At 50.9% G+C, this 131520-nt stretch overlaps 3 protein-coding genes and 1 non-coding gene across 4 annotated transcripts; 2 read left to right on the top strand and 2 right to left on the bottom strand.

Moving 5' to 3' along the window:
* Positions 1 to 7003: 7003 nt before the first annotated feature.
* MIR1348 (microRNA mir-1348) lies at positions 7004 to 7124 on the top strand. Its single transcript, NR_034701.1, has one exon. It is a non-coding gene; the product is annotated as a microRNA mir-1348 (primary transcript).
* A 4278-nt stretch (positions 7125 to 11402) lies between these two features.
* FSD2 (fibronectin type III and SPRY domain containing 2) lies at positions 11403 to 33750 on the bottom strand. Its single transcript, XM_039912285.1, has 14 exons — positions 33729 to 33750; positions 31998 to 32054; positions 26614 to 27350; positions 26436 to 26531; positions 25763 to 25993; positions 24329 to 24351; positions 22751 to 22872; positions 20624 to 20779; positions 19680 to 19814; positions 17449 to 17614; positions 17135 to 17268; positions 16059 to 16191; positions 14356 to 14532; positions 11403 to 11835 (listed from the first exon to the last, which is right to left on the bottom strand). The coding sequence occupies exons 3-14, from the start codon at positions 27304 to 27306 to the stop codon at positions 11583 to 11585; spliced, it is 2319 nt and encodes a 772-aa protein (XP_039768219.1). The 5' UTR covers positions 27307 to 27350; positions 31998 to 32054; positions 33729 to 33750; the 3' UTR covers positions 11403 to 11582.
* Positions 33751 to 33942: 192 nt separating this feature from the next.
* On the top strand, positions 33943 to 54953 carry WHAMM (WASP homolog associated with actin, golgi membranes and microtubules). The gene is made up of 11 exons (XM_039912194.1): positions 33943 to 34131; positions 34201 to 34524; positions 36531 to 36704; positions 38416 to 38566; positions 38783 to 38952; positions 44888 to 45053; positions 45241 to 45428; positions 50056 to 50142; positions 50745 to 50840; positions 52595 to 53021; positions 54522 to 54953. The coding sequence occupies exons 1-11, from the start codon at positions 33967 to 33969 to the stop codon at positions 54815 to 54817; spliced, it is 2244 nt and encodes a 747-aa protein (XP_039768128.1). The 5' UTR covers positions 33943 to 33966; the 3' UTR covers positions 54818 to 54953.
* A 7944-nt stretch (positions 54954 to 62897) lies between these two features.
* Positions 62898 to 108151, bottom strand: HOMER2 (homer scaffold protein 2). Its single transcript, XM_029065842.1, has 9 exons — positions 108101 to 108151; positions 75272 to 75428; positions 69853 to 69984; positions 67906 to 67998; positions 67577 to 67716; positions 67130 to 67286; positions 64934 to 65044; positions 64154 to 64234; positions 62898 to 63098 (listed from the first exon to the last, which is right to left on the bottom strand). Exons 1-9 carry the CDS (start codon positions 108103 to 108105, stop codon positions 62910 to 62912), a joined length of 1065 nt encoding a protein of 354 aa, XP_028921675.1. The 5' UTR covers positions 108106 to 108151; the 3' UTR covers positions 62898 to 62909.
* Between the last annotated feature and the right edge of the window lie 23369 nt (positions 108152 to 131520).

Genomic DNA, 131520 nt, shown 5'->3' with positions numbered 1-131520 from the left:
TGCCCTAGGTCTCACAGCAAGCAGAGCCGGAATTTAGAACCCAGGTCCTCTGACTCCGAGGACCATGCTCTTCCCACTAGGCCACACTGCTTCTCCAGCAGCATTTCTTCATCAGCATTTAGAGAAAAATGACTTTCCTACTCTCTCCTCTCCCCTGCCAAAGGAGGAGTTGAAGACGTAACTCGTGCTCATCCTTTCTTAACATAGAAATCCGAGCTTATTTTTATTTTCAGTGAAGGTGAACTTGACCGAGGTTGAGGTTGTTTCACTGTCAACATCCACTCCTCCCATCTGTGTGTATTATTACTGTCTCCAGCACTCAGGGTCACGTGGATATTTCTAATTACAAATTCATCTATCTAGCTACCCATTCATCCTGACATGCTTATAATAATAATAATGATAAACATAATAATTGTGGCCTTTATTGAGCGCTTCCTGAGTGCCAGGCACTGCTTTTAAGGCTTCCTGTTCCATCTTTGCCGTTCCCCCTGCTTTCACGACTTAGAAGTAATTTTTGTGTGTCTTGGCCATTACGGTTGCAAGTTCCTCCAGGACAGGGAAGGTGTGAATCTCGCTGCTGCTGTAACTTTTCCAGGGCTTAGTACAGGGCCTGGCACTCAACAGGTGCCCAATAAATATCACCGATGAATTGATCAAGCGTTACCTTGTGGAGAAAAAGGCCGCAGAGAAGGAGGCAGCTGCAGGAAACTTCGGTTCAATTGGTGACAGCAACTGGAAAGCCCCAACTGGTTGCAGCTATGAAATAGAAAGGGGACAGAAAACAATATCAAAGGCTGAACAATGTCTTGGTGGTTATTATTATTAATAATAATAATAACAGTGATATTTGTTAAGCATGTGCCAGACACCGCCCTAAGTTCTGGGTTAGATACAAGCTAATCGGGTTGGACGCAGTCCCCGTCCCATGTGGGGCTCACACTCTCAATCCCCATTTTACAGATGAGGTCACTGAGGCCCAGAGAACTAAAGTGACTTGGCCAAGGTCACGGAGCCGGGATGAGAACCCAGGTCCTAACTCCCGGGCCCATGCTCTAGCCACCAGGCCACCCTGTAAACCAAAGCATGCCACATCTTAAGGGAAATACAACAGAAAAAGAGAAGGTGCAGAGCAAAGCATCCGAGAAGATCAGGAGGATGAAGCAGCTTCCGTCTGAAGACACATTAAAATGGTTAGGGACCCGTCCTCTCGAGAGATGCCGGCTGACGGGAGATTAGATCGGAGAAGCAGCTTGGCCTAGCAGCTAGAACCCGGGGCCTGGGAGTCAGAAGGCCCTGGGTTCTAATCCCGGCTCTGCCACTTGTCTGCTGTGTGACCATGGGCAAGTAACATCATTCCTCTGTGCTTCAGTTATCTCATCTGTAAAATGGGGATGATAATAATAATGATGATAATAATGACGGCATTTGTTAAGCGCTTACTATATGCCGAGCACTGTTCTAAGTGCTGGGGAAGATATGAGGTAATCAGGTTGTGGGGCTCACAGTCTTGATCTCCATTTTACAGATAAGGTCACTGAGGCACAGGGAAGTCAAGTGACTTGCCCAAACTCACACAGCTGACAAGTGGTAGAGCTGGGATTAGAACCCCGGTTCTAGAGAAGCAGCATGGTTCTAGAGAACCCGGGCCTGGGAGTCAGAAGGTCATGGGTTCTACTCCTGGCTCTTCCACTTCTCTGCTGTCTGATCTTGGGCAAGTCACTTGTCTGTGCCTCAGTTCCCTCATCTGTAAAATGGAGATTGAGACTGTGAGCCTCATGGGGGACAGGAACTGTTTCCAAATCTCTTTGCTTGTATCCATCCCAGTGCTTAATACATTGCCTGGATTAACCAATATCATAATTATTATCATTAAATGGTTCTGTGACTACCTCCCAGGCCCGTGCTCTATCGTGCATTCATTCCATCGTATTTATTGATCGCTTACTGTGTGGAAAGACTGTACTGAGCACTTGAGAGAGGACAACAGAACAACAGACATTTCCTCCTCACACTGAGCTACCTACTAGGCCACGTTGCTTCTCTAATCACATCTCTTGTCGGCCGGTAGCTCTTGAGACTGGAGGGTCCTTGCCGGGGAACAGAATTTTTAAAAGCCCATCAAGGTTGGAAAACTTTCAACTTTTAAAAGAGGTCGGTATCCACAGAGACCCGACCCCAGGAGCTCCTGGAGGGAGTGTGGGGGGTGAGGGAGAAGTAAAATACATCTGCCAGGAAATCCTCCTTCAGGGGTCTGGTTAAGACCATGCGTTCTGTCTTGGATGTCTTGTTCAGAACCTGTCTTAGATCCTGTGGGAAGAAGCCTTACAGGGCTGATTTTAAAGCCTTATTGTGGCAGACAATATTGTGGTTATTGCTTCTCTGCCTTTCATCCCTCAGGCTGTCTGATGGAGCTTAGTGGAGGAACAAAGGGGGGCAAAGCAGGGGGGCAAGGACAGGAGAGAACACGAGGAGAAGAGAGAACACGAGAGGGGGAGAGAGAACACGAGAAGGGGAGAGAGAACACGAGAGGGGGAGAGAGAACACGAGAGGGGGAGAGAGAACACGAGAGGGGGAGACAGAACACGAGAGGGGGAGGCAGAGCACGAGAGGGGGAGAGAGAACACGAGAGGGGGAGAAAGAGCATGGGAGGAGAACACGAGGGGTGGGGGAGAGAACACGAGATGGGGAGAGCACGAGAGGGGGAGAGAGAACACGAGAGGGGGGAGAGAATGGGGGGAGAGAATGGGGGAGGAATCAAAGGGGGAGGAAGTAAGAGAGGGAAGAATGGGGGGAGCAAGGGGGGAAACAAGGGAGGAGGAGAACAGGGAGAGAAAGAGCATGGGAGAGAGAAAGAAAGATAAAAAGAATGAGAAAGAATGAGAGTGAGAGAAAGGGAAAGAGAGCAAGAGAAAGGGAAAGAGAGAAAAGGAAAGAGAAATAATGAGAGAGAGAAAGGGAGAGAAAGGGAAAGAGTGAAAGGGAAAGAGAGGAAGGGAAGGAGAGAAAGGGAAAGAGCAAGAGAAAGGGAAAGAGAAAGAGAGAGGGAGAGAGAGGGAAAGAGAGAGAGGGAAAGAGAGAAAGGGAAAGAGAGAGAAAGGGAAAGAGAGAGAAAGGGCAAGTGTGTGTGTAATAAATTCGCCAAGTGCTTACTAAGTGCAAGACACCATACTGAGTACTGGGGTCTTGTCTTATGCTGTAGAGTTATCTCTGACCCATAGTGACGCCATGGACACATCTCTCCCAGAACGCTCCACCTCCATCTGCCATCATTCCGGTAGTGGATACATAGATTTTCTTGGGAAAAATCCCTAAGTGGTTTACCATTGCCCGCCTCCTTCCACACAGTAACCTCGAACCTCCGCCCTGGACTCTCTCCGGTGCCTCTGCTGCCCAGCAAGGGGGAGTTTTGACTTGTAGCAGATGGCCTGCTGCTCGCTAGTCACTGCTCAAGCTAGGAATGGAATGGGTAGGCCTCTGCTTGACTCTCCCTCCTGTAGCCAAGACTGGTAGAGGACTGGAAACTCTCCAGGTGCCATCCTGAGAGGGGAGCACTGGGGTGGATATGAGCTAATCGTGTTGGACACGGTTCCTGTCCCCCATGGGGCTCACAGTCTTAATCCCCTTTTTACAGATGAGGGAACTGAGGCACAGAGAAATGAAGAGACGTGTGAGAGTATATGTGTGTGTGAGACAGAAAAAGCTGTCATGTGATAAAGAATCTTTTATTTTTAAAATTTCATCTCTGGAAAGCTGGATCCCTTAAAACTTCCCTGCTGCATTTTTCCCCACGGGGCCTATCCCATGTATGATGAATTCCTGCCCCTTCCAATTCAAATTCCTCTTAGTCAATGATATTTATTGAACTCTTACTATGTGCAGAGCACTGTACTAAGCACTTAGGAGATACAATACACCTTAATCATGCTAACGGCTCCCCTTGTTGCGGCCAGGGAACGTGTCAACCAACTCAGTTCTCCCAAGTGCTCTGCACACAGTAAGCACTCAATAAAAACTATCACTGCTTCTAGACGGTAAACTCATTATGGACAAGGAAAGTGCCTACCAACTCTGTTACACTGTTTTCTTGTACTGTCTCAAGTGCTTAGTACAGTGCTTTGTATCATAACCCGACTGGACGACTGCATCAGCCTCCTTTCTGATCTCCCAACCTCCTGTCTCTCCCCGCTTCAGTCTCTACTTCACTCTGCTGCCCGGATTATCTTTCTTCAGAAACGCTCTGGGCACATCACCCCCCTCCTCAAAAGTCTCCAGTGGTTGCCTATCAACCTTCGTATGAAGCAAAAACTTCTCATTATTGGCTTTAAAGCTTCTCATCCCCTTGCCCCCTCCTACCTCACCTCCCTTCTCTCCTTCTGCAGCCCAGCACGTACACTCCGCTCCTCTGCCGCCGCTCACCTCCTCACTGTGCCTCGTTCCCACCTGTCCCGCCGTCAACCCCTGGCCCACGTCCTCCCTCTGGCCTGGAATGCCCTCCCTCCTCACTTCTTTCAAACTAACTCTCTTCCCACCCTTCAAAGTCCTCCTGAAATCTCACCTCCTCCAGGAAGCCTTCCCAGACTGACCCTTTTCCACTGCTCCTCTTCTCTTCTCCATCTCCCTCCCTCTGCTCTAATCCCCTCCCCACCCCACAGCATTTGTGTATATTTCTACATGTTTATCATTCTATTTATTAATGATGTGTATATATCTATAATTCTATGTATCTATTTTGATGCTATTGATGCCTGTCTACTTGTTTTGTTGTCTGTCTCTCCCCTTCTAGACCGTGAGCCCGTTGTTGGGTAGGGATTGTCTCTATCTGATGCCAAACTGTACTTTCCAAGTGCTCAGTACAGTGCTCTGCACACAGTAAGTGCTCAGTAAATACGACTGAATGAACTGCTCAGTACATTGAGAAGCAGCATGGCTCAGTGGAAAGAGCACGGGCTTTGGAGTCAGAGGTCATGGGTTCAAATCCCAGCTCTGCCACTTGTCAGCTGTGTGACTGTAGGCGAGTCACTTTGCTTCTCCGTGCCTCAGTTCCCTCATCTGTAAAATGGGAATTAAGACTGTGAGCCCCACGTGGGACAACCTGATTCCCCTGTGTCAACCCCAGCGTTTAGAACAGTGCTCTGCACATAGTAAGCGTTTAACAAATACCAACATTATTATTATTATTACATAGGATTGATATGGATAGAGCACGGGGCTGGGAGTCAGAAGGTCATGGGTTCTAATCCCAACTCTGCCGCTTGTCTGCTGTGTGACCCTGGGCAAATCACTTCCCTTCTCTGGGCCTTTGTTTCCTCATCTATAAAATGGGGCTGAAGACTGTGAGCCCCAGGTGGGGCAGGGACTATGTCCAACCCAATTTGCTTGTATCCAGTGCCTAGTACAGGGCCTGGCACGTAGTAAGCACCTAACAAATGCCATAATTATCAGGATTATGTTTTAGGTACCCTAAAGAAGTAAATGAGCACTTAACAAAACGACTAAAAAAATCTGCTTGCTTACATGGGAGCGCTCACAAACTCACCTGCATACACGGACAGTCCTACACAGCTCATTGTGGGCAGGGACTGTGAATTTACTGTGGTCCCCTCCCAAGCGCTTACTACAGTGCTCCCCGCCCCCCACAAGCGCTCACTAAATCGGCCTGACGGATTGACGCCCAGCAAGCACGTGGTCACCCCAGGACATCACGTGCCCCCCGCCACGCGCTCGGCGCCCTCCCCCCCCCGCGCGCAGGCGCACGGAGGCCTCCTCCGACGCATGCGCGCGCACACGCACAGTCACGACCCCCCTCCCCCCTCTGCGGAGGCCCGCCTCCCCCCCCGCCGGGGAGTGTGAGGGTTGTGGGCATGCGCGCTCCGCGGGGGCCGGAAGTGGCTCTGCGTCACGCGCCGGGCACTTCCGGCTCCCGCGGCCGTCGGGCGGAAGGCGCCATTTTGGGGCCTGGCGGCCGCGGCCAAACTAACAAGTAAGGCGGCAAAGAATAATAATAATGGTAAGTAATGTTGCTTTTTGTTAAGCGCTTACTGTGCGCCAGGCGCTGTTCTGAGCGCTGGGGGAGATACAAGGTCATCAGGTTGGACCCAGTCCCTGTCCCCCGTGGGCTTCACCATCTTCACCCCCATTTTCCAGATGAGGTGACTGAGGCTCAGAGAAGCCAAGTGACTTGCCCAGGGTCACACAGCAGACAAGTGGAGGAGTCGGGATAGTAATAATAATAATGTTGGTATTGGTAAAGCGCTTCCTATGTGCGGAGCACTGTTCTAAGCGCTGGGGGAGATACAGGGGAATGAGGTCGTCCCACGTGAGGCTCACAGTCTTCATCCCTATTTTACAGATGAGATAACTGAGGCACAGAGAAGTGAAGTGACTTGCCCACAGTCCCACAGCTGACAAATGGCAGAGCCGCGATTCGAACCCATGACCTCTGACTCCCAAGCCCGGGCTCTTTCCACCGAGCCACGATTCGAACCCAGGCCCTCCTGGCTCCCCGGCCCGTACTCTGTCCACGCCCCCTGTACTGTGTGCAGAACAATCGATCGTATTTATTGAGCGCTCATTATATGCAGGGCACTGTACTGAGCGTTTGGGAGGGGACAGTCCAACAGTGTTAGGGACACATTCCTGCCCTCAACGAATTTATATTCTAAAGAGGAGGATGGTGGGGATGTCAACTGTGCTAGGAAAGTTAGGTTTGGAGGAGGTTTTTGGGTGGGAGGATGAGGTAGACATATTCATTGGTATTTACTGAACGCTTACTGTGCGCAGAGTACTGTACTAAGCGCTTGGGAAAGCACTACATAACAATAAGCAGTGACATTCCCTGCCCACGTTGAACCCAAGGTGTCCATCGAGAACAGCCGCATCTGCGTACGCTGCTCGGTGTCTCCCACTCATTTCCTCCCCGTTTTCCAGATGAGGTAACTGAGGCACGGAGAGGTTGAGTGACTTTCTCACGCAGAGCAGACAAGTGGCAGAGCCAGAATTAGAACCCAGGTCTTTGTGATGTCTCCTTGGAGGATTAAGAAAGTCGAGTCATTGCAGTCCAGCAGGTTCGACTGATACGCTCCTCCTACATGAAAAAGGTAGAGGAACAGGCCCTGGGTGCCAGGTCGACTCTGGGCCTACTTACTCTACCTACAGTGATCAATCCGTGGTTTAAAGAAATGTATGGAAGTGCTGGGCCATTTGTTAAGTGCTTTTTGCCAAGCACTGGACGGAGCGCCGGGGTAGATACAAGCTAGTCAGAATGGACACAGTCCGTTCCTGTCCCGCATGGGGCTCACAGTCTAAGTAGGAGGGAGTAAGATCTAATCCCCATTTTACACATGAGGTAACTGAGGCCCAGAGCAGACAAGTGGCGGAACCAGGATTAGAACCCAGGTCCTCTGACTCTCAGGCCCGTGCTCTGTCCATGAGGCCACGCTGCCTCCCTTCATTGGATTGAGAGTTTATTTGGTGAAAAATAAGGTGATGTGTGAGCCACTTGGGGTAGAGTCCTTAAGCTCATGGGCAGAGAATGTGTCTATTTATTGTTATAGTGTATTCTCACACAGTAAGCACTCAATACATTCGAATGAAGTGAAAGACATTCCCCATTCTAGACGATCTTAAAATTTGCCCCAGTAGTGAAAAAGTGAACCCGGTGTATAAATGCTGCTTCTGGTGGTGGTCTGTCTTTTTCCCACCGGAGGTAGCTGTCCAAATAGGCAATTCAGCCCAGTCCGCCCTAACGGGGATATGGGGTTCTCGAAAAACCCCGGGTCACAAAAACTCATGCCGTGTGTATGCCTAAAACCGTTTCTCCCAACACCACGCCACCGCGTCCCCGTGCGTTGCAGGGAGAGAGGTCCCCGATGAAAGTTTAATAGACCCGAGGAGGGTCTCTCTGCGACCTTGGATGAATAATAGATCGTGGGTATGTGGATCCAAGTTGTCTTTTGGCTGAATAGGAGGAGGAGGAAGATAACATTTGAACGTGAAATATTGACATTTGTCCACTTATAACTGAATTCATAATCATTCTGTTACAAATTTACATTGCTATTTCATACCAGAAGTTTTAAGCTGTTTATATTTGTCTTTTTTTTTTTAGATCAGACGTTTAATACAATGCCCCAAAAGTGCTATTGATTAACTCACTCAAAAAGATTTATTTTGGGAAATTGTACTTTGCTTCTTGGAACCAATTTATACCTTATTTTCAGGCAAATCAAGTTCCTTCTTTTTATCAAGGCTCTGTGGACATTTTATGGGATGATACCGGATTGTTTCCTCTTCAAAATAGGAGAAAATTAAAGCTCAGGGCTGATAGCGTTTCCACCTATGGTCACACCCCCCCCTTCCCCCCCCCCCCCCCCCGAGCTGGGGGAAGAAAGTGGGATTATATCTGGAGACTTGGGGCATCAGAGGTACTCTCTGGAGCAACGAGCTGTGTCCAGTCTCCTTGGTGTTCTATACATAGCTTGTGATTCCAGTACCTTTGTTTATTTTCATAATTCGCCTTTTCCACAGATTTGGAGGAGGTTCCCTGGCCAGCCAAGCCCATGGCAGAAGAATCCCTGGAGCAGATTTTCCTCAGCATATGGCGAGCAGGGGTGATCAAGCAAAAACTCCTCACTGTTGGCTTCAAAGCTGTCCATCCCCTTGCCCCCTCCTACCTCACCTCCCTTCTCTCCTTCTCCAGCCCAGCCCGTACACTCCCCTCCTTTGCCTCCACTCCACTCCTCATGGGGCCTTGTTCTCTCCTGTCCCGCCGTCGACCCCTGGCCCACGTCCTCCCGCTTTCTTGGAATGCCCTCCCTCCTCACGTCTGCCCAACTAACTCCACCCTTTAAAGGCCTACTGAAAGCTCACCTCCTCCAGGAGGCCTTCCCAGACTGAGCCCCCCCTTTTCCTCTGGTCCTTCTCCCCTCCCCATCGCCCCGACTCCCTCCCTCCGCTCCTTCTCCCCTCCCCATCACCCCGACTCCCTCCACTCAACCCCCCTCCCCGCCCCACAGCACTTGTGTATATATGTACATATTTATTATTCTATTTATTAATCTGTATATATCTATAATTCTATTGATTTATATTGATGCTATCGATGTCTGCCTACATGTTTTGTCTCTCTCCCCTTCTAGACTGTGAGCCCATTGTTGGGTAGGGATTGTCTCTATCTGTTGCCAAATTGCACTTTCCAAGCACTTAGTACAGCGCTCAATAAATACAAATGAATGAATGAATGATTTTTTTTCACTGCCCTCTGGAGAGCAAAAACATCAAAATAAAAGGTTTGGTTTGAATCAGTGGGCTCGTTTCACTTAATGGGGAGAGAAATGGAAAGAGGCATTTGTCTTGAAGGCCCTTGCGTTTCAGCGGAGGGCTGGCGGGAAGATCAGACATCTTGCAGAAATTAAATAGATTGAAAGTTTTAAAGCAGTGAGCCACCTTCTACCTTGAGCAGGATTAGAGAGGGAAGGAAGGGGGCACAGCTAAGTTATGTTCCTTTACTGCAGGCTTAGGTGTTACCTTCAATTTAAACCGGGGAATTAGAGGCGCGGGTGGGGTGAGGGAGTATATGTGTGTTTTTCTCTTCCTAGATAAGTAAATGAATAAAACATTTGCGTGTGACCAGATTTTTAAACTGCCTCATTTGTATTTCCTTTTTGTGGGCACGATTTCTGAGCGTTTTCCTCCCCTGGGAGATCGCAAGCCCCAATCGGCTCCAAGGTCGAAAGTACTACGGAACTCGCTGCCGACTTGGAATCGATCGAGGGTGCAAAGCGATTCCTTATTCAGGATGAGCTTCCACGTTTCGGGCATTGCTGCTGGCTGTGGGCCCGTCTCGGCGTTGAAGCAGTAGGGTAAGAGGGAGGCCGGGGATTGGAGGAGGGGTGTAGGGAGTAGAGCATGGGCCCGCGCCTCAGAAGGACCTGGGTTCTAATTCCAGCTCCACTTGCCAGCTGTATGACCTTGGGCAAGTAACTTCTCAGCCTCAGTTCCCTCATCTGGAAAATGGGGATCTAGACCATGAGCCCCACGTGGAACGGGCTGTGTCCGATCCGATTTGCTTGTATCCACTCCAGTGCTTAGTACAGTGCCTGGCACGTAGTTTGTGCTTAAAAATAGCACAATTATTATCACAAGAAGCAGTGGGTGCGCCCTGGGACACTGCTGGTTCTCGTCAGTGTCCTCATGCCCTGCCGCTGGGCTGTGGCCTGTATTGCTTTTTGGGGTTGAAATATGGCCTGCCTTTCGGGACGGGGTGGGAATGTCAGCTCGGCCTCCCAGAGCCCCCTAGAAGGATGGGCTGTGACTGAGATGTACTGGATTCATAAATTCAATCATTCGATCATATTTATTGAGCGCTTAATGCACGCAGAGCACTGTATTAAGCACTAGGGAGACTATGGCAAGAAACAGGGTCCTTGCCCACCATGAACTTACAGTCTATGGGGGGAATACAAGATAATCACGTTCATGTCCCACATGGGGCTCGTCGAAATCCCCGTTTTACGGGTGAGGTAACTGAGGCCCGGGGAGGTGAAGTAACTTGCCCAGGGTCACCCAGCAGACAAATGGCAGAGCCGGGATTAGAACCCAGGTCCTTCTGACTCCCAGGCCTGTGCTCTATCCATTAGGCCGTACCGCTTGTCTAAACCTAAAGCAGCGGGTATTCCCAAGCGGTCTTCTGTCCAAATACTAAGCAGGCTTAGTATTACTTGCTTAGCTTCCGAGATGAGACGAGATCGGGCGCGTTCAGGGTGCTACGGCCCTCGACAAATGGGGATCCGAGGAACGGATCCTGTGCTCATTAATCACAAACCCCCAGATTCTGCCCCTTAGCGGAATCGCCCCGGCAGAAGTCCTTTTCGCACTTGGGCACAGAGTCCTCAGTGATGAGGAATTTTTCTTCTGGCAGGCTTCTCTCTGGAGAAGCTGAAACCCAGGGTGGAGGCAGAAATGGGAAGCGGTGTGGCCTGATGGCTAGAGCACGGGCCTGGGAGTCAAAGGGACGTGGGTTTCTAGTCCCAGCTCCGCCACCTGTCTTCTGAGTGACCTTGGGCAAGCTGCTTCACGTCTCTGGGCCTCAATGACCTCATCTGTAAAAGGGGGATGAAGACTGCGAGATGCGTGTGGGACTGGGTCCAACCTGATTACCTTGTATCTACCCCAACACTCAGTGCCTGGCACAGAGTAAGCGCTTCAGACGGAGAAGCAGCGTGGCTCAGTGGAAAGAGCACGGGCTTTGGAGTCAGGGCTCATGAGTTCGAATCCCAGCTCTGCCACTTGTCAGCTGTGTGACTGTGGGCAAGTCACTTAACTTCTCTGTGCCTCAGTTCCCTCGTCTGTAAAATGGGGATTAAGACTGTGAGCCCCACGCGGGACAACCTGATTCCCCTGTCGCTTAGAACAGTGCTCGGCACATAGTAAGCGCTTAACAAATACCAACATTATTAAAGTACCATAAAAAGAGGACTACCATTTGCAAATGGCCTTCCCAGGAACGGGCGGTCCGGCCTCGGTCTCCCGCTGCACTCAGAAAAGCCAAACGCCGGCCCCACCCCCCGCTGCCGGCCACCCTAGTCGGGAGAGGCGTACTTCGGCGGCGAGACACCGTTGCATATTTTCAGAGACCCGGGTTTCTCCAAGGAAAAGCAGGGGTGCACGAGGTCCCGGAGCCGACAGCTGAACGTGTAGAGGTGCTGGCTAATGGCGACGTTGAAAAAGGACAATTTACAGGTCTCGTAGTCGAGGAGGAGCCCAATCTTCCTTGGGGGGATTGTTATCTGTATCTCTGGAGTCAGCCCACCGTGGAGAAATTCATATTTGTGCCTGGAAAGTTTGAAGTTGGACAGGTGAGTTGAGCTGTTGGGTGGAGAAAAATGTGGGGGAGGAGGGGATAGGGATGTTATTTTCCTAGTTTCTCTTCTTTTTCTGATTGGGGCTTGAGGCCTTTTCCTTTATTAAACAACCTGCCAAGTCAAGGATAGCCAAGGGGATGGTTTCCGTGCTGAATTCCCCGTCCAGTTGACGTAGAGGTTCACACTGATCTCACCATCGTTGAGGTTAAAAGGCCATGGCTAAACAAACTCTTGTTTTTTTTTTTTAAAAAAAAAGGTATTTATTAAGCATTTACTAAGTGCCAGGGCGGATGCAAGCTAATCAGGTTGGACACAGTCCCCATCCCAAATGGGGCTCACAGTCTTAATCCCCATTGTACAGATGAGGTGCCTGAAGCCCAGAGAAGCGAAGTGACTTGCCCAAGGTCACGCAGCAGACAAGCAGTGGAGCCGGGATCAGAACCCAGGTCCTTCTGACGCCCAGGCCCGTGCTCTAGGCGCTGGGCCACGCTGCTTCTCGCCTGTCGATTGGGATCGTTTTAAGACAAGATTTCTGTAGGAAGGGTGTAAAGGACGAGTTGGAGAAGTCTGTATTACCGTGTTCGGAAACATATCACTGATTCATCGATTAGCCTCTCCTCATGTCTCTCATTAGTCAACATATACAGCCACCAAACCCGTCAGTCCTACCTTCTCAACATTTCTTGAATCCACCCCTTCCTCTCCACCCAAACTACTACCATGCCGATCCAGGCACTTCTTCTACCCTGCCTTTGACTCCTGCACCCGCCTCCTCCCTGACCTCCCTGCCTCCTGTCTCTCCCCTCTTCCGTCCGTACTCCGCTCTGCTGACAAGATCGTTTTTCTCAAATAATGCTCAGTCCATGTCTCCCCTCTCCTCAAAAACCTCCATCCCCACATCAACAGCAACTCCTTACCGCGAGCTTTAAAGCACCCGACCTTTAGGGAAGTAGCTTGGCCTCGCGGATTGAGCCCAGGTCTGGGAGTCAGAAGGACTTGGGTTCTAATTCCAGCTCCACCACGTGCTTGCTTTGTGACCTTGGGCCAGTCACTTCACTTCTATCCTCTCCTGGTTCTCATATCTTTCTGGCCACGGTGAAGGCTCAATACATACAACCGAATGAATGAATGAATCCTTCCCAGTTCTTTCATAGGCTCCTTCTCTGCCTCCCGCCCCCGCCCCCTTAACTGGGAGTCCCTCGAGGTTCAGTTCTGGTCCACTTCTATTCTCCGTCAGCATCCACTCCTTTGGGGAACTCATTCGCTCCCATGGCTTCAAATTCAGGTGATACCCAAATCTCCATCTCCAGCCCTGATATCCCTCTCTCTGCAGCCTCACATTTCCTCCTGCCTTCAAGACACCTCTACTTGGGTGTCCTCCCGTCACCTCAAACTTAACATGTCTAAACCAGAACTCCTTATCCTCCCACCCAAACCCCATCCTCCCCCTGACTTTCCCATCACTGTAGATGGCACCACCATCTTTCCTTTCTCACAAGCCCATAACATTGGCATAATCTCCCTCACTCAACCCACATATTCAATCCATCACTAAATCCTGGCGGTTTGACCTGCACAGCATCACCTAAAATTCACCCTTTCCTCTCCATCCAAACTTCTACCGAGTCATGGAAGCATTTATCCTATCCCGCCTGGATTACTCTATCAGCCTCCTTGCTGACTTCCCTCCCTGCTGCCTCTCTCCCCGCTCCAGTCCACATTTCGCTCTGCTGCCCAGATCGTTTTTCTACAAAATGTTCAGGCCACGTTTCCTCACTCCTCAAGAACCTCCAGCGGTGGCCCATCCACCTCCGCATCAAACGGAAACTCTTCACCGTCGGCTTTAAAGCTGTCGATCCCCTTTCCCCCTCCTAACTCACCTCACTGCTCTCCTACTACAACTCGGCCCGCACACTTCACTCTGCTAACGCCAACCTATTCACTGTACCTCCATCTCATCTGTCTCGATGCCAACCTCTCACTCACATCCCGCCTCTGGCCTGAAACACCCTCCCTCCTCCTGATAGACAGTGACTCTCCCCCTTTTCGAAGTCTTATTGAAGGCCCATCTCCTCCAAAAGGTCTTCCCTAAGTTCTCCTTTCCTCTTCTCCCACTCCCTTCTGCGTCGCCCTGACGTTCCCCCTTTGTTCTTCCCCGCTCCCAGCCCCCAAACGCTTACATCCACATCTGTCATTTAATGCTTTCTGTTAATGTCTGTCTCCCGCTCGAGACTGTAAGCTCACTGGGGGCAGGGAATATGTCTATTAATTGTTCCGTTGTCCTCTCCCAAGTGCTCAGTCCAGTCACTAAATAGGAAGACTGCCTGACTCAGTTCCCTCATCTGTAAAATGGGGGATTGGGACGGGGACTTGTCCAACCTGATTAGCTTGCACCCACCTCAGCGCCTGGCACAGTGCCTGCCACAGAGTAAGCGCTTAACGGACACCATTCAAATAAAAAAAGCGGAGGGGGAGGGCAGCTTCCCGTTACCTGGATGACGTGCACGAGTGCCTCATGCACCAGGAGGAACTATTGGCCCCGAGGGAATCGTGCCGGGGGACGTCTTCGAAAGCCACGCCGACGGTGTAGTCCGAGGCTCCGTCCACTTCCACCTCCCAGTAGTGCCTGCCTCTCACAGGAATCAGGCGGGCCAGGACAGCGGCACATCTGTCCACCCGAGGCGGGGGGGAAAGAAACGAGCTTTTCAGGCCAGCTGAGACGCCTCAGGAACCACTGGGGACAACAGCCCGCCTCCCTCTCCTTCGTTCCCCATCGGATTGATTGAGCGCTTACTGTGCGCAGAACGCAGACAACAGAACAACAGACACCTTCCCCGCCCACAGTGAGCTTCCAGTCTAGAGACGAGCTTATCTTCCTCCTCTTTCAATCCCCATCGGCGTAGCGGATAGAGCCTGGGCCTAATTCCAGCTCCACCCCTTGTCTGCGTGTGACCTCAGGCAGGTCCCTTCGCTTCTCTGGACCTCAGTTCCCTCATCTGGAAAATGTGGATGAAGACTGCAGGCCCCATGGGGGGACAGGGACTGTGTCCAACCTGATTTGTTTGTACCCGCCCCAACGCTTAGTACAGCGCCTGGCATAAAGTAAGTGCTCAATGCCGTTGAACCAAAAAAAGCCAAAGCATGTGGTCCACCTGCAAGGAGCTTATGATCTAACAGGGGAGACTGGCAGGCACAGAGTGAATCCCTCCTATGCTACTTGTCTGCTGCATGTCCTTGGGCCGGTGACTTAGCTTCTCTGGGCCTCAGCTGTAAAATGGGTATTAACGACTGTGAGCCCCCTGTGGGACCTGACCAGCTTGTATCTACCCCAGTGCTTGGTGCAGTGCATGGCACATAGTGACAGATGCCATTAAAAAAGAAAAACGTGGCAGAGTCAGAAAGAGAACTCAAATCCACTGACTCCCAGGTCCGTGCTCTCTCCACTAGGCCACGCCACTTCCTCTTCACAAATTGAGGATTTAAGAGCTGGAAGCGCCCTCCTTTAATAATAATGTTGGTATTTGTTAAGCGCTTACTATGTGCAGAGCACTGTTCTAAGCGCTGGGGTAGACACAGGGGAATCAGGTTGTCCCACGTGGGGCTCACAGTCTTAATCCCCATTTTACAGATGAGGGAACTGAGGCACAGAGAAGTTAAGTGACTTGCCCACAGTCACACAGCTGACAAGTGGCAGAGCTGGGATTCGAACTCATGAGCCCTGACTCCAAAGCCTGTGCTCTTTCCTTTCCCTTCGCCTCTTTCCCTCGCTGGCTCTGGAAGAGAATAAAGTTTAAGAGAAGGACTCCTTTTATGGTACTCCTCCTAGTAATAATAATAGTGGTTTTGGTTAAGCGCTTACTGTGTGCCAGGCACTGTACTAAGCGCTGGGGTAGATGCAAGATAATCAGGTTGGACCCAGTCCCTGTCCCACATAGGGCTCCCAGTTTGAATCCCCATTTTACAGATGAGGAAACTGAGAAATGATGTGACTTCCCCAAGGCCACACAGCAGACGCCCGGCCTAGCGGGATTAGAACCCAGGTCCTCTGACTCCTGGGCCGGGCGCTTCCCATTAGGCCCCTCTGCTTCCACAGGAACTCCGCACGGTGGGAGAAGAAGGGAGTGGAGGCGGAGGTGAGCGAGGCGGGCAGGAGTCTGGCTCCATGCCCAGTGGGCACCCGAAGGGATTTGTTACCCCGTAAACCGGATGTCGCTGGGAAGAGCGTCCCCGGCTAAGAGGGCTCCTTCCTTGCGCAGGATCGTAAATCCGTCGTCCGAGATGGACAGGCAGGGATGGGCGGTGTCCTTGTTCAGGTAGAAATAGCAACCTGCGAGACAAAAGAGCGTCAGAGAGAAACCCTCACCGTCGCGGTCCCCTCGCCCCCTCCTACCTCACCTCGCTCCTCTAGCGTCGACCCTCTCACTGTACCTCCATCTCCTCTAAAAAGTCACCCTGCCAGGCGAGAAGGACTGCCTGGAGTCGGGTAACATCGGTGGGGTCAAAGGACACCGTTCCATCAGCCCAAATCGATCGAGCAATGGGATATATGGAGCGCTTCCTGGGTGCAGAGGACTGTACTAAGCACTGGGAGAATACGCTAAAGCAGGGTTAATAGTCACGTTTCCTGCCCACAGTGAGCTTACAGTCTAGATGTGGTCAGGGTTAGAGCGAGAGGTTGCAGTGTGGCCGAGTAGCTGGAGTCCTGGCCTGGGAGTCGGAGGGACCTGGGTTCTAATCCCGACTCCGCCGCTTGTCTGCTGTGTGACCTCAGGCAAGCCACCTCACCTCTCTGGGCCTCAGTGACCTCAACCGTAAAATGGGGATTGAGACTGTGAGACAGGGACTGTGTCCAACCCGCTTTCTCTCTTGTACTTTCCCAAGCGCTTAGTACAGTGCTCCGCACACGGTGAGCGCTCAAGAAATACGACTGAATGAACCGAACGAAGGAATGAATTCACTTGTATCCGTCCCGGCACTTAGTACAGTGCCTGGCCCGTAGTAAGCGCTCGACAGCTACCGCAGTTATTATTATTATTATCGTCCACCCCAGCGCTTAGCACAGTGCACGGCACAGAGCGAACACTGAACAAATACCAGGATTATTAGTAGAAATAAATACGACGGCAGACACGGACGTAAGTGCTGAGGGTGACGCGGAAGGGAGCGGGAGAGGAGGAAGGACAGGGGCGCCCTCGAACCCCGGGAGCGGGATCCCCCGGAGCGAGGAGCGGACTTCTCGGCCTCCGGCTCCGGGGGTCATTCCCTGGGACCTGTGGTGCGGACTGGAACCGGCCGGCTCCTCTCGCTGGGCCCGCCCACGTTGATCGCTCGCACGTGGATTTGGTAGCTCTGGTTCGGCTGCAGCTGAACCAAGGCCTCCCGGGCGGGGATGCCGACGATCGACCTGCGGGCAAGAAGGGCGAAGGGCGTCACATCCCGGAGCCGGGGGCCGGCAATCCCTGGCTCAATCCCTGGCTCGCTTTGGGCAGGGAAGGTGTTTACGCTTCCATTGTCCTCTCCCAAGCGCTTAGTACGGTGCTCCGCACATAAATACGACCGAATGAGCGGGCCATTCCGGACTCACTCGGTCACGGGGCATCCGGCCTCTTGGTTGTCCCCGCCGGCGGTGTCGGCGGCGAATTCTATGGTGTAGGAATCTACGGGGTTCAGGTTTCCAGATTCCCAGCGGAGCAGGGCAGCGTGTTCGCAGCTGCAGATCTCTTGGCTCTTGACGATGGGAGGCGAGGGAGCTGAAACGCACAGAGAGGAGACCCCCAGCCCAGTGGTTGGGGTGACGGGTTTGGGGGGGAGAAACGATTCAGCACCTCCCCCCTCATCTTGCCCCTCTTCAGAAGCTTTGCGGCAACCAAAAGACCCCAGGTCGGGGCGGGAGGGGTCACTGGAGGGAGAATGAGGGGTTTGAGACGGGCCTACGCCCTCCTTTCCTCCTCTCCCACTCCCTTCTGCGTCCCCCGACGCGCTCCCTTAACTCATCCCCCCTCCCAGCCCCGCGTCATTTATGTCCATATCCATAATCTCTTTTATTTTTATTCATGTCCGTCTCCCCCTCTAATAATAATAATGTTGGTATTTGTTAAGCGCTTACTATGAGCAGAGCACTGTTCTAAGTGCTGGGGTAGATACAGGGTAATCAGGTTGTCCCACGTGAGGCTTGCAGTCTTCATCCCCATTTTACAGATGAGGTAACTGAGGCCCAGAGAAGTCAAGTGACTTGCCCAATCAATTGTATTTATTGAGCACTTACTAAGCACTGTACTAAGCACTTGGGAGAGGACAATAGAACAACAAACAGACACATTCCTGCCCACGGTGAGCTCGCAGCCTAGAGGGGGTACACAGGCATGAATATAGATCAATAAATAAATTACATATATATATAGATGTATTCTCTCAAGTGCTTAGTACAGTGCTCTGCACACAGTAAGTGCTCAATAAATACAATTGATTGATTGATTCCACAGTACTTATGTACCGATCCATAATTTACTTATGTTTATTAATGCCTGTCTCCCCTTTTAGACTGAAAGCTTGTTGTGGGCAGGGAATGTGTTTATTGTTATAGCGTACTCTCCCAAGCGCTTAATACAGTGCTCTGCACACAATAAGCTCTCAAATAAATATGATGAACTGGCTAACAACCAGGAAGATTTGTTATAGACGGGGAACGTGTCTGCTAATTCTGCTGCATCGTACTCTCCCAAGCGCTTAGTATAATGCTCCGCGCATAGTAAGCGCTCAGTGAATACAACTGATTGACTAATGAGGGCAGATGTCCAGGGGGGGCAGCCAGCGTATTTGTTTCTAATGGTATTTGTGAAGCACTTACTATGTGCCAGGTAAGCAGCGTGGCTTAGTGGCAAGAGCCCGGGCTTGGGAGTCAGAAGACGTGGGTTCTAATCCCACCTCTGCCACTTGTCAGCTGTGTGACCTTGGGCAAGCCGCTTAACTTCTCTGTGCCTCAGTCACCTCATCTGTAAAATGGGGATTAAGACTGTGAGCCCCACGTGGGACAACCTGATAGCCTTGTATCTACCCCAGTGCTTACAACAGGGCTTGGCACATAGTAAGCGCTTAACAAATACCGTAATTATTTATTTACTCCTCTAAGTGCTGCGATAGATACAAGCGAATAGGGTTAGAAAGAGTCCCTGTCCCATGTGGGGCTGACGGCCTTATTCCCCGTTTTCCAGATGAGGGAACTGAGGTGTAGAGCAGTGAGGTGGCTTGCCCCAGGTCACCCAGCAGGCAAGTGGCGGAGCCAGGATTAGAACCCAGGTCCTTCTGACTCCCAGGCCAGGGCTCGATCCACTAGGCCTCGCTCTGTCTCTCTGTCTCTCATCTCTCTGTAGGTCTCTCTCCCATGATCTGTAGTGGCCTCCCGTCTCTGCCTCTGAGTTATCTCCGTCTCTCTCATCTCCCTGCAGGTCCGTCCACCACGACCTGCAGTGGGCTCCTGTCTGTCTCTCTCTGTCTCTGCCTCTCACCTCCTTGCGGGTCTCTCCGCCACGACCTGCAGTGGCCTCCTGTCTCTGTCTCTGTCTCTCTCTGTCTCTCTTCTCTCATCTTCCCGTGGGTCTCTCCGCCACGACCTGCAGTGGCCTCCTGTCTCTGTCTCTCTCTGTCTCTCTTCTCTCATCTCCCCATGGGTCTCTCCCCCACGACCTGCAGTAGCCTCCTGTGGGCTCACATTGAACCGCCACGGGTGGTGATGATCCTGAAATCAAATCTGGGATGAGCACCGAAGGCTTAACGACCCCGGGATGCAAGAGGGGAGCCCCCGCCCCTTCCCTTTACCTGTCACGTAGACGGCGCTCTCACTAAGTGGGCTGGCGCCGGTGCTGTTCACAGCCGTGACCCAAAATTCGTACTGGGTGTTGGGCAGCAGGTCGGTGACGGTGCAGTATGTTTCTTTGACTTTCATGGTAAATTCTGAAAAGAGACAGAAATTCTGCCCGCAGGGCCTCGGACTTGAAATGCAATCGGTTTTCAGTCTACTCTCATTCAATCATATTTAATTGAGCGTTTACTGTGTGCCGAGCGCTGTCCTAAGCGCTTGGGAGAGTGCAGTGAAGCGATAGAAGAGACACATTCCCTGCCCACAGTGAGCTTACCGTCTAAAGGGGGAGAAAGACATGAATAGAAATAAATAAATTACAGTTATGGGCATAAGGGTTGTACTTCAGTGTGCGCTTTTCCAATTGCTTAGTACAGTGCTTTGCACACAAAAAGCGCCCTAATAAATATGATTGAATGAAGGAACCGAAGCGCTGCATCTTTTTTTTTTTTTTGATTTGTTAAGTCCAGGCACTAAGCCCTGGGGCAGAAACACGCTAATCAGGTAGACCACATCCCACACAAATCCCCATTTTAGTCAGTCAGTCGTATTTATGGAGCACTTCCAGTGTGCAGAGCACTGTATTAAGCACTTGGGAGAGGACAACACAACAATAAATGGACACATTCCCTGCCCACAACGAGCTTGCAGACTAGAGGGGGAGGCTGACATTTTCCAGATGAGGGAACTGAGGCCCAGAAAAATGAAGTGACTTGCCTAGGATCATGGAAAGGGCTTAACAGATATCATTAGTATTATTATTGTGGTTAATAATAATAATGAGATCAATGAATACGATTGAATGAATGATTGAATGCCTCCAGAAGCCTTCTCCCCTCACACACCCAAGCCCGCAGTTCGTTCCCAAAGGAAATGGCTCCATACATGCCCCCCGTCACCTTACCTGTCTTCCCCTCGCTCCCTGTGCCGTCTGTCACGGGCTTGTAACGGAGCTCATAGCCTTCCACCGTGTCATCGGAGAACAGGCTCCAACACACCTTCACCGTAGAACCCGTGGCCGAATTGGGGGTTTGGGGATTTATCACCGGAGCAGACGGAGCTGGGTGAAAGGGGAGAGGTAGCGTGGAGCAGTGAGCACAATTCCTCCAGACACTGCAGTAACAATAATAATCATGATGGTACTCGTTAAGCACTTACTATGTGCCAGGCCCTGGGGTAGATACAAGATAATCAGGGTGGACACAGTCTCTGTCCCACATGGGGTTCACCGTCTTAGTCCTCATTTTACAGATGAGAGAACTGAGGCACAGAGAAGTGAAGCGAATTGCCCAGGGTCACACAGCAGACAAGTGGCGGAGGCGGGATCAGATTGCCTATCAACCTCTGCTCCAAACAAAAACTCCTCACTCTAGGCTTCGAGGCTCTACATCACCTCGCCCCTTCCTACCTCTCCTCCCTTCTCCCTTTCTACCGCCCACCCCGCACGCTCCGCTCCTCTGCCGCCCACCTCCTCGCCATCCCTCGGTCTCGCCTATCCCGCCGTCGACCTCTGGGCCACGTCTCCCGCGGTCCCGGAACGCCCTCCCTCCTCACCTCCGCCAAACTGATTCTCTTCCCCTCTTCAAAACCCTACTTAAAACTCACCTCCTCCAAGAGGCCTTCCCAGACTGAGCTCCTCTTCTCCCTCTACTCCCTCTACCATCCCCCCTTCCCCTCTCCGCAGCTTAACCCTCTTTTCCCTCTTTCCCTCTGCTCCTCCTCCTCTCCCTTCCCATCCCCTCAGCACTGTACTCGTCTGCTCAACTGTATATATTTATTACCCTATTTATTTTGTTAATGAAATGTACATCGCCTCGATTCTATTTAGTTGCCATCGGTTTTTACGAGACGTTCTTCCCCTCGACTCTATTTATTGCCATCGTTCTCATCTGTCCGTCTCCCCCGATTAGACCGTAAGCCCGTCAAACGGCAGGGACTGTCTCTATCTGTTGCCGACTTGTTCATTCCAAGCGCTTAGTACAGTGCTCTGCACATAGTAAGCGCTCAATAAATACTATTGAATGAATGAATGAATGAACCCATGACCTTCTGACTCCCAGGCCTGTGCTCTATTCACTAGGCCACGCTGCTAACAAACTGCATTTGCCGCTTCCAACCCCACTGCGGATGGTGTCCTTTGGGGGAGCTTCCTCGGTCGGCTAAAAGTCAATGCCCCCAAAATGAAATGTTGCCATTTCCAACCATCTAAGGTGACCCGACCCCAACGTCGATCGTCAGTCAGTCGGTCAGTCGATCATATTTATTGAGCACTTGCTGTGTACGGAGCACTGTTCTAAGCAGTTGGGAGAAGACAACAGGACAATATAACCAACACATTCCCTTACTCACAATGAGCTTACAGTCTAGAGGGTGAGACGGACATTAATAGAAATACATAAAATTACGGATATGGACGTAAGGGACGTAAGCTGTGGGGCTGGGAGTGGGGATGAATAAAGGGAGCAAGTCAGGGTGACGCAAAAGGGAACGGGAGAAGAGGAAAGGAGGGCTTAGTCAGGGAAGGCCTCTTGGCGGAGATGGGCCTTCAAAGATAAGGCTTTGAAGCGTTTGTTGCCCAAGTCCTCTCTCTGGCCCGGAACTCCCTCCCCACTGCAATCCGACAGACCACCACTCTCTCCACCTTCAAAGCTGTCCTAAAAATCCCATCTCCTCCAAGAGGCCTTCCCCGACTAAGCCCTCCTTTCCCCGACTCAGGCTCCTCTCTAGAACCTCACCTCTGCATTTGGATCTGTGTCCCTTAGGTACGTGATCTTCACCCCACCTTCGGCCCCACAGCGCTTATGTAAATATCCTCGTACCCTGCCATTTCCCCTACTTCTAATTTCTTTTCGTGTCTGTCTCCCCCCGCAGACTGTAAGCTGCTTCTGGGCAGGGATCACGTCTCCCAACTCTGCTATTATTATTAATATTTCTATAATAATAGAGATTCCCACAACGGCCCCAAGGGTAAGCATCGTCCGCCGTTTCCATTCCCAAGGGACTCGACCGAGCGGGGATGAACAAAGTCTACCTATGACAGTGTGAAAGGTGTCCATCAGCTGCTCAACCTCAGAGAAATCAATCGTTTGGTCTCTGAAATCGGGGCGTGCCGAAAGCTCCACCTCGGTTTTTGTCTTCAGGAATTCTCCCAGTCTGCGGGTTTGAGGGGAAAATCACCGTTCAGCTGCCCAGAGCGACCTCACCTCCAAGACCCCGGCTGACGCGAGCGGACCCGGGCTGGCGGCGAGGGGAGAGCGCCCAGGCTTTGGAGAAGTGACCCTACAGTGTAACCCAACAGATGGGGCAGACAGAGCTCTCGTTGTTATTCTTCTCTGTTTGTTTTTAATGATATTTGTTAAGGGCTTACTATGTGTCAGGCACTCTATTAAGCGCTGGGGTAGGTACCGGCTAGTCCCTGTCCCGCATGGGGCACATAGTCTCATTTTACAGATGAGGTAACTGAGGCGCAGATAATAATTATAATGGTGTCTGTTAAACTCTTACTACGCGCCGGGCACTGTACTAAGCGCTGAGGTGAGGACAAGCAAATCGGGTTGGGCACAGTCCTACATGGGGCTCGAGGGTCTCAATTCCCATTTTACAGATGAGGTAGCTGAGGCACAGAAAAGTGAAGTGACTTCCCCGGGGTTACGCAGCAGACAGGTGGCGGAGCCGGGATTAGAACCCATGACCTTCTGACTCCCAGGCCCGGGCTCTATCCACTATGCCATGCCATCTCATTTCCTCTCAGATGCCTCGTAGAGTTAAGACAGCTGGCCAATCTGAGGGTCAATCCAAAACTTAACACTTCTCCAACCTTGGTTCTGAGAGAATCATAACAAAATAATAATTATGGCATTTGTTAAACACTAACTATATGCCTAGCACTCTTCTAAGTGCTGGGGTAGACACAAGCTAATCAGGTTGGACCCAGTCCCGGTCCCACATGGGGCTCAACGTCTTAATCCCATTTTACAGATGAGGGAACTGAGGCAAAGAAAAGTGAGGTGATCTGCCCACAGCCACACAGCAGACAAGAGGCAAGTCACTTAACTTCTCTGTGCCTCAGTTCCCTCATCTGTAAAATGGGGATTAAGACTGCGAGCCCCACGTGGGACAACCTGATTCCCCTGTGTCTACCCCAGCGCTTAGAACAGTGCTCTGCACATAGTAAGCGCTTAACAAATACCAACATTATTATTATTAAGAGGCGGTGTCGAAATTAGAACTCAAGACCTCTGACTTCCAGGTCCAAGCTCTATCCGCTAGACCACCCTGCTTCTCTGCTGTGCAGTCCTAGGGCTTTGTTGCCAGATCGGGATGGATTTCTAGATTAAGTTCAGTCCACGTGCATTGAGAACACATGAGGAAAAACTTAATTTCATTTTTTGGTGGAGGGGTTTCACCTTTCTTGAAAGGAAACCCAAACTTGTGGCGCTAGGAATGGGGTAAAGTCAGCTATAACCCTACGAGTCTTTTCCTCGAGAGAACCCTGGTTGCCTGGGTTGGAGTTTAAGATACTCACTTGAAAGAAGAAATCCCTGGAAGTCAACTGTTTTAGAACAGGGCACAGAGAATCAAAAGATGCAAGGCAGAGCCTCATTCTTACCTGTCAGCCATAACAACTGCATCCTGGAAAGAGGAAAAAGAGATTTTTAGTGCAAAAGGGGCTCATTTGGAAGAGTTCAGGTTGTTTACCCAAACCAACAGCGTTAGATTTCCTTTCATTCCGGCTCTAAGCTTGCTGGGGACAGGGAAAATGTCTACCAACTCCCAAGCACTGAGTACAGTGCTCTGCACAGAGGAAGTGCTCAATAAATACAATTTTTTGATTTGTTCCAGCCGATAGGGGCTTGAACTCAAAGCCACAGGCCCGTGCTGGTCCAAGACGGAGTCATCCTTTCCCAGGCATTGAACTAACTGCAGGTTCCGCTCCTGGCTGAACTCAGTTTCCCCAGGGAAACACCATCTGTTCCTTAGTTCGGGTCGTAACCCACCCAGACTTTTCCCGCTACAATTCCGATCTGGAACAGGAGCCTCCGGTGGGTTTGGGGGAGATGGGGAGGCTGTTTGAGATAGGATGGAAAACTTGCTTGAGTTTTTATTCAGGGGTGAAAATTGATGGACTGACTAGGGCTTAGTATATTATCCTTATTGCTTTTTTTAAAAAAATGGTGTTTCTTAAGTACTTACTATGTGCCAGGCATCGTTCTAAGCAGTGGGGTAGATACAAGATTTCAGGTTGGATACAGTCCATGTCCCTTGTGGGACTCACGGTCTTAATCCCCATTTTACAGATGAGGGAACTGAGGCCCAGAGAAGGTAAGCGACTTGCCAAAGGTCACTCAGCAGGCACGTGATAGAGCCTTGACTAGAACCCGGGTCCTTCTGACTCCCAGGACCGAGCTCTATCCACCAGGCCACGCCGACGCAGGAGACAAGCGGCAGAACCGGAATTAGAAGACAGGTCCTTCTGACCCAGGCCCGTGCGCTATCCGCTAGGCCATGCTTATTATCATTATAATTTGTATTACTATTATTATCATTATTATTATATTTGTTAAGCATTTTCTATGTGCCAAACACTGTTCTAAGCGCTGGGGTTAATCAGGTGGAACACAGTCCCTGTCACACATGGGGCCCACAGACTAAGTGTACAACTGACAAGGGCCAGCGTGCCCCTTGGAGTGACTATGCTGGGGGAGGAAAGAGGGGGCTCCACTCAGGGGTAAAAGGAGACAAGCTTAAGTGCTTTGCGCACAGTAAGCGCTCAATAAATGCGACTGAATGAACCGGCTTTTGTACCTCCTCCTTCCCTCAGGTCAGTTTAATAAAGGTCAGTTTAATAAGGTCAGTTTAATAAAGCTTCCCGAGTTGGGAAATAAAGTTTCCCCAGTTGGGGAAGGAAGTGGGGGGTGGTCTGAGGGTTTCCCTCGACCGACGGCTGACTCCGCTTTGGACGCCCAGAGTTTCTCTGCCACGGAGACCACCCCCTACTTGCCTGCCCCCTCCCGACACCCCCGCACCCCAGAGTCGTGTTTACCTTGATGAAATCCACCTTCTCTTGGTGGCAGATTTCCTCAGTCGTCTCCATTAGTTCCTTGCAGATGTCCAGGTTTTCTCCACAGCTGACCAGCTGCCCGTACAGCGCTTCTAGCTTCTCTCTCTTCTCTTCGCCCAGAGCCTGTATCTTCTCTTCGTATTTCTGGGCGAGCGCCTCTAAGACCTCGTTGTAATGCACCTCAAAGTTCTGCTCCTGCCTCCCAAAATTCTCCTGCAGAACAGGGGCTTGGGTTTGGAACTCGCTTGGCATTCCCGGGCCCCGTCGCTTCTCGAAACCTCAGGCAAACGCGACGGACGGCGCCGGGGGTGTTGGGTCCGCTCGGAGTCTCGGATCAGCCCTCCCGCACGCGTCTGGCACGGGCGAGAGCCTAGAAGCCCCCACCATGGGCTCTGGGGAGCTTCGCCAACCCACCAGGCCTCTCAGCTGCCAGGGACGGTGGGGGTGATGATAATAATTTTGGTACTTGTTAAGCGCTTACCGTGGGCCAGGCACCGTACCGAGCGCTGGGGGGGATATAAGCAAATCGGGTCGGACACGGTCCCAGTCCCACGTGGGGCTCACGGTCTCAGCCTCCATTTCACAGGTGAGATGACCGAGGCCCAGAGAAGCGAAGCGATTTACCCAGTGCACACCCCCGAAAACATCCTCTCACCTCCACTGTGATGAAAACTTCCTCCAGGTGGCTTGCAAAATTTTCCATCTGCGCAATCTGTTCTTCGAGCCTGTCCATGTTCCTGTAGACTTCGTCCTGTCGGGCAGAAGCCCCCGATGAGCCCCCCGAAAGACAGTCTGAGGGGGCGGGGAGGCGGGAGGAGAAAAAGCCAACTTACCTTGGCGGTCTCGATGGCGCTGGCCAGCTGACTGATCTGGTGCTCCTTGTGCTCGCCCGACGCTACCTCGACGGCCCGGATCGGGGTTCTGCAGGTCACGCAGAAGACGTCTTCGGCCTCTTCTTCGTCGTCTTCCTCCGGGATGACGTAGCACTCGAAGTCCTCGCTGGACCGGCCCCGGAGACACCGATACACGTCGCGCGACTCCCGAAGTCTGCCCGGAGACCCTCGGCCGCCGTGGCCCCCCATTCCCTCGCCTTCCTCTTCCCCTTCCGAGGGGTCCGCCCAGTAGTCCTGTTCTTCGGGGGGCGGCCAGTGGGCCAGTCGGGGGTCCCGGCCGGCCTGAGAGCCGGCGATCGCGGCCCCGAGCGGGAGGCCCGCCTCGTCTCCGTCCAGGCCGCACGGCCAAGACGGATCCTCCGCTTCCCGCCGGCGGTCGCTCGCGGGGGGCTCCGGGCCCCCCTCTCCGTCCTCCCGGTCTCCCGTCATCTCTCGAGACGTCCCCCTTTGGGGTCCAGCCGGCTTTTCCGGGAAGAATTTCCGTCCGTCTTGGGAGTCGTAGAGATCCATGTGGTAGAAGGTCAGGCCTCCGGGCCGGACGTCACCCGCTGGGTCCAGAGACGCCTCCCCGCCCAACCAGAGGGTTGAGCCGGCCGCCTCCTCCTCCTCCTCCTCCGCCCCCTCCTCCATCATGGATCCCGGAGTCCTGGGAGATGAGCCGCTTCTCGGAGCGGGTCCTGGGGCGGGAGGACAAAGGACCGAATAGTCTCCCCAAGTGTTGCCGGCCTTTCTCAGCGAGGGATCGTCCTGTTTCCCCTTCCCCCCGGCCACCCTCCCAAGGGGAGACTGTGGAGGCTGCAGGAGCTGAAGGGGCAACCAGGGCCCCCAGATCACCATCATCATCTCTCATAATATCCCGACTGGATTATTGCGTCAGTCTCCTCTCAGATCTCCCTTCCCCCCGTCTCTCCCCGCTCCAGTCTATTCTTCATTCCACTGACCGGATCATCTTTCTACAGAAACGCTCTGGGCGTGTCACTCCCCTCCTCAAAAACCTCCAGTGGTTGCCTATCAACCTTTGCATGAAACAAAAACTCCTCACTTTTGGCTTCAAAGCTCTTCATCACCTTGCCCCCTTCTACCTCTCCTCCCTTCTCTCTTTCTCCAGCCCAGCCCGCACGCTCCGCTCCTCTGCCACTCAACTCCTCACCGTGCCCCATTCACGCCTGTCCCGCCGTCGACTCCTGGCCCACGTCCTCCCGCTGTCCTGGAATGCCCTCTGTCCTCACGTCTTCCAAACTAACTCTCCTCCCCTCTTCAAAGCCCTCCTGAGAGCTCACCTCCTCCAGGAGACCTTCCTAGACCGAGCCCCCACTTTTCCCTCTGCTTCCCCTCCCCTCCCTTTCCACCCTCTGCTCTTCCTCCTTCCCGTCCCCTCAGCCCTGTGCTCATTTGTATATATTATTTATTACCCTATTTATTTTGTTAATGAGGTGTACATCTCCTTGATTCTATTTATCTTGATGATGTTGTCTTGTTTTGGTCTGTTTTGCTTTGCCGCCTGTCTCCTCCATTTAGACTGTGAGCCCCTCACTGCGCAGGGACTACCTGTGGCCGAATGGTACATTCCAAGCATTTAGTACAGCGCTCTGCATATAGTAAGCGCTCAATAAATACTATTGAATGAATGAATCATAATCATCAATGCACTATTTGTTAAGCGCTTACTTTCAGCCAGGCGCTGGACCGAACACTAGGGTAGATCCCAGAGAATCAGATCCGACTCGGCCTATTTTCCATGCTGCCCCTCTGCTCCCTGTGGGCCATCGCACCTCCAGGCCTGGGAGACTGAAGGACCTGGGTTCTAATCCCGGCTCCGCCCAACGTCTGTCATGTGACCTCGGGCAAGTCACTTCCCTTCTCTGGGCCTCGGTTACCTCATCTGGAAAACGGGGATTGAGACCGTGAGCCTCACGGGGGACGGGGACTGTGTCCAACCTTTTTCCTTGTATCCACCCCAGTGCTTAGTACAATGTCTGGCACATAGTAAGTGCTTAAAAAATAGCACAGTTATTATTATGATTATTCTCATTATTATTACCTCCCCAGAACCCATCTACCCTCGACCAAATGAAGTCCCCAGCCCTTCCCCAACCGTGGTGCCTTTTCTGACTTCCATGCTGGCTGGAATCTCCCTTTTTTTTAATAATATTCATCAAGCGCTTACTACATGTCAAGCACTGTACGAAGCACTGGGGTTGATACAAGCTAATCAGGTTGGACTCGGTCCCAGTCCCACATGGGGCTGACCCGCTCTCAATCCCCATTTTCCCGGTGAGGTCAATGAGGCAGGGCCAGGGCTTGGAAGAGGAATTTCCTCCCTGCAGGGGCCTTTAACGCTTTTCTCGGACTTTCCTCTCAGTCTCCTTCCTCGTCTGGAATCAACGGGTCTTGAGCTGACGGCATCACATAATCTGACCGCTCACTCGGTGACCGACAAGTCGTGTGTAAATTGATTTCTGCCTCACCTCAGGGTTCCTAGCCCATTTCCCCCTTCGCCCCTTCCCCTGTCCTGGCCGTGTCGGGAGTCTGGCAAAAGCCTCGATCATTTTTTAAAAATAGTATTTGTTCAGCGCTTACTAGGTAATAATAATAATTATGGTATTTATTACGTGCTTAGCATGTGCCAGGCACTGTACTAAGCACTGAGGTAATAATAATAATTATGGTATTTATTAAGTGCTTAACATGTGCCAGGCACTGTACTAAGCACTGAGGTAATAATAATAATAATAATAATGGTATTTATGAAGTGCTTACCATGTGCCAGGCACTGAACTAAGCACTGAGGTAATAATAATAATTATGGTATTTATTTAGCGCTTACCATGTGCCAGGCACTGTACTAAGCACTGAGGTAATAATAATAATAATGGTGTTTATTAAGTGCTTACTATGTGCCAGGCACTGTACTAAGCGCTGAGGTAATAATAATTATGGTATTTATTAAGTGCTTACTATGTGCCAGGCATTGCACAAGCAAATCGAGTGGGACACAATCCCTTGTCCCACATGGGGCTCACAGTCTTGATGCCCACTTCACAGATGAGAGAATGAGTCCCAGAGAAGTGAAGTGACTTGTCCAAGGTCACACAGCAGAGCTAGGATTAGAACCCTCCTCCAACTCACCTCCTCCAAGAGGCCTTCCCAGACTGAGCTCCTCTTCTCCCTCTATTCCCTCTGCCATCCCCCCTTTACCTCTCCGCAGCTAAACCCTCTTTTCCCTCTTTCCCTCTGCTCCTCCACCTCTCCCTTCCCATCCCCACAGCACTGTACTCGTCCGCTCAACTGTATATATTTCCATTACCCTATTTATTTTGTTAATGAATTGTACATTGCCTCGATTCTATTTAGTCGCCACTGGTTTTACGAGATGTTCTTCCCCTCGACTCTATTTATTGCCATCGTTCTCGTCAGTCCGTCTCCCCCGATTAGACTGTAAGCCCGTCAGACGGCAGGGACCGTCTCTATCTGTTGCCGACTTGTTCATTCCAAGCGCTTAGTACAGTGCTCTGCACGTAGTAAGCGCTCAATAAATACTATTGAATGAATTGAATGAATGAACCCATGACCCGTGCTCTATCCACTATGCAACGCTGCTTCTCTTAGATGCAAGAAATCAGGTTGGACACAGCCGATGTCCCGCATGGGGCTCTACAGTGTAATGTGTCTGCTTACTGTTCTACCGTACTCTCCCAAATGCTTAACACAGTGCTCTGCACACAGTAAGCATTCAGTAAATACAACTGAGTGAATGAATGAATGAATAAATTTGATTGACTGACTAGTAATCTCCATTTTACAAATGAGGTCACTGTGGCCCAGCAAAGCAAAATGACTTGCCCAAGGTCACCCAGTAGACAAGTGGCGGAGCCGGGATTAGAACCCGGGTCCTTCTGACTCCCAGGCCCGGACTCTAGCCACTGGGCCGTGCTGCCTCTCGACTGGCAGAGAGGACTAGAAATTTAGAATCTGAGCTGTCAACTTAGATCTGCCCGAAGCTGAACAAGTCACTTAACCTCTCTCTCCTGCCTCTGCTTCTGGATCACAGCTAACCCCATCCTGCGCGACGGACGAGAAGCAGCGGGGCCTAACGGCTAGAGCCTGGGCCTGGGAGTCAGAGGACCTGGGTTCTAATCCCGGCCCCGCCACTTTGTCGGCCGTGTGACCTCCGGCAAGTCACTTCACTTCTCTGGGCCTCGGTTCCCGCATCTGTAAAATGGGGATTCAGACCGGTGAGCCCCACGGGAGTCAGGGACTGTGTCCAACCTGATTTGCTTCTATCCACCCCAGTGCCTGGCCCATAGTAAGCACTTAACAAATACCATTCTAAAAAAAAATAGATACATATGACGGTCAAGTCCTCTGCAAACAGCAAGGGAGGACTAATCGGAGAACGGTATGTGCCTCGGTCATTGACACCCTGCCTTCTGGCGATTCTTTGTGCGGTTTATTGCTTTCATTTGGAATGCCCCAGAGAAGCAGCGTGGCCTAGTCACTAGAGCCCGGGCCTGGGAGTCAGAGGGGCCTGGGTTCTAATTCCAGCTCTGCCACTTGCCTGCAGTGTGACCTCAGGCAAATCGCTGCGCTTCTCTGGGCCTCGGTTTCCTTGCCCGCAAAATGGGGATGAAAACTGTGAGCCCCACGTGGGACGTGGACTGTGTCCAACCTGTCCTGTCCCGCATGGCACACAGTGCCTGGCACATAGTAAGCACTCAACAAATGCCATTAAAAAAAATGCTCCGGGAGTTGTAGGAAACATCCTTAATTTGGCAACGCATATGAAACAACTTGAAACATTTCTAGAACGGAACCCTGGGCTTACCGTTCCCACCCAGGTGAGGTAAATAGAGACTTTATCTCCAGTTTCAGTAGGTGTATAGAGAAAATCCATCAGTTCCCACCTCTAAACCCTGATATTCTGAGATCACGACCCTCCGGTATCATAACCATTATTATTCTGCATTCCATGTTGAGGAGTACACTATATTTCAAATATCCTGAGAATACTTTGCCCAAATTTCCCCTTCCTACCCCCCTCCCCAAGCATGGCTAGCAAAGCAGTCAAATCGTTTCTAGAAGAGAAGCTCCCTAGCAAATGCCCAAAGGAGAGATGAAGCCTCTTACCCAATTTTCCCTAATTTAGCAGTGCCCACTAAGACGTTTACGATTCCCGGTGACCCTTTCCTCCCTCAAATGAAACCTTTTGGCTGACGCGGTTTGCTGCAAGGGACGGAGAGGAAAGTCTGTTCCATGCGTGTCGCTAGGTCTCCGTGATGCAAAACAAGTTAGGAGAGAATATCTACGACTGGCTCGGAACTTGCCTTCTCGTTTAAGAATCTGTCCTCTCTTCTTCCAGTTCAGGGGGCACCAAATTCCAGCTAGAAAACCAAAAAAAAAAAAAAAAAAAAATGAATTTTCAGGCCAGCTTTCTGATTGGGGCTACTGGCTTCAGCCCTGAGGCAAAACCCTAGATGGCCTCGTCCCTCAAATGGCAACATTCCAGTCGTGAGCAAAGGAAGTAAATTTAGACAACTCCCCCTCCCCAGCTGCTCCACATCTGCTCAAGTGTCACTGAGCAGAATGTCACATGCTGCTAAGCTGATCTGAAATCCCTGTGCGTGTGTGAGTGAGAGATTGTATATATATATACATATATCTAGGTGTATATATAAATAGATGTGTATATATAAATGTATGTATATAAATATATGTGTATATATTCATGTGTGTGTGTGTATGTACATATATATGTATATACACACACACACACATATATATACATACACATATATGTGTATATATGTATATGTGTGGCCCGAGGCCACAGTAAACAGACACATTCCCTGCCCACGACGAGCTTAAAGTCTAGAGGGGGAGACAGACATGAACAGAAACAAATAAGTGACAGATATGGACGTAAGCGCCGAGGGGCCGGGAGCGGGGGATGAATCTCTATTCAAGCAAGTCAGGGCGATGCAGAAGGGAGTGTGAAAAGAGGAAAGGAGGGCTTAGTCAGGGAAGGCTTCTTGGAGGAGATGGGCCTCCAATAAGGCTCCGAAGAGGGGGGAGAGCGATTTCAGATATGAGGGAGGGAGGGAGGGCAGGCATGCCACGCCAGAGGCAGGAAGTGGGCGAGAGGTCGGCGGTGGGATAGACGAGATTGAGGTCCAGTGAGAAGGTTGTGAAATGTCATCTCTGAGAGGCCTTGAAAATAAAGAACAACCCCAGCTCCCTCCCTCAGCCTTCTGGCCCTGCACGGTCATTGCAATTGCTGTGGGATTCGTTCTGCATTTACCACGTTTGCCAAGCACAGTGGAGTCGATACGAGACAGGGTGGTCACACACGGTCCTTTTCCCATGTTAATCAAGCGTTCCGTGGTATTTATTTATTGCTTTTAATTCATTAAATTCTTAACAAACAATTCAACGTATTTATTTCTTTCAGCCTTTACATGACCAAACCAGAGTTCCTTATCTTCCCTCCCAAACCCTGTCCGCTCCCAGATTTTCCCATCCCAGCACCACCCTCCTTCCCGTCTCACAAGCCGGTAACCTTGGTGTCATCCTTCACTCCGCTCTCTTTCAAACCACATAGCCAGTCCCTCCCAAACTGCCGCTGGTGTCACCTTCACGACATCACTAAAATCCGTCTTCTCCTCTTCATCCGAACCTCCACTGGGTCGGTGCAACCACTCCATCCTATCTCACCGAGATGACCGCGTCAGCCTCCTTGCTGACCTCCCAACCTCCCGCCTCTCCCCACTCCAGTCCATACTTCACTCCGCTGCCTGGATTATCTTTCTTCAGAAGTGTTCATGGCATGTCACCTCTCCCTCCTCCCACATCTCCAGCGGTTGCCTAGCCACCTCCGAATCAAACTCCTCCCGTTGGCTTCGGAGCTCCTCAGCCCCTCGTCGCGTCGCGTCGCCGCCCCCGCCCCCGCCCCCCGCCCCCCGCCCCCCGCCGCCCCGTTCCTCGCCTCGCTTCTCTCCTACTCCAGCCCAGCCCTCACAACTCTGCTCCTCTGGTGCCGCCGACTCTCTCTCTCTCACCGTGCTTCCATCTCACCGCCGGCCCCCGTCCTACCTCCGTCCTGGAACGCCCTCCCTCCTCACCTCCGCCAAACTAGCTCTCTTGCCCTCTTCACAGCCCTCCCGAGAGCTCACCTCCTGGCCCCGCCCCTTCCAACCGCGGTCCCGCCCCTCCGGCCCCGGCCCCCCGCCCCCGGCGGCCGCCGCGCCTCCTCCGTGGGGGGCGGGAGGGGGGGGTGCGCGCCGGGCCCCCGCCGCTATGGAGGCGGAGGAGCGTGCGGACAGCCTGGAGGGCTGGGTGTCGGTGCGGGAGCGGCCCTTCGACGCCGACCCCCGGCCGCCCCGCCTGCGCTTCCTGGTGTGGTGGAGCCCGCAGGCCGGCCGCTTCGCCGTCACCTGCCCCTCCCGGGGCCCGCCGCCCGCCGCCCGGGGCCCGCCGCCCGCCGCCCGGGGCCCGCCGCCCGCCTCCCGCCTCCCGCCTCCCGGCCGGGCGGGGCTGCTGTCGGTGGCGGCGCTGCGGGGCCTGCACGGCCTGCTGCTGGGCCTGTGGCCGCGGCCGGAGCCGCGCCTCCCCGCGCTGCCCGCGGGGCTGGGGACGGGCCCGGCCGGGCCGGAGGAGCTGCGGCCGCTGTGCCGGGAGCTGGAGGGCTACCTCGCCGCCGCCGCCGCCGCCTGCGGCCCGGACCTGCTGCTCGACGCGCTCTTCCCCGCCGAGGACCCCGCCGACCGGGAGCCGGCCTACTTCGAGCCGCCCGACGAGCTCCGGAGGAGGACCCTGCGGGGCCGGCTGGACGCCGCCCGGGGACGCCTGCGAGCGGTGGGTGGGCCGCCCCCCTCTCCCGCCGCCCCCGACCCCCCGCTCTTCCTCCCGGCCGCCGGGGGGGCGTCCGGCCCAGCTCTCGCCTCGGCCCCTCTGGGCCTTCGTCCTAACTCGCCTGATGGCCTCCCGTGATCATCATCACCTGGGTACCGGTCAAGCGCTTACTCTGTGCCCAGCGCTGTGCCCGGCGCCGGGGGAGGTCCAGGGTCCTCAGGCCGGCCCACGGGGGGCTCACGGTCTTCACCCCCGTTTGACAGGTGGGACCGAGGCCCGGAGAAGTGACTTGCTCACGGTCACACGGCTGACAGGCGGCGGAGCCGGGATTCGAACCCACGACCTCCGACTCCCGAGCCCCGGCTCTTTCCGCCGGGCCACGCGGCTCCCCCTTGCTACGTGCCAGGCGTCGGCGGACGGGCACGTTGGCTTGGACGCGGCCCCTGTCCCACTTGGGGCTCGGCTCCTCTGAGCCCCCCCCCCTTTCTAAAGGTGAGGTGACTGAGGCCCGGGGAAGGCGAGCGACTCGCCCGAGGTCGCCCGGCAGACGCGGCGTGGGCTCGGTCGTGGGTTCTCACCCCCGCCCCGCCGCCGGTCGGCCGGGTGACTTTGGGGCGGGTCGCCCGGCTTCTCTGGGCCTCGGCGACCTCGTCGGTAAAATGGGGCCGCGAGCCCCTCGTGGCACCGCCTGAGGGCCCGGCCTCTCTCCCGGCGCTCAGAGCGGCGCTCGGCCCAAAGTAAGCGCTTAACGGATGCCGTCGTCGCGAGCCGGGAGGACAACCCGTGACCATCCGGAGGCCCGTGCTCCATCCGCTAGACCGTGCCGCTTAGATACGTGTTGAGAGCTTGCTCATTCACCTCCGCAGACTCGCACTCTGAGCCTTACTGGGATTGACCATCGTCAGGGGCAGGAACCCTGTCTGTCATTCGCTGGTAGTCTCCCAAGTGCTTAGGACAGTGCTCTCCCCACATTAAGCACTCAGTAAGTACCCTTGACCCCGCGAGGCTGTGGCAGGGGACTTTCCTGGAAATGGAATCGAAGAGCTGAGAGCTTCTCCTTCATCTTGAGCAATTTTAAACAGCTCCGCTACGTGGGCCCGTTCCACCGGGGAATTATGTGGCCGAGGGCGAGCCGTTAGGAATTTTACCTTGAAGACTGATCCCTCTCCCCGTGATCCCGTTTCCTTTCCACTTCCACCCTCTTCTCTCTCGCTCCCCCCCCCCCCCCACATCGGTTTCAAAGTTCAGCCCTTCAGAGCCGCAGCAGGTGCTTGGGGTTTTGGGTGGGTTGGTTGGTTTTTTGGGGGGGGGGGTTTGTAAAGAAGGGTGCGGCTTCCAAAACCCCGAATTTCTTTTCTGTTTGAAAAAAAACGGACACGTTCCCAGACGGATTAATGACTAGTTGTTGGCTTACTGTGGACGCCGAAAGGCCCGGCCCGTCAGATGTAACTTGCAGTAATTAATGTCTCTGGCCCCTGCTCTTTGATCAGCGCCTTAGGAATAGTAATCGTGGTTACTTGTTAAGCGCTTACAATGCACCGAGCTCTGTTCTGAACGCTGGGGTAGACGCAAGGTAATCAGGTTGGACACAGTCCCAGTCCCACATAATAATAATGATAATAGTGTTGGTATTGGTTAAGCGCTTACTATGTGCCGAGCACTATTCTAAGCGCTGGGGGAGATATGGGGTAATCAGTTTGTCCCACAAGAGGCTCCCGGCCTTCATCCCCCTTTTCCAGATGAGGTAACCGAGGGCCAGAGAAGAGACGTGACTTGCCCCAGGTCCCACAGGAGACGAGTGGCGGTCGGAATTAGAACCCAGGTCCTTCCCCATGCCGGGCCCCGTCTCTAGTAACCGGGCCGCGCCGAACGCTGCCCCTAGCTTTAGCCACCGTCGCGCGTTACGGCGCCGCGTCGGAGGCTACGCCCCGCCCCCGACGTGCCTCGGGCTCCGCCTCCGCTCCCCTCGGGGTGTCCCGTCATCTCTTCGGTGACCTCCCGTCTCCCAGGTCCTGCAGATCCACGGCGCTGCGGAAACGTTGGTGACTCTCCTGAAGGTCTACGAGGAAGAAGATGAAGCTTACCGGGAGCTGGTTTCCCAGGCAGCGGACCTCTACCACTATCTACTACGACCCTTCAGGGACATGAGGGAGCTCGCGACCTTCTACAAGCTGGAGATTTTGGTACCGAAGATAATTAGTAATTGTGGCATATGTTAATCGTGGTGCTTATTGAGGGCCAGGCCCCGTACTAAGGGCCGGGGTGGACAGGAGCGAATCAAGGTTGGACACAGAGGGCTCACAGTCGTAATCCCCATTTCACAGCTGAGGTGGCCGAGGTGCCGTGTTAATCGTAACAACTGCTGACGGAATGTGTTAAGTGCTCACCGTGTGCCGAGCACTGTACTGAGCACCGGGGTAGAATCGAGAAAATCAGGTTGGACTCAGTCCCTGTTCCACACAGGGCTCACAGTCTTCATTCGCCTTTTCCCGGTGAGGGCAATGAGGCCCAGAGAAGTGAAGCGACTTGCCCAGGGTCACACAACAGACAAGCAGCGGAGCCGGGATTAGAACCCGGGTCCTTCTAACTCCCAGGCTCGGGCTCTTTCCACTAGGCCAGGCGGCTACCCGCTCCGGGGTGTTAGCTTCGAAGCGGTCTAGTCAGTCGTATTTTTCGAGCGCTTACTGTGCGCGGAGCACTGGACTGAGCGCTGGGGAGAGGACAGTACGACAATAGACCGACCCGGTCCCTGCCCGTGACAGAGTCGTCCGGCGACCACGTTCAAAGCCCTCGGCGCCCTGGTCTGCTGCCAGTGAACGTTGACCAGTGCCGTTAAAATTACTGTGGAAAATCAGGGAAAACCAACCAGACTTTCCCACTGGGGGTGACCTAATTCATGTCGGCCATTTCCTGCCCCTTTGTGTTTGAGAGTGGATGTAGTGTGATTGTCGCTGCTGCTGCTGACCTCAAGTGCCTTTCCTCACATGTTCTTTTCATTTCCTCCTTGAGCTCGCTTTCGGTTTTGGTTTCCAAAAGGCAACTCCGTCTTGGGGGTAAACACAGAAGACAAAGGTGAGACTTCAGAATGGGGCCCGGGCGCTTAGCTCTCCCGTGTTAGAGGTTTCGGTCTCCTGCGTGGATTTTAATTTAGCCCTCGGGTCTGAAGCCTTTTTAAGAATAACCGCTCTCCGGATGGGACTGACATTCTCCTGACGTTTCCCTGGGTTTTGTTTTTCTATTGTCCTTCCCAATCAAGCGATGGTATTTACTGAGCGCTTACCGTATACAGAGCACTGTACTCACCGCTTGGAAGAGGACAGTCCTACCGAATTAGCAGACACATGACCTGCCCGTAATGAGTCTAGAGGGGCAGACGGATATTAATGTAAATAAATCATTTAGGACGTACAATCTAAAGATCTGTCCATAAGGGCGGTGGGGGAGGGGTGGGGCAAATATCACAGGTCACAAATCCACCTGTTGAATCCTTGCGTTCGTTCAGTCGGATTTAGCGAGCGCTGTCTGTGTGCAGGTCGCGGCACTGAGTGCTTGAGGGAGTACAGTAGGACCGTAAACAGACACATTCCTTGCCCACCACAAGCTCCCAGTCCAGTTGGATTCATCCCGTCTGGCTGGGCACCTGCAAAGTCAAACTCTGAACCTGACTGGAGGAAGGGAATTTAGCAGGCTGGGAAAGCTCTGAAAAGGAAATCGAGGATCTCTATTTAAATAGCTTTCTCTTTACCACCCTCTTCAAAAGAATGCAGCATGGCCCAGTGGCTAGAGCCCGGTCCCGGGAGTCAGGAGAACCTGGCTCCTGCTGCCGGCTCCGCCGCTTGCCTGCTCCGCCGCTTGCCTGCTGTGCGTGATCCTGAATCTGGCTTCGTCCCGCAGAAGTCTTTGAAGACGGAGGAGTTGGGCCCGAGGAGAAGAGCGGAGTTGAAGAAGGAGGCCGAAAACTGGAGACTGCGGGCCGAGGAGGCCGTGACCTCCATTCAAGAGATCACCGTGGATTACTTCAAAGAAACCGTCAAGGCTCTGGCAGGTAAGCACGTAGACTGGAAGTTCGATATGGGCAGGGAATGTGTCTGTTTATCGTGGTACGGTATTCTCCCAAGTGCTCAGTCGGGTGCTCTGCACGCAGTAAGCGCTCACTAAATACAGTCAACTGACAGGTCGTGGGACCCTTCTTGACTCCAGGCTCTCTTGGAGACATGGCTGTTGACCTTGCTGTCATTTTGCCTCCCCCTACCCTGGGCAGCAATGCAGAAACAGATGGAAGAAGATGGAAAGAGATTTGGGTCGGCCTCTTGGGCCTCAGCTACCCCTCGTCTGGAAAAAGTGAAGCTTATGTCTGCTCAAGAGACCCTCCAGCTGATGAGAGCCAAGGAACTGTGTGCCAATCAGAAGAGGGCCGACATTCGGAAAAAAGTAAGACTTGGCCCAAAAGGAGCGTGCGGATCATGACTGGATTAGCACATTTCTCCCCGGCGCTCACATACTTCTTTTTTTTTTAAAAAAAAAAAAATGCTGATCCCGCCTCTGCCACTTGTCAGCTGTGTGCCTTGGGGCAAGTCACTGAACTTCTCTGTGCCTCAGTGACCTCATCTGTAAAATGGAGATGAAGACTGTGAGCCCCACATGGGACAACATGATGAACTAGTAATAATAATAATATAATAATGTTGGTATTTGTTAAGCGCTTACTCTGTGCCGAGCACTGTTCTAAGCACTGGGGTAGATACAGGGTAATCAGGTTGTCCCACATGCAGTCTTCATCCCCATTTTACAGATGAGGTCACTGAGGCACAGTGAAGTGACTTGCCCAAAGTCACACAGCTGACAGGTGGCAAAGCCGGGATTAGAAACCATGCCCTCTGACTCCTAAACCCATGCTCTTTCCGCTGAGCCACGCTTGTATCTGCCTCAGTGCTTAGAACAGTGCTTGGCACGAAGTAAGCACTTAACAAATGCCATTTTTTAAATTATTATTACTTACCATGTGTCCTAAACTAATCACGTTGGACACAGTCCCTATCCCACATGGGGATCAACAGTCTTTATCCCGTTTTCACATATGAGGTAACTGACTCCCGGAGAAGTGAAGTGACTTTTTTATGGTATTTGTTTAACACTTACTATGTGCCAGGCACTGTACTAAGCCCTGGGGTAGAGGCAAGCTAATAAGGTTGGGCACAATCCCTGACCCACGTGGGGCTCAACAGCCTTAATCCCCATTTTACACCTGAGGTAACTGAATTTTTTTAAAATATAGTATTTGTTAAGCACTTGCTATGTTCCATTCATTCATTCAATTCATTCAGTTAACTTTATTGAAAGCTTAACGTGTGCAGAGCACTGTACTAAGAGCTTGGAAAGTCCAATTCGGCAACAAATAGAGACAATCCCTACCCAACGGGCTCATAGTCTAGAAGCGGGGAGACAGACAACAAAACAAGTGAAGAGGCATCAATAGCATCAATATAAATAAATAGAATTATAGATGTATATACATCATTAATAGAATAAATAGAAAGATATGTGCCTATATACCCAAGTGCTGCGGGGCTGGGAGGGGGATAGAGCAGAGGGAGGGAGTAGGGGTGATGGGGAGGGGAGGGGGAGGAGAGGGAAAGGGGGGGGGGCTCAGTCTGGGAAGGCTTTCTGGAGGAGGTGAGCTCTCAGTAGGGCTTTGAAGGGGGGAAGAGGGTTAATTAGTTTGGCGGATGTGAGGAGGGAGGACATTCCAGGCCAGCGGGAGGACGTGGGCCAGGGGTCGATGGCGGGACAGGTGAGAGCGAGCCCCAGTGAGGAGGTTAGCGGCGGCAGAGGAGCGGAGTGTGCGGGCTGGGATGTAGAAGGAGAGGAGGGGGGTGAGGTAGCAGGGGGCAAGGGGTTGGAGAACTTTGAAGCCAATAGTGAGTTTTTGCTTGATACGGAGGTTGATGGGTTGATGGGAGACTTTGGAGGAATGGGGTGACATGCCCAGAGCATTTCTGTAGAAAGATAATGCGGGCAGCAGAGTGAAGTTTAGACTGAAGTGGGAAGAGACAGGAGGATGGGAGATCAGAAAGGAGGCTGATGCAGTCATCCCGTCGGGATGGGATGAGTGACAGTACTTACAAGGTAGCGGTTTGGATGGAGAGGAAAGGGCGGATCTTGGCGATATTGTGAAGGTGGGACCGGTAGGTTTTGGTGGCGGATCGGATGGGTGGGGTGAGTGAGAGAACAGAGTCAAGGATGACACCGAGGTTGCGGGCTCGTGAGACGGGAAGGATGGTGGTGCCGTCCACAGTGACGGGAAAGTCGGGGAGAGGACAGGCACTGTACTAAGGGCTGGGGGAGATATGAGCGATTCAGGTTGGATACGGTCCCTATCCGCCATAGGGCTTACAGTCTTAATCATCATTTTGCACATGAGGTAACTGAGGCCCAGAGAAGCGAAGTGACTTGCCCCAAGTCACCCGGCAGACACGTGGTAGAGCCAGGATTAGAACTCAGGTCCTTTTGACTTCCAGACCTGTGTTCTATCCACTAGACCGTGCTGCTTCTCTTGCTTTATTGAAAAGGATTGGGTTTTGCATCATTCCTTGGCCTCGGGCATCTTTAGAGCTAAGCCCATTTTCGTTTTTTACCCAATAATAATTGTGGTATGTGTTAAGTGCTTACTTTGCCCCAGGCACTGTACTAAGCACTGGAGTAGATAGAAGCTAATCTGTTTGGACGCAGTCCCTGTCCCACATCGGGCTCACAGTTTTCATCATGGGAGGTAACCTAGGCCCGTAGAAATGAAACGACTTGACCAAAATCACCCAGCAGATACGAGGCGGAGCCGGGATTAGAACCTAGGTCTTTCTGACTCCTGGACCCGTGCTCTATCCACTGTTCTCGGCTACTAGAGGTTGACCCCAGGGAAAGGGGCTGCCTCTCTTTTTTAGTGTCTGCCCGATATCGTTGTATCTCACTCTAGTCACATTCTGGTCAATCCTGGGTTCTGTGGGGTGGGAGTAAGGGATTACTCCTCTGAGGGAAGAAAAAAAGAATGAACCTCACCGTTGGCCTTGTTGAACCTTGCACCCTCTTATTTACCGTTTTTTTTTGTTTTTATCATCGTATTAGTTGTGCTTACTATGTACCAGGCACTATACTAAGCACTTAATACAAGCTAACCAGGTTGGACACAGTCCCTATCCCACCTAGGGCTCACAGTCCTCAGCCCCATTTTACACACGAGGCCCGGAGAAGCGAAGTGACTTGATCCAGGTCATCCAGCAGACGCGGGGCGGAGCCGAATTAGAACCCAGGTGCTCCTCACTCCCAGGCCCGGGCTTTAGCCACTGGGCCACGCTGCTTCTCTTGCTTTATTAGAAAGGATTGGGTTTTGCATTGTTCCTTGGCCTTAGGCATCTTCAGAGCTGACAACATTTGTAATTTTTAATGAGGTACAGGATGAAGAGGGCTTTCGCTTTGGACTGGAGTGTAATGGGGAGATTGATTGATTCATTCAAATGTATTTATTGAGCACTTACAGTGTGCAGAGCACTAAACTAAGTGCTTAATTGATTGATTGAGAAGCTCAGAAGCAAGGTGTACGTTCAAAGCAGTGTGCTTAGTGGATAGAGCACGGACCTGGGAGTCAAAAGGACCTGGGTTCTGAAACAGCTCCACTACGTGTTTGTTTTGTGGTCTTGGGCAAATCACTTCACTTCTCTGGACCTCAGGTATCTCATCTGTAAAATGGGGATCAAGACTGTGAGCCCCATGGGAACAGGGACTGTGTCCATCCTCATTTGCTGGTATCCACCCCAGCGCTTAGTACGGTGCCTGGCACAGAGTGAGTGCTTAAGTACTATAATTATAGTAATAATAATAATAATGATGGCATTTGTTAAGCTCATACTATGTGCCAAGCACTGTTCTAAGTACCAGGTAGATACAAGGTAATCGGGGTGTCCCACGTGGGGCTCACGGGCTTCATCCCCATTTTACAGATGAGGGAACTGAAGCACAGAGAAGTGAAGTGACTTGCCCAAGGTCATCCAGCTGACAAGTGGCAGAGGCGGGATTAGAACCCATGGCCTCTGACTCCCAAGCCCGAGCTCTTTCCAATGAACCACGCTGCTTCTCAATTATGATTTCTCTGTGGCTCGGTTCCCTCATCTGTAAAACGGGGATTAAGACTTTGAGCCCCATATGGGACATGGACTGTGTTCGACCTGATTAAAACAGTTCTTGGCATATAGTAAGTGCTTAATAAGTTCCGTAATAATAATAATTATTTAATTATAATTATTATTTATAATAATGTATGATTATATATTATATTATGTTGTAATATAGTATACCATATAATGGCATAATATAATAATGTAATAGCTACCATAACCATAACAATGATATAATAATGTAGAGTATGATAAAATATAATATGCTATATCATGGCATAATATAATAATGTAATACAGCTACCATAATAATAACAATGACATAATATAATATACTCTATAATGGCATAATATACTGTAATAACAATTATTATGTAATATATGGTAATGTGTTATATTTTAATATAGTATTATTATTGGTGATCATAATAATAATGCCAGAGAGAGTAAGCTCAAGTGTGGAGAACATTTAGAGCAGTCTGATCATGCGACCTCTCAAAACGTCTAGCCACTATTTGTGCCACGAGGTGTTTCTTGGTCATGGGTGCCAGAACAGCCGTGGTTTGTTCCTGGCCCTTTTTCCCTTTTAATGAACGGATGTTTTCATTTAAAACACCCCTCGGAGACAACGTCTGACTCCGGCTCGACTCCCAGCTTCTGCAGCCTCTGTAGGCAACGATGGATTGCGTTGAAGAGTTGTTGCTCTTTTTTCAATTTTGAATTTCCTAAAGAGTTGCAACAAGGGGTCTGTTGCGTGAGGCAGGAAGCGTGTTAAGCACCATGATTTTCTGCGTGTCCTCCGTGTCATCATAAGCCCTTTATGTCGGGGGATTGAGATTTGAGCCCCATGTGGGACAGGGACTGTGTCCAGCCTGACTAGCTTATATCTACCCCAGCACTTAGGACAGCGCTTAGGAAGAGAAGCGCAGCTGTATCCAACAAGAGACAGAGTTGGGGAGCGGGAGGCGGAGGGAAGGGGAGACTCATATCCTCCTACAGAGAGAGGGAGCACAAGGAACTCCAAAAGAGGCAAACACAGAGACGCGGCACCGTGGCTTAGTGGCTAGAACCCGGGGCTGGGAGTCGGAAGGACCTGGGTTCTCATCCTGGCTCCACCACTGGTTGGCTGTGTGACCCTGGCCAAGTCACTTCACTTCTCTGGGCTTCGGTTCCCCTATCTATAAAATGGGGATGAGGTCTGGGAGCCCACGTGGGGCAGGGACTGTGTTCTACCTGATTAGCTTGTATCTACCCCAGTGATTTGTAGAGTGTCTGGCACAGAGTTGAGCACTAAACAAATGCGATCCTTATTATTGTTGTTATTCTCGGTATCTCGGATACCACAATGGGGGTTAGGTTTGTGAGCCCCCTGTGGGGCTGTGAGCCATCAGATTGGACCTGGCTTTAACCACATGTCTCGGACCTTGGGCAAAAACGGCTTCCCAGTGTCCCGTGTCCTCAAGACATCCTAGAAATACATGCCCCGGAAGCACGAGAAACTCCCGGGTAGTTACGAATCTCCCCTTCCCCCGAAGCACGGGACAGCCGGAAACAGTCTTGCCTCACCTCTGCCAACCTTTGCTCGTCAGTTGGATTTGACGGATCACTGCCAACTGTCTGTATCCACCGGCCTCATTGAGTTCATCCAGCAAAGCTTCCTTTTTCCATGTTTGGGGTTTTTTTCTTTCTTTAATGATATTTGAAAAATGCTTACTCTGTGCCAGGCACTGTACTGAGCGCCGGGGTAGATACAAGCGAATAGGGTCCCTGTCCCCCATAGGGCTCCCAGTCTTAATTCCCATTTTACAGGTGAGGGAACTGAGGCACGGAGAAGTGAAATGACCTGCCCAAGGTCGCACAGCAGACCAACGGCAGAGCCGGGATGAGGCCCCGGGTCCTTCTGACGCCCGGGCTCTATCCACCAGGCCTCGCTGCTTCCCTTTGGTAAAGAGTACCAAGATATTAGGCGTCAACTCCCCGTTAGTTTTCATTCTCCTCAAACTATCTGGGCCAGGAGCCTCAAGGGAAATCTTCATAAACGTGACCCCCTGAGGCCAAGAACTGTGGGTTTTTTTCTGCTTTTCCCTCTGCTGGGGCTAGGGGTGTGATGAAATAGCGGGTCCATCTTCTTGAACAGCCCTGCAATTCAGTAATTGTTTCCCCTGACTCGCGTTCCGTTGTTCCTCTTCCCCACCGGTAAGATGAAAAGCCTCTCCGAGCAAGAGAGATCCGTGGACGCAGTAGATGAACTGGAAATCCAGTATTATGAAGCTCAGCTGGAGTCATACAAAGTACAGTTTGAGATACTGAAATACGAAGAGCGGCTGCTCGTTCTACAGTTGGAGACTGTAAGGAGACTACTAAAGGGTAAGAGAATGCATTTATTTTCAGCGTTTAAAAAAACGCCTCCAGCCAGAGAGCCAAAAAACCGTGCGAGTCCTAAAATCACCTGCCCCACTCCTAAACGCCTGCCCCGCAGTAAGTTCTACGGTCTTTAAGCGTTTTAACTTGTAGGAAACTTTCTAGTTTTCTAAAATCCCGACTACGTTTCTAGAGAAACAGGACGAAGTTGTATATTATGATACATGTGAGAACCCCGAGGAGCTTAAAGGGCTTGATCAGACAGTGGACCAGCAGAACTCCCAGAATCCGGAATGGAAGAAACTTAATCTGCAGTTGCGGCAGCTGGAATCCAAACGGGGAATTATCTGTTCAAGAAGAGCCTATCTCAGGAACAAAAAAGTAAATGTGACTCTGAGCTCTGTCATCCTCTCCTCCTCCTCTTCCTCCTCCTCCTCCCTTGGGATGTTCCCTCGATCCGGGGACGGTGGGTTTGAAAAGAGCGTTTTTGGCAGGATGGCACGCTGGAAGTTTAGTTAAATAGAATTTTGACTTTCCTCCTCAGGGGGCTGGGGTGAGGGGGCATAAGATATTCAGGCTCCCTAATCATTTACTTACAAGTTCAGTTCTAAAGGAGAGCTGAGAATTGGTCTTTTGGGTTGGAGCCGGGGAAAACATTTTTATCATCTTATTCCCTATGAAGAACCAGGTAAAGGTCTCTTCTGTGATTTCAGAGGATCGGAGAACAGAAAGCTAAGGGAAAATAAAACCCCGACTTTCTTAGGTAGTCCTCGAGTCCCGTGTCTTGGACTTCAGAGAAATTCTTTCTGACGTCCCATGTTCTCACAGGATCTTAGAAATTAATGGCCTGGAAGCATACCAGAATCTCCCCTTCTCCCAACCCGCAGGACGGCGGGAACATTCGTTCGGTGGTTCATTCAGTCGTATTTTTTGAACACCTAACTGTGTGCAAAGCACTGTACTAAATACGTGAGAGAGTACAGTCTGGCAGTACAACCCTTTGCTCTTCCATTGGATTTGATGGCCTACCTTTATCCCGTGTTTCTCTACTTACAACGTTAATAGTAATGATGTTGACTGGAAGCCTGCTGAATCCATGGCACTGTACTGAACACTTGGGAAAGCCTGGGAGTCAGAAGGACTCGGGTTCTAATTCTGGCTCTGTCACTGGTCTACTGGGTGACCTTGGGCAAGCCGCTTCACTTCTCTGAGCCTCAGTGACCTCATCTGGAAAATGGGGATGAAGGCCGCAGGCTCCATGGGGGACAGGGACTGTGTCCAACCTGATTAGCTTGTATCCATCCCAGTGCTTAGTACGGTGCCTGGCAACATAGTAAGCGCTTAACAAATACCATTAAAAAAATGACCATCGCTCCTTCAGGGCTCAGGGCCCAGGTTTGGGGGTCAAAAATGACGCAAGACCCATTCCCTCCCCTCAGGGAGCTTTTACTTTAATGGAGAAGACAGGCGTAAAGATTTACCATCAGTGGAATACGAATCAATAAGTGGAATTCCCTGCTTCCTCACTATGAACCCGTTGTGGGCAGGGAATATCACTGTTTATTGTTGTATTGTACTTTCCCAGTCGCTTAGTACGGTGCTCTGCACATAGTAAGCTCTTAATAAATATGATTGAATGAATGAATGAATGTTCAGTTGATCGTGTATAGTTACACAAGTTCCAAGGACATGCACACATAATGTACATAAGTGTGTAGGGGCTATAAAGCAGAGCAAACAGGATTATTCTGATTTTCATCATTAATGACACTAGCAGTAATTCTGTGGGTTTGAATCCATCATCCATCATTAGGAGAAGCATCCTGGCCTAATGGGTAGAGCACAGGCCTGGCAGGAGAAGCAGTGTGGCTTTAGTGGGTAGAGCACGGGCCTGGGAGTCAGAAGGTCCTGGGTTCTAACCCCAGCTTTGCCACATGTTTGCTCTGTGACCTTGGACAAGTCACTTCACTTCTCTGGATCCAAGTTCCCGCATCTGGAAAATGAGGATTAAGAGTGTGAGCCTATGTGGGATAGGGACTGGGTCCAACCGGACTACCTTGTATCTACCCTAGTGCTTAGAACAGTGCTTGGTCCATAATAAGCGCTTAACAAGTACCATTATTATTATTATTATTGTTAAGGACTTGGGTTCTAATCCTAGCTCCGCCTCTTGTCTGCTGAGTGAACTGGGTGAGTCACTTCACTTCTCTGGGCCTCAGTTCCCTTATCTGTAAAATGGGGATGAAAACTGTCAACCCTAAGGGGGACACAGACTGTGGCCGACCTGATTAGCTTGTATCTACCCCAGCACTGAGTACAGTGCCTGGCACATAGTAAATACTGAACAAATACTGTTTTGTTTTTTTTTAAAGCATCAGATTTATTTTCCTAAGTACTTTTGGCAACTAATACGTCGCTTCATCCTCAGTCCACCCCTGAAAGGCTGAGGTGATTCTCCGCATTTTTCAAAACAGGGCCGTTCCGATCCACTGACCCCACAGCCTTTGAGCTGGATACCTCTGAAATCCCATTTTCTGACCCTAACCCTCCTAGCCCAACTCCTCCCCCACACCCCACTGCCCCCGAAATAGTCCTTTCTCTGTGCTCCCCCTGAAAACAGACCTTTCCCTGCGTAGACGTCTGTGATGGCTGACCACCTCCACTTAGCCCAGTTCATCGGGTCCCACTCAGACACCCTGCCCAACCTGCCCATCTCGAGGCCTAAATCCACCCAGCCAAATCTGCCAAACCCAAAACTCCCTCATGGACCACCGCCCCCATCCCTCTGTCGATCTCATTCCCCCAAACCTGGGCCCTGAGCCCTGAAAGAACGATGGGGGTGAATTTCCTGGCTCCCCTCCGACTTAGTCAATCATATTTTTTGAGCATTTACTGTGTGCAGATCACTGTACTGAGCACTCGAGAGAGGGCAATACAACAGTAAACAGACACAGTCCCTTCCCACAGTGACCTTACAGTCTAGAGGGGGAGACAGACATTAAAAGAAATTTAAAAATCACAGATTTGGACATAAGCACTGATAGGCTGGGAAGGGGGATGAATAAAGGGAGCAAATCAGGGTGACACAGAAGGGAGCGGGAGATGAGGAAAGAGGGGCCTAGGCAGGGAAGGCTTCGTGGAGGAGATGGGCCGTCGATAAGGCTTTGAATCCCGGGAGAGTCACTGTATGTAGGATATGAAGAAGGAGGGCATTGCGGGCCATAGGCAGGACGTGGGCGAGAGGTCAGAGCCGAGATAGGAGAGATGGAGGTACAGTGAGAAGGTTGCCATTAGAGGAGGGAAGTGTGCGGCCTGAGTTGTAGTTGGAGAGTAGCCAGGTGAGGCAGGAGCAAGGTGACTGAGGGTTTAAAACCAACAGTGAGGAGTTTCTATTTGTTGTGGAGGTGAATGGGCAACCACTGGAGGTTCTTGAGGAGTGGAGAAACATGGACAGAACGTCATCCTCACCGGCTTTAACTCCACCCTCTCCACCGTGTACAAACTTTTGCCCCTATTTCCCTTCCCACCCTGACTGTCGTCCTCAGCTGCTCACTCTAATCGCTACTTCCCCTCCACTGTCAAACCCCCCCACAGATTTTTTCCTGTCCCAAGAAAATCCCCTTTGGCCCTGCTTACACCCTCCAGTTCTCTCTCCATCCTCCCATTTCTGTCAGACTCCTTGGATGGGTTCTGGCCACCCATATCTGTAATTATTTCCACATCGGTATTTTGATTAACGACCGTCTCCCTCTCTAGACTCTAAGCTCTGTTTCTTCATAGCTCAGTTGTTTTTTTCTTTCCTTCTTTTAGTACCTGTCTCCCTTACTAGATTATCGCCTTGATGGGGACGATCAGGTCTACCAACCCTGTTATACCATAAGAATAAGAATAATAATGATACTATGATAATTATGGTACTTGTTAAGCTCTTACTATGTGCCAAGCGTTGTTCTGAGATAGATAGAAGTTAATCAGGTTGGACACAGTCTCTGTCCCACTTTGGGCTCATACTCTTAATGCCCATTTTTACAGGTGAAAAATGAAGTGACTTGCCCAAGGTGACACAGACAAGTGGTAGAGCTGGGATTATAGCCCATGACCTGCTGACTCACAGGCCTTTGCTCTATCGACTGTAATAATGTTGGTATTTGTTAAGCGCTTACTATGTGCAGAGCACTGTTCTAAGCGCTGGGGTAAACACAGGGGAATCAGGTTGTCCCACATGGGGCTCACAGTCTTAATCCCCATTTTACAGATGAGAGAACTGAGGCACAGAGAAGTGAAGTGACTTGCCCACAGTCACACAGCTGACAAGTGGCAGAGCTGGGATTCGAACTCATGAGCCCTGACTCCAAAGCCCGTGCTCTTTCCACTGCGCACCATGATTGTGCCATGGTGCTTCTGTAATTATGTCCATATCTGTAATTTATATTAATTCATTTTAATTTATATTAGTCTTCCCCTTTAGCTATAAGGTCTGTTTCCTCATAGCTGTAGTTTTTGGTGGCTGGTTTTTTGGGTTTTTTTTATTTTTTAGTACCTGTGACCCTCACTAGATTGTCATCTCCTTGCAGGGAGGATCAGGTCTACTAAGTCTGTTATACCATAATAATAATAATGATACTTGTTGAGCTCTTTCTCTGTGCCAAGCACTGTTCTAAGCACTGAGGCAGATACAAGTTAATCAGGTTGGACTCGTCCCTGCCCATATTGGGCTCAGACTCTTAATGCCCATTTTTTTGCAGGTGAGGTAACTCAGGTACAGACAAGTGAAGCGACTTGCCCAAGGTCACACAGACGAGTGGTGGGTGGAGCCGGGATAAGAACCCATGACCTTCTGACTCCCAGGCTCATGCTTTATCCACTGCACCCCCATCCCAATGGTTTAGTACAGTGGTTGGCCCACATTAGGGGCTCAAAAAGTGCTGATTAATAGTTATAGTACCTGGCCCTCGGTCATTTCGAGGGGAAATAAAGATTGCTGTGATTTGATTTTTCCGCCCCCCAGGATCAATGTGAAGAAAGCCATCAGCTCAAAGTGAGGCAGGCCCAAGAGAGTCACAAACACTTCCTTCGGCATCATGGCATTCAACTGGTAAGTGAGCACCTACCAAAACCTTAAAACTGGAGAAGCAGCGTGGCCTAGTGGATAGAGCCCCGGGCCCCAGCAGTCAGAAGGACCTGGGTTCTAATCCTGGCTCTGCCACTTGTCTGCTCTGTGGCCTTGGGCAAGTCAGTTCATTTCTCTGTGCCTCAGTTATCTCATCTGTAAATAGACTATGTCCTACCGATTTCCTTGGATCCACCCCAGCGCTTAGTATAATGCCTAGTGCATAGTAAGCGCTTAAATACCAAAATGACAGTGCCTGGCACAGAGTAAGCGCTTAACAAGTCTCATAATTATTATCATTATTCTTTGGGCTTCCGTTACCTCAAATGTAAAATGGGGACTGTGTCCAACCTAGCATTTAGAATAGTTCCTGACACATAGTTAAGTGCTTAATAAATACCATTATTATTATTATTATAATCATTATTATTATTATTGTAAGCACTTAACAAATACAATTTTTAAAAAATCCCTGGCCAGTTCCAGTAGCAATCCTGCTTCCTTCCCACTGGGTCTTCCGTAAGGGAGGGATGAGGTGAGGGAACTATGACTCGGAAGATAGACAGCTTACATCTGTTTGAATACAGAAGCGTGACAAGAAGAAAGAGGAGGAGAGAGAGAAAAGAGAGTGGATTAACCAGGAATACCAGAAAACGCTGCAGCGACTGAAAACCTTCAGAGAGGTCAGAGCACTTTTATGCTTTCTAAAGAACAGTCGGAGATGGCCTGGATTTACAAAAGTTAAGAAGTTCTGAGGTCAAAAAGATGTCCTCCTCCTTGGGGCCAGCATTGTGTTATTTGTTAAATACCTACTCTGTGCCAAGCACAGAGTACTCAGTTTGTATCTTAGAACAACCCTTGACACGTAAGGAGAAGCAGTGTGGTCTAGTGGATAGACCGGGGGCCTGAGAGTCAGAAGGACCTGGGTTCTAATCCCGGAAGTATAAGATGGGGGTGGGGGTCACGTTTATTAAGATTTCTCTAGGTTCCTGGTTTGAAGAGAATGAAAACTAAGGGGGAGTTGATCCCTGATAGCTGAGTAATCTTTACAAAAGGGAAGCAGCGTGGCCTAATGGATAGAGCTAGGGCCTGTAGTCAGAAAGACCTGGGTTCTAGTCCCAGCTCCGCCACTTGCCTGCTGTGTGACCTTGGACGAGTCGCTACATTTTTCTGGGCCTCAGTGAACTCATATGGAAAATGGGGATTAAGACCGTGAGCCCCATGTGGGACGGGGACCGGGTACGTCCTGATTAGCTTAGAACAGCACTTGACACGTAGTAAGCGCGTAAGAAATACCGTCATTGAGAATCCTGTTCATGTCCCACTAGTCAGTCACTTTGATGATTTAGGAATTCTTCAAAATGACCACCAGGAAGCAGTGTGGCCCAGAGGAAGGCCCATAAGAGCCCCAGGATCCGAGTTCTAGTTCCTGAGCTGCCACGGACCCGCCGAGTGTCCTTGGCAAAGTCACCTAACCTCTCTGTGCTTCTGGTTCTTCATTTCATTCATTCATTCAATAGTATTTATTGAGCGCTTACTATGTGCAGAGCACTGTACTAAGCGCTTGGGATGAACAAGTCGGCAACAGATAGAGACAGTCCCTGCCGTTTGACGGGCTTACAGTCTAATCATTTGTAAAATGAGCATCAGACGCCTGCTCTCTCTCTCTCGCTTCCCAGCAGGGAACTCGTTGTGGGCAGGGAATGTGTCCGTTCATTGTTCTGTTGTCGTCTCTCAAACGCTTAGTACAGTGCTCTGCACACAGTAAGTGCTCAATAAATAGGACTGAATGGATCAGGAAGAGTGTGCCAGTAATCTGCTCAAACCCTTAGTACACTGTTAGCACTTAATAAATTCTCTCATTATTGTCATCATCATCATCATCAGTCAGTCATATTTAGTGAACGCTTCCTGTGGGCAGAGCACTGTACTAAGTGCTTGGGACAGAACAGAATAATAATAAACGGACACGTTCTCTGCCCACCACGAGCTTACGGTCTAGATGTCGATCATCATCATCCTACAAGCACGACTATCCTATGTGGAGGGAGACTGTTGTAGTTTCATTGGTGACACTGCAGGAATATTACAAGGAGAAGCAGCGTGGCTTAGTGGCTGGAGCCCGAGCCTGGGAGTCAGAAGGACGCCTCCAGCTCCACCTCTTGCCTGCTGTGGGACCTTGGACAAGTCACTTCACTTCTCTGGTTCTCGGTTCCCTCTCCTGTATAATGGGATTAAGATTGTGAGCCGTGTGTGGGACAGAGACTTGTCCAACCCTCATAGCTTGTATCTACCCCAGCGCTTAATACAGTGCCTAGCACATAACGCTTAACAAATACCACAGTCATTATTATTCGTATTATTGATAAGAATAATGAAGCATAGGAAGGGAAGCTGTGTGAGCACCCAGCTCTTGACCCTGATTATCCCTTTTCAGAAACGCTCGGCACGCTCGGGGCAGAAAGCCTCCGGTTCCGATCCAGTGGGGCCCTCTCCTCACCTCGACGACTCCCCACCGACCGTCTCGGCGGACGCTCAGCCTCTGTCCCTAATCTTCCTGTCTCCTGGGCTAGAGAAGAGCCCTCCCTCAGACAAGGGCCAAAGCGGGAGAGGTCAAGGAGGCTCCGAGGGCCTCCCTGAACAGACGTTGGCTCCGACGGGGGAGCCAGGGGAGGAAGTGAAGACCCCCCAGGCATCCCCGCTTTTAACCCCTCCGGCTTCTCCATCTCCTTCCGCCCCCCCACCACCTCCACCGCCTCCTCTCCCAGTTCATCCACCCCCTCCCTTCTGGGAGCCAACCAAAGTTGGGGAGAAGCCCTTCTCTGCGGACAAATTCCGGGATCCCCCCAGAAGCCGCTGTTCAGGTAAAAGGGAGGGACTTTTTCTTGGGTGGGGAGGCGGGGAGTGGGTTATGGTATATGTTAAGCTCTTGTTATGTGCCAGGCACTGTTTTAGCACTAGGGTAGGTACAAGGTAATCAGGTTGGACACAGTCCCTGTCCCTCATGGGACTCAGGATCTTCATCCCTATTTTACAAGCGAGGAAATTGAGGCCCAGAGAAGTGAAATGACTTGCCCCAAGTCACAGAGCAGGCAAGTGGGAGAGCCGGGCTTAGAACCCAGGTCCTTCAGACTTCCAGGCCCGGCCTGTATCCGTATGCCGTGATGCTTCTCGAGGCACCGTTCCACGGCCCCAAGCCTGGACAGATTCATGTTCTTCTGTGAACCCGTCACCCAGACCTTAGTTGTTTTAATGTCAGACACCTTAAATTAATTTATTGTCCCCTTCTGTTAAGAAAAACGAACAGCGTTCCAGCTTGGCAAACAACTGTGGCTTCGGTAACTTTTTCCTTAATAATAAAACAAGTCACACATGTTCTCCCCAGTGAGAAAAGTTGGGGGTACAGTAATAATAATAATTATAGTATATGTTAAACCCTATGTACCAGGCTCTGTTCTAAGCGCTGAGGTATATACAAGATAATCGGGTTGGATGCAATCTCTGTCCCACGTGGGGCTAACAGTCTTCACCCCCATTTTACAGGTGAGGGAACTGAAGTCCATTAAGTGAAGTGATTGGCCCAAGATCCCACAGCAGACAAGTGGCGAGGCCGGATTTAGAACCCAAGTCCTTCTGACTCCCAGGCCTGTGCCCTATCCACTAAGCCACGCTGTTTCCTTAAATTATTTTCACTTTTATTAAGAAAAATGAAGAGCGTTCCAGCTTGAAAACCGACCATTGGCTTCGATCACTTTTCAAGTTTGGGGTACAGTAGGGGGGACCGAGCATTTTAAGCTAGAAGTCACCCCTCCTCGTGCCAGCATTTGGAAATGTGAGGCTCTGGAGCGGCTTTCTATTTCCGTCACCGGTCATTGCCTAGGTAGAATTAATCGGTGGTATTTGAGCACTTACTGGGAACAGAGCACCATAGTAAACACTTAAGAAGGTACAATACAATAAAGTTGATAGACACGATCCTTGCCCCTTAGAAGCTTACAGTCTTGAAGAAGAATGCCCCGCTGCTTCTCACAATGTTCTGCCTTTTCTCTAGGCCCTGCTACTTTTCACTGGTCCCTACTGCTTTTCCCTAGGCCCCCCCACCTCTCACTAGGCCCTGACGCTTCCAATTAGGCTCCGCTGCTTCTCTCTAGGCCCCAACGCTTCACATTAGGCCCTGATGCTTTTTCCTAGGCCTAGCTCCTTCTTACTAAGCCCCGACACGTCTCTCTAGGCCCCGCCGCTTCTCCTTAGCCCTAGCTGCTTCTCACTGGGCCCTGCCGTCTCTCACTAGGCTCCGCCGCTTCAGTGAGTGCAGTGGATGGACTGACTGATAGGCAGAAATCCCCCTCCCGTATCTGTTTCAGGATTGATGGATGAGGTTCTGGCCTCCTTGAAGCAGGGCAACTCCGGCCTCCGCCACGTGGAGCCGCCCCACCCTCCAGGTCCGGGCACCTCGGGCCAGGATGACCTCCTTGCCGCCATCAGGAGAGGAGTTAAATTGAGGAGAGTCACCCCAGGCCCCGCCCGGGAGGCCAAGGCATCCAACAGCGAGCTCGAGAGGAGCATCAAGGCGGCCATGAGGAGGATCAAGAAGGTGTCCGCAGACTCCGAAGAGGAGGACGACGGGGAGCAGAACAGCGGGGGAGAGTGGGACGGCTAGCCCGGGAGGTTGGGCCGGAGGATTGACTTTCCTAGCGACTTCTGTGTACCTGTTCAGAGAGGAGAGCGGGGCTCTGGTGGGAGAATGGAGTGGAAGTTGCTTTGGTCGTGGTCAAAATAGAGTGTGTATGTGTGTGTGTGTTCCTCGCACTCTCGTCATAGGGAAACCAAAGATCTGGTTCTAGAAGGGCAGTTTTGGGGGTGGTTTTAATGATATTTGTTAGGCACTTTGTGCTAGGCACCATACTAGGCACTGGAATAGATACAAGCTAGTCTGGTTGGACCCAGACTCTGTCCCACAGTCTTAATCCCCATTTTACAGATGAGGGAACTGAGGCGCAGGGAAGGGAAGTGACTTGTCTGATATGGGACCTTGAGCAAGTGGCAGAGCTGAGATTAGAAGCAGCGTGGCGCAGTGGAAAGAGCACGGGCTTTGGAGTCAGGGCTCATGAGTTCGAATCCCGGCTCTGCCACTTGTCAGCTGTGTGACTGTGGGCAAGTCACTTAACTTCTCTGTGCCTCAGTTCCCTCATCTGTAAAATGGGGATTAAGACTGTGAGCCCCGCGTGGGACAACCTGATTCCCCTGTGTTTACCCCAGCGCTTAGAACAGTGCTCTGCACATAGTAAGCACTTAACAAATACCAACAAACAAATACCAACATTAGAACCCAGGTCCTTCCGACTCGCAGGCTTACGCGCTCTCCATTAGGCCCCGCTGCTTCTCTATTTTCAGAGGTGAACCAAAGATCTGGTCCCAGAAAGGCCATTTTTAGAAACAGCCCCCTAAGTAAGAGCCGGAACTGGCTTTGCTTCTGAGTCCTTTTGCCTCAGTACATCCGGAAATGGGAAAGGCAAATTATCATCCCAGATAAATCGGGTGGCCCTTCGCTCCCCCGGCCCCAAGTCCTTGCAATTCTTGGAGGTGGGAAGAGGCGAAAGTCATTGCATTCAATTGTATTTATTGAGCACTTGCTGTGTGGAGACCACTGTACTAAGCGTTTGGGAGGGGACAGTAGAATAATAGACACATTCCCTGCCCACAGTGAGCTCACAGTCTAGAGGAAGATGGGAGGGTTAGATTGCTGGCCTGAGGGAGTCCCACCTCGATCGGGGGACCCCGGGCAATGAAAGCCTCCCTCCCCGCTTCTTCGGTGCCTCATCGGGCTGCTGTGATCAGGATTGGATGACAGACGGGATCCCGGATGAATGGAATCGAACGGCTGACATCCACATCTGTGAGCTCGGTTCTTCGCTGCCGCCGCTGAGAAACGAAACCGTGCTAACTGAAATGCTTATAACTAATTTTGTAAAATTGTAAAACAGATTATTTTTCTAATTATAACAACCAGGATGCATGGGTGACAGGTGCAGTGTGGTCATTTTTCCATGGAAGCAGCCAGAGAATGGTTTTTGTGTCCTGCAGAATATGTGGTGGGGACCTGGGACTGTTTAAAAATCCAGGAATGAGCCACCGCAAGGCTGAGCAGTCAATCAGAATGTATCCTGGGGCCAAAGCTACAATCATATGGATGGAAGGAGGAGCCTCTCTTTTTTTAAATGGTATTTGTTAAGCGCTTACTATGTGCAGGGCACTGTTCTAAGCACTGGGGTAGATACAAGCTGATCAGGTTGATCACAATCCCTGTCCCACATGGGATTTGCAGGTCTTATCCCCATTTTACAGGTGAGAGAACTGAGGCCCAGAGAAGGGAACAGTCTTGCCCTGTCCCACATGGGGCTCACAGTCTTCATCCCCTTTCTTCAGATGCGGGAACTGAGGGGCAGGGAAGGGAAGTGCCATGCCCCAGGTCACACAGCAGACACGTAGTGGAGTTGGGATGAGAACCCAGGTCCTTCTGACTCCCAGGCCCTGAGCGTTAGCCACTAGAGGCCACGCCGCTTCTCAGACCAAGGTGGTTTTATTGTTCTCGGTTACCAGACCTTCCCTGGCCAGGAGAAAATTCTCCAAGTGGGAGTAGGTTGCGGATTTTCAGCGGGGGCTGAGTCCCGATCGTGGCTTACACAACTCATGGTGCGGATGAGAAAAGGGCCTCTAGAGCTACTGTGGGTGGAAGAATTTTCCCCTTGGGCAACAACATCGGGGGCCGAAAATTTAGCCAACTCCCCCTCTCCCGGGGCCCAAGGATGAGTCAAAATGTGGCAGCCCGCCCCAGCCGGACCTGTTAGGGTTATTTTTATCTGTGGAGGTGGATGTTCCGCTGACACAGAGAGTGCTCTGCTCCCAGGGAGGGAGGGATGGAGGGAGAGAGGGAGAAGGAAAGGGAGAGAGAAGGAGGAGGAGAAAGACAAGGAGGAGGAGGAAGGAGGAAGGGAGGGAGAAGAGGAGGGGAGAGAGGAGAGGCAGGGAGAGAAGGAGGAGGAGAAAGAAGGAGGGGGAGAGAGAGTTCCTGCACAAAAGCAGCTCTGGGAGGTCTAGGCTTGATGGACTTCGCCTGCTCGATGCCGCAAGACCGTCCTCCCAGGGGTCGGGAAACACGGGCCCCCCACATCGGGGGGCCCAGAAAGCCCCTCGTTATATCGGAGTATATATATCGGAGTATACGTAGTGGGTAGAAACCTATTTTTTATGCTATTTGTTCAGCACTTACTATGTGCCAGGCGCTGGGGACAAGCTAATCAGATTGGGCACCATCCCTGACCCGCGTGGGGCTGACGGGTCTTAATCCTCATTTTACAAATGAGGGAACTGAGGCACAGTGAAGGGAAGTGACTCACCCAAAGCCACCCAGCAGACAAGAGGCGGAGGCGGGCTTGGAAACCAGATCCTTCCGACTCCCAGCTCCGTGCTCTATCCCCTAGGCCGCGCTGCCACGCGTGGGGCTCACAGCCTTAATCCCCATTTCACAGATGAGGTCACTGAAGCCCAGAGAAGTGAAGCGACTCTCCCAAGGTCAATGGAGCAGACAAGCGGAGGAGTCGGAATTAGAAACCTTGTCCTTCTGACTCCCGGGCCCGGGCTCTTGCCACTAGTCCACACTACCTCTCAGGAGGTTAAAGATGCTTTAATAACCATTCGGTTTGACTCAGTCCCTGCCCCTTCTCCCGAGCCCAAGTCGGCGGGGGTTTTGCCGAGGAAGTACAACGGGAGAGGAAAACCAAGGAGGGTGCGAAGAAGGGAAACTGAGAAGCAGCGTGGTCTAATGGAAAGAGCCCGAGCCTGGGAATCAGAAGACGTGGGTTTGGCCACATGTCCGCTCTGTGACTTCAGGCAAGTCACTTCACTTCTCTGGGCCTCGGTTCCCTCATCCGTAAAATGGGGATTGACGTTGTGAGCCCCACGTGGGATGGGGACTTTGTCCGACCTGATTACCTTCTATCTACCAGAGTGCTTAGGACAGTATTCGGCACCTAGCATTTAACAAATACCACAACAACAGCAGTGATGAGGGAATGTGTCTACCGACTCTGATTTATTGTTCTATTGTCTTCTCCCCAACACTTTGTACAGCGTTCTGCACACAGTAAGTACTCAATAAATGCCCCTGATCGATTGGTCTGAACCCCAATGGATTCTGCAGCCCCCAGAAAAGCTTCTCAGAACGGATGAGGAAGGAACAGTGCTTCAAAGAGAAAACCTGCCGGATCCACGCTCCTCGGCCCAGATCCAAGACTGACTCGGGCAGGGAATATGTCTCATATTGTTCCACTGTCCTCTCCCAAGCGCTTAGTTCAGGGCTCTGCCCATAGTAAAGCGCTCAATAAATATGATTGATTGGATGGGTGATTGGGTGTAAGAGAAGCAGCCCGGCTCAGTGGAAAGACCTCGGGCTTGGGAGTCAGAGGTCGTGGGTTCTAATCCCGGCTCCACCACCCATCAGCTGTGTGACTTTGGGCAAGTCATTTGACTTCTCTGTGCCTCAGTGACCTCATCTGGAAAATGGGGATGAAGACTGTGAGCCCCACGTGGGACAACCTGATTACCAGCACATAGTAAGCGCTCAACAAATACCAAAATTAAATTGGGTGACTGCTGCTTCTGCCCCCAAGGGGTGGAAATGAGCCCCGGCCCCTGTCCAACTCTCTAACTTCAATTCAGTTGTACTTACTGAGCGCTTACCGTGCACGGAGCACTGTACCAAGCACTTAGGGGAGTACGATACAACAATAAGCAGACACAACGAGCTTACCTGGGGGGTGCTGACTGACCACGGTCACTGCAATCAGTTGCAGGGTGCGTGTGCCATCTCGCCGGCCCCAACCAGCCCCAAGACCTGCCCGGTCACGCCTTTCTCTAAACCGTCCCGTGTGGAAGCAAGCAGGAAACGGACACTCTCTCTTACTTAAACTATAGCTTTTTACTGAAAACAACTCTATTTGGTACAATAAAATCGGATAAAAATCACATAGAAGTCCTCAGAGGGAAAAAAAAATGCATTTTTTCTGGTGTTTTTAAATATAAAAATCCCAACATCCTGGAAGAGTCCAGCCATCACCCTTGCTGATAAAGTCCTGCCCTGGGCCAGACATGGAGAAGGTTCCTTGGGGCTGTGGAACCACCGGCCTGTTGGACAGTCCAGCTGGCACCAACACTTACGCTTGCTTCACCACAACGTTCAGCAGTTTGGGCCAGAATAACCCGGTCTGCCGAGACCCCTAAGCGGACGGACCGCTACGTGGCCCAGTCTCGGGACGGAGGGCGGGGGGGACCCCCCTCCCACAGCCCCTGCCTCTCGAGGGGGGCGCCGGACCCCCAAGCCGGGCCCTCATCCAACCCGCTGAAGCTGAAACCGAGCACAGGGCAGACGTCCTTGCTCGTGGGCGAGAGCAGGGAACAAGGGGATGGTGGGAGCTTTGGCCCACCGAGTTTGCCCACCTCTTTCCCCACGCAAAAGCCGCAGAGACCCCCGCCCGGTTCACAGTCCCTTCGGATGCCGGCTCTGGAGCCGGTCTGGGGCTGGCATCCTCATTGCTGATGGTGTCCATAAGGGAAAGCTCATTCATTTATTCATTCATTCATCCATCCATTCGATCATATTTGGGGAAGCAGCACGGCCTAATGGATAGAGCCCCGGCTTGGGAGTCAAGAGGACGTGGGTTCTAATCCTGGCTCTGCCATTCGTCTGCTGTGTGATCTTGGGCAAGTCAACTTCTCTGGGCCTCAGTTCCCTCATCTGGAAAATGGAGATTAAGACCGCGAGCCCCAGGTGGGACGGGGACTGTGTCTAACGGGATTACGAAGTATTTATCCCAACACTCAGAACAGTGCTTGGCACAGAGTAAGCGCTTAACAAGTACCATAATGACCATTATTATTTTTGAGTGCTTACTGCGTGTAGAGCACTGTACTAAGTGCTTGGGAGAGTCCACTACAATAAACAGACACATTCCCTGCCCACAGCGAGTTTACAGTCCCATATGTGTTGACTCCAGAGGAGCCATCTTCAGCTGCGTGGTGTACACGCAACCGCACACCAATCCCCACACCTCAACACGAACACCCCTCCCCAGTTCACTCACAGGCGTGTGTTTCCTTTTGCCCTAGAAAGGGGCCATCTTCAACTAGCCATACTCCTCCCTATCCGAAAGCGAGTTCTTTGGTAAAACATTCCCGGTGCTAGCAGCGAAATACGGCGGCGGAGCTCAGAGGTAAGGAGACGCCCCACTAATTTCCAGCGTTTTGGACGCCTTCTACCCCCCGTTTCATCCCTCCGGCCCTGGGGGAAGATTGGACCCTGAGTCGTGTGCCCTCCAAAGTGCCCACCGCCTTGTGTGTGTTTGAAATGGTATTCGTTAAGCGCTTACTATGTGGCAGGCACTGGACTAAGCGCTGGGCACTGGACTAAGCTTGTGCCACCCACTCTGTGCGAGGCGGGGACGGGGGAGAGAATGGTCCCGGTGCCCTCCGTGGTCGGACGCAGCAGGGGTCCGCGCCGCCCTCTGGGGTCTCCCGCTGCCCTCCCCCACCCTGTTGGATGGGGTCCCTTAGTCAGGTGCTGCCCGGGGGTCCCCCGGGCCCCTACCCCAATATTCTGGCCAGGAGCTCAATGTGGGCAAGGAATGTGCCTGTTTATTGTTCTATTGTCCTCTCCCAAGCGCTTAATACAGTGCTTGGCGCACAGTAAGCGCTCGATAAGTACGATTGGATGAATGAATGAAGGGGCCTCCTGCCAGTCTCCGGCAGTGTGACCCACGTCTGGGGAGAGCGACTTTCACGCTGTGCCGAGCCCCTGCCCCAGGGCCTATGCTGACCCTAGAGAAGCACCTTGGCTTAGTGGTTAGAGCCCAGGCCTGGGAGTCAGAAGGACCTGGGTTCTAATCTCCTCTCCACCCCTGGCCTGCTGTGTGACCCGGGGCAAGTCGCTTCACTTCTCTGGGCCTCAGTTTCCTCCTCTATAAAACGGGGCTGAAGAGTGTGAGCCCCATGTGAGGCAGGGACCGTATCCACCCTGATTACCTTGTATCTACCCCGGTGCTTAGAACAGTGCTTGGCACATAGTAAGCACTTAACAACTACTATAATATTATTATTATTAGAGAGTCCCCTAATGTCACCGAGCTGGCATCTCCCAGCGGGGCAGGTTATCCAACGGCCCCCCCCTCTGCTCAGGCCGGTCGGAGTGGGCAATCGGGGCCTCCCCGATCTCCGCGCGTCCACCCGCGGCCCGGGTGCTACCCTGACTCTGGCCTGCCCTGACCCAGCAGCCAGAAGGGCCAGCTAGAAGCAGAGTGGGCTAGCGGAGAGAGCCTGGGCCTGGGAGTCAGAAAGACCTGGGTTCTAATCCCGACTCTGCCACTTGCCTTCTGGGTGACCTTGGGCAAGTCTGTGGACCTCAGTTATCTCATCTGTGAAATGAAGATTAAGTCTGTGAGCCCCAGGTCGGATAAGGACTGGGTCCAACCTGATTTGTTTGTATCCACCCCAGTGCTTAGTACAGTGCCTGGCACATAGTAAGTGCTTAATAAATACCACTTATTCTTATTATTATTACAGAGAAGAGAGGCTGGAAGGGGTTGTTATCTAACTCCCGCCGCCCCCACACCCTCCTACGCCCTCGCAGTTGGCCACAAATAGGCTGACGACGACATCTCCCTGAGGTACCAGGCGGGGAGTGCCCCCTCCCCCCTCCCTGATGAGGGGGTAAATGGGGCCGGCCCCGGGTGGTTCCTTTCCTAGAGAAGCGGTGTTTCCCAGTGGTTAGAGCACGGACCTGGGTTCTCATCCCGGCTTCTCCACTTGTCCGCCACGTGACCTTGGACGTGTCACTCGGCTTCCCTGGGCCTCAGGTCCCTCCTCTGGAAAACGGGGATGAAGGCCGTGAGCCCCGTGTAGGAGAGGGACTGTGTCCAACCTGATCTGCTTGGCTCTACCCCGGCGCTTAGAACAGTGCCTGGCACATCGTAAGCGCTTAACAAATACCATTAAAAAAAAAAAAGGACAAACTACGTCTCCTCTGCTTCGGGTCTAGAGGATCTCCGTGTTCAAGGGGAGTGAAGGGGAGAGTTCTCTCCTCCGCGGTGCTCCCCCCACCCCACTTTGGGGTGTCTTCGCAACTCAGACTGATCCCCCTCCTGCTGAAGGCCCTTCCCCTCCCTCCTGAAGTCTAATCCAGAGCCCTCATCTCCCAGTGCCACAGCTGGGAAGTCTCCCACTAGACTCTAAGCTCATCGTGGGCAGGGAATGTGTCTGTTCTATTGTCTCTTGTCCTCTCCCCAGCGCCTAGTACAGTGCTCTGCCCATGGTGAGCGCTCAGTAAATACGGCTGACCGACTGACTGACTCTCTTTCTATTTCTACAGTTGCAGCAGCCCCAGCCCAAGTTCCAACCGGGCGCGTTTTGGCTCTCCGTGGGACCCCCCGACGTCAGACCCCTCTCCTCACACCCGAGGCGGGACCACCCCGACCCACCCACCCACGCCCCACAACCCGGCCCCCGTTTCTACCCTGCCCGGAGCAGCGCGACTGGTTTGAAAACACAGCAAACGTTGGACCGCTATATACAGAAAAGCGGAGATGAGGGCCCTTCCCTATCACGCTGGTCTGTTCCCCCGCCTGTCTGGGGGTCCCAAACACCGTCCCCTCCCGCCCCCCCAGGCCCAGCGCGCCACCCCTTCCCCGCCACCCCGGTCCCCCTTAGTCTTCCGATCCCAGCGTAGACAACCCCCGCCGGAAATCCTGCAGCTCGTCGATCTTCCCGTCCAGCGACTCCAGAAAGTTCTTGAGTTCCGCCTTGAGGTGGCTCTGCTTGTGCTTGCTGTCTTCGATGTCCGCCTTCAGCGACTGCACTTTTTCCTCCAGGGTCCGGTTTTCCTTCTCGGCCGCCTGAAAACCAGATGGGGAACCGGAAGGGAGAGTCAGGGAGCCTCACGCCTAGCCAACAGCTGACCGGCGCCAGCAAGGCCGTAACTCAACTAGGAAACAGCGGGGCCTGGCAGGAAGGGCCCGGGCCTGGGAGCCAGAGGATCTGGGTTCCAATCCCAGCTCGGCCCGCTGCCCGCAGTGTGACCTTGGGCAAGATCATGGTCTTAATCCCCATTTGACACATTGAGGCAACTGAGGTCCAGAGAAGAAATTATGGCATTCGTTAAGCGCTTACTAGGTGCCAAGCACTGTACTGAGCACTGAATAAAGCTGGTACTTATTAAGCACTTAGTATGTGCCAAGGGCTGCTCTAAGCACTGGGGCAGATACAAGTTAGTTAAGTTGGACATAGTCCCTGTCCTACCTAGGGCTCACAGTCTTAATCCCCATTTTACAGTTGAGGTAACTGAGGCCCAGAGAATAATAATTATGGTATTTGTTAAGCACTTACTATGTGCCAAGCACTGTTCTAAGCACTGGGGTAGATACAAGGCAATCAGGTTGCCCCACGTGGGGCTCACAGTCTTAATCCTCATTTTACAGATAAGGCAACTGAGGCACAGATAAATTGAGTGGCTTGCCCAAAATCACACAGCTGATAAGTGGCAGAGTTGGGATTAGAACCCACATCCTCTGACTCCTCAGCCCATGCTCTTTCCACTAAGCCACGCTGCTTTAATCAGGTCAGGTGTGGTCCCTGACGAGGCTCACAGTCTAAGGGGAAAGAGAACAGGTACTGAGTTCCCATTTTTGCCAACGAGGGAATGGAGGCCCAGAGAAGTGACTTGCCCAAGGTCGTCCAGCGTAGAAGTGGCAGAGCCGGGATTAGAATCCAGGTCCTGAATCCCAGGCCCGGGCTCTAGCCTGCGGGCCAGGCTGCTTCTCTTCCTGTGGGGAGATTGAGGCTCCTCCCTCTGGACTGGGAGGAGGGCTGGGAGAGATGTGGGGGAGAAGAGGGGACCCGGGGTGGGGGAGACAGCCCCCGAGAGGGTCTGCGGGGGCTGACCGCTCCGTACCTCTAACTTCTCGGACACAGACTCACACTCCGACATGAGCTGCGGGATGATTTCACTTTGTTTCCGGAGATCTTCCAGTTCCTACAGAGAGACGAGAACCCAGCCGGGGCTCGGGACGGCCGGGGGTGCGGGTGGTCCCCGGGCCCGACCCCTGGGGGTGACGGTAGACGTCCGGGTCCTCAATATCCAACTCCCAAGCCGGGTGGGCTCAGGGCAGTCCTCCCGAGCGCTCAAATGAGTACTGATAATTATGGTATTTGTCAAGCGCTTACTATGTGCCAGGCACTGTACTAAGCGCAGGGATGGTTCCGAGCAAATCAGGTTGGACCCAATCCTCATTCATGTGGGGCTCACGGTCTCAATCCCCATTTTTCAGAGGAGATAACTGAGACCCTAAGAAGTGAAGTGACTTCCCCAAGGTCGCACATGGCAGACGTGGCGGAGCCGGAATTAGAACCCATGACCTTCTGACTCCCAGGCCCGGGCTTTAGCCACTCCGCCGTCCCGAGGTCCCAGATGGGGCCCGGCACTGTCAGGCGGCCCCTCGCCCATCCTTCCCTCCCTGCTATCTTGGTCCCCCACGGAGGAAGAGATCCTCAAGGGCCCATGGAAGCCTGCCAGTTGGGGGGACTCCAGGACCCACCGGGGCTCAATCTTGGGCCCCCCAAGCTGAGGCGGCGGGCGAGGCGGCACCCACCACCCTGCCGTGTCCCAGGTGGGCACCAGCCCCCCGAGCCGGGCTCGCCCGGGCCCCTCGCCCCACCCCTCCCCTCCCCGTACCGTCTCCTTGTCCTGGAGTTCGGCTTCCAGCTCCTCGAGCCGCCGGCTCAGCTGCGAGTTCCTCTCTTTCTCCTTGTTCAGCTCGGCGCACTGCTCCTCCAGCTCGTCGATCTAGGTAATAACGGCGGCGTTCGGTAAGCGCTTACGATGTGCCGGGTACCGGACTGAGCACTGGGGTGGAGGCGAGCAAATAGGGTTGGACCCAGTCCCTGTCCCACGTGGGGCTTACGGTGATCCCGTTTTCCAGATGAGGTGACTGAGGCCCAGAAAGGTGAAGTGACTTGGCCAAGGTCACACGGCAGACAAGCGGGGGAGCCGGTATTAGAACCCGGGCCCTTCTGATTCCCAGGCCGGTGCTCTACCCACTACGCCATGCGGCTTCTCAGGAGGGCCCATCTCGGTGGGCACCGGGCAGCTGCCCACCTGCCCCGGGGAAATGCTCTCCTGGGTCATCCCCAGTGGCCCCCCGGTCCCCAGGAGCGGCCCGCCACATCGCCGGTGCCCTCGAGGAGCCGGGCCCGAGTGCTGGGCCCGAAGGGGCATCGGTCACCCAGCTCCCGTGGACGTCCACTCCCTTGCCCATCCCTGGTGGGCTGGGGCTGGCGTCGGGCCCCCCAGCCGGAGCCACTGGTGACTGCGAGGGGAAACTGAGGCCGCCCCATTCCATGAGGAAGGCTGACCCCTGCCACCTCACCCCGGGCCTCTTCCTGTCCTGCTCTCTCTATCTCTCCCCATGTCCGGCGTGGCTCAGTGGAAAGAGCCCGGGCTTGGGAGTCTGAGGTCATGGGTTCGAATCCTGGATCTGCCACTTGTCAGCTGTGTGACGGTGGGCAAGTCACTTCACTTCTCTGTGCCTTCTCTGTAAAATGGGGACTATGACTGTGAGCTTCACACGGGACAACCTGATGACCCTGTATCTACCCCAGCGCTCCGAACAGTGCTCTGCACGTAGTAAGTGCTTAACAAATACCAACATTATTATTACTATTATGTCCCTCCCTGTCCTCTCTCTGTCTCTCCTCATAGAGAAGCAGGGTAGCTTAGTGGAAAGAGCACGGGCTTGGGAGACAGAGGTGATGGGTTCTAATCCCGACTCTGCCACGTCAGCTGTGTGACTTTGGGCCTCTTTGGGCCACTTAACTTGTCTGGGCCTCAGTTACCTCACCTGTAAAATGGGGATTAAGACCGTGAGCCCCACGTGGGACAACCTGGTTACTTTGCATCTACCCCGGTGCTTAGAACAGTGCTTGGCACTTACCAAATACCATCATTCTTATTATTATTATGTCCCTCCCTGTCCTCCTCTCTCTGTCTCTGTCTGCCTCTCCCTGTCTGTCTGCCTCACTCCTCACTTCAGAGCTTCAGAGCCATCCATCCCCTTGCCCCCTCCTCCCTCACCTCCCTCCTCTCCTTCTCCAGCCCGGCCCGCACACTCTGCTCCACTGCAGCCGCTCACCTCCTCACTGGGCCTCGTTCTCGCCTGTCCCGCTGTCGACGGCCCACGTCCTACCACTGACCTGGAATGCCCTCCCTCCTCACATCCGCCAAACTAACTCTCTTCCCCTCTTCAAAGCCCTCCTGAGAGCTCACCTCCTCCAGGAGGCCTTCCTAGACTGAGCCCTCCCTTTCCCTCTGCCCCTCCTCCCCTCTCCATTCCCCCTACTCCCTCCCTCTGCTCTACCCCCCTTCCCCTCCCCACAGCACTTGTGTCTATTTATATATATTATTTCTGTATTTTATTAATGATGTGTCTACATCTACGATTCTATTGATCTATTTTGATGGTATTGATGCCTGTCTACTTGTTTTATTTTGTTGTCTGTCTCCCCCTTTTAGACTGTGAGCCCGTTGTTGGCCTGGGATAGTCTCTATCTGTTGCCGAATTGTACATCCCAAGGGCTTAGTACAGTGCTCTGCACACAGTAAGCGCTCAATAACTACGACTGAATGAATGAATCCTGTCTCCAGGTCCCTACCTCTCCCCGGCCCCCCAGCTTTTATTGGGCGACTCCAGCCGATGCAGGCGGGGACGTTCTCCCCTTAGCCTCTCAGAGCCCCTTCGGGAGGACCAAGAGATGGGGGTACCGGGACCCCAGCATATTCCGGTCACCCCCGCCTCTGGCCGCCCTATTAGAGCGTGCCGGGGAGGCAGTGTGGGCTGGCAGTCAGAGCCCGGGGTCCGGGACGTGAGCTCGCCTTGTTCCTGAGTTGATCGTTCTCATCCCTGCAGATGGAGAACTGCTTCTTCCACTGCTCCACGCCAGCGGCGGACTCCTGCAGGGCCGTGGTCAGCCGAGCGTTGCTCTCCCTGAGGGTCTGCAGCTCCGTCTCCCATTTCTTCACGTTGCAGGAGCTGCCCGGGCACCGACAGGGCAATCAGATATCTGGGCGGGAGGGCTGTACTGATTCTATCTGCCTCCCCTCCCCACTCCCATCTTGAGCCCAGAGTCCCCCATATCTGAGGTGACCCCCTGAGGAAGTGAGGAAACGTTTCCATTCATTCTGGGTCCCAGAGGGGCAGGCGGAACTGAGGTAAGCGGCAGAGTCAGGATAAGAATCCACGACCTCCTGCCTCACAGGCTTCTGCTTTATCCACTGTGCCCCATGGGAACCCCAGGGGAGAGGGAGGGCTGAGACTCTGACCTCTGGGCGAGGGCGAGCTTGAGCTTGTCGTTCTCAGCTTTGAGCTGGGCATCGGGAGTTCCTCCGTGGGAGGCCTTCTCATCGTCGGTGCCATTCACGCTGGACGCCCGGGCGGACGGGGGACTGTCCCGGCCCGAACCCTGCCCGATGGACGGACACACGCACGGATGGACGGATGGCTGATGCCCGACTCCTCCGGACACGGGAGGCCCGGCGCTGGCAGGGCAGGGGACGGGGGAGCCCCGACCCTGAGGACCTGGGAGGGAGGTTTTCCGGCATTCCCGCCGGTGGTGGACCGGACCGAAGTCTCTCTCGGATAAACCACTCACCTGGCAGTGAACGTTGGAGCTGTCGATCTTCTCTTGGGATTTGTCTCTGGCTAGTTTGGCGGCCTCTTTGACTTCCTGGAATTTCTCCGCGAACTGCCGGACAGGGGGACAGAGATCGATGAAATGTTCTCTCGTCAGCGGGAGCCCCTTCCAACTGCCGGTGCTGCGTTTGAGCAGATGCGTGGTTCCGGAAGAGCCCCTTTTGGGCAGGGAAGGTAGCTACCCACTCTGGCATCGTCCTCTCCCAGGCACTTAGTACAGAGCTCAATAGTAAGTGCTCAATAAATGCCATTGATTAAGTTCCACCCCCCGCCCCAGCATGGGGGTCTCTCCCCACAGACGAGAGCGTGTGAGGAGGAAGGGACTTGCTCCACACGGCTTCAGACGGTGAAGAGGCAACAGTATTCTAACCGGGCAGGAGAGAAGGTTGGTGGCCATGATGGTGAAGAGGAAAAGGCAGAAGCAGCGGGGCCTAGTGAATAGAGCCTGGACCCGGGAGTCACAAGGACCTGGGTTCTAATCCCGGCACCGCCAATTGCCTGCCGTGTGACTTGGGGCAAGTCACTTCACTTCTCTGAGCCTCAGTTCCCTCCTCTGTAAAATGGGACTGAGGACTGTAAGCCCCAAGTGGGCCTGGGACTGTGTCCAACCTGATTAGCTTGTATAATAACGTTGGTATTTGTTAAGCGCTTACTATGTGCAGAGCACTGTTCTAAGCGCTGGGGTAGATACAGGGTAATCAGGTTGTCCCACATGAGGCTCACAGTTAATCCCCATTTTACAGATGAGGTAACTGAGGCACCGAGAAGTTAAGTGACTTGCCCACAGTCACACAGCTGACAAGTGGCAGAGCCGGGATTCGAGCCCATGACCTCTGACTCCCAAGCCCGGGCTCTTTCCACTGAGCCAAGTGCTTAGTATAGTGCCTGGCACAAAGTAAGCACTTAACAAATACCACAATTATTATTATCAGAGCACAGGCCTGGGAGTCACAAGAACCTGGGTTCTAATCCCACCCCCGTCACTTGTCTGCTGTGGGTCTTTGGGCAAGTCATTTCACTTCTCTGGGCCTCAGTTTCCTTTTCTGTAAAATGAGGATGAAGAATGTGAGCCCCATGGGGGACAGGGACTGAGTCCAACCCAATTTGCTTGCAGTCCTCTCCAGCGCTTAGCATGGTGCCTGGTACATAGTAAGCTCTTAAATACCACAATTATTATTATTTATTACTCACTGAGGAGACCCCTATTTATTGGTCCCCGCCCTACCCACTGGGCAGACCACTACTCTTTGGGCATATCCTGACGTGCCGGGCACACTCCTACCCTCTGGATCCACCCAAAGCCCCAGCCCTGTTTGTCACTTGGAGGCTGTGAAAACAATAATAATAATGTTCATTATGTTACTCGTTAAGCGCTTACTATGTGCCAGGCACTATACTACGCACTGAGATAGGTACAAGTAAATCAGGTTGGACACAGTCCCTGTCACATTGAACTCACACTCTTAATCCCCATTTTTTTTTACAGAAGAGGTAACTGAGGACCAGAGAAGTGAAGTGACCTGTCAAAGGTTACACAGCAGACAAGTGATGGAGCCTGGATTAGAACCCATGACCTTCTGACTCCCAGGTCCGGGTTCTAGCCAACTGCGCCTCCTGCTCCACCTGAGACCCTCTGCCAACCTGCAGACATCAGAGACCCTTTCCTGGTGGGAGCAGCGGTCAGGAGCCATGGCCAGGCTTGGGGAGATTAATCAATCCAAGGTATTTATTGAGCACTTACTGCGTGTAGGGCACTGTACTAAGCGCTTGGGAGAGGACGATATAATACAACAGACATATTCCCCGCCCACAAAAGCCCAGACCTCCGCGGATTCAAGCCCCAGGTGTGTCGTAGCCGCACCCTCAGAGAAGCCCGGCCCCCGCCCCCAGCCCACCGCCGGGTTACCTTGGTGAGCTGTGGCTCGGACGAGAAGCCCAAGCCAAAGACGGTGTTGGCTCTGCTGTCCGCCCACTGGCCAAATTTCTGCGAGGTTTTTGTGAAAGTCATGTTGGGCGTGATGGTGCTGTTGATGATGGCCTGTCGGACACAAACGGCCTCAGCCACCCCGGGGCCGCCCCCAGCCCCCCTCGCGGACCCCTCCGCTCCCCGAGGGGTGGTAATAATAATAATCGGAGTATTGGTTAAGCACTTATCACGGGCCAGGCACTGTTTTGAGAGCTGGGGTGGGTAAACACAAATCAGGCTGGACACAGTCCCTGTCCCCTGTGGGGCTCCTAATTTACAGGTGAGGGAACTGAGGCACAGAAAAGTTAACCAACTTGCCCAAGGTTGCACAGCAGACAGGTGGAAGAGTCAGGATTAGAACCCAGGACCTTCTGACTCCCAGGCCCGTGCTCTAGCCATTAGGCCACATCCCGGGTTGTGCCCACCTTCCCCACCCAGGCCTTGGGGATGCCTTCAGATCCCAAGCAGTGCCTTGGGGTTTCCCCCACATGATAATAATTATAATAGCAAAAATAATAAATGTGCTATTTGTTAAGAGCTATACTAAGTGCTGGGGTAGATACAAGCTAATAGGTGTTTTTTTTTAATGGTACTTTTTAAGCATTTACTATGTGCCAGGCACTGTACTAAGCACTGGGGTAGATACCAGGTAATCAGGTTTTTTAAAATTTTATGGTAATTTTAAGTGCTTATTACGTGCCAAGCCCTCTACTAAGTTTTGGGATAGATTCAAGCTAATCAAGTTTACTTGTTAAGTGGTTTCTATGAGCCAGGCACTGTACTAATCGCTGGGGTAGATACAAGCTAATCAGGTTCTTTTTTATGGTACTTGTTAAGTGCTTACTAAAGTGCTGGGGTAGATTCAAGCTAATCAAGTTTTTTTTTTTTTTTTTTGGTACTTGATAAGTGCTTACTGTATGCCAGGCTCTGTACAAAACGCTGGGGTAGATACAAGCTAATTGGGTTGGACACAGTCCCTTGTCCCACATGGGGCTCACAGTCTTCATCTCCATTTTACAGATGAGGGAACTGAGGCCCAGTGAAGTGAAGGGCACACAGCAGACGAAGGGTGGAGCCGGGATTAGAACCCAGGTCCTCTGAAGCCACTAGCCACGCTGCAGCTGTCCAGTCTGTCCCGCCTCAGGGACCGTGGGACCCCGGGCATCCACCGCCCCCTCAGAGGGAGGCCTGCCTCATCCTTCACCGCTCACTTTCGCCCCAGCCCCCCTGGTGTGTGGGCTGCACATGCTGACCAGAGGCCACTGCGGCCATTCCCAGTCCCTGTACAGTCTGTGACTTCTGCCACCAGTGACAGGGAAGCCACCCTTCAGTCTACCTCTTGATCCCTCTGGGTTCTCACTAAATCCCACGCCGGCTTGCGGGGGGTCCACGGACTGGAGTCCCGGTCAAGGCCTCAGTCAGTCAGTCAACCGATCGTATTTATTGAGCGCTTACTGTGTGCAGAGCACTGCACTAGGCGCTTGGGAGAGTCCAATAGCACAATATAACAGCCCCATTCCCGTCTAGACGGTGAGCTCTTTGAGGGCAGGAACGTTGTTGGGTGTTGTTCTATTGTCCTCTCCCAAGCGCTTAGCCCAGTGCTCTGCCCACATTAAGTGTTCAATAAATATGACGGAATGAAGTAAGTGCTTTTAATCACCACACGGCCCACTGTGCTCCGCGTGGCAGAGGAATGTTGCCAGGCAAACCTGGACCTCACGCAGGGAGAGGTTATAAATAACCGGTTCAAACAAGACTTCTCCCCCACCCCCGCCCCCTCCTCCCTGCCTGTTTTAGCAGCCGGGAGGGGGGTGCCCAAACCGCAGCTGCCTCTGCTCGTGCCACGGTGAGGGGGGAGAGGAAGAAACGGAAGGGCTTCGACGTCCCTTTCCCAGGGGGAGTCCTCCCCGGTGCCCAGAGCTGAAGGTTCCGGTGCCCGGAGGAAGCCAGCCTCCAAGACGGAGGAGCCTGCCGAGGGGGCATCATGGCTTAGGGCGCGGGGTGGGGAAGCCGGTGGTGCCCACCCAGCCAAAGGGTCCCCGGAGGTCCGAGTGGGGTCATAATAATAATAACGATGGTACTCGTTAAGCACTTACTAGGTACCCAGCGCTATTCTAAAGGCTGGGGTAGATACACGGTAATCAGTTTGGACACAGATTCCGTCTCCCATAAGGCTCACACTCTTAATCCCCGTTTTACAAACGAGGTCACAATGAGTCCCAGAGACATGAAGTGACTTGCCCAAGGTCGCACAGCAGACAAGGCCAAGATCTGAAGAGGTCCTGGAGCCTAATGGGTAGAGCCCGGGTCTGGGAGTCAGAAGGACCCGGGTTCTAATCCCAGTTCCGCCACTCGTCCTCTGGCGACCTCAGGCACGTCACTTATGTTTGTATCTGTAATTTATTGATTTCAGTGAACCTCCGCCTACCCCTCTAGACTGTAAGCTTGCTGTGGGCAGGGAATGTTACTACGTTGTCCTCCCCCAAGAGCTTAGTACAGTGCTCTGCACACAGTAAGCGCTCAGGAAATGACTGAATGAATAAATGAAGTCATTTCACTTCTTTGGGCCTCAGTTCCCTCATCTGTTAAATGGGAATTAAGACTGTGAGCCCCATGTGGGACAGGGACTTGGTCCACCCCGGTTAGCCTGTATCTACCCCAGTGCTTAGAGCAGTGGTTGACACAGAATGGTCTAGTGGACAGAACACGGGGCCGGGAGTCAGAAGGACCCAGATTCTAATCCAGTTGTCTGCTGTGTGACCTTGGGAAAGTCACTGAAGTTCTCTGTGCCTCGGTTCCCTCATCTGTAAAATGGGAATTAAGACTGTGAGCCCCAGGTGGGTAGGGACTGTGTCCAACGTGATTTTGCTTGTTCCCACCCCAGAGCTTAGTACAGTGTTTGGCACATAATAAGCGCTGAACAAGTACCACAGTTACTCTCTAGACTGTAAACTCACTGTGGGCAGGGAATGTGTCTGTTTATTGTTATATTGTACTCTTCCAAGTGCTTAGTGCAGTGCTCTGCACACAGTAAGCACTCAATAAATAAGACTGACTGACTGAATGACACCTAATAAGCGCTTAACAAATGCCATCGTTATCATCATTATCATCATGAAAAGCCTCAGGAGCTGTTTGGCGAGCTGAAGAGACCCCTTCAAGCTGATCCTTCTCCCAAATAGCATCATCATGCTATTTTTTGGGCGCTAACTGCACGCTGAGCACTGCTTCCGGGGCTAGGTAGACACGGTACAATCAGCCTGGACACAGGCCCTGTCCCACATGGGGCTCACAGTCTAAGAGGGAGGGAGAACAGGTCTTGAACCCTTATTTGACAGATGAGGAAACTGAGGTCCAGAGAAGCTAAGTGCTTTGACCAGGGGACAGTGGGAGTCTGTCGTAAATATGCATCAGGCCAGAGGGAAACTGTGGGCATGGGATTAGTGGCAGGATAGATGAGATTGAGGTACAGAGAGTAGGTTGGAATTAGGGGAGAGAGTAGATCAATGAGGTAAGGTAGGAGGGAGTAGGGTGATGAAGTGCTTTCAAAGTCATTGGTGGGAGTTTCTGTTCGATGTGGAGGGAGATGGGCAACCACAGGAGGTTTTTGAGGAATGGGGAGATTTGGACTGAGTGGTTCTTCAGAGAAAAGAGCCTGGTCAGCAGAGCAAAGTTTGGGCCAGAGAAGAGAGAGACAGGGGGCAGGGAGGTCAACGAAATATCTGATGTAGTAGTCGAGGCGGGAAATGATAAGTGCTCGGATCAGCATGGAGGCAGTTTAGATGGAGATGAATTCCTGCTCTGCCACTGAATCCCCACTCTGCCACTTGTCAGCTGTGTGACTGTGGGCAAGTCACTTAACTTCTCTGTGCCTCAGTTACCTCATCTGGAAAATGGGGATTAACTGTGAGCCCCACGGGGGACAACCTGATTACCCTGTATTTCCCCCAGCACTTAGAACAGTGCTCAGCACATAGTAAGCGCTTAACAAATACCAACATTATTATGGAGAGGAAATGGCGGTTCTAGAGATATCGTGAGGGTCCAACTGACAGGATCGAATGAGAGAGATGAGTCGAGGATAATGCCATGGTTACGGGCTTGTGAGCCAGGGAGGATGGTGGTTTTGTCTACAGGGAAGGAAAAGTGAGTGGGAGGGTTTGTGTGGGGAGATGGGGCGTTCTATTTCAGACGTGTTCAGTTTGAGGAGTTGGAGGAGCATCTGAGTAGAGATGTCCTGAAGGCAGGAGGAAACGTGGCACTGCAGGGAAGGAGAGAGGTCAGGGCTGGAGAGGTAGATTTGGGAATCAGTCACTTAGTCAATCGTATATATCGAGCTCTTACTGTGTGTGGAGCACCGTACTAAGCGCTTGGTAGAATACGACAGAACACACGTATTCCCAGCCCACAACGAGAATCATCCGTGTAGAGATGGTAGTTGAAGCCATGGGACTGGATGAGTTCTCTGAGGGAGCGGGTGAAGACGGAGGAGAGCAGGAGACCCCAAAATGAGCCTTGAGGGGACTCCCACAGTTAGTGGGTGGGAGCCAGAGGGGGAGCCTGTGAAAGAGAACGAATGGCCAGAGAGACAGGAGGAGAACCAGGAGAGGACAGTCTCAGGGAAGCCGAGGTTGGATAATGTTTCCAGGAAAAGGGGATGGTCAACAGTGTCAGAGGCAACAGAGGAGTCGAGGAGGCTTAGGATGCAGTAGAGGCTGTTGGATTTGGCAAGCTCATCGGTGACCTTCGAGAGGGCAGTTTCTGTGGAGCAAAGGGGGCAGAAGGCAGATTGGAAGGAGTCAAGGGGAGATTGGAGGAGAAGAAGTGCTCAAGGAGTTTGGAGAGGAATGGAAGGAGGGAGATGGGATGATAACTGAAGGGAGCTGTGGGGTCAAGGGAGGGATTATTGCGAGAGGGGATATGAGGCGATGTTTGAAAACCGGTGGGGAAGAAGCCATTGGAAAGTGAACAGTTGAAGATGGCGGTCAAGGAGGGGGATTCGGAGGTGGCAACTGTTTGGAGCAGGTGTGAAGGGATGGAGTGGGTGGAGGGGGTAGAATCGGAGAAGAGGTGGAGGCCTAGTACAGTGTGGTGGCCCAATAAGGTCAGATCAACGAAAACTAGCGTGGCCTACTGGATAAAGCACCGGCCTAAAAGTGTTCAATAAATATGACTGACTGACTGCTCAGTACAGTGCTTGGCAAGCAGTAAGCGCTCAGGAAATGTTTGACTGCTTAGTACAGTGCTCTGCACACAGTAAGCGCTCAATAAATACGATTGGCTGACTGACCATAAATGCTACTGATGGATCGATGGCCGGTGAAACAGCCCTGAGCGCCTGCCCACCCACTGGCCTCACCTTAGCCCCATCCACGCTGATGACCCGATAGCTGTTCCTCGTGCTGTCATAGAAGTAGGACACGGTGACGGCCTGTTTGCTCGCCGGGATCCAGTTCTTCTTGGTGCTGGGGTCGATCTGGAAGACGTGGGCTCTGGTGGTGAAGATGGGCTGTTCCCTGGGACAGGGAGGAAATGTCAGTCGGTCAGCCGCTAGCATTTACTGAGCGCTTACCGAGCGCAGGGCACTGTACTGAGTGCTTGGGAGAAGACGATGTAACCTTAATTAATCATTATTCTACCTATTAAGTGCCTGCTGTGTGCCAAGCACTGTTCTAAGCACTGGGGTAGATACAAGAGAACCAGATCGGACACAGTCCCTGACTCACATTCTTAATCCCCAATTTACAGATGAGGTCACTGAGGGCCAGAGAAGTGAAGTGGCTTGCCCAAGGTCACACCGCAGGCAGGTGGTGTAGCCAGGATTAGAACCTAGATTCTTCTGATTCCCAGGCCGGTGCTCTATCCACTAAGCCAAGCCGTTCTATAACAGACCACCATCCCACAACCGTAAAGAAGCAGCGTGGCTCAGTGGAAAGAGCCCGGGCTTGGGAGTCAGAGGTCATGGGCTCGAATCCTGGCTCTGCCCCTTGTCAGCTGTGTGACTGTGGGCAAGTCACTTAACATCTCTGTGCCTCAGTGACCTCATCTGTAAAATGGGGATTAAGACTGTGAGTCTCACGTGGGACAACCTGATGACCCTGTATCTAACCCAGTGCTTAGAACAGTGCTCTTTACAAATATTATTATTATTATTATATTATTATTAAGCTCTTTGTGGGGAGGGAACGTATCTGCTGATTCTGTTGTATTATCCTGTCCCAAGTGCTCAGTAAATGCCCAAGCTAATTTACAAAAAAAGTAATTGGCATAAAAAAATTGACGGGACACCTGAACAATAATAACAGCTGTGATATTTCTTAAGCACTTACTATGTGCCAACCACTGTTCTAAGCGCTGAGGTAGATAAAGATAATCAGGTTGGACACAGTCCCTGTCCCATATGGGGCACACGATCTTAGTCCCCATTTTCCAGACAAGGTCACTGAGGCCTAGAGAAGTGAAGTGACTTGCTCAAGGTCACACAGCAGACAAGTGGCGGAGCCAGGATTAGAACCCAGGTCCTCTGACTCCCAGGCCCGTGCTCCATCCACTAGGTCATGCTCCTTCCCAATACACACATATACCCAAGTGCTGAGGAGAGTGTTGAATGAATAAACCTGCCGTGGGATACATGGGAATCACGGTGTTGGGAATGAATCGGGTAGAGTTTGTTGGTGAAGGTGGGATTTTAGGAGAGATGTGGACAAGAGATCACTGAGGTCTGTCAGATTTGACCAAGGAATTGGCGTGGCCTAGTGGGCAGAACCCGGGCCTGGGAATCAGAAGGACCTGGGTTCTAATCCCAGCTCCACCACTTATCTGCTGTGGGACCTTGGGAAGTCACTTCACTCCTCTGGGCCTCAGTTCCCTCATCTGGAAAATGGGGACTAAAACTATGTGGGACAAGGACTGTATCCAACCTGATTAGCTGGTACCTACCCCAGTGCCTGTACAGTATGTACAGTGCCTGGCACATAATAAGTGCTTAACAAATACCATAAAAAAATAAGGAGTTCCAGGCTGGGGGAACAGTTTAGAGTGATGGGGCAGAGGCAATCAATCAATAAATCAGTGGTATTGATTGAGTGCTTACCACATGCAGAGCACTGTTCTAAGCACTTGGGACAATATGATATAACAGAGTTGGTAGACACAGTCCCTAGAGAAGCAGTGTGGCTTAGTGGAAAGAGCCCGGGCTTGGGAGTCAGAGGTCATGGGTTCTAATCCAGGGTCTGCCACTTGTCAGCTGTGTGACTTTGGGCAAGTCACTTCACTTCTCTGTGCCTCAGTGACCTCATCTGTAAAATGGGGCTTAAGACTGTGGGCCCCACGTGGGACAACCTGATAACTTAGTGTCTAACCCAGTTTACAACAGTGCTTGGTGCATAATAAGAGCTTAACAAATACCCTTAATATTATTCCCTGCCTACATCGAGCTTACAGTCTAGAGGCACAGTTACTGAAAGCAAAGCAGTCAGTCACTCAAGTCACACTGAGCGCTTACTGGGTGCAGAGCTCTGTACTACGTGCTTGGGAGAGTCCAAAAGAACAATAAACAGGCACATTCCCTGCCCACAATGAGCTTACAGTCTAGAGGGGGAGACAGATGTTAGTAGAAATAAATAAATTACAGATATACATTGTCAATCCAATATCCCGCTTAGGCACTGACATTTCTAAATCTAACCCTAGAGTTTACGTGCATCCTGACTCACATTCGTTTACATTTATTTTTATATTTTAGCCTGCCATTCCCCTGCTTGTGACCGATGAAGCCTTGTCCGTTCTTCCGCTCCAACTACGTGTGATTATAATTGTGGTGTTCGTGCGGCGCTTACTTGGTGTCAAGCTCTGGGATAGATACAGTACAATCAGATTGGGCACATGCAGATCTCACTGTCGGGGAGGGAGGGAGAACAGAAATTTAATCCACATTTTACAGATAAGGAAACTGAGGCACAGAGAGGTTCAGTGACTTGTTTAGGGACACGCGGCAGGCAGGGGGCCTGATTCTTGTGTTTTTCATGCTGCTATTCTGATGGCGAATGGCTTGCGCCTGTCAGTTTCCCCCCATTAGCCTGTAAGCTATTTGGGGGGCTGTGTCTCTGACTCTCACGGTACTCTCTCAGTATGGGAGCAGCATAGAGAAACAGCGTGGCTCAGTGGAAAGAGCACGGGCTTTGGAGTCAGGGCTCATGAGTTCGAATCCCAGCTCTGCCACTTGTCGGCTGTGTGACTGTGGGCAAGTCACTTAACTTCTCTGTGCCTCAGTTCCCTCATCTGTAAAATGGGGATTAAGACTGTGAGCCCCACGTGGGACAACCTGATTCCCCTATGTCTACCCCAGCGCTTAGAACAGTGCTCGGCACATAGTAAGCGCTTAACAAATACCAACATTATTATTATTATTATTATGGGGTTCCTTCGGGACAGGCGGCCCATGCCTCAGTCCACTCCCGTGGCCTGGCCTCCTGGGTCCACCAACCTCGTCGAAAGTGCCCCCGCCACCATGGCCTCTCCGGGCAAGAAGAATCGAGCGATGGCATCCCTTCCTCCACCAACCCCCTCCCCTCACACCATCTAGGGAGCAGAAGGTGAACTCTGGGTAGCTCAGGCACCAGAGAGGTCAGAGAGCAGAGCCCAGTTGCACACTAGCCCGGCTAACCGCTAACCGACCCGGGGTTGGGGGACTGAGGGGGGGAATATAAATAGAAAATTCCAAGAGGCAGCCCGTCCTCCTCAAGAGAAAGAGACTGAAGAGGGGAGCACAGAGGAGACAGGGCCTGAGTTACAGAGCACCCGACCTTCTTAGTCCGTTATCTTTCCCTCCCTGCTCTGGAGGTTAACGATCAAACATCATTCCCCGCCACCACCACCTCGCTGACAACATTTCAGACTCAGCCATTCCTTCCTCACTGCCTCAGATAGAAAACAGATGTTTCGAGTCAGCCGGATCTTTCTTCAGGCAGACAGGAGGAGCTTTCCCCTGGCTTCTGGGAACCGGGAATCGATAGCAACGGCTCTTTGGTGAGCTCATTTTGAAGTCTGAGGAGACTGCCAAAAAGCCCTCGCCGAAAATACTCCCGCTCTAGACTGTCAGCTCACTGTGGGCAGGGAACGTGTCTGCTAATTCTGTTGGATTGTCCTCTTCCAAGGGCTTTGTACAGTGCTCTGCACATAGTAAGTGCTCAGTAAATATCACTGAATGATTACATTATTCATTCATTCATTCATTCAATAGTATTTATTGAGCGCTTACTATGTGCAGAGCACTATACTAAGCGCTTGGAATGAACAAGTCGGCAACAGATAGAGACAGTCCCTGCCGTTTGACGGGCTTACGGTCTAATCGGGGGAGACGGACAGACAAGAACAATGGCAATTAATAGAGTCAAGGGGAAGAACATCTCGTATACATTAATGTCTGCCTGCCCTTCCAGACTGTAAGCTCGTTATGGGTAGGGAACATGACTGCTAATTCGTTTGGATTGTCCTCTCCCAAGCTCTTGGTATGGAGCTCTGCACATAATAAGTGCTTAATATATAACATTGATTGATTGATTGACTGGGCAGGGAGCTTGGATTTTTCTAACATGCAATCACATCACCGATCTCATTTCGCCCTCCCCGCATCCCCAACGGGTACCTCTTATTGCCTTCATTTGGCAGATGGGAAACTGACACCCAGAGAGGTTAAGTGACTTGCCCGGGATCGCCCAGCAGGCCAGGGGCAGAGGTGGGCCGAGAACCCAGGTCTTCGGACTCCTGGGCCGATGCTCTTGATACTAGGCCACACCACCTTCCTTAAATGGCACAGCACTGGCCCCAACCCCACCTAACCCTTTAAATAAGTTATTCCCACAGCCGACCTTCTGCCATTTCAGATGAGTTCTGGTTCCAGGGGGGTTGAGGGAGGGGTCCCCCACCTCTGATGAGACAACCTGCACCTCAGACTTCTTTTGAACCAGAGGACTCAAAATCCACTTCTCTTTATCAAGTCCATGGGGCTGGCTGGACACTGGTCTTCAACATGCTGAGAAGCAGCATGGCCTAGTGGCTAGAGCCCGAGCCTGGGAGTCAGAAGAACCTGGGTTCTAGTCCCGCTCCGCCCCTCATCTGCTGTGTGACCTCAGGCTAGTCACTTCACTTCTCGGGGCCTCAGTGACCTTGTCTGTAAAATGGGGATCAAGAGTGTGAGCTCAATGTGGAACAGGGACTGGGTCCAACCTGATTCTCTTGTATCTACCCCGGTGCTTAAAACTAAGAAAAGAAAAGATTCAAGTTTTCTGTGGCCCCTGATATACTGTTGACTTGAAGAAGAAGTTGAAGCCGCCTCGTGTTTCGTTCGTCCCGCGCTGGACTTCATTGCTTGAGCTTGCACAAGGAGAGGCTGCCTTTGCTCTCACAAAGCTGCGGGCTTAGTCAGGAAACATTTTCTAATCTTAAGGTTTCGGGTTTTTTTGGAGGGGGAGTCTACTGGTACTTGTTAAGTGCTTACTATGTGCCAGGCACTGGATTAAGCCCTGGGGCAGATTCAAGCTAATCAGGGTGGATACAGTCCATGTCCCACAGTCTATGTCCCATGTGGGGCTCTTTCCTCTAGGCCACGCTGCTTCTTAAATTCATGATGTCGAGGGAAAAATGCCAGCAAAAAGGGACGGTTTTCTTCTTTCCGCTCCCTGGAAAGGCTTGGAAAACACCAGGAAGCCCAAGTTTGGCTACCCTAACTCCCAGACCCGTGTTCTAACCATGAGGACACATTGCTTCTCTTGCTTACTATCTGAAGCTGGCCCTTCCCAGGGACCGCTACCACAAAGATCCTCCATTTAACAACAACATTAATAACATTTATATTGTCAAATTGCCCTCTCTCAAGCACTTAGTACAGTGCTCTGCACACAGCAGGAGCTCAATAAATACCACTGACTGACTGACTCCAAAAATCGGGGAGGCTGCTCGCTAGTACAGTTTCCATGTGAAAAGGAAACGTGGAACGAAATGTGGAACTTCAGAGAGAAAAACAAACCAATTAATTAATTAATTAATTAATTCATTCATTCATATTTATTGAGCGCTTACTGTATGCAGAGTACTAGGCACTTGGGAGAATGCAGTAGAATAATAAACAGACACACCACCTGCCCACAACGAGCTTACAGTCTAGAGGGGGAGACGGACATGAATAGAAATAAATTACAGATTTGAACGTAAGTGTTGTGGAGCTGGGAGAAGGGGAGGATGAATGAAGAGAGAAAGTCAGCAAACCACTCCTAAGTTGTGTCTTTAAAATGTGCTAATGTGAATTCTCTTCACCGTGAGCTTCTTGTTGGAAACAAGACTAGCAATCCTATTTAGATGGTGAGCTCCATGTGCAATGAGGACTATGTCCTACCTACTTAACTTGTATCTATTCCAGTGCTTAGAACAGTGTTTGACACAGACTAAGCGCTTAACAATCAATCGATTGTTTAATTGTATTTGTTGAGTGCTTACTGTGGACAGAACAATGTATTAAGGGCTTGGGAGAGGACAGTATTACAATGTAACAGATATATTCCTTGACCGCAGTGAGCATAGCTCTTGACCCCACTGCCCCTTCCAGTTATCGTCCTATCTCCCTCCTACCCTTCCTTTCCAAACTCCTAGAACGAGTCATCTACTCTCGCCGCCTCAAATTCCTCAACTCCAACTCTCCCCTGGACCCCCTCCTATCTGGCTTTTGTCCCCTTCACTCCACCAAAACTGTCCTTTCAAAGGTCACCAGTGACCTCCTTCTCACCAAATCCAATGGCGCCTACTCCACCCTAATCCTCCTCGACCTCTCAGCTGCCTTTGACACTGTCGACCCTCCCCTTCTCCTCAACACATTATCCAACCTTGGCTTCACAGACTCCGTCCTCTCCTGGTTCTCCTCTTATCTCGCTGGCCGTTCATTCTCGGTCTCCTTCACGGGCTCCTCCTCCCCCTCCCATCCCCTAACTGTAGGGGTTCCTCAAGGGTCAGTTCTCGGTCCCCTTCTGTTCTCCATCTATACTCACTCCCTTGGTGAACTCATTCGCTCCCACGGCTTTAACTATCATTTCTATGCAGATGATACCCAAATCTCCATCTCCTCCCCTGTCCTCTCTCCCTCCCTCCAGGCTCCTATCTCCTCCTGCCTTCAGGACATCTCCATCTGGATGTCCTCCTGCCACCTTATCTATCCTCCCAAACCCTGTCTTTCCAGTCACTGTGGACGGCACTACCATCCTTCCCTTCTCTCAAGCCCGCAACTTTGGAGTCTCCTTGACTCTGCTCTCTCATTCACCCCACACATCCAATCTGTCACCCAAACCTGCCGGTCTCACCTTCGCGACATTGCCAAGATCCGCCCTTTCCTCTCCATCCAAACTGCTACCTTGCTGGTACAATCTCACATAATATCCTGACTGGATTATTGCATCAGCCTCCTCTCTGATCTCCCATTCTCCTGTCTCTCCCGGCTTCATTCTGCTGCCTGGATTATCTTTCTCAGAAATGCTCTGGGCAGGTCACTCCCCTCCGCAAAAACCTCCAGGGGTTGCCTCTCAACCTTCACATGAAACAAAACCTCCTCACTCGTGGCTTCAAAGCTCTCCATCCCCTTGCCCCCTCCTACCTCACCTCCCTTCTCTCCTTCCACAACCCACCCCATACATTCCGCTCCTCTGACGCTAACCTTCTCACTGTGCCTCGTTCCCGCCTATCCCGCTGTCGACCCCGGCCCACGTGCTACCGCTGACCTGGAATGCCCTCCCTCCTCACATCCACCAAACTAACTCTCTTCCCCCCTTCAAAGCCCTACTGCGAGCTCACCTCCTCCAGGAGGCCTTCCCAGACTGAGCCCTCCCTTTCCCTCTGCCTCTCCTCCCCTCCCCATCGCCCCGACTCCCTCCCTCTGCTCTACCCTCTTCCCCTCCACACAGTACTTCTGCATGTTTGTACAGATTTATTACTCTATTTTATTAAGATGTCTATATATCTGTGATTCTATTTATCTATTTTGATGGAATTGATACCTGTCTACTTATTTTGTTTTGTTGTCTGTCTCCCCCTTTCTAGACTGTGAGCCCGTTGTTGGGCAGGGATTGTCTCTATCTGTTGCTGAATTGTACTTTCCAAGCATTTAGTACAGTGCTCTGCACACAGTAAGCCCTCAATAAATACAATTGAATGAATGAATGAATGTATATACATTTGAAAAAACCTTGTTGTACTGTCCTCTCCCAGTGGTTCTCAGCTGTTCCCCATTTTTTTTTTAAATATGGTATTTGTTAAGCACTTAAGCAGCGTGGCTTAGTGGAAAGAGCCCGGGCTTGGAAGTCAGAGGTCATGGGTTCGAATCCCGGATCTGCCACTTGGCAGCTGTTTGACTGTGGGCAAGTCACTTCACTTCTCTGTGCCTCAGTTACCTCATCTGTAAAATGGGGATGAAGACTGTGAGCCTCATGTGGGACAACCTGATTACCCTGTATACCCCAGCACTTAGAACAGTGCTCTGCACATAGTAAGCGCTTAACAAATCCCAACATTATTATATGTCAAATATTGTTCTAAATGCTGGGGTAGGCACAGGTTAATGAGTTCGGAGACAGTCCCTGTCCCACATGGGAGGAAGAACAGGTATCCCCATTTTACAGTTGAGGAGACTGAGGCACAGAGAAGCAAAGCGACTTGTCCAAGGTCCCCCAGCAAGCAGAGTGGGGATTAGAACCCAGGTCCTTCTGACTCCTAGGTCCATGCTCTCTCCAGTAGTGCTTCGTTATGCACTGTAACCCCCACACAGGGCTGGTGGGGTGGGAGGGGAGGAACACCACAAGGCCTGAACCTTGTAGCAAAGAACACTGAAAGACATTTTAGGAAATGTCAGAATAGATCAGTTCTGAGAAACGCCAAGGAAAATGGGAACTCGGAGTGTAGACGCGTCAGATTAGACATTCCCACTGACAATACTCTCCCCCTAAAGCAAATACCTCAGCACTTTGCCAGCAATATTTTCCTAGCGAAAAATATGTTGAGCCAACACCGCGAGATTTCTACTCCAGTGAAAGGACGGTCGGAGAGAACCCGAACAGGGGCCAATTATTATCTATTAAGTGAATAATTCTGTTTCAGGGAAAGCACTCAGGCTGCAGTTCCATGGGATAAGGAAATGTGGAGCTTCAGACAGAAAAACAAACCAATTTTATGTTGCTTCTTTACCATATAGCCACTGTGAATTCCACTCACTACTGGCTTGTGCGTCTCTGTGTCCGTTTGGGTGGGCTGACCAAGCTTCATTCATTCATTCAATCAATCGCATTTACTGAGTGCTTACTGCATGCAGGGCACTGTACTGAGTGCTTGGTATAATAAGTAGACACATTCCCTGCCCACATCGAGTTTACAGTCCACAGAGGGAGGCAGACATAATGGAAATAAATAAATGATAGTTACGGGCATAAGTGCTGTGGGCTTGGATGGGGGATGAATAAAGGGTGATGAAGAAGGGAGTGAGCTGTGACAGCCCTAGACCTCTGTACTTTGCCCTCAGTTTTTTGGTTTTATGGTACTGCTTAAGCGCTTACTGTGTACCAGGCGCTCTACTAAGCGTTGGAGTAGATACAAGCTACTTAGGTTGGACTTTGGGTCACTTCACTTCTCTGGGCCTCAGTTCCCTCATCTGTAAAATGGGCATCGAGACTGTGAGCCCCACGTGGGACAGGGACTGTGTCCAAACTGATTCGCTTGTATCCACCCCAGTGCCTAGTACAGTGCCTGGCACATAGTAAGAGCTTAACAAATACTATATTATTATTTAAATCCAGCCCCTTCCATTTCAAGCTCTGAAGTACTTGAGAAGTAGCATGGCCTAATGGCTAGAGCCCGGGCCTGGGAGTCAGAAGGCCCCGGGTTCTCATCCCGGCTCCACCACTTGTCTGCTCTGTGACCTTGGGCAAGTCACTTAATTTCTCTGGGCCTCAGTGCCCTCATCTGGAAAATGGGGATGAAAGCTATAAGTCCCCCATGGGACAGGGACTGTGTTCAACCTTGTATCTACCTCAGTGTTTAGAACAGTGCCTGGCATAGTAAGTATTTAACAAATACCATTAAAAAAAAAAACCCAAAAAAGCTCAAGGATGGAATGACGGAGGCAGAAGCAGTACAATAATCCTTCCGGAGTCTCCCTGTTCCGGCTGCAAATAGGCTTCCCGCCGGCAACATGTTATCTCGGTTCCGTTCTCCCTGACATTCCCTAATTAACTCTACTCTCGCAGACTCCACTGCCTCAGCAGGAGCCCAGCACAAGGACTGTCAAGGTAGTGAAGGGAACAAAAAGGGACTGACGGCAGTGCCGTTTATCAATCACTGGCATTTACTGAGCGTTTACTGAGTGCAGAGCACTGTACTAAGCTCTTGGGAGAACACAACACAACCGAATTAGCAGCCACGTTCCCTGAGCGTAAAGGGCCGACGGCAGGATCTTTGGTGGGGGCGTCTGAGGGAATTTCTTTTTCTTTAGCGGTGGTGGTGGAGGCAGGCATGTGATCTAACATCTCCCTTGTTTAATCAACCAATTAATGGCATTTATTGAGTGCTTACTATGTGCAGAGCACTGTATTAAGCACTTGGAAGAGCACAATACAACAGAATTAGCGGACACATTCCCTGAGCATAACAAGCTGGCAGCAGGATTGATTTATTCATTCATTCAACTGCATTTATTGAGCACTCACTAGGTGCAAAGCACTGTACTAAGTGCTTGGGAGAGTACAATACAACAGTAAGCAGGATCTCTGCTAGCAGAGTCTGAGGGAATTTCTTTTTCTTTAGTGGTGATGGTGGTGACATCGTCTAACATCTAACATTGAATCAATCAATCATTGGTATTTATTGACCGCTTACTAGGTGCAGAGCACAGTACTAAGCGCTTGGGAGAGTACCGGAAATGGAGGAAATGGGAGAGGGGGGCGTCGGTTCCGGTCACACTAGCAAGCTCCGGAACCATCCGCCACTTCATTTAATCAATGGCACTTACGGAGTGCTTACTGTGTGCAGGGGACTGTATTAAGAGCTTGGAAGTGTACAATCCAATGGCCCCGTGTCAGTCCCAATTAGCCCGTATCCATTCCAGTGCTTAGTAGTGTGCCTGGCACATAGTAAGCGCTTAACAGATACCGCAGTTATTATTATTACTTTTACTAGAAACTGAAGTGTAAGTAGATGCCTGGACGGGGAGGTGATCAAGGCCCAGCGGAAGCCGAGCCGGACCGCGCTAACGGGCCCGCTGACATCGTGCCCACATGCTGCCTTGGGAATTCAGCCTGCCGCGCTCCTTTCAGTGCTCGCTGTTGGTGAGCCGTTCCATCCCCCCTCTCTGGGAGAATATAAAAGGACATTCAGAGCTTCTTCCATTGATCTGGGTCCAGTTCCAAATCAGAGCCCCTCCTTGCTGTGTGCTTGAGAGCGACCCGAAGTGAACGCGACGAGGTCAACCAAGGACGGTTTATCCTGGAAACATTATCCAACCTTGGCTTCACCGACTCTGTCCTCTCCTGGTTCTCCTCTTCTATCTCTGGCCGTTCATTCTCAGTCTCCTTCATGGACTCCTCCTCTGCCTCCCACCCTTAACTTTGGGGGGGGGTCCCTCAAGGTTCATTTCTGGGTCCCCTTCTATTCTCCATCCACACCCAACATTGGTAGATGATGGTAGATCTCGCATTGGTAGATGTGAGACGCCAATGTTCAGACTCTGGGGACACCCAACACGGAGAGGGGGAAGATTCATTCATTCCGTTGTATTTATTGAGCGCTTACTGTATGTGCAGAGCGCTGGACTAATCGCTTGGGAGAATACAATATAGCAATAAGCAGACACATCCCCTGCCCAGGGTGAGCTTACAGTCTAGGGGACCGTCCACCCTGCCGACTGGAAGATGGATAGAGGGTGAAAGGCCAACATTCAGACCCTGAAGACACCCAAGATGGCGTCCTCCCCCTCGAGAAAGGGAAGACGGCAGCAGGCCCAAGCCGAGGCCTGAAAGAATCCAACCTGGCGACGAACTTTTGAACACTCCGTGGGTTCTGAAGAAATCTACCTACAAAAGCGGAAGCTGGGGCCCTGTTATTTAGAGGGAGAAGTTCAAATTCATCTCAAAACGGAGCTATTGGTATCCAAAGGGGGCAATTAGCAGCGGGGTGGGGGTGGGGCTCCCCATGGCACCAGGACTGTAATAGCTGCAGCTGACACACGGCAGGGGAAGTGAGGGATGACAGAGTCAGAGAAAATCCAAACCTGCTATTAGTCCCAGACGGGATCCGCTCTTAAACGAAAGCGACGTTAATCGCACCCGTTTGAGGTTTGCCGCTGATAAAGGAAGTTGGCGTGGTCGCTCTCCAACACAGAAGCGGAGGAAGCAGTGTGTTGCCGGAGCCGTGAGAGGGTTGGAGGCGTTTCTGAAAAGCGCGGCCCAAATTTAGACACCTTAATTCGGCGCCTCCGCCCTCAGGCTTAATGGGAAAGACGCCCCACTAACCTGGAACATGCCGAGAATTCCTTGTACGAGGAACCCAAGAGTGAAAGAAGCAGAGCGGCCTAGTAGGTAGGACACGGGTCCGGGGGTCGGAAGATTCTGGGTTCTAATCCCCACTTCGCCCCTTATCTGCTGGGTGACATTGGGCAAGTCACTTCACTTCTCTGGGTCTCCGTTCCCTCATCTGTCAAATGAGAATTCAGATATGTGTTCTCCTTCCCCTTTAGACTGGATCTTAGGGCTACTCCAGGGCTTGGAACATAGAATATGGAGAAGCAGTGTAGCCTAATGGATAGAGCCCGGGCCTAGGAGTCAGAAGGAACTGGGTTCTCATCCCAGCTCCGCCATTTGTCTGCTGTGTGACCTTGGGTAAGTCACTTCAAGCAGCGTGGCTCAGTGGAAAGAGCACGGGCTTTGGAGTCAGGGCTCATGAGTTCGAATCCCAGCTCTGCCACTTGTCGGCTGTGTGACTGTGGGCAAGTCACTTAACTTCTCTGTGCCTCAGTTCCCTCATCTGTAAAATGGGGATTAAGACTGTGAGCCCCACGTGGGACAACCTGATTCCCCTGTGTCTACCCCAGCGCTTAGAACAGTGCTCGGCACATAGTAAGCGCTTAATAAATACCAAAAAAAAAAAAAAAACTTCACTTCTATAGGCCTCAGTTGTCTCCTCTGGAAAATGGAGATTAAGACTGTGAGCCCCAGGTGGGACTGTGCTCAACCTGATTACCTAGAATCTACCCCAGCGCTTAGAACAGTGCCTGGCACATAGTAGGTGCTTAACAAATACCTGTTAAAAAAAATGGGCCGATAGTGATACACACTGAACTTTACTGTCACAACACGACACACACATAGAATTTCTCCATCAGTAACATCGCCTGTGAACCCAAAGGACAAACATGTATACACACACCAGCACCGCCCCCCCCCCCCACATATCAGAGTCCTCGTGATTGATTGATTGATTGATTGATTGATTGATTGATTTATTTTTCATCCATTCATTCATTCATTTAATCATATTTATTGAGCTCTTACTGTGCAGTGCAGAGCACTGTACTAAGCGCACGGGAGAGGACAATAGAACAATAAACTGACACATTGCCTGCTCACAACGAGCTTACAGTCTAGAGAGAGGATTATTCATTCATTCATTCAATTGTATTTATTGAGAGCTTACTGTGTGCAAAGCACTGTACTAAGCGCTTAGAAAGTACAATTCAGCAACAAATAGGGACAATCCCTACCTAAAAATGGGCTCCCATTCATTCATTCGTTCAATAGTGTTTACTGAGTGCTTACCATGTGCAGAGCACTCTACTAAGCACTTGGAATGTACAATTCGGTAACAATATAGAAGCGGGGAGACAGACAACAGCAACAAAAAACAAAACAGGTACAAGTAAACAGGCATCAATAGCATCAATATAAATAAATAGAATTATAGATCATTAATATAATCATAAAATAAATAGAATAATAACTATGTACATATATACACAAGTGCTGTGGGGCAGGGAGGGGGAATAGAGCAGAGGGAGGGAGTCGGGGCAATGGGGAGGGGAGGAGGAACAGAGGAAAGGGGGGTTCAGTCTGGTGCTGGGGTAGATATGAGCTAATCAAGTCAGATACAGTCCCTGTCCCACGTGGGGTCCACAGGTCCATTTAACAGATGAAGTGAAGAAGTAGCTGAAGTACAGAGAAGTGAAGTGACTTGCCCAGGGTCATACAGCAGAAAAGTGTCAGAGCTGGGATTAGAACCCCTGTCCTTCTAACTTCCAGGCCTGTGCTCTAGACACTAGACCATGCTGCTTCTCTATGGGCAGGGAACGTGTCTGCTAATTCTGTTGCATTGAACTCTCCCAAGCACTTAGTACAGTGCTCTGCCTACAGTAAGCGCTCAGTAAATACCATTGACTAAGCTCATTATGGTCAGGGAACGTGTCTGCTAATTTTGTTGCATTAAACTCTCTCAAGCGCTTAGTACAGTGCTCTGCATATAGTAAGCGCTCAATAAATATCACTGACTCACTAAGGTCACTATGGGCAGGGAACGTGTCTGCTGATTCTGTTGTCTCCCAAGTGCTTAGTACAGTAATAATAATAATGATGGCATTTGTTAAACGCTTACTATGTGCAAAGCACTGTTCTAAGCGCTGGGGCGGATAAAAGGTGATCAGGTTGTCCCACGTGGGGCTCACAGACTTAACCCCCATTTTACAGATGAGGTAACTGAGGCACAGAGAAGTGACTTGCCTATAGTAAAAGCTCCATAAGCACCACTGACTGATTAAGTTTGTTATGGGCAGGGAATGTGTCTGCTGATTCTGTTGTATTGTGCTCTCCCAAGCACTTAGTACAGTGCTCTGCACACAGTAAGCACTTAATAAATACGACTGAATGAATGAATGAACTAGCCACCGAGAAGCAGCATGGAATAGTGGATAGCGCCCGGGCCTGGGAGCCAGAAGGTCATGGGTTCTAATGTTGACTCTCCTGCTTTTCCGCTGTGTGACCTTGGACAAGTCACTTCACTTCTCTGGGCCTCAGTTTCCTCATCTGGAAAATGGGGATTAAGACTGTAAACCCCCCATGGGACAGGGACTGTGTTCAACCTAATTCTCTTGCATCTACCACAGTGCTTATGCCTGGCACATAGTAAGCGCTTAACAAATACCACTATTATTATCATTTCTGTGCCTGGCACGTAGTAAGCGCTTAACAAATACAACAGTTATTATTATCATTATTAGGAGAAACAGAAACCCCTCCCCTTAGCAACCACCAATTCATGTGCCACGAGGGGATACTCCCCCTCCCACCCCCGCTTAGCAACGACTGATTCATGTACCACAAGGGGAAATGGCCACACACACATGCACACACAACACCCACAGACACACAACACACATTTAGCAACCATTGTTTCACACCACGTGGGGAAATATGTTCTCCACAGGGAAGGAAGCAACTTTCTAGACTGTGAGCTTGTTGCGGGCGGGGAATCTTTCATTTATTGTTGTATTGCACTCTCCCAAGCACTCAGTATGGTGCTCTGCACACAGTAAGCCCTCAAAAGATACCACTGAATGAATGAATTTTCTCTTCTCCCTACCTCGATCACCTTTCCCTGAAGAAACCGATTCCGCCCTCCAGTCGACAATCGGGGCATTCCGCAAGCCGGTCCTGCCTGAGCCCCTGGCTGCTACAACTTTGCTGTATTGAGCTCTTCCAAGCACTTAGTACAGTGCTCTGCACCTAGTTAGCGCTCAGCCAATACCATTGATTGACTGAGTGATTGACGGGGAAGTCTGTGGCCCCAGCTAAAACTGACTAAGCCCCCCTTTCCTCTTCTCCCACTCCCTTCTGCATCACCCTGACTTGCTCCTTTTGTTCCTCCCCCCTCCCAGCCCCTCAGCACTTATGTCCGTATCTATCATTTATTGATTTTGCTTCGCGTCTGTCTCCCCCTCTGCCCTGTAAGCTCGTTGTGGGTAGGAAATATGTCTGTTTATTGTTCCTTTGTACTTTCTCAAGCACTTGTATAGTGCTCTGCACACAGAAAAGGTTCCATAAATATGACTGACAGAATGAATGAATGGCTGGGGCCTACCAGGTGGCCGAGCCACTTCCTCTCTCTGCAGCAGGCCCCAGGGCTTGCACTGGCCTCTGAAGTGCTGGCGGGGAGAGGGTGACTGCAGAACCCTCGAAGAAGGGGAAGCCATCCAGTGTGGGCACCATCAGCTGGACATTCAGCCGCTCTCAGGCACCAGGATAGAAAAGAGAGAAATCCAGAAATCCATTTCCGTCACCTTCCGCTCTAACCCAAATCCACCTCACTGCTATCTTTCCTGGGCCAATTCCTCACGCCCATTCCCCAGTTGGCAGGGGAGAATGACAGTCCTCATGTGACCTGTTGGAAGCATACAGCCTCATGGGACTGACTTATACCCATCCTTAGCAGCTGCGCCCGTTGTGGGAGGGGAATATGTCCATTTATTGTTGTAGCTTACTCTCTCATACGCTAAGTATAGTGCTTTGCACACAGGAAACTCTTACTAAATAGGATTGAATTGAATTCAAAGGCTTGTTGAGTTATTCCTTTTGATTAATATTTGGCTAATCAGTTCATGTCTATTCATTTTGACAACTCAATTTGCTAATCGTTTTACGTCTATCCATTCATTTTGATGACTCTATCGTCTGATCGTTTCGAGTCTCTTCATTTTGATGACTCGATTTGCTAATGGTTTTACGTCTATCTATTCATTTTGAGGACTATCAGCTAATGGTTTCATGTCTATCCATTTTGACGACTCGATTCGCTAATGGTTTTACGTCTCTGTTCATTTTGACGACTTGATTTGCTAATCATTTTATTTCTATTCGTCTTGACAACTTGATTTGTCGTTTCACATCTATTTATTTTGATGACTCTATTTGTAATTGTTCCATGTCCGTTCATTTTGACGACTCGATTTGCTAATCGTTTTATGTCGCTCTGTCCCCTTGGAGCGTAAGCTTCTAGCGGGCAGGGAACATGTCACTTCTGTGCTTTGTCCTTCCTGATCACTGGGACAAGGCACTGCCCACAGTAGGCATCTAATAAATGCTGCCAAGACTACTCCTCTTACCACCATATCAGAGAGCTGAAGAAGTCCACCACTTATGACCTCTCCCCTTTCACAATCACAAAGCACGGCAGGGCCTGGGCAATGAGGTGTGGAGGGAGTGAGAGAGAGCGTCCCGCTCCTCCTATGTTGGACCTCTGATTAAGGAAACTTTTTTTTTATTATTGGCATTTGTTAAGTGCTTAGTATGTGCCGGACACTACTCTAAGCGCTGGGGTAGAGACAAACTAATCAGGTCGGACACCATCCCTGTTCCACGTGGGGCACGTAATCCTAACCCCCATTTTATAGCTGAGGTAACTGAGACACTGAGAATAATAACAATAATAATGATAATATTTGTTTACAGATGAGGGAACTGAAGCCCAGAGAAGCGAAGTGACTTGCCACAGCAGACAAGTGGCAGAGCCAGGATGAGAACCCAGGTCCTTCTGACTCCCAGGCTCAGGCTCTAGCCACTAGACCAAACTGCATCTCAACATCGGACATGGGGGCTGGCGCCAAGCATGACTTGGCCCGAGGCGTGTCAGAGGGGCAGAAGGGCCATCACAGTCCAAACCTTGGGGAGGGGGATGCTTCCCACCTTTCCTCTGAGCCCTCCGCCCAGCCCCAACCCCGGCAGAAGCTTCATCCCCTCTCTCTCTGAATGGCTGGAGCCCCTCTCAAGATAACAATAATAATAATAATGGTACCTGTTAAGTGCTGAGCACTGTGTATTGGAGTAATAATAATGTTGGTATTTGTTAAGCACTTACTATGTACAGAGCACTGTTCTAAGCGCTGGGGGAGATACAGAGTAATCAGGTTGTCCCACGTGAGGCTCACAGTCTTAATCCCCATTTTACAGATGGGGTAACTGAAGCACAGAGAAGTTAAGTGACTTGCCCACAGTCACACAGCTGACAAGAGGCAAAGCCGGGATTAGAATAGATATAAGGCAGTCAGGTTTTCCCACGTGGGGCTCACAGTCTGGCTCATAGTCAGTCAGTCAGTCAGTCAGTCAATCGGATTTATTGAGCGTTTATTGTGTGTGGAGCACTGTACTAAGTGCTTGGGAGAGGACAATAGATAATAAACAGATGCATTCTCTGCTCACAATGAGTTTACAGCCCAGAGGGGGGAGACAGACATGAAAATAAAGAAATAAGTTTTGGATATTTATGAGGGGGAGGCAGACAGCAACATAAATAAAGAAATTACTGATACGGACATAAGTGATGTGGGGCTGGGAAGGGGGGATGAATAAAGGGAACAAGTCAGAGCAACGCAGAAGGGAGTTGAAGAAAAGGAATAGAGGGCTTAGTCAGGGAAGGCCTCTTGGTGAAGATGGCTTGGAAGGGGGGAAGAGTCATTGGCAGATATAAGGAGGGAGGGCATTCCGGGACAGAGGCAGGATGTGGGCGAGAGGTCGGCGGCGAGATAAATGAGATGGAGGGACAGTGTGTAGGTTGACGTTAGAGGAGTGAAGTGTGTGGGCTGGACTGTAATAGGAGAGTAGGGAGGTGAGGTAGGAGGGGGCAAGGGGATTGAAAGTTTTAAAGCTGATGGTGAAGTGTTTATGAAGGACCCCCCACCTCCACCTCCCCCAGCCTGTTGTGCCCAGGACCTACTCCTGTCAGGCCAAGTGGGGGGATTAGACCCTCCAACTCCCTCAGTCGAAAGGAGGGAGGACGTCATGGGGGAGAAAGGGTCCACCTCAGTTCCGGGATCAGTTGGGCCCACCCCCTGCTCTTCCCAGACCTGCGCTCCCCTCAGGAGAAGGTGAATAAGCTTTGACCCTATTCACTCCCTGTGACCAGATGGGCAGCTCCTCTGCCCTTGATGACCCCCAGGGGCTGTGATGGTCAGTCCCCTCTACCCCTAGATGCCCTGCTCCAGGTTCTGGGCCCCAGAGCCTCAGATTCGATCCGTGTTTCCGACAGAGACCCCCCAGGGAGCCTTCTGCCAGGCGCTCTGCTCTGTGTGTGTGTATGTGTGTTTATGCCTGTGTGGTTGTGGATGCCCACACTCAATCGATGTTTCCAGCAGAGACCCCCGGGAGCCTTCTGCACATCACTCTGCTGTGTGTGTGTCTGTGTGATTGTGTGTGTAGGTGTCTCCCAGAAAAATCACACCCAAAGCCCTGGCTTTGTTGGCTCCAAGCTGCTTGCCAGCAGGTCCTTGATTTACAACACCTGTTTCCTGGGTGCCCGCCCACCTCCCCCTTTTCCTATAAATAACAGTTGGGGAGGGGCCCTAGGCACACATACATACATTCACATACACACATGCATACCCCCCACCCCCCATGCATCCTGTCAGCATCAGCTCTCCGAGGTCTTGGCTTTGACTTCCCTGGAGGAGCTGAGCCTCCGGCCATTATCGGAGAAAGATTAATCTGATCACCGAGGGAGAAAGAGCGTGGCCTAGTGGATAGAGAGTAGGCCTGGGAGGCAGAAGGACCTGGGTTCTAAACCTGCTCTGCCACTTGTCTACTGAGTGACCGTGGGGAAGTCGCTTCACTTCTCTGGGCCTCGGTTCCCTCAACTGTATAATGGGGGTTAAATCTGTTCGCCCAATTTCACTCTGCTGCCCGGATCATTTTTCTACAGAGACGTTCAGTCTGTGTTTCCTCACCCCTCAAGAACCTCCAGTGGTTGCCCAGCCACCTCTGCATCAAATAAGAACTCACCATCGGCTATCAAGCACTCAATTCCCTTGCCCCCTCCTATCTCACCTTGCTGCTCTCCTTCTACAACCCAGCCCAAACACTTCACTCCTCTAATGCCAACCTTCTTACTGTACCTCCATCTCATCTATCTCGCCGCCGATCCCTCGTTCATGTCCTGCCTCTGGCCTGGAACTCCCTCCCTCCCTCGTATCTGACAATGACTCTCCCCCCCATTCAAAGCCTTAATGAAGGCCCATCTCCTCCAAAAGGCCTTCCCTGCCTAAGCCCTCCTTTCCTCTTCTCCCTGACTTGCAAGCCCTGACTTCCTCCTTTTATTCATTCCCCCCTCCCAGCCCCACAGCACTTATATACATACCTGTAATTTATTTATTTCTATTATTGCCTGTCTCCCCCTCTAGACTGTAAGCTCGCTGTGGTCAGTGAATGTGTCTCTTGTATTGTTCTCTCCCAAGCGCTTAGAACAGTGCTCTGCACGCAGTAAGTGCTCAGTAAATATGTTTGAATGGATGAATGAATGAATGATGGAGCCAGCTGGATGAAAGTTCCCCCAGGCTTTCGCCAGAGCTCCTATGGTCCACCCTCACACCCAGCTCTCTGTGAAGAGAAACTCAGCAGCTGGTCCCAGACACCCATACCTCAATGTCCTATAAATAGCCCCCCAAGGCCAAGGTTGCCTTTCCCAGGTACTGCACAATCAGCCACTGCTTTTTTTTATTACTTTATGGTATTTGTGAAGCATTTACTATGTGTAAGCTCTTGTAAGCAACGAATGTATCTTTATTGTCATATGTACTTTCCCAAGGGCTTAGTACAGTGTTCTGCACACAGTAAATGCTCAATAAATATGATTGAATTGAATGAAACATGATTGAATATGCAGTAAGCACTGTACTAAGGGCTGTAAGTACAGGCTAATCAGGTTGGACACGGTCCCTGTCCCACGTGAGGCTCACAGTCTTAACATCCAATTTTTTTTAATGGTATTTGTTAAGCTGGAAGAAGGTAATGGTAAATCACTTCCCTTTTTTTTACCAAGAAAGTGCAATGGCTGCACATGCCGGAATGAGGCAAAAGTAGGACATTGTGGAGAAAGCGGGTCCACGGAGTCGCTACGAATTGGAAACAATTCGACTGCAGTTGACCCACTGATTTATTAAGCACTTACTACGTGTCAGGCAGTGTTCTAAGCGCTGGGGTAGATACAAGGCTTTCCAGTTGGACCCACTCCCTGTCCCACATGGGGCGCACTATCTTAATTCCCTGTTTCACAGATGAGGGAACTGAGGCCCAGAGAAGTGAAGCGACTTGAGCCAGGTCACGCAGCAGGCCGGGATTAGAACCCAAGTCCTCTGACACCCGAGCCCGTGCTCTAGCCACCAGACCATGCTGCTTCCTTAAATGCAAAGCTCACAAACCAGGAATTGTCTGTTTATTGTCCTCTCCCAAGCGCTTAGTCTAATGCTCTTCCCACAGTAAATGTGTCAATTAATGCGATTGACTATGCTGACTGACTTTAAGATCCTCTGTGGAATATCCTCATGGCTTTGGACCCACCTAGGATGGAGGGAAAAGCAGATATGTGTTTTCCTCGTCTCTGCCTGAAATCCTGACCTTGTGGGGAATTGTTCCTAGCCAACGTATGATTTAAGGGAGGGTTTTTCTTCATTTTTCAAGATGGGTAACCATCTTGCCTAATGGTTATAGTCAGTCAGTCACATTTATTGAGTCTTACCGTGTGCAGCCCCTCTCAGGGTGGCACCTGGAAAGTTTCCAGTCCTCTACTAGTCTCGACTATGGGAGGGAGAGTCAAGCAGAGGCCTACCCGTTCCATCCCTAGCTTGGACAGTGGCTAGCGAGCAGAAGGCAATCCGCTACAAGTCAAAACCCATCTGTGCTGGGCAGCAGCGGCAAAGGAAAGAGTGGAGGGCGGAGACTCGAGTTGACTATGCGGAAGGAGGCGATGGTAAACCACTTGTGGATTTTTCCCAAGAAAACTCTATGGATCCACTACTAGAACGATTGGAGGTGGAGGTGGGGCGTTCTGAGAAAGATGTGTCCACGGAGTCCCTATGGGTCAGAGATGACTCCACAGCTAAGACAACAACAACAACTGTGTGCAGAGCACTGTAATAATGAACGGTATTTGTTAAGCGCTTACTATCTGCCAGGCACTGTTCTAAGTGCTGGAGTAGATACAAGCTAATCAGGTTGGACACGGTCCCTGTCCCAATGGGGCTCACACTCTTAACCCCCATTTTACAGATGAGGTAACTGAGGCACAGAGGAGTTAAGTGACTTGCCCAAGCTCACAATGCAAACAAATGGCAGAATCCCAGGCCCGTGCTCTATCTACTAGACCATGCTGCTTCAGAGAAAGGGAGAGTACACTCTCATAATAAACAGTAGAAGCAATGTGGCCTAGTAGAAATCAATCAATCAATCAATCAGTCGTATTTATTAAGCACCTACTATGTGCAGAGCACTGTACTAAGCACTTGGGAGAGTACGATATAACAATAACAAACAGTGGAAACAATGTGATGTAGTAAAAATCCATTAATCAATCAATGGTATTTATTGAGCACTTACTATGTGCACAGCACTGTACTAAGTGCCAGGGAGAGTACCATATAACAGCAAACAGCAGAAACAATGTGACCTAGTGGAAATCAATCAGTCAATCAATGGAATTTAATTGAGCATCTACTATAATAATAATTATGGTATTTGTTGAGCGCTTACTATATGCCAGTCACTGTACTAAGCACTAGGGTGGATACTAGCAAATCAGGTTGAATACAGTCCCTGTCCCTTTTGGGCTCACAGTCTCAATCCCCATTTTACAGATGAGGTCACTGAGGCACAGAGAAGTAAAGTGACTTGCCCAAGGTCACACAGCAGACACGCAGAGGAATTGGGATGTGCAGAGCATTGTACTAAGTGCTTGGGAGAGTACAACACAACAGGAGAGAGCAGGGCTGTGAATTGGGGGACCTGGGTTCTAATGTCTATATATCGATATGATGATTATATATATATATATAAATTTATGTGCATATATGTGTATATATATGATGTATATATATATATATATATATATATATATATATAATTCTATTTATCTATTTTGATGCTATTGATGTCTGTCTGGTTGTTTTGTTTTGTTGTCTGTCTCCCCCTTCTAGACTGTGAGCCTGTTGTTGGGTAGGAATTGTCTTTATCTGATGCTGAATTGTACTTTCCAAACACTTAATACAGTGCTCTGCACACAGTAAGCACTCAATAAATACGATTGAATGAATGAATAATGCTGACTCCATCACTTGCCTGCTGTGAGACCTTGGGCACTTAACTTCTCCATCTGTAAAACAGGGATTCAGCACCTGTTCTCTTTCCCTCTTAGACCATGAGCCCCATGTGGGTCTATGACGGTGGCCCATCATTTAGTCTTTTTTTCTGCCCCAGCCCTTAGCACAGTGCTACTCACCTGCTGAGTGTTTAACACATCACCCGCTCTAAACAAACAGACACAAAGACTGAATGGCCAGAGATCTAGACAGTGGGACTTACTGCCCTTTTCTCTGCATCGCCTGGAGAGAAGAAATGAAAAGTGACAGGATTGTGTGGGTGTGGGGATAAGAGGGGGAGCCATTTGGAGAACCCAACTGTCTCTCTGTCATATTGCTTTATTGTACTCTTCCAAGCGCTTAGTATAGTCCTTTGCACTTAATAAGCACTTAATACATACAACTGATTATTAATGATGATAGTAATAATAACGCCAAGTTCTTAGTACAGTGCTCTGCACAAAGAAAGTGATCAGTCCATACCATTGACTGGTGGGTAATGATAACTTTGGTATTTGTTACGGGCTCACTGTGTGCCAAGCACTGTATTAAGAGCTGGGGAGAGGTGCAAGATGATTGGGTTGGACACAGTCCCTGTCCCACATGGGGCTGCTGGCAGTCTAGGAAAGAGGGAGAACAGGTATTGAAACCCCATTTTATAGATGAGGAAAGTGAGGCGCAGATAAGTGAAGTGACTTGCCCAAGGTCACTCAGCAGACACATGGCAGAGTCAGGATTAGAACCCAGGCCCTCTGACTCCCAGGCTAGGACTTTTTCCACTAGTGTTCCCCTCACTCCTCTGCCTTTCCTAGAAGGAGTGTGGCCTAGTGGAAAGAGCCTGGGCCTGGGAGTCGGAAGGTCATGGGTTCTAATCCCGGCTCCCCCCACATATCTGCTGTGCTTGGGCAAGTCACTTCACTTCTCTGCGCCTCAGTGACCTCACCTGCAAAATGGGGATTAATGATTGTGAGCTCCACGTGGGACAACCTGATTATACCTTGTATCTACCCCAATGCTTAGAAAAGTGCTTGGCACACAGTAAGTGCTTCACAAACACCATCATTATTACTATTATTTCCCCTTTCCTTAAAGGGAATGTGACCTCCTCAATCGACCAATCAATCAGTTGCATTTATTGAGCGCTTCCTAGGTGCAGAGCACTGTACTAAGTGTATAGGCAAGCCCGATCCAGCAGAATTAGCAGACACATTTCTTACCCGTAATGAGCTTACACTAGCCATATAGAGGTGGCCCACTCAATCAATCATTGGTATCTCTTCAATGCTTACTGTGTGCACAGCGTTGTACTAAGCACTTGGAAGAGGACAACAGACACTCCCCCTGCTTGGGCCTGCTTGGGCCTCCAGGTCTATACCCACATTCATTCACTCAATCATATTTATTGAGTGCTTACTGTGAGTGGAAGAGTTCAGTACAAAAACAGACACATTCCTTGCCCACAGTGAACTCACAGGCAGGAGGGGGACGTAGACATTAACATACATAAATGAATAAATAAATAAGTAAAATAACAGATATAGGCCTGGGACAGACCTGTGTCTGCTGTGTGACCTTGGGCAATTCACTTCTCTTCTCTGGGCCTCAGTTCCCTCATCTGAAAATGGAGATTTAGACTGTGAGCCTTATGAGTTTCCAAGGTCCCACAGCAGACAAGTGGCAGAGCCGGGATGAGAACACAGGTCCTTCTGACTCCCAAGCCTGTGGTCTATCCACTAGACCTCGCTGCTTCCTTTCCCTCCTCCCCTCCATAACTTCCATCTCTAACCACTCCCTCTCCAACGGCTTCTTCCCCTCTGCCTTCAAACATGCCCACGTCTCCTCCATCCTAAAAAACCCTCTCTCGACCCCACTGCCCCTTCCAGTTGTCATCCCATCTCCCTCCTACCCTTCCTTTCCGAACTCCTAGAACGAGTCGTCTACACTCACTGCCTTGAATTCCTCAACTCCAACACTCTCCCAGACCGCCCCCCCGGATCTGGCTTCGGTTCCCACCACTCCATAGAAACCGCCCTCTCAAAGGTCACCAATGACCTCCTTCTTACAAATCCAATGGCTCCTTCTCCATCCTAATCCTCCTCCACCTCTCAGCTGCCTTTGACACTGTTGACCCTCCCCTTCTCAACAATTATCCAACCTTGGCTTCACGGACTCCGCCCTCTCCTGGTTCTCCTCTTATCCCCCTGGCCATTCATTCTCGGACTCCTTCATGGGCTCCTCCTCCCCCTCCCATCCCCTAACTGTAGGGGTTCCTCAAGGGTCAGTTCTCGGTCCCCTTCTGTTCTCCATCTATACTCACTCCCTTGGTGAACTCTTTCGCTCCCACGGCTTCAACTATTATCTCTACGCAGATGATACCCAAATCTCCATCTCCTCCCCTGTTCTCCCTCCCTCCAGGCTGGTATCTCCTACTGCCTTCAGGACATCTCCATCTGGATGTCCTCCTGCCACCTCAACCTCAACATGTCCAAGACTGAGCTCCTTATCTTCCCTCCCAAACCCTGTCCTCTCCCGGACTTTCCCATCACTGTGGACAGTACATCCTTCCCGTCTCACAAGCCCGCAACCTTGGTGTCATCCTTGACTCTGCTCTCTCATTCACCCCACATATCCAATCTGTCACCAAAACCTGCCGGTCTCACCTTCGCGACATTGCCAAGATCCGCCCTTTCCTCTCCATCCAAACTGCTACCTTGCTGGTACAATCTCTCATAATATCCTGACTGGATTATTGCATCAGCCTCCTCTCTGATCTCCCATCCTCCTGTCTCTCCCTGCTCCAGTCTATACTTCATTCTGCTGCCCGGATTATCTTTCTATAGAAATGCTCTGGCCATGTCACTCCCCTCCTCAAAAACCTCCAGGAGTTCCCTCTCAACCTTCACATGAAACAAAACCTCCTCACACTTGGCTTCAGAGCTCTCCATCACCTTGGCCCCTCCTACCTCACCTCCCTTCTCTTCTTCTGCAGCCCACCCCATAAACTCCACTCTGCTGCCACTAACCTCCTCACCATCCCCCGTTCACTCCTATCCCGCCATCGACCCCTAGCCTACGTCCTACCGCTGACCTGGAATGCCTTCCCTCCTCACATCCGCCAAACTAATTCTCTTCCCCTCTTCAAAGCCCTACTGAGAGCTCACCTCCTCCAGAAGGCTTTCCCAGACTGAGCCCCCCTTTTCCTCTGCCCCTCCTCCCCTCCGCATCACCCCTACCCCCTCCCTCTGCTCTACCCCCTTCCCCTCCCCACAGCACTTGTGTATACTTGTATATATTATTTATTACTCTATTTTATTAATGATGTGTATATATCTATGATTCTCTTTATTCTGATGGTATTGATGCCTGACTGCTTGTTCTGTTTTGCTCTCTGTCTTCCCCTTTTAGACTGTGAGCCTGTTGTTGGGCAGGGATTGTCTCTATCTGTTGCCGAATTGTACGTTCCAAGTGCTTAGTACAGTGCTCTGCACACAGTAAGCGCTCAATAAATATGATTGAATGAATGAATGAATTGGTAAAATAGGAATTAAGAGTGTGAGCCTGATGTGGGACAGAGACTGTGTCCAACCTGATTCGCTTGTATCTACTCCAGCGCTTAGCGAAATGCCTGGCATATAGTAAGCCCTTAACAAATACCATTAAAAAAAAAAGAAAAGACAAAAGCCAGGAGGGTTGCCACAAATACCCAACAGCAGAGAACATTACTTCAAAGCCTTCTCCAAAGTGACCCGAGGGAGTGAGTTGCAGCTAGCTTTTCAGCGAACACGAGGAGAACAAGTGAGAACCGTGATAATTCCAAATGTTGAAGCAATTCACCAACCCCATAAGCTCCCCTTCCCTGCCTGGTGGATGGAAAGTTAAAGGAGAAAAGGAACCATCTCAGAAAATGAGGCAGAGGACACGAAACAAGGTTGAGTGAAGTGTTTCATTGAACCGAGATTTGGGCATGCAGGCAAGGCGATGTTTCCTCGGTCAGACGCAAAACGAGGGGTCGTATTGCCTCTGCCCATACGATTCAGCAATCAAACCTTGTTTGCAAAATTAATCAAATCTGATGGCAGACGAGCTGGCTTGTGGAGGTTAGTTTTTGTTTGTGAAATGAAAAGATGATCTATTGGTGATGTCAAACGGGAGTTATCCAAAAGCCTCCAAGGTAGAAAGGCATGACTCAATGAAGATCAAATGCCTGGCTTTTTCCAAGAAGAGAAAACTGCATCATCTTGAGTGGTATTTCTCTATCCATCTTGCCCACTAAGAAACTCTCCATTTACAAAGCTGTAGAAATAGCCCTGAACCAGACCAAAGTAACTTCAGTTTCCAGTTCAGCATTACTGCGGCTTGGTCTAGTGGCTAGAGACCAGGCCTGGGAGTCAGAAGGACATGGATTCTAATCCCCTCTCTGCCACTTGTCTGCTGTCTGACCTTGGACAAGTCACTTCACTTCTCTGGGCCTCAGTTCCCTCATCTGTAAAACAGGGATGAAGACTGTGAGCCCTCTGTGGGACAGGGACTGTGTCCAATCCGATTTGCTTGCTTCCACCACAGAGCTCAGTTTAGTGCCCGGGCAGGGCAAATCACCTCACTTCTCTGTGACTCAATGACCTCATCTGGAAAGTGGGGAGACGGCGGGACCCACATGGGGCAGGGATTGTGTCCAACCCGATTTGCTTGCATCCTCCCCAGTGATTGGTACAGTGCCTGACCCACAATCAGCATTTAAAAAATACCACAGTGATGATGATGAAAATAGAGTCAGCAGGGACAAAGCTACCCAACGGTGTCTTTGCAGACAAAGCGCTCAATAAATATGATTGAATGAATGAATGAATGTTAGAGGGCCAGTGGGTGTCTAGAAACTCGATCATGGGATTCAAGAGTCTGATCATATCTTGAAAAAAAAAGTAGATAACTGGAGAATTTCCCGGGGGGAGGGGGGGCGGAATTTTAGCTTGGGTGGATGAGTCGAGGGAGGGGTGGGGAAGGACGAAGAGGGAGGTCCCATCACTCACAGGCAGAAGTGTCAAAACATTTTTCTTCATTTACCGAATCAATGCACACGAAAGCCGGGAATGCCATAGAGGTTTCTCTGGACTGCAGGCTCTTGTGAGCGAGGATAGTGACTGTTAAACTGTTCTATTGGACTCTCCCAAGCGCTTAACGCAGTGCTGGGCACACAGTAAGCACTCAATAAATGTGCTTGACTGACTGACTCTGGATTGTCACTTCTCTCCCCGTTCCTACCAACTCTTCAACCTCTTGTCAGTCTACAATTTTTTTTAAATGCTGTTTGTTAAGCGCTTATTAAATGCCAGGCACTTTACTAAGCTTTGGGGTGGATACAAGCTAAGCAGGTTAGACACAGTCCCTGTCCTGCATGGGACTCATAGTCTTCATCCCCATTTTCCAGATGAAGTCACTGAGGCCCAGAGAAGTGAAGTGACTTGCCCGAGGTCACGCAGCAGACAAGTGGTGGTGCTGGGATTAGAATACGGGTCCTTCTGATTTCCAGGCCCAGGGTCTAGCCTTTAGGCCACATTATCTCCCTACCAACCCATCCACTAACTTGTCTGAGGAGAAATGGGCTTCTGCACCTGGGATGGAAGGAGAGAAGCCCGACTTTTCCCTTGAGAATCCCCCAGGGGAAACACGTGAAGAGCGAGGGGATGGAGAGGGGAAGGAGGGATCATATCGAGTTAAAATGACAGCAAATTAAACCGGGCTAAATCCCCAAGGCAATTTCCTAGGACAGATCCTGCTATCTAAGGGACAAAGAAACAGCATGGCCTAGCGGAAAGAGCACAGGCCTGGGAGTCAGAAGGGCCTGGGTTCTAACTCCGGGTCCACCATGTGTCTCCCGAGTGACCTTAGGCAAGTCACTTCACTTCTCTGTGCCTCAGTGACCTCAATTGCAAAGTGGGTATTGAGAATGTGAGCCCCCTGAGGGACAGGAACTGTGTCCAACGTGATTAGCTTGTATCCACCCCGACACTTAGAGCAGTGCCTGGCACAAAAGGCACTTAACAAATACCGCAAAAAAAAAAAAGAAAAGAAACGCAAGGTCCCGGTGTTGTCCTTCTGTAGGAAACATCTTCCTTAGGAACCATTTATTCCCAGGGGTAAAATGAGGACAAAATACCTATTCCCACTTCCTCTTAGACTCTGAGCCATGTGTGAGCCGGGGACCGTGAATGAACTTTCTTGCCTCTACCCCAGCGCTGACTACGGTGCTTGGTAAACTGTCTCGTCTTATGCAGTTGAGTACATAGCCAGTGTTTAATAAATACCGTCATCATCGATCAAAAACCCTCCAACCCCTGTGAGTTTCCCAGCCCCTTCTCCTCCCTCCATCCCGAGAACTCCCCAGCTAAAGCCTTGACGATGTAATGAAGCAGCATGACCTAGTGGATAGAGCACAGACCTGGGAGTTAGAAGGACCCGGGTTCTAAGCTTGGTGCCGCCACTTGCCTGCCGTGTGATCTTGGGCAAGTCATTTCACTTCTCTGTGCCTCAGTTCCCTCATCTGTAAAATGGGGATTAGGACAGGGAGCCCTGGACGGGGACCGTGTACTACCCACTGCCTTGTACCTACCCCAGCTCCTGGGGTTAACTGGCACAGTTAACGGTGCTTAACAAAACCACAATAATCACTATTATTAAATGGGAGATAGTTTGCAACATCAAAAATTCCGACATCAGAAGTCCAGAACCTTCAGAATCCAGAAACTTGGTTAATTCTGAACCTTTAGAAATCCAAGATTTTACAGCAATCTGGGAACCTACAAAAATCCTCCTCTTCTGGCCGCTCATTCTCAGTCTCACTTGCGGGCTCCGCCTCTGCCTCCCACCCCCTAACTGTGGGGGTCCCTCAAGGCTCAGTTCTGGGTCCTCTTCTAGTCTCCGTCTACACCCACTACCTTAGAGAACTCATTCGCTCCCATGGCTTCGACTACCACCTCCGTGCGGATGATTCCCAAATCTCCATCTCCAGCCCTGATCTCTCTCCCTCTCTGCAATCTCGCATTTCCTCCTGCCTTCAAGACATCTCTACTTGGGCGTCCTGCCGTCACCTCAGATTTAGCATGTTCAAAACAGAACTCCTCATCTTATCACTCAAACCCTGCCCAGCCCCTGACTTTCCCAGCACTGTAGACGGCACCACCATCCTTTCTTTCTCACAAGTCCGAAACCTTGGCGTTATCCTTGACTCCTCTCTCTCATTCAACCCCAGATTAAGTTTTATCACTAAATCCTGTCGGGTCAACCTTCACTACATCGCTAAAATCCGCCCTTTCCACTCCGTCTGTGCAACTGCTTTAATCCAAGCACTTATTCTACCCCGCCTTTATTACTATATCAACCTCCAGCCTCCTGTCTCTCCTCCCTCCAGTCCATGCTTCACTCTGCTGCCTGGATCATTTTCCTACCGAAACCTACAGTCTATGTTTCCAGGGATTGCCCATCCTCCCCCGCAGCAAACAAAAACTCCTCTCCATCGGCTTTAAGGCAGTCCATCACCTTGCCTCCTCCTACCTCACCTTACTGCTCTCCTACCACAACCCAGCCAGCACGCTTCGCTCCTCTAACGCCAACCTTCTCACTGTCCTTCCGTCTCCTTTATCTCACCGCCGACCTCTCGCCCACATCCTACCTCTGTCCTGGAATGCCCTCCCTCTTCATATCTAACAGACAATTACCCTCCCCGCCTTCAAAGCCTGACTGAAGGCTCATCTCCTCCAGGAGGTCTTCCCTGCCTAAGCCCTCTTTTTCTCATCTCCCACTCCCTTCTGTGTTGCCCTGACTTGCCCCTTTTACTCCCTCCCCCCCACCACGCCTGCCCCACAGCACTTATGTCCATATCTGTCATTTTATTTATTTATATGAACGTCTGTCTCCCTTTCTAGGCTGTAAGCTTGTTGTGGGCAGGGAATGTGTCTGTTGATTGTTCTATTGTACTCTCCCAAACGTTGAGTACAATGCTCTGCACACAGTAAGCACTCAATAAATACGACTGATTGATTGAGAAATCTGGAACTGTCTACCAATCCTGTGACACGTACTCTCCCAGGTGCTTAGTACAGTACTCTACACACACACAGTCAGGTAGTGCTCAATGAATACCACTGATTGACCCATTAAATTTTACAAGTAGACCTCCGGGAAGGGTGTCTTTGAGGCGGTTCAGGGTAATAACAATAATAATGATAATTATGGTACTTACTAAGTGCTTTGTGCCAAGCACTGTTCTAAGCATGGGGGTAGATGCAAAGTAATCAGGTTGGCCACAGTCCCTGTCCCACATGGGGCTCACAGTCTTCATCCTCATTATATGGATGAGACAACTGAGGCCCAGAGAAGTGAAGTGAGTTGCCCAAGGTCACACAGCAGACAAGTGATGGAGCCGGGATAAGAACCCATGACCTTCCGACTCCCAGCCCCGTGCTCGATCCACAAAGCCACTGTGTTTCGGGTCTCATTAAAGACCAATTTCTGATGAATGAAAAAAAAACAACCCTAAACCAACAGTGGTGGGGCAATTTGGGCCCACTGCCGTTTTCAAAGGGTGCATTTCTCCAGATTAATCATTAAGGGAAACTGTAGCAAACAGTCACAGCAGCTTGAGGGTCAGATTCGATTGCCAGGATTTCAATTGCCAAGTGGCAAATTCAATTGCCACTTACTTCACCGAGTGAAAACACCTTCTGGTCCAGAAAATACGGTCTTCCGAAATCCCCCAAAGTCCCAATTCAGTCAGTCAGTGGCATGTTTATTGAGCGCTTACTGGGTGTTCTGCACCTGTACTAAGCGCTTGGGAGAGGACAATAGAACAATAAAGCGACCCATTCCCATTCTGGACATGGCTGGTGCCGGTGGAGGGGAGGAGGGGATGGGGGGGTCCTGCTCTCTGGGTGACCAGATCTGGGGGGGGGGGTCCCTGAGAGAGCAAGGGGTCACGGGGTCACGGGGGTCACCCTGGAGGGGCGGAGCTTCATGCTGGGGGATGGGGGGGCTTTTTTGAGGTTCTGGGTGAGGGCGGACCAACCCCAGCCCGCAGCCCCTGGGGGGGAAGGGGGAACCCCTGGGATCGCCCGGGGCTCCTGGCTTTCTCCTGTTTTCGGGCTGGCCTCCCCACGCCCCCCAACCCCGGCAGGGACCACTACGGCTCCCAGCAGGATGGACGGATGGACAGGGGTGAGGGTCCCTCCACCTGGGGTGGTGGGAGACCCGCATCCCCCCTTCCCACCCACCCCCCAACATGCCCAAACTTCCAGAGTCTTGGCACCAGGCCTTAGCCCCCTGGTTCCCCCAGCTTCTCCCCATCCCCCTCCCCCGCGCCCACCCTCAGCCGTCGGGGGTCGCGATCTGAGGCGATGCGGGACCCTCCCCCTCCTCTCCCCTCCCCCCCGGGGCTCCGGGGGTCCAAGCTGCGGAGGGGAAGGGGTCCCCCGGGCACCCTGAGAGGCGGGCACTGGGGCACCGGCGCGGGCAGGCCTTAGGGGAGCCTCACACGGGGCTGGGTGGGCACCGACCGGGGGGGCGGGGGGGCACGAATCGGGGGGCGGGGAGGCACAGACCGGGGGAGCGGGGGGGCGCAGGCGAGGGGGCAAGGTGGGCACGCAGGAGGGGGCAGGATGGGCAGGGAGGAGGGGGTAGAGTTGGCACGGGGGGGGCAAGATGGGCAGGGAGGAGAGGGTAGAGTTGGCACGGGGGGGGCAAGATGGGCAGGGAGGAGGGGGCTGGGTGGGCACAGGGGAGGGGGCAAGATGGGCAGGGAGGAGGGGGCTGGGTGGGCACAGGCGAGGGGGCAAGGTGAGTACGAAGGAGGGGGCAGGATGGGCCGGGAGGAGCGGGTGAGGATGGTGCGCGGGTGTGGAGCCGGGGTTTGGGGGTCTGGGCGTCTGCCTGGGGGTCCGGGGGAGAGGAGGATGGGGGAGGGGCCCGGGGGGGAGGGCAGGACCCCCGGGAGGGGGGGGTCCGGGGGGCACTCACCCCATGGCTCCGGCGTCTCCCCGCACCGCCTCGCACCGCACCGCCCCGCACCGCCGCCGCTCCCCAAGTTGGCACATAGGGCTGCCCGGGCGGCCCCGCCCCCGCCCCCCGCCCCCCGCCCCGCCTCCGGCCTCAGCCCCCGGCCCCCGCCTCCCCGCCCCCCGGCCCGGGGGGACCCGCACGAGCCTGCTCACCCCCCCATCGCCCCCCGTCCCCCAAACCCCCGGGGGCAGGGGAGGGAGGGGGGAGGATGGAGAAGGGGAGTCCTGGCCCCCGGCCCCCCCGGCCCCGCCGGGCCCGGCCCTCTGTGGGTGGGAGGCACAGACACAGGGGCCCGCTCCTGCCGCCTCACCCCGGACCCCCGGACCCCCTGATCCCCTGGATCCCCGGACCCCCAGCACACTCAGACCCCTGGATCCCTGGACCCCCGGACCCCCAGACCCCCGGAGCCCCAAGACCCCGGACCCCCGAAGCCCCTACACACCCAGACCCCCGGAACCCTTGATCCCCAGGGCCCCCAGAACCCCACAGCCCCCCGGATCCCCAGCCCCCCGGACTCCCGGACCCCCAGACCTCCAGACCACCAGACTCCCAGACCCCCAGATTCCCAGACTCCCAGACTCCCAGATCTCCAGACCCCAGACCCACAGAGCCCCGGACCCTCAGGCCCCCAGAACTCGGCCCCCAGACCCCCAGGATCCCCAGTCCCCTTGGGTTCAGCCCCTTGGCCCACCCCCTCCTCACCCTTCTAAGTGCTCCCCCAGTGCCAAAGCCATGCTCTGGGGGATGGAGGAAGGGGTCCGCGACCCCACCCCCCTTTCCCCAGCTGCTCAGCCCAGCGAAGACCCTACAACTCAGCTCCTAAGCCCAGTACCCCACTGCTCCTTTGGATTCCTTTTCGTCAGAGTCATTCACCCAGTCATAATAATGTTGGTATTTGTTAAGCGCTTACTATGTGCCGAGCACTGTTCTAGGCGCTGCGGTAGACACAGGGGAATCAGGTTGTCCCACGTGGGGCTCACAGTCTTAATCCCCATTTTACAGATGAGGTAACTGAGGCACTGAGAAGTTAAGTCATATTTATTGAGCGCTTACTGTGTGCACAACACTGGACTAAGCACTTGGGAGAGGACCCTACACCAATAAACGGACAGATTCCCTGCCCACAGCGAGCTTGCGGTCTAGGGGCGGGGAGACAGACATCAATATAAAGAAAGAAAGAAATGGCAGATATGGACAGAAGTGTCACACTGGGCAAGTCACTTCGCTTCTCTGGGCCTCAGTTCCCTCATCTGTAAAATGGGGACTAAGACGGTGAGCCCCGTGTGGGGCGGGGACCGTGTCCAACCTGATTACCTTGTATCTACCCTAGCACTTAGAACAGTGCTTGGCACATAGTAAGCACTAAACAAATACCATGATTATTGTTATTGTAAAGTGCTGTGGGGCTGGGAGGCGGGAAGAACAAAGGGAGCAAGTCAGGGCGACGCAGAAGGGAGTGGGAGAAGTCATCGCTGTCCTTGTCTTTTCGGTTGATTTGGTATTTTCATTGTTTCATCTTCCAATCCATCTGTGCCTATCCAGGGCTTCCTCTGCACAGAGCACTGTGGTAAGCACTTGGAAGAGTGCGGTAGAATTTCCTTCTGTAACTGTCTCCAGTCTCCCCTGCCATGCAGTCATATTTACTGAGCACTTAATGTGTGCAGAGCACTGTGCTAAGTTCTTGGAAGAGTACACTCTAACCCCCTGGGCCCCAAGGATTTGTCTGCTTATTGTTGTACCGTACTCTCTCAAGCGCTTAATATAGTGCTCTGCACACAGTAAGCAGTGAATATGATTGAATGAATTATTCTATTCCGTGTATTTTTTTACAAGAGTTTAGTACAGTGCTTTGCAGACAATAGATGCTGAATAAATAGTATTCCCACCTTCCCATTTGCCCCTCAGATTTTGTCAGTCCCACCTAAAATTAAGCCTGAGGAAGCAATGTGAGGAGTGACTGGAGCCCGGGCCTGGGAATCAGAAGGGCCCGGGGTCTAATCTCTGCTCCCGCTACTTGTCCGCTGTGTGACCTCGGGAGTGTCACTTCACTTCTCTGGGCGTCAAAGAAATGGGGATTAAAACTGTGGGGACATGGACTATATCCAACCTGATTAGCTTGTGTCTACCCCAGCACTTAGTACAATGCTTGACACAGAGTAAGCGCTTTACAAATTCCATAAAAAAGACTTGGGGTCTCCTACCCGTGGAGTCACCTTGCAGCCCCGTTCACTCATTCATTCACTTGATTGTTTTTATTGAGTATTTACTGTACTAAACACTTGGGAGAGTACAGTACAACAATAAATAGCTTCTCTGTTCATCTCAGAAAGCAACCTTTCTCCTCACCCACCCACGAAGGTTACTGGGTATCTTCTTTAGGGTCGTCATTCGCTCGATTGTATTCACTGAGCGCTTACTGTGTGCAGAGTACTGTACAAGCTCCTGGGGGAGTACAGTTCCACAATAAATGGACACATTCCCTGCCCACAATGAGCTTACAGTCTAGACTGGAGGAGACAGACCCCTGTCCCACGGGGGGGTCACAGTCTTCAACCCCAATTTACAGCCGAGGCATCTGAGGCCCAGAGAAGTGAAGCGACTTCCCCAAGGTCACCCAGCAGCAGACAGGTGGTCGAGCCGGAAAGAGAACCCAGGTCCTCCTGACTCCCAGGCCCGGGCTCGATCCACTGGGCCACGCCGGTCTTTCCCAAGGACTGGACATGGTCCCTCTGGCTCCTCTCCTGACCCCTGGGTGACCTCCGGTCCACCCAGGACGTCTCTCCTGGCAAGCTTCTCCCGGTGGCAATTACTTGGGGAGGAGTGGGAGTGAAGCAGAGACAGTTTGCTTCCCGGTGTCATTACCCGACGAAAGATGGCCTATTTCTCAGGGCTTCGGACCTCTGCTTCTTCGGGAAAACCCTCCGACGACCCACATGCTGGCCAAGGAGAGAGTCCATGTATACTCTGGCCTGGGGCGGGGGGGCCGCCCTCTGTCTCGGGACGCTCGACAGAATGCCCTGGCCCCGGCTCTGGGAGATGAAAATAGAAACTGAGCTCTATAGGGGCTTACCATCTGCTAGTGACTGACAAGCTTCGTCTGAGCCAAATACCATCCTGCTGCTGTATTGGAAGCACAAACACACACACACACACACACACACACACAAGAAGCAGCATGGCCTAATGGCTAGAGCACGGGCCTGGGAGTCAGATGGATATGGGCTCTAATTCCTGTCTCCGCCATTTGTCTGCTGGGTGACCTTGGGCAAGTCGCTTCACTTCTCTGGGCCTCAGCTCCCTCATCTGGAAAATAGGGATTAAGACCTTGAGCCCCATGTGGGACAGGGACTGTGTCCGACCCGATTAGTTTGTATCTACCTCAGTGCTTAGTATAAGAGTGTGAGCCCCATGTGGGACAGGGCCTGTGTTTTACCCGCTCAGCTTTTATCTATCCCAGTGCTTAGAACAGTGCCCGGCACATTGTAAGCGCTTAACAAATCCGACAATTGTTATTAACTCAAAAATGGATCTGGGTGGCAGAGTCACTTGCTTTAATGGTTGGGGAGAAGAAGAGGCAGCTGCCCCACCCTAACTCACTGCCCTTCCCCTACCCACCCGAGTTTCCACAGCAGTAGCGAGACAAAGGCAGCATGGCCTAGTGGATAGAGCACAGGATGTGGGAGTCATAAGGACCTGGGTTCTAATCCCCGCTCCTCCACGGGCAGGTCACTCCACTTCTCCGAGCTTTAGTTCCTTCAGTTGTAAAATGGGGATTAAGACTGTGAGCCTAATTAGCTTGTATCTATTCCAGCCCTTAGTACAGTACCTGGCATATAGTAAGCCCTTAACTAACACCATAAAAAAAAAAGAGAGCACCCTCCTTTCAGCCCCTACCTCAGTCATGGCCGCCCTTGGGCTAAAAATAGTCCTAGCAGGGTCAGGGAAGGCAGCAAGGGCATGAGTGTAAGTTGGGGAAGGAAGGAGGGAGAGGGAGAGAAGGAGGGAGGGGGAGAGAGAGAGGTGTGGGAGAGAAGGACAAAGGAGAAGAGAAGGGGAGGGGGGAAGGAAGGAGAGAGAGAAGGGGGGGAGAGAAGGAGCTAAAGGGAGGGAGAGGAGAGGGGGAAAGAGAGAGGGAGAGTTAGAAGGAAAGAGAGAGAGAGAGAGAGAGGTGGGGAGAGAGGGACAAAGTGGGGAGAGAGAGGTGGGGGAAAGAGAGACAAAGGAGAAGAGGGAGGAAGAGAGAGGAGAAAGAGGAGAGAAGAAGACTGAGAGATTGAGTCCTGCCAAACCCTCTTAATCTGACCCTAAGGAAATGGCACCAAACTACCAGAAAGTCAGGCCTTTGCAGACCTGTGCCAAGTGGCCCAATTCACCGCGGTCTGCCTCCCTGGACTTCCACCGGGTTTCGACTGGGGCCTGGGGTGCCGAAGACACTGAGTCTTTCTGCAAGATTGAGGGGATGAACTTTCTAGAGTGTAAACTTGTTGTGGGCAGGGAATGTGTCTACCAACATACTTTCCCTAGAGCTTAGTACAGGGCTCTGCACACAGTGAGCGCTCAATAAATACCATTGATTGAATAATCTCTCCCCTTCTAGACTGTAAACTCACTGTGGGCAAGGAATATGCCTACCCACTCTGTTGTATTGTATTCCTCCAAGTGCTTAGTACAGTGCTCTGCACACAGTAGGCACTCAATAAATACGATTAATTGATTGATTGACTGCGTTCTCCACTAAACCAGTTGAATGGCTTTGGAAGGGAAGTTGAATGGCTTTGGAAGGGAAGTTGTAGGGGGAGAGTCGGCCAGTCAGTGGTATTTATTGAGTGTTTACTGTGTGAAGAGCACTGTACTAAGCACTTGGGAGAGTACAATAGAACAAGAGAACAGACCCATTTCCTTCCCACAGTGAGTTTGCAATGTAAAGGGGGAGTCAGACGTTAATATAATCAGTTAATCAGGTGTCAGTCAGCCAGTCAGTGGCATTTATTGAGTGCTTACTGTGTGCAGAGCACTGGGAGAGTACAGTAGACTGGGAGACTACTTGGGAGAGTACAAGAGAACAATATAACAGGCACATTCCCTGTCCACAATAAGCTTACAGTCTAGAGGGGGAGACAGACATTAATAGAAACAAATAAATTGCAGATACAGATGTAAGTCCTGTGGGGCTGGGAGGGGGAATGAATAAAGGGAGAAAAAGTCAGAATATTAAGAACTGTGGTACTTGTTAAGCACATACTATGTGCCAGGCATTGTGCCAAATGCTGGGAGAGATATGAGTTAATCAGGTCGGACACAGTCCCACACGTGGCTCACAGTCTAAGTAGAACAGGGTAGGGTTTTGATTCCCATTTTATAGATGGAGTAACTGAGACAAAGAGAAGTGAAGCGACTTGCCCAGAGTCACACAGCCAGGATTAGAACCCAGGTCCTCCCAACTCCCAAGCCCATGCTCTTTACACTAGGCCGTGACTTAATAAGGATAACTGCAGTATCTGTTAGGTGCTTAGTAGGGTTTGAGCTCTAAACTAAGCACTGGGGTTGAGGCAATATAACCAGGAGGTTCCCCAGGCTCCAGAGAGTGTAGAGCTAGTTCTGAGGAGCGGTGGTGAGGTGACTCAATTGTTACCTGTTTATCTGCGTGGGAAGCTTCTGATGAAGCTTCTAGTCAGCCTGGAGGAGCTGGTTCTGTCAACACTCCACCCAGTAACTGAGCAGATGAGATAAAGTTAAAGGAGCACATCTGACGATAATAACAATCATAACTGTGGTATTTGTTAAGCGCTTACTATGTGCCAGGCACTGTGCTGGGGTGGACGCAGGCAAATGAGGCTGGATACAATCTGTGTCTCGCCTGGGGCTCCCAGACTCCCCCCCTGTTTTCCAGATGGGGGAACCGAGGCCCAGAGGAGTGAAGCGATTTGCCTGGGGTCACACAGCAGACGTGTGGTGGAGCCGGGATTAGAACCCAGGTCCTTCTGACGTCCAGGCCCAGGCTCTATCCACTAGACCACGCTGCTTCTAACTGCCACTGCCGGACCTGAGAAACCAAGCTGGAACAAAGTGACTGGGTGGAAAGTTGGGTTGGAAAGTTGTGCTCTGCCCCTTTCCTCCTCAGTTAACATCAAAAGATCAATCAATCATACTTATTGAGCGCTTACTGCGTACAGAGCACTGTACTAGCCACTTGGGAGAGCACATCGTAACAGAGCTGGTAACACTATCCCTGCACATAACAAGCTTACAATCTACAGATTTATTGAGCACCACATTCCTTAAAAAACTCCAGTGGTTGCCCATCACCTCCTCGTCAAACCAAAACTCCTCACGATTGGTTTTAAAGCTTTCCACCACCTTGCCCCCTCCTACCTCACCTCGCTTCTCTCCTTCAACAACCCAGCCCGCACGCTTCACTTCTCGGGTGCTGCTAACCTTCTCATTCTGCCTCTATCTCGCCTGTCTAGCTGCTGACCACTCACCCACCTCTTGCCTCTGGCCTGGAATGCCCTCCCTCCTAAAATCTGACAGATAATGAATGAATCTCTCCCCTTCAAAGCCTTTCTGAAGGCACATTTCTTCCAAGAGGCCTTCCCAGACTAATCCCCACTTTTTCTCATCTCCCTTCTGCCCTGACTTGCTCCCTCTGCTCTTCCCCCCTCCTGGCCCTACAGGACTTATGTACATGCCTGTAATTTTACTTATTTGAATTGATTTCTGTCTGCCCAACTCAGGACTGTAAGCTCATTGTGGGCAGGGGATGTGACTCTTTATTGTTGTATTGTACTCTCCCAAGCCCTTAGTACAGTGCTCTGAACACGGTAAGTGCTCATTCAGTCATTCATTCAATAGTATTTATTGAGCGCTTACTGTAGGCAAAACACTGCACTAAGGGCTTGGGAGAGTAAAATATAACAGACAAACTCCCTGCCCACAACGAGCATACAGTCCAGAAGGGGAGACAGATATTAATCTAAATCATCGTGGACAGGGAATACGTCATATTGTTCTACTCTCTTAAGTGCTTTGAACAGTGACCTGCATACAGTAAGTGCTCAGTAAATACGATTGATTGATTGATGAATTACGTATATGGACACAAGAGCTGTGGGGCTGAGGGAGGGTGAAAAGAAGGGAGCAAATCAGTTACTATGCTCAAAACACTCTGGTACGTGCTGAAGGAGGTGCACTGGACGAACTGGACGTACTTCCTACTGCATATGGGGCTTGTGGTCTAAGAGGGAAGAAGAACAGGTGTTTATTCCCATTTTACAGAGAAGCAGCGTGGCTCAGTGGAAAGAGCACGGACTTTGGAGTCAGGGCTCATGAGTTCGAATCCCAGCTCTGCCACTTGTCGGCTGTGTGACTGTGGGCAAGTCACTTAACTTCTCTGTGCCTCAGTTCCCTCATCTGTAAAATGGGGATTAAGACTGTGAGCCCCACGTGGGACAACCTGATTCCCCTATGTCTACCCCAGCACTTAGAACAGTGCTCGGCACATAGTAAGCACTTAACAAATACCAACATTATTATTATTATTTTACAGATGATGGAGTTTAGGCATCTTTGCAGACGCATGCCCAAATCTGCTCTGCCCCAGAGGATATCTCTGGGGTCCTCTAAGTTTCCGATCTTCTCCCCAGCCATTACATTCTCTTCCCCAGTCACTCAGAACAGAAGCACCGCAGCAGGAGACGGGGTGGAGGGAGGCTTGGGGTTGAAAATATAAGTCCAGGAGGCAACGATATCCAGTGCTGAATGTGTGCTGGATGCAGGAGCAGACCAATCGGTCAATCAATCAATCGTATCTATCGAGTGCTTACTATGTGCAGAGCACCGTACTAAGCGCTTGGGAGAGGACAGCCTGACAGAATGCCCATAATAAGTTGACAGTCTAGAGGGAGAGGCAGACACTGGTATCCATCCATGAGTCAGTCGAATGATCAGTGATATTTACTGAGCACTTATTATGTGCAGAGCACTGTACTAAGCCCTAGGGAGAGGACAATCTAACAGAATGAGCAAGCACATTCCCTACCCATAAATGAACTTACCATATGGGAGGGAGTAGACATTAATATCAATCAATCAGTGGTATTTATTTATTAAGTGCTTACTAAGTACAGAACACTGTGCTATGTCCTTGGGAGAATACAATACCACAGAATTAGCAAACACAGTCTAGAGGAAAGATGTACAATAATAGGAGTTAATAAGTAATTTATAACATATAATTTAAAGATTTGAACAGAAATGCTGAGACCCACCCACGCTGCATGAAACCAGACTATGGGCCACCCTACCGTGAGCAATCAATCAACCAGTGGTATTTATTGAGCACTTACTTGTGCAGAGCACTGTACTAAGCGCTTGGGAGAGTACAAAACGACCGTATAACAGACCCGTCCCCTGTCCACAACGAGCTTACAGTCTAAAGGAGGAGAGATCAATCGTTTGATCCATCAATAGTATTTACTGAGTGTTTACTGTGTGCAGAGCACTGTACTAAGCTCTTGGAGGAGGACAGCGCAACGATATAAACAGACGCATTCCCTGCCCACAACGAGCTCACATCTAGAGGGGGAAAGAGATATTAATAAATAGCAGACACGGACCGGAGTGCTGTGGGGATGGGTGACTCAGAGGGAGTGGGAGAAGAAGAAAGGAGGGCTCAGTCAGGGAAGGCCTCTCGGAGGAGATGGGCCTTCAGTAAGGCTTGGAAGAGGGGGAGAGTCATTGTCTGTAGGATATGAGGAGGGAGGGCGTTCCAGGCCAGAGACAGCAGGAAGTGGGCGAGAGGTCGGCGGCTAGATAGATGAGACCGTGGCCCTGTGAGAAGGTTGGCACAAAGGAGCTCGGACTCTGAGTGGCGATTTCTCCTGAGGAATTAATTCATTCATTTATTCGATCGTGTTTCTTGAGCGCCTACTGTGCGCAGAGCACTGTACTAAGCACTTGGGAGAGAGAAAAGTCTGTTCGACTGAGCTTCAGTTGGGGGCCACCAGCGGAGCTCGGTGAGCTCTGCAAAGTGCATTGTTCAGGCAATCCCTTGTCCCTGGGGAACGGAGAAGCCAAAAGCTCTAATTGAACTGGTGACATCATGTTTACGCAGAACTTTTTCCACTGACTCCAGCCGCCCCCCTCCCTCCCTCTGTGCCCCAGGGATCTGAACTCAGCCCCTCCCTGGGGTCGGGAGGGGAAGGTGGGGAGAAGACACTACACTCAACTGTACAAAACAAGGGTGAAATTTCACCCCCTGGCTCTGCTGATATCCACCAGCCCGGTGAGGCTGGAGAGGGTTATTTCTGTCATTAGATCCCGCAGAAGCAATTACAGATTTATGGGCTTCTTCTCATCTATAAAACCAGTAGGGTTTGGTTTTAATTAGAATGCATCTTCTGAGAAGGCTGATCATTTATTTATCATTCTTACGCCTTTGTCCTTGTAGGGGCTTAAAGCTCTTTTTTTTAAAATGGCATTTAGTAAGCGCTTACTATGTGTCCAACACCATTTTAAGCACTGGGATAGAGAAAAGCCAATTAGGTCAGACACTGTCCCTTTTCCACATGGGACTCACAGTCCAAGTAGGAGGGAGAACAGGTATTGGACCCCCATATCCCAGTTGAGGGGACTGAGGCACAGAGAAGTGAAGTGACTTGGTCAAGGTCACACGACAGGAAATTGGCACATCCGTGATTAGAACCCAGGGCCTCTGACTCCCAAGGCCATGCTCTTTCCAGCAGGCATGACTCTTCTCGTCACATAAGTGAATGGTCCCAGGAGCAGCCCAGTTCCCCCACAGGAAGTTGGGTGCTTAGGGGATGGGATTGAGAAGGACATGGTCATGGCCTAGTGGCTACAGCCCAGGTCTGGGAGTCAGAAGACCTGGCTTCATAATCCCGACCGTCACTTGTCTGATGTCTGTAAAATGAGGATTAAGACTGTGAGCTCCATGTGGGACATGGACTGTGTCCAACCCGATTATCTTGTATCTACCCCAGCACTTAGTACGGTGCCTGGCACAAAGTAAGTACTTAACACATACCATTAAAAAAAAAGCCTGCCAGCACTTTGGTCAACATTCCCTAGGTGAGACCTCCTGCAGCATATTCTCATTTTCTGAGCATTGGAGGCAGCAGACCACCCATCCTGATTAAGTCAGGACAGTCACGGATTGTATAAAATAATAATAATAACTGTGCTATTTTTAAGCGCTTACCAAGCACTGTACTAAGCACTAGGGTGGATGCAAGCAAATCCAGTTGGACACAGTCCCTATCCCACCTGGGGCTCACAGTCTCAATCCCCATCTTACAAGATGTGGTAACTGAAGCACAGAGAAGTGAGGTCGCTTGCCCAAGGTCGGAGTTTATCCTCGTGGCATCCTTCGGAGGTAAGGAGAGGCAAATGTGACTTATCCCCATTAAACAGAGGAGAAAACTGAATCCTTGAGAATTTTGGCAGCTCGCCTGAGGTTGCAGAGCAGCAGCTAGAACTCAGGCCTCCCAATTTCCAGTCCCGGGGCCCTCCCTCCCATTCCCACCAGCTTGCCACTCTGCCCCCAAGAACCCTGTGGCATTGACCTCTTTTTTATGGTATTTGTTAAGCGCTTACTAGGAGCCAGGGACTGTACTAAGTCCTGGGGTAGATGCAAGCTACTCAAGTGGGACACAGTCCCCATTCCCATCTGGTCCTCACAGTCTAAGTAGGAGGGAGTAGGATTTTAATCTCCATTTTACAGATGGGGTAACTGAGGCCCAGAGGAGACAAGTGACTTGCCCAAAGCAATGGAGCTGGGATTAGAACCCTGATTCCCAAGCCTGTGCTCTACCCACTAGATCACACTGCTTCTCTGCATCATTTCCCCAGCAGGATCCCAGTCTCATTGTCCTACCTGCATCTCGAGTGGCCAAAGAGGTAAGAGACATGGGAGGATTTGGTCTGGGCCTTGGACCATTAATTCATTCATTCAATCGTAGTTACTGAGTGCTTACTATGTGCAAAGCAATAAACAGACCCATTCCTTGCCCACAGCGAGCTTACCAGGCATCAGAGCTGAGGAGCTTTTGCTTAAGATTTATGTAAAGGACAGGGGAGGCAGAGACGGGAGAGGAGGAAGAAGAAGGAGAAGCAGTTTTTCCTCTCTGGTGGTGACCCCAACAATGACCCAAGGGACCATTCCATTCAGCTGGGCTTTTGGGTGTTCACAGTGTCCAGGGTTTTGCATGTTTAGAGATTCAACAGAGGAATCATTTTGGATGTGCCAGTAGGGAACAATGTTCCTCCTCTGTTTGCAGTTCTGCCCTGTCTTCCAAGCTCTCCAGAGCAAACCAAATGAAAGAACCGAATCCACCAACTTCCACCTTCTCCTCCTTCTCCTCCTCCTCCTCCTTTTCTTCCTCTTCCTCCTCCTCCTCCTCTTAGGACACTGCTCTTTGGAATGACTTAGACTGTGAACCCCAGTGTGGGACAGGGACTGTGTCTGACCTAATTAACTTGTAGCAATCCCAGCGCTTAGAACAGCGTTTGACACAAAGTAAGTGCTTAACGAACGCTATTAGAAAAAAAATGACCCTGCTCTAGTAGCGGAAATCAAGGCACCCCTTTCCATTCTTGAGAAAGAAATCGAATGGACCACCTCATCCTGTGAAACAGGGCTCTAACCAGACAATACTAACTGACTGCAGGTTATTTATTTCTTTTTGAAAATATCAAGCAATGATCCTTGGCATCCCAAATATCCAAAATAGCCAACGGTGGATTGTTCTTGGTTCTGGAAGGAATGAATTCTAAGCCTGCAGCTTTCCACCCGAGTCCAAGGTGACTTGGGAAAACCAGAACAAATCTTCTTCAGCATGATGGGACCCCCCAAATTTAACTGCTACTGTCTCAAATCCTTGGGGGCAGTGTTGCCTAGTAGATAGAGCCCAGGCCTGGAAGTCATAAGGAACTGGGTTCTAATCCCGGCTCCGCCACATGTCTGTTGTGTGACCTTGGGAAAGTCAGTTCATTTCTCTGGGCCTTAGTTACTTCATCTGTAAAATGGGGATTAAGACTGTGAGTGCTGTGAGCGACAGGGACTATGTCCAACGTGATTAACGTATCTATCCCCAGTGCTTAGTTCAGTGGCTGGTACATAGTAAGCGTTTAACAAATGCCAAAAAAAAAAAAGGAGTCAGTAGGCCTGGCTTCCAACGAGCCTCTGCCAAAGATCTCCTTTGGTATTTCAGGCAAGGCCCGGCTTCTTTGGCCTCAGTTTCCTCATCTGTAAAATGGGGATAAGAACTCCTGACCCTCCCTACCCGGCAGTGATCGTTGTGAGGAAAAAATATGTGATTTGAAATGGACTTAAAAACACTTTGGGTGAATAAAAGGACTCTACAGATTCAAGATATTATTAACATTATTTTGAAAATTGTTGTTATTATTATTCTAAATATAGTAAATTCTTGATTTTTCAGGGTGTAGTTTATTCAGATCATTTGTTTCCTGGCTCTCACTCCCACTGCCGCCCTTTGATTGAGTCCTGCTCATTATCCCTCCCACCAGAGGGAGGGAGGAAAGAGTCAAGACAAATGCCTGGCGGAGGAGGAAATTGAAAATAAATAAAAAGGAAGCTTAGGGACTGCTGGTGGATTTGATTTTTCTGCGTTCTCCCTTCCCCGAGCAGTATGGATTCTGCTGAATTGCATTGGAGCAAACAGACTCATTCATGGTATTCAGATTTTCCCACCAGGCCGTAAATGAAGCAGGCTCTGGAGCAGTTGAACAGCCCTTATTCCTCACACTTGGCAGCCAGAGTTTCTGGGGAAGCCGCGAAGACCAAGAGGTGGTGTGGCCGAATGGACAGAGCCCGGGCCTGGGGGTCAGAAGGACCTGGGTTCTATTACTCACCTGATGTGTGACTTTGGGCAAGTCACTCAACCTCTCTGGGCCTCAGTTCCCTCATCTGGAAAATGGGGATTAAGGCTGCGAGGACTGTGTCCAACCTGCTTAGCTTGTACCTACCCCAGCACTTAGTACAGTGCCTGGCACATAGTAAGCGCTTTAATAAATACCATTAACCCCCAATTTTCAGCTGGGAGGAAAGGGGGCAGAAGAGGTGGCATTGAGAAGCAGTGTGGCCTAGTGGATAGAATATGGACCTGGAAGTCAGAAGGACCTGTGTTCTAATCCCGGCTCTGCCACTTTTCTGCTGTGTCACCCTGGGGGAGTCATTTCACTTTTCTGGGTTCCCTCTTCTGTAAAATGGGGATTAATAATAATAATAATAATAATGCTGGTATTTGTTAAGCGCTTACTATGTGCAGAGCACTGTTCTAAGCGCTGAGGTAGATATAGGGTAATGAAGTTGTCCCACGTGAGGCTCACAGTTAATCCCCATTTTACAGACGAGGTAACTGAGGCACAGAGAAGTTAAGTGATTTGCCCACAATCACACAGCCGACAAGTGGCAGAGCTGGGATTCGAACCCATGATCTCTGACTCCCAAGCCCGGGCTCTTTCCACTGAGCCACGCTGCTTCTCAATGTGAGAATTAAGAATGTGAGCCCCATGTGGGACAGGGACTGTGCTTGTGTCCACCCCAAAGTTTAATACAGTGTCTGGCACATTGTAAGCACTTAGCAAATACCACAGTTATCACTCCAGAAGCACACAGGTTTGGCCCTACTGTGATGTTCACCTTTGTCCCTCCGTCTAATGTGTGACTTTGGGCAAGTCACTCAACTTCTCTGGACCTCAGTTTCCTCATCTGGAACATTACGCTACCTATGCCAGGCTTACCTATATCAACGGACTCAGGGGTGTGGGCCTATTCTGAGGCACAGGCTTCATCTCTGAGAAGGCCACACCTGCCGTTTGTGAGGCGAGAATCCTGTGTGACCCAGATGTTAATGACTGGAGGGACCATTCATTCATTCATTCATTCATTCATTTGAATGATTGCATTTATTGAGGATTTACTGTGCTAAGCGCTTGGGGAAGGACAATAGAACAATAAACAGACACAGTCCATGCCCACAACAAGCTTACAGGGGCAAAAGAAGTCAGTTTCAGGGGGTTATGGTCAGAAAGTGGGGTTTCAAACTTGCCGATGATTCCAAATCGGGCATGCCTGCTAACAGGAGGAGATTTCAAAGTCACCTTGACCAGTTTTTGAAAATGGTTGCCCGAATGCAGGTTGAAATTCAACGGGACAAGATTGCCAGGGTGCTCTTATGGAGGAAAGACAAACATGACAAAAACCCAGTATGGCCTGAAAGAGCTAGGGAGAAAGTCTTCCATCAGGCTCTTAGAACACCACGTCCGGGAGAAGGGAAAAACGAGAAGGGCCGCAGGAAAGGAGCCATAATGGCCAGCGGATTGGAAAATAGCTCCTCAGAGCACAGGCTAAACGTATTTCGTCGAGAGGAGAAAACGCCAAGAAGGAACCTGGTAACTGTCTTCCGATCCCTTTGATAGCAGAAGGACCCTAACTGGTTGCTCCTGGGGTCCCCTAGGAGTAAAGGGGAAATTAATTTCAAGTTAAAGGAGGAGGCATTTCAGGGGGACGTTAGAAAGACCTGCTTGACTACCGGACGATGCAACGTGCTACCGAGTCTCTGGTAATAGTAATAATAAATTGTGGTATTGGTTAAATGCTTTCCATGTGCCAGGCACTGTACTAAACCCTGGGGTGGATACAAGCAAATCGGGTTTGACACAGTCCCTGTCCCACGTGGGGCTCACAGTCTAAGTAGGAGGGACTTGGATTTAATACCCATTTTATAGTTGAGGAAACTGAGGTGCAGAGAAGTTAATTGACCTGCATGAGGTCACACAGCAAGGAATTGGCAGAGCCAGGATTAGGACTCAGCTCCTCTGAACCCCGGGCCAACGTTTTACCCAATAGGCCATAAATGTTTATAATAATGTTGGTATTTGTTAAGCACTTACTATGTGCAGAGCACTGTTCTAAGCGCTGGGGTAGACACAGGGGAATCAGGTTGTCCCACGTGGGGCTCACAGTCTTAATCCCCATTTTACAGATGAGGGAACTGAGGCACAGAGAAGTTAAGTGACTTGCCCACAGTCACACAGCTGACAAGTGGCAGAGCTGGGATTTGAACTCATGAGCCCTGACTCCAAAGACCGTGCTCTTTCCACTGCGCCACGCTGCTTCCTTGTTTATGCTTACAAATGTGCTGAGGATGAGAATAAGTAACTACACAAGTGGTAGACATGTCTGATGGATTTAAAGAACTTGAGATGCTGAGAAGCAGTGAGGTCTAGTGGCTAGAGCACGGGCCCGGGAGTAGAAGGACCTGGGTCCTAATCCCAGTTTTTCCATTTGTCTGCTGGGTGGCCTCGGACGAGTCATTTCACTTCTCTGGGCCTCAGTTACCTCATCTGGAAAATGGGGGTAAGACTGTGAACCCCATGAGGGATGGGGACTGCATCCAACCTGTGCCTCAGTTCCATCTGCTCCAGGGCTTACCTTATATCTACTCCAGGGCTTAATACAGTGCTGGGCACATAATAAGCACTTAACAAATACCACTAATGATTAACAACAGCTCACGTTAAGGATTTGCTCCCTTTTTTCACCCATCCCGCAACACTTATGTCCATATCCATAATTTATTTATTTCTATCAATGTCTGTCCCCCCTTTAGACTGTAAGCTCATTGTAGGCAGGGAATGTGTTGGTTATATTGTTCTATTGTCCTCTCCCAAGGGCTTAGTACAGTGCTCTGCACATAATAAGAGCTCAAGAAATACAACTGATTAACTGATTGATTGAATGAGAGAAAAAAGAGAAGCCTGCCAAAGGAAATGAAAAAGAACCATTGGAGAGGTAGGAAGAAACCAGGTTAGTGGTATGTCAGCAAAACCCAGGCTTCAAGGGGAAGGGAGTGGTCTACACTATTAAAGAGAATGGAGAGGTGAAGCAGGATTAGGGTTTGGCCATAAAGAGAGAGGACAGGTTTATTGGACAGAAGGGGATGAAAACCTCATTGCAGTGAGTCAAAAAGAGTCAAGCAGCAGGTGTAAATGTCCCAGTTTGGGAGTTTAGATCAGAATGGGAACAGGGAGGTGTGTTAATCATTGGAGGGGCTGGGGAATGGAGAAAGGATGTTTTAGGAAGGGGAGAGACTTGGGCATTTTTGAAGGTAGAATGGAAGGAGACAACAGAGAATGTGAGGTTTTGGTTTTTTTTTAATGGTATCTGTTAAGTGCTTACTACATGCCAGGCACTATACTAAGAGCTGGGTAGACAGAAGGAAATCAGATTAGACAGAGTCCATGTCCTACATGGGGCTCATAGTTTTCATCCTCATTTTACAGATGACGTAACTGAGGCCCAGAGAAGTGAAGTGACTTCCCCAAGGTCACAGAGCAGACAAGTGGTGGAGCTGAGATTAGAAGCCAGTTCCTTGGGACTCCTAGGCCCTTGCCCTTCGCAGTGGGAGAGGAGGGAATAGTGGAAGTAAATGTTTTTAGGGTGTGAGAGGGGATAATAATAGTAATTGCGGTATTTGTTAAGTGCTTACGATGTGCCAGGCACTGTACTAAGCGCTGGGGTGAATACAAGCAAATCAGGTTGGACACAGTCCCTGTCTCACATGGGGCTCACAGAATTAATCTCCATTTCCCAGATGGAACTGAGGCACAGTGTAGTTAAGCGACTTGCCTATGGTCTCAGAGCAGACAAGTGGTAGAGCCGGAATTAGAACCCAGGTTTTCCTGGCTCCAGGGCCTCTGCTCTATCCATTAGGACACACTGCTTCTTGATAAAAGTCACTGGTACAGGTTGATGGAGGGGTGGATTTGGAGAGCAGGCCAGAGACCCCGGGAGAAAAAGCAAAAAGAGAGGGAGAAAGTCACAGAGAGGGTATGGGAGCAGCAGCATGGTGTAACGGATAGAGGACGGGCCTGGGAATCAGTAGGGCCTGGGTTCTAGTCCCGGCTCCTCCACTTGACCTTGGGGAAGCCACTTCAATTCTTTGTTCCTCATCCTTAATATGGGGATTGAGACTGTGAGCCCCATGTGGGACAGGGACTGTGTCCAACCTGATTAATTTGTATCTATCCCAGCACTTAGAACAGTGCTTGTCACATAGTAAGTGCTTAACAAGTGTCATTTTTATTTTTAAAGCAGTGAGGAGCGATGATGCAGAAACTCTAGAAAGTCCATATCTGATGGTTTCCATTTTACCAACAGAGATCTTTACCAACGAAGACCCTGGAAATCTTTACGGGAAAAATCAGACTTAGATTGGGAGGGAATGTGATTTAATTTCCATTTTACAGATAAGGAAACTGAGACCCCAGAAAACAAAGTGACATACCCAAGGTCACACAGCAGATATGTGCTAAAGCCGGGATTAGAACCACCGTCCTCTGACTCCCAGGCCTGTGCTCTTTACACTAGGCCGCATATATTGTAAGCTCGCTGTGGACAGGGAATGTGTTTATTGTTATACCGTACTCTCCCAAGTGCTTAGTACAGTGCTCTGCACAAGGTAAGGGCTCAATAAATACAAAGGAAGGAAGGAAGGAAGGAAGGAAGGAAGGAAGGAAGGAAGGAAGGAAGGAAGGAAGGAAGGAAGGAAGGAAGGAAGGAAGGAAGGAAGGAAGGAAGGATCCTATGGGGACCTGTAGCCATGGATTAGTTGACCGATGGCCAAAAGGATCAAAGAGAAATATGGCTCTAGATGAAAAATTCACCCCATGAGAATCCTGACCGAGAGTCGGACCCAGGATTTTCGGCTTCCAACTATAATTACAGGGGCTACAGTCTGGCAATTAAAGATTGCCTGGCCTCTGGGAGTTGTGAATTGCAGTAATGGTGACTAGTAAAACCAGTAGAGTCAGCATGTAGCGTTAATGAGCAAACCGACTGAGATCACTGAGGCGATGGAGGTGCGGTATTAGCTGGGATGGAAATTCAGGCTGACCTACAAAAGCACGTTCTGCACGAAAAACCAGACTGCTACACCTCTCCAGAGGTGGGGCACAAGGAAAATGAAAGATAAACTTTGTGAGGAAATGGAAATGCAACTCCAATCCCTCCAATCCCTTACAGTATTTGCTAAGCACTTACTCTGTGCTAGGCCCTGTGGTAGAGAGAAGCTAAGCAGGTTGGACGCAGTCCCTGTCCCACATGGAAACATCCCGACCGGATTATTGTGTCAGCCTCCTCTCTGATCTCCCATCCTCCTGTCTCTCCCCGCTCCTGTCTATTCTTCATTCCGCTGCCCGGATCATCTTCCTACAGAAATGCTCTGGGCATGTCACTCCCCTCCTCAAAAACCTCCAGTGGTTGATTATCAACCTTCGCATAAAACAAAAACTCCTCTCTTTTGGCTTCAAAGGTCTCCATCGCCTTGTTCCCCTCCTACCTCACCTCCCTCTCTCCTTCTCCAGCCCAGCCCGCAAACTCTACTCCTCTACCGCCGCTAACCTCCTCACTGGGCCTCGTTCTCTCCTGTCCTGCCATCAACCCCGGCCCACGTCCTACCGCTGTCCTGGAATGCCCTCCCTCCTCACTTCCGCCAAACTAACTCTCTTCCCCTCTTTAAAGCCCTACTGAGACCTCACCTCCTCTAGGAGGCCTTCCCAGATTGAGCCCTCCCTTTCCCTCTGCTCCTCTTCCCCTCCCCATCCTCCCTTCTCCCCCCCTCTGCTCTTCCCCCTTCCTCCTGGCACAGCACTGTGCATATTTATATATGCAGCGGGAAGCAGCGTGGCTCAGTGGAAACTTGGGCTTCGGAGTCAGAGGTGAAGGGTTCGACTCCCGGCTCTGCCACTTGTCAGCTGTGTGACTGTGGGCAAGTCACTTCACTTCTCTGTGCCTCAGTTACCTCATCTGTAAAATGGGGATTAACTGTGAGCCTCACGTGGGACAACCTGATGACCCTGTATCTCCCCCAGCGCTTAGAACAGTGCTCTGCACATAGTAAGCACTTAACAAATACCAACATTATTATTATTACTCTATTTTGTAAATGTGTATATATCTATGATTTACCTCGATGATATTGATGTCAGACTATTTGTTTTGTTTTGTTGTCTGTCTCCTCCCTTTAGACTGTGAGCCCATTGTTGGGCAGGGATTATCTCTATCTGTTGCCCAATTGTACATTCCAAATGCTTAGTACAGTGCTCTGTGCATAGTAATCACTCAATAAAGACGATTTAATGAATGAATGAACATGAGGCTCACAGTAGTAATCCCCGTTTTATAGATGAGGTCAATTAGGCACTGAGAAGTGAAATGACTTGCCCAAGGTCACACCACAGACAAGGAACAGAATGGGATTCGAACCTAGGTGCTTCTGACTCCCGAGACTGAGCTCTATCCACTAGGCCATGCTGCCTCCTCCTTCTTGTCTTCCTCCTCCTCCTCCTCATCTTCCTCCTCCTTCCTTTCTCCTCTTTTTCCTCCTCCTTCTCCTCCTCCTCCTTCTCCTCTCCTTTCTCCTTCTCCTCCTTCCTTTTTCCTCCTCTTTTTCCTCCTCCTCCTCCTCCTCCTCCTCCTCCTCTTTCTCCTGTTCCTTCTCCTCCTCCTCCCCTTTCTCCTGTTCCTTCTCCTCCTCCTCCCCTTTCTCCTGTTCCTCCTCCTCCTCCTTCTCTTTTTCCCTCTTCTCTTTTTTTGCTTCCTTTGCCTCCGCCTCCGCCTCCTTCTCCTCTTTCTCTCCCTCCTCCTCTTCCTGCTGTCCTTCCTCTTCTTCCCCCTCCTTACATGCCATTAGTCTTCATTACTGCATCATTTCTCTACACCTGGCAGTCAGCTGTCCATCTAGGGAACTGGAGGAGCCCAAGGCTTTCTCATTTTCGTGTGCAGATTTTCCTGTAGGCAGAAAGAGCAGAGTAATATTTCATTTTTTAAAAAAGTAATAATTTGAGAAGAATTACACAAAAAAGTAACCAGCCTTAGAAGACATCAAAAGAAAAATTTTTGGGTTTTTTTTTCCAGTGAAGGCTCTCCCCCACCTTCCCTTTGAAAGAACATGATTTCACTTACTGTTACATTGTTTGAAGTACCCCGCATAATCATCAGAGACAAATGATTGATGGAAAGAGAAATGAAAGCACAAGCAAGCAACTGCAGAAGGAAATTGGTCCTGCTTTGATTTTCTTTTGGGATTTTTGTTTTTCCAACACCATCTCTTCCAGTTTCAATTTAGGATATGGCATTTTTGCATTTCTCTGAGCTCAAGGTTGATTTACTGAAACCCATTTTCCAGATTTAAGGTCGGGGATGGGAGGGCGTAGGGGCTGAAGACCTAGTGTATAGAACAGGGCCTGGGAGTCAGAAGGATCTGGGTTCCAATCCCAGCTCTGCCACTTGTTTGCTGTGTGACCTTGGGCAAGTCACTTCACTTCTCTGGGCCTCAGTTCCCTCATCTGGAAATTGGGGATTGAAATTGTGAGCCCCAAGAAGGGCAGAGACTGTGCCCAACCAGATTTGCTTGTAACTACTTCAGCACTTAGTACAGTGCCTGGCACATGGTAAGCACTTAACAAATACCATTAAAAAACAAAACAAAAAATGACTTGTCTGGTCACTGTACAGTCGTTTGTCTGCAACGAGTGGTGAGGTAAATGTCCTGGTATAGCAGAAGTACATTCTATTACAACAATAATTGTAATAAAAATAAGAATTGTGGTATTTGTTAAGCACTTATAAACCTTTTCTACTAAATGCTGGGGTAGATACAAATTAATCGGCCTGGATACAGTCCCTGTCCCACAGAGGGATCCTGGTCTAAGTAGGAGAAAGAATGGGCATTTAGTCCACATTTTGTGGATGAGGAAACTGAGGCCCAGGAAGTCAAGTGACTTACCCAAGTTCACACAGTGGTGGTAAAGGTGGGATTAGAATCCAGGTCCTCTGACTCCCTGGCCCGTACTCTAACCCCCATCCATGATGCATACCATACCATGACTACTATTATTATTATTATGGTACTCGTTAAGCACTTACTGCATGCCAAGCACTGTTCTAAGCACTGGGGTGGACACAGGTTAACTAAGTTGGACTCACTAGGCTGCCTGCCCATGTGTCCTGGTCCTGGGTTCTAATCCTGGCTCCACCATTGTCTGCTGTGTGACCTTGGGCAAATCACTTCACTTTTCTGGGCCTCTGTTCCCTCATCTGGAAAGTGGAGATTAAGACTGTTAACTGCATGTGAGACAGGGACTGTGTCTAACCCAATTTGCTTGTATCCACCCCAGCGCTTAGTGCAGCGACGGGCACACAGTAAGTGCTTAACAAATACCACGATTATTATGATCATTATTGTTAATAGAGGAGAGGAACAGAGAGGAGGATCCGGATGGTCTCGTTACTGACAACAAAAATAGCCCAAATCAAAGCCTTTGACAATCTGATAGGTTAGTGAGAAAGACTCATTTCCATGTGTCTTCGAAAGACCTGTTAGACAACCATCTTTCAACCACACATCAGGTCGTCCAACTAGCTGAACGGTGCTCGCGAAGCAAACCCCGGCACTGCTTTAAACTCCATCCAACTTGCCCGCGTACTCTTGAGAGAGCGAGAAGAGAAATTCTTCATTTGGAAACGAGAGAGATGTGCAACTGTGCTATTCTCCTGCCCTTCTGGGCCAACACCAGGTGTGCTTTGGCAGAAAAAAAGACCTCTCGCTGGTTTAGATCTCCTCCTTCCATCGCTCAAGGGCAGGGTCTCATTACCAGCGGGAGCACCTACCCCACCCCCAACTGTCAGCAATAAAAGATTTTATAGGTCACTTGCTCTTCGGATCCAGAGATGCTTCCGATTCTGCTATATCAGCAAGCCCTGTAAGGTTTATATAATCTCTTTCAGTGCTAAATGAATGATTAGAACCCAAATCCCTCTAACTCCCAGGTCTATGCTTTAACCACGCTGCTTGTCCTTCACATTAATAATAATAACTGTGGTATTTGTTAAGTACCCTCTGTGTGCCGGGCATCGTACTGAGCACTGGGGTGGATACAAGTAAATCTGGATGGACACAGTCCCTGTCCCACATGGGGCTCACAGTCTTAATCTCCACTATACAGATGAGGAAACTGAGGGCCAAAGAAGTAATAATACTTGTATATTGTATATAATTGTATACTGTGGCATTTGTTAAGCGCTTACTGTGTGCCAGACACTGTACTAAGTGCTGGGGTGGCTACAAGCAAATCAGGTTAGACACAGTCCCTCACCCCCCTGGGGCTCACACTCTTTTACAGATGAGGTAACTGAGGCACAGAGAAGTGAACTGACTTGCCCAAGTTCGCATAGCAGATGAGTGGCAGAGCCGAGATTAGAACCCATGACCTTCTGACTCCCAGGCCCGGGCTCTAAAACGAAAAACAAAACTACACAGTAAGGGCCCGTGCTCTATCCACTACTCCAATGACTTGCCCAAGGACACATAGCAGAAAAGTGGCGGAGTTGGATTAGAACTCAGGTCCCCTGATTCCCAGCCCTGTGTGCTATCCATTTGGGCGTGGCTCAGCGGAAAGAGCCCGGGCTGGGGAGTCAGAGGTCACGGGTTCTAATCCCACTCCACCGCTTGTCAGCTATGTGTCCTTGGGCAAGTCATTGGAATAGTGGATAGAGCACGGGCCCTTACTGTGTAGTTCTGTCAGATACCTCACCTGTATAATGGGGATTAAGACTGTGAGCCCCACGTGGGACAACCTGATCACCTTGTATCCCCCCCAAGCGCTTAGGACAGTACTGCCATTATTATTATTATTATTATTATTATTATTATTATTCTCATTGAGAAGAACCCACGACTAATGATGAAATTCACCTCCGAGTGTGCGTGTGCAGACAATAAAGACTGATGAAGCAACCTCAGTCCTGATCATACTGGACACACAAAGAGATTGGACCTTACTGTGTAGTTCTCTTTCTTGCTTTAGAGCCCGGGCCTGGAAGTCAGAAAATCATGGGTTCTCATCCCGGCTCCACCACTCGTTTGCTGTGTGACCTTGGGTAAGTCGCTTCATTTCTCTGGGCCTCAGTTACTTCATCTGTATAATGTGGATAAGGACTGTGAGCCCTATGTGGGACAGGGACTGCGCCCAACCCGATTTACTTGTATCTACCCCAGTGCTTAGTATAGTGCCTGGCACATAGTAAGCGCTTAACAAATACCACAATTATTATCAATTATTTTTATTATTATTATTGTCTTTTCAGGACCTGGTTCTGCTTTCTCTTTTTTCTTCTTTTCCCTTTTTTTCCTTATGAAACTTTTGCTCAAAAAAAGTCACTCCTTTCTTCAAGGCGGTGCATCTTGCTGGTCTCGCCTCGGCAAACGACTGCCGGTTTTCAGCCAAGATACGGCATTGTCTAAAGCTCTGCCTTACTGCGTCCTTACGTA

Source organism: Ornithorhynchus anatinus, chromosome 5 (genome assembly GCF_004115215.2).
Source record: "Ornithorhynchus anatinus isolate Pmale09 chromosome 5, mOrnAna1.pri.v4, whole genome shotgun sequence".
NCBI lineage: Eukaryota > Metazoa > Chordata > Mammalia > Monotremata > Ornithorhynchidae > Ornithorhynchus > Ornithorhynchus anatinus.
Note: the sequence above shows the minus strand (reverse complement) of the source record. Positions and strands in the feature narration are given on the sequence as shown.

Excerpts from the sequence above, each read along its gene's own strand:
- FSD2 (XM_039912285.1), bottom strand. The coding sequence starts at position 27,306 with ATGATGGAGGAGGGGGCGGAGGAGGAGGAGGAGGAGGCGGCCGGCTCA. Across the intron at positions 24,352-25,762 it reads AGAAGGTGGATTTCATCAAG|GATGCAGTTGTTATGGCTGA; the intron begins GTAAACACGACT and ends TCCTCTTTCCAG. Across the intron at positions 11,836-14,355 it reads CACTCGTGCACGTCATCCAG|GCACAAATATGAATTTCTCC; the intron begins GTAACGGGAAGC and ends CAAACTTTCCAG.
- WHAMM (XM_039912194.1), top strand. The coding sequence starts at position 33,967 with ATGGAGGCGGAGGAGCGTGCGGACAGCCTGGAGGGCTGGGTGTCGGTG. Across the intron at positions 34,132-34,200 it reads CCCGGGGCCCGCCGCCCGCC|GGGCTGCTGTCGGTGGCGGC; the intron begins GCCCGGGGCCCG and ends CCCGGCCGGGCG. Across the intron at positions 36,705-38,415 it reads TCTACAAGCTGGAGATTTTG|AAGTCTTTGAAGACGGAGGA; the intron begins GTACCGAAGATA and ends TTCGTCCCGCAG.
- HOMER2 (XM_029065842.1), bottom strand. Across the intron at positions 67,999-69,852 it reads CCGAGCCACAGCTCACCAAG|TTCGCGGAGAAATTCCAGGA; the intron begins GTAACCCGGCGG and ends CCTGTCCGGCAG. Across the intron at positions 64,235-64,933 it reads AACTCCAGGACAAGGAGACG|GAACTGGAAGATCTCCGGAA; the intron begins GTACGGGGAGGG and ends GTCTCTCTGTAG.